Source organism: Crinia signifera, chromosome 1, assembly GCF_055691185.1.
Source record: "Crinia signifera chromosome 1, ASM5569118v1, whole genome shotgun sequence".
NCBI classification, from domain to species: Eukaryota; Metazoa; Chordata; class Amphibia; order Anura; family Myobatrachidae; genus Crinia; species Crinia signifera.
In genome coordinates, this window is record NC_139217.1 from 135,748,831 (window position 1) to 135,893,009 (window position 144,179).

Genomic DNA, 144,179 nt, shown 5'->3' on the forward strand with positions numbered 1-144,179 from the left:
TCTATCTCTCTATGTCCCTATTTTTTTCCTCCGTGGTTCTAGCTTTGTCTTAGCCCCCTCTCTCTAAGCCAAATTTTTCCTACAGTGTCTCTACCTTTCCCCCAGCCATCTCCTTCTCTCTCAGAATTGCAGTTTTCCCCTCAGTATCTCCACCTCTCCCTGAGCTCTATGTCTGAGTCCATATTTTTCTTTAGTGTCTCCACCTCTCTTTTATCAGTTTGTTTCAGTCCCTATTTTTCCCTGTTTCCACCTTTCCTTCAGCCTCCCCCCTCTCTCTTTCTCTCTCAATCCCTGTTTGTCCTTCAGTGTCCATCTCTCTTTCTGTCCCCATTTTTTTGTGTCTCCACCTTTGTCCATAGCCCGCTCTCTCTAAAGCTAGGATGATGAATCAGCCTTTTGGTCAATCTGCAGACCTTACCAATCGCCCACTTAATGTGTCGTGCCTGCATATGTCCTGCCAGCACAAATGCTCTCCCTGCATATTTATTAATTAAATTTCTTATATAGCGCACACATATTCATCAGTCCCTTCCCCAGTGGAGTTTACAATCTATGTTTAATGCATACATTGCTCTCCAACGCTATTCCTCATCCCTAACTGCAAATAATACTCATTTACTATACCTCTTATGCTGCACCCCTTTCTTGCAGATTACTTTCCTACACTATTCCTCACCTTGTTACCCCTCCCAGCACACACTGCTTTCTTACTCTCAGCCTCACTCTGCAACCCATCCCATCCCACACTGCTCTCCTTTACTACTACTCACCCTACACCACCTCCCTGCACATACTGCTCTCCTGCTTTACCCCTCACTTTGCAACCCTTCCAGGCACCCACTGCTGTCCAAGATCACCCTTTACCCCCACCCAGCACACATTTGAGCTACACTATCCCTTCCCCTGCACACCCTGCTCGCACACACTGCTCTAGTGCATTATCCTTCACCCTGTACACTCTCCTCCCCTTTACCCTAAACCCCCTGCTTGCACGCACTGCCCTTCTAAACTACCCCTCAACCTGCATCCTCTCCCCTCACACACTGCTCCCCATACACTACACCTCACCCAGCACCCGACCCACACACACGCACTGCTCTACAACAATAATCTGCACCTCCTCCTCCCAACAATTACTCCCCCTACCACCCGCTCTCATTTACTACTCCTCACCCTACACACCTCCCTGTACATACTGCTCTCCTAATCTACCCTTCACTCTGCAACCCCCTAGCTGCACCCACTGCTCTCCTGGGAGTCCTAGACTACCCTTAACCATCAACCAGTGCAAATTGCTCTTCTACACTACCACCCACTCTGCATTTCCCTCCCCTCACACCTTGCTTTTCTACACCACTCCTCACCCTGTAACCAATATCCACACAGATACTGCTTTCCTACACTACTTTGCTACACCTCCTCAAAGGCCATCTTGAATTTCACTGGGGGATTTTAAACATGGCACCATAAGCAAGTCGATCACAGCTCATGTTGCCATTTTTAAAATGAGCTATGCATTCTATCCTACACTACCCCATACCCTACACCCCTTCACTGCTCTCTTATACTACCCCTCACCTTGTACCCCCTCCCCTTATACACTGCTCTGCTACACTACCCTTCAACTTGCATACAGTGCTCTCCTACACTACCCCTCAACATGCATCCTCCTTCCGTAAATTGCTTTCCTATACTTCCCCTCACCTTGCACCTCCACACCCACACTGCTATCCTATGCTACCCCTTACCCTGCACACACTGGTCTCCAACACTACCTCCCACCATCCCCACCACCTTTTCCCGCAACATGAGGTTTTCTGTTTCATGAGGGGACAGCCCACTCATTGGCTGAGAGCATAGCTAATTTTAAAAATGGCAACATAAGCTGTGATTGACTTGCTTATGGTGTCATGTTTAAAATCACCCAGTGAAATTCAAGATGGCCATGGGAAGCTAACAGCAGCTCATCATGTCATCATCTTTCCTCCTTGGGCTGGATTAAATTAGCCTGTGCAAGGCAGGGATAGGCTGTCCGACAGTGGAGGAGGAGGTGAGAAGACAACCTGAAGAAAGTAGACAGCGAGGAAGTCCTGGACGGCTGGTTGCTATGCACAACAGCTTAAAGCCCCCCCCCCCAAGGTGAAGATGCGGAGGAACTCATGGATGGGCAGTGGCCATGCTTAATAACTGCTACCCTCAAGGTGAAGATAGAGGAAGAGGGTGCCACAAGCCTTGGGGAGGGGGCAGCCCCTTAGGTGAAGATCACATCAGATGCCACCAGCTGTCTATAAGCATATAAGAGCTTATAGACAGCTGCTTCCCAAGTGAAGGTGTAGTATAATACATTTTTTACAATATTATGAGTCGTGTCTTTATTTTAATATTGTTTTTACAGGCAAAACTCGTGCCAGCAGGACCTTTATGTCTGGACATGCTTGCACTTGTGGATCTGCAAGTGCCATCATGCCGGGGCTGGCCTTCATTAACCTGTATGCTACCTGTAAATGTACCATGAACTCTGCACCCACTGGCACCAGTGGAGTAGGGTAAAGCTCTGGTGGGTAAACCTATTTCCTTTTTTTGGGCCCTACTCTCCAAGGAAATCTAGCCCTAGGCTTACCAGTTTTGGGGTTGGTTAATGTGATGGTGGAGACCCCACACAGAGTGTCCCCCTGCTATGGTATTACCCCTCTGGCTGGTTCAGCCGGGTGCTGTTTTTTGGAAAACAGGAGCAATCCAACACTGCCCCCTCCTAATTTCCTTAACCAAATCAGGTAGAGAAGTCTGGGGCTCATTTAGGAATGCATGCTGGGCTGGAAGGGCATGTTCATTGAATCTTGATGGGGCATGGTGTTTGAGGGGCTACACCTCAAAAGTGATTGAACCTACCGAGCAGAAATTTGGAATATAATTGTCACCCAGTACTGCATGCCAAATTTCAGGGCAAAATATTTAAAAAGGAGTAATTGGGAGTAATCTAAAATTTCAACTGTAACCAGCTGCTGCCACCTCTCCCCTTCCTGCATAAGCCACCACTGGAATTCTTTCTTCCTCTCAGCACCATGCACACTGGAGGTTCCTCCAGCTTCAGTCAAAGGCTGCTGCCGCATCGCACCCCATCTCCATCAGCCAGTGCTGGATTTCTCACCTCCACTCCCAGCACCATGCACACTGGTGGCCTCCCCCCTCCCTGCATCCGCTGCAGAGGCAGCAAAGTATTTTGACTAAAGTTATAAGTAGAAACAATTCTGCTTGGTAAATAAAAAATATTTAAGCATTTTGCACAGAACAGTGATACGAACATTTTCATTAAACATTTAGAAAATAAAATCTTTATTCTTACAGTGAATTATTTACATTTCTGAATTAAAAAAATAAATTAAAAAAAGCAATGAAATTCCATAGACAAAAAACCTTACGGTTTCACATGTCCCATTAAGGCTTCTTACACATGATCTGGCATTTCTGAAACCTGTTGTAACTCTTCCACTCAAACGCCAAAAAGCAATGAAATTACGATCATTAAGGCTGACGCCTTAATGGACGTGTTCCTTGCGCAATACAGATATGGTACGCCATCACAGCCTGTGGGTAAGTGCAGATTCAGCACTCTCACAGAGTGAGATTGCTGTCACTCACACAATGGTGGAGCTGCTAATTCACAGATTTGTGTGCTCATTGGAATACACACATGCAGTCTATGCAACTGAAGGTCTGAGCAGTTATGTGGCGCACTCATCCTAATAAGTACCTGCAATCATCTAAAACTGTCTAGCCCACTGAGTTACTATAGTGTTCATTCTAGCACCCGCCATCTTTGAAAACCCATGCAGTTCCGCTTCCCTGCCTGGGGTGTATCTGTCTGCTGTAGTGCTTCCAGCACAGTGTGATCTGTATATCAGCACTGAAAACCAGACCTGTGCTAGAAACACTACAGCAAACAGCAACACTCCAGACAGGGTAGAGGAACCGAGTGCTAGAATAAACACTATTACTAGAACTATCCCACTGAGGGTCCAACATCTTTCACACTCACTACATATATCCATTTCATTTAGTATTCACATACAGTTACCAGAAACATCTATTATAATTGCAAAAACTAGAATACTCCCAACTACTATGCATCTACACTTTCTTCTCCTATACGCCTTCAGGCTGCTCTGTCTTCCCTGATACCTACTGCTGTGTGTATTCCCTCATCTGCAACAATGTGTCTTTTCCCATCTGCCCTGCCCTGTCTTTCCACACAGATGCCACTGTTTTCTTCTATCTGTGCCACTGGCTTCTCCTCTATTAGTGATACTCTGTCTCCCCCTCCATCCAGGCTGCTCTGCCTGCCTCATCCATGACAGTGTCCTTCCATCTGTACTGCTGTCTCCCCTCTCCATCTGTACTGCACTGTTTTCCCTTTATCCCCTTTGCTCCAAACCCCCTCCCCCATCAGTGCTCTTTCCTCCAACTGCTCCTCTGTTTCCCACCCAATCGCATCACTCTGTCTTACCTTCCCCAATCTGTGCCACTCTTTTCCACCCATCTGCTTTGTTAGTCCCCCATCAGTGCTGCTTAGCCTTCCTACCATCTACGCATTTCTATTCCTCCCCATCCGCACCACACTGCCTCCTACCCAATCAACACCACTTTTACCCTATCCTCTGGACTATGTTTACTGCTCAGACCTTCAGTTGCATAGACTGCATGTGTGTATTCCAATGAGCACACAAATCTGTGAATTAGCAGCTCCACCATTGTGTGAGTGACAGCAATCTCACTCTGTGAGAGTGCTGAATCTGCACTTACCCACAGGCTGTGATGGCGTACCATATCTGTATTGCGCAAGGAACACGTCCATTAAGGCGTCAGCCTTAATGATCGTAATTTCATTGCTTTTTGGCGTTTGAGTGGAAGAGTTGCAACAGGTTTCAGAAATGCCAGATCATGTGTAAGAAGCCTTAATGGGACATGTGAAACCGTAAGGTTTTTTGTCTATGGAATATTATAAGGGCACGGTAGTGCCCTTATATTAAGGCTGAATCCAACGAACGGATTTTTCCCATAGGGAACTTTTCGGATGGGGCATGGTGTTTGAGGGACTGCACCTCAAAAGTGACTGGGCGTACTGAGCTGAAATTTGGCATGTACGCGTAGAATCGTCAACCGGTGCTGCATGCCAAATTTCAGGGAGAAATATTAAAAAATGACCAATTGGGAGCGATCTAAACTTCCAACTGCCAGTTTTTTTCTGACACTTCAGAAATGACACTTTGTCACCCATGTTAGTCTATGAGGGTTTTTTTGGGAAGGCATAACTCGGGGTAGAGGAACAATTGAGACTTGGGGTTTGTTTTATTAGGTAGATATTGTCCCAGTGGAGTGCCTTTTGGGGTTGAGGATTTTCAGATAGGTACAGTTTTTATTTAATTTAGTGAAACGTCCCCCATTATGAAGATAGGAGCTCCAACTTGTTGCGCATGCGCAGTGCGTCCAATAGGGGGAGTACAAACAGAGGCCTTACTTGGGTGTACCAAGATGGCCGACGGAGATGCGAGGGGCTAGGACCCGCTGCTGCAGCCCCGCAATCCCTCCAAGGGGACAGGAGCCAAAAGGGTATAAACGTCCACCCACCCACAAGAATAATTTCACTGCAGACTCGGGAGGGGAAGCTTTCTGGTTTGCCTGTTTAAAACACGCAGCTCCCGGCCGCCGCGCGCGTACACACACTGACATGAGCCTGTGCTGCTGCGGCGCTCATGTCAGTGTGTGTATGCGCGCGGCGGCCGGCAGCTGTGTGTTTACACAGACAAACCAGAAAGCTTCCCCTCCCGAGTCTGCAGCGCCGCGGCTGCAAGTATTCTTGTGGGTGGGTGGGTGGGTGGCTTGTTTTGCTTAATGTGTTAGTAAGGCTGGTCCTGGGGTTGGTGGTGGGGGGACCCGCTGTATGTGCCAGTGGTGTAGCAGAGCCGCAGCTGCTCAGTTCATGGCCCCCCCTCACTGTCCCCGTGTGTCCCCCGCCCCCCTCACTGCCCCCGTGTGTCCCCTGCCCCCCCTCACTGTATACGCTGTGCCCCCCCATGTGTATGCTGTGCCCCCCCATGTGTATGCTGTGCCCCCCCATGTGTATGCTGTGCCCCCCCATGTGTATGCTGTGCCCCCCCCCCATGTGTATGCTGTGCCTCCCATGTGTATGCTGTGCCCCCCCCCCATGTGTATGCTGTGCCCCGCCATGTGTATGCTGTGCCCCCCCATGTGTATGTTGTGCCCCCCCATGTGTATGCTGTGCCCCCCATGTGTATGCTGTGCCCCCCCAGTGTGTGCGCTGTGCCCCCCCAGTGTGTGCGCTGTGCCCCCCCCAGTGTGTGCACTGTGCCCCCCCAATGTCTGCGCTGTGCCCCCCAGTGTGTGCGCTGTGCCCCCCCAGTGTGTGCGCTGTGCCCCCCCAGTGTGTGCGCTGTTCCCCCCCAGTGTGTGCGCTGTGCCCCCCCAGTGTGTGCGCTGTGCCCCCCCGTGTGTACGCTGTGCCCCCCCGTGTGTACGCTGTGCCCCCCCGTGTGTACGCTGTGCCCCCCCCCGAGAGTACGCTGTGCCCCCCCCCCCCGTGTGTACGCTGTGCCCCCCGTGTGTACGCTGTGCCCCCCAGTGTGTACGCTGTGCCCCCCGTGTGTACGCTGTGCCCCCCCTCCGTGTGTACGCTGTGCCCCCCCCTCCGTGTGAACGCTGTGCCCTTTAATATTATTATTATGTTTCCTGCCCAGATGCTGACCACCCCATGGTACCGCCGGGACTGAGACGCTTCCACAGCCTGCAGACCAGATTGAAGCGCTTCCTTGAGATGCCTCCGCCACCGGGAAGGCAGAAAGAAGCCACCCTGGTCATCAGAGGAGCAGCTGCACCCAGGTAAATCCATCCCCCCCACTGTCCCTGTGTGTACGCTGTTCAACCCCCAGTGCCCCCATGTGTGCGCTGTTCGCCCCCCATTGCCCCGTGTGTGCTGTTCGCCCCCCAGTGCCCCCGTGTGTGCTGTTCGCCCCCAGTGCCCCCATGTGTGCGCTGTTCGCCCCCCAGTGCCCCTGTGTGCGCTGTCCGCCCCCCAGTCCCCCTGTGTGTGCGCTGTCCACCCCCCAGTGTGCCCCTGTGTGTACGCTGTCCGCCCCCCCAGTGCCCCCCTGTGTACGCTGTCCGCCCCCCAGTGCCCCCGTGTGTACGCTGTTCGCCCCCTTGTGTACGCTGTTTGCCCCCGTGTGTAAGCTGTTCGCCCCCCAGTGCCCCCCTGTGTACGCTGTCCGCCCCCCAGTGCCCCCGTGTGTAAGCTGTTCGCCCCCCAGTGCCCCCGTGTGTACGCTGTCCGCCCCCCCAGTGCCCCCGTGTGTACGCTGTCCGCCCCCCCAGTGCCCCCGTGTGTACGCTGTCCGCCCCCCCCAGTGCCCCCGTGTGTACGCTGTCCGCCCCCCCAGTGCCCCCGTGTGTACGCTGTCCGCCCCCCAGTGCCCCCGTGTGTACGCTGTCCGCCCCCCCGTGTGTACGCTGTCCGCCCCCCAGTGCCCCCGTGTGTACGCTTTCCGCCCCCCAGTGTCCCGTGTGTACGCTGTTCGCCCCCCAGTGCCCCATGTGTGCTGTTCGCCCCCCAGTGTCCCCGTGTGTGCGCTGTCCGCCCCCCAGTCCCCCCCGTGTGTGCGCTGTCCACCCCCCAGTGTGCCCCTGTGTGTACGCTGTCCGCCCCCCCAGTGCCCCCCTGTGTACGCTGTCCGCCCCCCCAGTGCCCCCGTGTGTACGCTGTCCGCCCCCCCAGTGCCCCCGTGTGTACGCTGTCCGCCCCCCCCAGTGCCCCCGTGTGTACGCTGTCCGCCCCCCCAGTGCCCCCGTGTGTACGCTGTCCGCCCCCCAGTGCCCCCGTGTGTACGCTGTCCGCCCCCCCCGTGTGTACGCTGTCCGCCCCCCAGTGCCCCCGTGTGTACGCTTTCCGCCCCCCAGTGTCCCGTGTGTACGCTGTTCGCCCCCCAGTGCCCCATGTGTGCTGTTCGCCCCCCAGTGTCCCCGTGTGTGCGCTGTCCGCCCCCCAGTCCCCCCCGTGTGTGCGCTGTCCACCCCCCAGTGTGCCCCTGTGTGTACGCTGTCCACCCCCCCAGTGCCCCCCTGTGTACGCTGTCCGCCCCCCAGTGCCCCCGTGTGTACGCTGTTCGCCCCCCAGTGCCCCCGTGTGTGCTGTTCGCCCCCCAGTGCCCCCGTGTGTGCTGTTCGCCCCCAGTGCCCCCATGTGTGCGCTGTTCGCCCCCCAGTGCCCCTGTGTGCGCTGTCCGCCCCCCAGTCCCCCTGTGTGTGCGCTGTCCACCCCCCAGTGTGCCCCTGTGTGTACGCTGTCCGCCCTCCAGTGCCCCCCTGTGTACGCTGTCCGCCCTCCAGTGCCCCCGTGTGGACGCTGTTCGCCCCCTTGTGTACGCTGTTTGCCCCCGTGTGTACGCTGTTCGCCCCCCAGTGCCCCCGTGTGTACGCTGTCCGCCCCCCCAGTGCCCCCCGTGTGTACGCTGTCCGCCCCCCCAGTGCCCCCGTGTGTACGCTGTCCGCCCCCCCAGTGCCCCCGTGTGTGCGCTGTCCGCCCCCCCAGTGCCCCCGTGTGTACGCTGTCCGCCCCCCCAGTGCCCCCGTGTGTACGCTGTCCGCCCCCCCAGTGCCCCCGTGTGTACGCTGTCCACCCCCCAGTGCCCCCGTGTGTACGCTGTCCGCCCCCCCGTGCCCCCGTGTGTACGCTGTCCGCCCCCCCAGTGCCCCCGTGTGTACGCTGTCCGCCCCCCAGTGTCCCGTGTGTACGCTGTTCGCCCCCCAGTGCCCCCATGTGTGCTGTTCGCCCCCCAGTGTCCCCGTGTGTGCGCTGTCCGCCCCCCAGTCCCCCCCGTGTGTTTGCTGTCCACCCCCCAGTGTGCCCCTGTGTGTACGCTGTCCGCCCCCCCAGTGCCCCCCTGTGTACGCTGTCCGCCCCCCAGTGCCCCCGTGTGTACGCTGTTCGCCCCCGTGTGTACGCTGTTCGCCCCCTTGTGTACGCTGTTCGCCCCCTTGTGTACGCTGTTCGCCCCCTTGTGTACCCTGTTCGCCCCCGTGTGTACGCTGTCCGCCCAACCAGTGTCCTCGTGTGTACGCTGTCCGCCCAACCAGTGTCCCCGTGTGTACGCTGTCCGCCCAACCAGTGTCCCCATGTGTACGCTGTCTGCCCCCCCAGTGCCCCCGTGTGTACGCTGTCCGCCCCCCCAGTGCCCCCATGTGTACGCTGTCCGCCCCCCCAGTGTCCCCGTGTGTACACTGTCCGCACCCCCAGTGCCCCCGTGTGTACGCTGTCCGCCCCCCAGTGCCCCCGTGTGTACGCTGTTCGCCCCCTTGTGTACGCTGTTCGCCCCCTTGTGTGCGCTGTTCGCCCCCGTGTGTACGCTGTCCGCCCCCCCAGTGTCCCCGTGTGTACGCTGTCGGCCCCCACAGTGTCCCCGTGTGTACGCTGTCCGCCCCCCCAGTGTCCCCGTGTGTACGCTGTCCGCCCCCCCAGTGCCCTCGTGTGTACGCTGTCCGCCCCCCAGTGCCCCCGTGTGTACGCTGTCCGCCCCCCAGTGCCCCCCCCGTGTGTACGCTGTGTCCCCCCCAGTGCCCCCGTGTGTACTGTGCCCCCCCCAGTGCCCCCCCTCGTGTGTACGCTGTTCCCCCCCAGTGCCCCCCGTGTGTACTCTGTCCCCCCCTGTACTGCAGCTGCACTCAGGTAAATCCGTCCCCCCACTGTCCCTATATGTACCCTGTCCCCCCAGTGCCCCTGTGTGTACGCTTCCCCTCTCAGTGCACCCATGTGTACGCTTTTCCCACCAGTGCCCCCAATATGAACAGTGCCCCCCGTGTGTACGCTTCCCCCGTGTGTACGCTGACCCCCCAGTGCCCCCCTGTGTTTACGCTGTACTCCTCAGTCCCCTCCCCCCCGTGTGTATGCGGTCTCCCCCAGTGCGCCCCCCGTGTGTATGCTGTCCCCCCCAGTGCCCCCCCCTCCGTGTGTACGCTGTCCCCCCAGTGCCTCCCCCCTGTGTGTACGCTGCCCCCCCAGTGCACCTCCTGTGTGTGTACGCTGTCCTTCCCCCCCAGTGCCCCCCGTGTGTATGCTGTCCTTCCCCCCCAGTGCCCCCCGTGTACGCTGTCCCCTTCCCCAGTGCCACCCCCGTGTGTACGCTGTCCCCCAGTGCCCCCCGTGTGTACGCTGCCCCCCCAGTGCCCCTGTGTGTGCTGCCCCCCCAAGTGCCCCTGTGTATGCTGCCCCCCCAGTGCCCCCGTGTGTACGCTGTACCCTGTGCCCCCCATGTATGCTGCCCCTCAATGTGTACGCTGTACCCCCCATGTGTATGCTGCCCCCACATTGCCCCCCCCCGTGTACGCTATCCCCCTAGTGCCCGCTTCCCCGTGTGTACGCTGTCCCCCCAGTGCCCCCCCCCCTGTGTGTACGATGTCCCCCCAGTGCCCCCCCTATGTGTGTACGCTCCCCCCCGTGCCCCCCGTGTGTGTACGCTGTCTCCCCCCATGTACACTGTTCCCGCCCCCCATGTGTACGCTGTGCCCCTGTGTGTACGCTGTGCCCCTGTGTGTACGCTGTGCCCCCGTGTGTACGCTGTGCCCCCGTGTGTACGCTGTCCGCCCCCCTGTGTACGCTGTCCGCCCCCCTGTGTACGCTGTCCACCCCCCAGTGTGCGCTGTTCGCCCCCAGTGCCTTCTGTGTACGCTGTTCGCCCCCCAGTGCCCCCGTGTGTACGCTGTTAGCCCCCGTGTGTACGCTGTTAGCCCCCGTGTGTACGCTGTTAGCCCCCGTGTGTACGCTGTTAGCCCCCGTGTGTACGCTGTTAGCCCCCGTGTGTACGCTGTGTGTACGCTGTTCGCCCCCCCCCAGTGCCCCCGTGTGTACGCTGTTCGCCCCCCAGTGCCCCCGTGTGTACGCTGTTTGCCCCCCCTAGTGCCCCCGTGGGTACGCTGTTCGCCCCCCAGCGCTGTGTGCCCCCCCCCCCTCCGTGTGTACGCTGTGCCCCCCTTCGTGTGAACGCTGTGCCCTTTAATATTATTATTATGTTTTCTGCCCAGACGCTGACCACCCCATGGTACCGCCGGGACTGAGACGCTTCCACAGCCTGCGGACCAGATTGAAGCGCTTCCTTGAGATGCCTCCGCCCCCGGGAAGGCAGAAAGAAGCCACCCTGGTCATCAGAGGAGCAGCTGCACCCAGGTAAATACGTCTCCCCACTGTCCCTGTGTGTACCCTGTCCCCCAGTGCCCCCGTGTGTACGCTGTCCCCCCAGTGCCCCCCCGTGTGTATGCTGTGCCCCCCTTGTGCGCTGTGCCCCCCCATGTGTACGCTGTCCCCCCAGTGCCCCCGTGTGTACTCTGTGTCCCCCCCAGTGCACTTCCATGTGTACGCTATCCCCCACCGTGTGTACGCTGTCCCCTCAGTGCCCCCCGTGTATATGCTGTCCCACCAGTGCCCCCCATGTGTACGCTGTCCCCCCATTGCCGCCCCCCGTGTGTACGCTATCTCTCCAGTGCCCCCCTGTGTGTATGCTGTCCCCCCAGTGCCCCCCCGTGTGTACGCTGTGCCCCCCGTGTACGCTGTCCCCCCAGTGCCCGCCGTGTGTACGCTGTCCCCCCAGTGCCCCCTGTGTGTACGCTGTCCCCCCAGTGCCCCCTGTGTGTACGCTGTCCCCCCAGTGCCCCCTGTGTGTACGATGTCCCCCCAGTGCCCCCTGTGTGTACACTGTCCCCCCAGTGCCCCCTGTGTGTACGCTGTCCCCCCAGTGCCCCCTGTGTGTACGCTGTCCCCCCAGTGCCCCCTGTGTGTACGCTGTCCCCCCAGTGCCCCCTGTGTGTACGCTGTTCTCCCAGTGCCCCCCCGTGTGTACGCTGTCCCCCCAGTGCGCCCCCCGTGTGTACGCTGTCCCCCCAGTGCCCCCCCCCCGTGTGTACGCTGTCCCCCCAGTGCCCCCCCGTGTGTACGCTTTCCCCCCAGTGCCCCCCCGTGTGTACGCTTTCCCCCCAGTGCCCCCTGTGTGTACGCTGTCCTCCCAGTGCCCCCCCCGTGTGTACGCTGTCCCCCCAGTGCGCCCCCCCCCCCCCCGTGTGTACGCTGTCCCCCCAGTGCCCCCCGTGTGTACGCTGTCCCCCCAGTGCCCCCCCGTGTGTACGCTTTCCCCCCAGTGCCCCCCCGTGTGTACGCTTTCCCCCCAGTGCCCCCTGTGTGTATGCTGTGCCCCCCCATGTGTACGCTGCCCCCCCCCCCAGTGCCCCCTGTGTGTATGCTGTCCCCCCAATTCCCCCTCCTGTGTATACACTGTCCCCCCAGTGCCCCCCCTGTGTATACGCTGTCCCCCCAGTGCCCCCCCCCGTGTGTACGCTGTGCCCCCCATGTGTATACGCTGTCCCCCCTGTTTGTATACGCTGTCCCCCCAGTGCCCCCCCGTGTGTACGCTGTCCCCCCAGTGCCCCCCTGTGTGTATGCTGTCCCCCCAGTGCCCCCCCCCCGTGTGTACGCTGTCCCCCCAGTGCCCCCCCGTGTGTCCACTGTCCCCCCAAGGCCCCCCGTGTGTACGCTGTGCCCCCGTGTGTACGCTTTCCCCCTCCAGTGCCCCCCGTGTGTACGCTGCCCCCCAGTGCCCCCCGTGTGTATGCTGTCCCCCCCCATGCCCCCCGTGTGTACGCTGTCCCCCCAACCCCCCCCCCCAGTGCTCCCCCATGTGTACACTGTACCCCCAGTGCCCCCGTGTACGCTGTCCCGCCCCCAGTGCGTACGCAGTCCCGCCCCCCCCATTGGCCCCCGTGTGTACGCTGCCCCCCCCCCAGTTGTTGATGCTGTTGTTGTTGATTGTTGATGTTGTTGTTGTTGTTATATTTCCTGCCCAGACTCTGTCCTCCCCATGCTGCCGCCGGGACTCGTCGGGACTAGGTTCAGGCGCTTCCACAGCCTGCGGCCTAACAGTCTGGTGAAGCCCCGGCCTTGAGTTGCCTCCGCCATCCAGAAGACAGAAAGCAGCCACCCGGGCCATCAGAGGAGCAGTTGCACCCAGGTAAATCCATCCCCCCACTGTCCCTGTGTGTACCCTGTCCCCTATCCCCACTATCCCTGTGCACACCCTGTCCCCCCCACTGTCCCTGTATGTACCCTGTCCCCCCCCACTGCCTGCCGTGTGTACGCTGTCCCCCCCAGTGCCCGCCGTTTGTATGCTGTCTCCCCAGTGCCCTCCGTGTGTACTCTGTCCCCCCCTGTACTGCAGCTGCACTCAGGTAAATCCATCCCCCCACTGTCCCTGTATGTACCCTGTCCCCCCAGTGCCCCTGAGTGTACGCTCCCCCCCAGTGCACCCGTGTGTACGCTGTCCCCACCAGTGCCCCCCATATGAACAGTCCCCCCCGTGTGTACGCTGTCCCCCCTATTGCCCCCCTGTGTTTACGCTGTCCTCCTCAGTCCCCTCCCCCCGTGTGTATGCTGTCTCCCCCAGTGCACCCCCGTGTGTATGCTGTCCCCCCCAGTGCACCCCCGTGTGTATGCTGTCCCCCCCAGTGCCCCCCCATGTGTACGCAGTCCCTCCCCCAGTGGCCCCCCCATGTGTACGCAGTCCCTCCCCCAGTGCCCCCCATGTGTACGCAGTTCCTCCCCCAGTGCCCCCCCATGTGTATGCAGTCCCTCTCCCAGTGCCCCCCCATGTGTATGCAGTCCCTCCCCCAGTGCCCCCCATGTGTACGCAGTCCCTTCCCCAGTGCCCCCCCATGTGTACGCAGTCCCTCCCCCAGTGCCCCTCCATGTGTACGCAGTCCCTCCCCCAGTGCCCCCCCATGTGTACGCAGTCCCTCCCCCAGTGCCCCCCCCCATGTGTACGCAGTCCCTCCCCCAGTCCACCCCCCATATGTACGCAGTCCCTCCCCCAGTGCCCCCCATGTGTACACAGTCCCCCATGTGTACGCAGTGCCCCCCGTGTGTACGCAGTCCCCCCAGGTCCCCCCGTGTGTACGCAGTGCCCCCGTGTGTACGCTGTGCCCCCCCAGTGCCCCTCGTGCGTAAGCTCTGCCCCCCCTATGTGTACCCCGTGTGTACATTGTCCTTCAATGCCCTACAGTAAAGCTTCTACTCTCTGGTGTCATGCTCATTGCCAGGGGTTTCTTGGGATGGATGTCTTGCCTGTTGACAGGGGTTTCATGCACTGGGACGGGTGTCATACTCAATGCCAGGGGTTTGTTATTCTTGTGGCCAGGGGTAATGCTCATTGCCAGGGGTGTGTTATCATTAAACATTTAAAAAATCTAATTGTATTCTTTCACTGAAATTAAAAATTTCAAATAAAAAAAAAAATAAATTGAAAAAAACCTATGAAATTCCGAAGACAAAAAACCTTACAGTTTCACATGTCCCATTAAGGCTTCTTACACATGATCTGGCATTTCTGAAACCTGTTGTAACTCTTCCACTCAAACGCCAAAAAGCAATGAAATTCCGATCATTAAGGCTGACGCCTTAATGGACGTGTTCCTTGCGCAATACAGATATGGTACGCCATCACAGCCTGTGGGTAAGTGCAGATTCAGCACTCTCACAGAGTGAGATTGCTGTCACTCACACAATGGTGGAGCTGCTAATTCACAGATTTGTGTGCTCATTGGAATACACACATGCAGTCTATGCAAGATGCACTATGAAAAAGTGGTGTTGATTGGGGTAAGAGGCTGTGTGGTGCAGATGGGGAGGAATAGAAATGCGTAGATGGTAGGAAGGCTAAGCAGCACTGATGGGGGACTAACGAAGCAGATGGGTGGAAAACTGTGGCACGAATTGGGGAAGGTAAGGCAGAGTGATGCGATTGGTTGGGAAACAGAGGAGCAGTTGGAGGAAAGACAGCACTGATGGGGGAGGGGGTTCGGAGCAAAGGGGATAAAGGGAAAACAGAACAGCGTAGATGGAGAGGGGAGACAGCAGTACAGATGGAAGGAAACTGTCATGGATGAGGCGGGCAGAGCAGCATGGATGGAGGGGGAGACAGAGTATCGCTAATAGAGGGGAAGCCAGTGGCACAGATAGAAGGAAACAGTGGAATCTGTGTGGAAAGACAGGGCAGGGCAGATGGGAATAGACACATTGTTGTGGATGAGGGAATCCACACAGCAGTAGGTATCGGGGAAGACAGAGCAGCATGAAGGCGTACGGGAGAAAAAAGAGTAGATGCATAGTAGTTGGGAGTATTATAGTTTTTGCAATTATGAAAGATGTTTCTGGTAACTGCATGTGAATACTAAATGAAATGGATATAGGTAGTGAGTGTGAAAGATGTTGGACCCTCAGTGGGATAGTTCTAGTAATAGTGTTTATTCTAGCACCCGCTATCTTTGAAAACCCATGCAGTTCCTCTACCCTGTCTGGGGTGTTGCTGTCTGCTGTAGTGTTTCTAGCACAGGTCTGGTTTGCAGTGCTGATATACAGATCACACTAGAAGCACTACAGCAGACAGCTACACCCCAGGCAGGGAAGAGGAACTGCATGAGTTTTCAAAGATGGCGGGTGCTAGAATGAACGCTATAGTAACTCAGTGGGCTAGACCGTTTTAGATGATTGCAGGTACTTATTAGGATGAGTGCGCCACATAACTGTTCAGACCTTCAGTTGCATAGACTGCATGTGTGTATTCCAATGAGCACACAAATCTGTGAATTAGAGCTCTCCTCTGTGAGAGTGCTGAATCTGCACTTACCCACAGGCTGTGATGGCGTACCATATCTGTATTGCGCAAGGAACACGTCCATTAAGGCGTCAGCCTTAATGATCGGAATTTCATTGCTTTTTGGCGTTTGAGTGGAAGAGTTACAACAGGTTTCAGAAATGCCAGATCATGTGTAAGAAGCCTTAATGGGGCATGTGAAACCGTAAGGTTTTTTGTCTTTGGATATATATATATATATATATATATATATATATATATATATATATATATATATATATATATATATATATATATACAATCCAACAATAAGAAGGCACTCAGGAGACTTGTAAGATAAGTTAAAAAAACGTAAAGAACTTCACACAAATGTATTCCCAGTCAACATTTCGTAGACCGCATCCACTTCCCCAGGACTATTGATAGTCCTGAGGAAGTGGATGCGCTCCACGAAACGTTGACTGGGAATACATTTGTGTGAACTTTTTCAAGTTTTTTCACCTTACCTAACAAGTCTCCTGAGTGCCTTCTTATTGTTGGATTGTGCATATGAGGGGTTAACACTCCTGTGAAGGGCACCAGGAGCAAGGTAAATTGGATCCAGCATTGAGTGCCGTGGAAACGTATATATATATATATATATATATATATATATATATTTATATATAGCATAACCATGGGACAGGGCTGCACACACTTACTCCATAAATGGAAGGGAGTGCTGAAACTCACAAAATGGTATAACACAAAACTATGTATTAGAGAGCCAGCAACATCAAAATAGAAAACATTTTATTATAGGCATATAGTGCAAAAAACGGACAAAAAAGCCATTAAAAAGCAGAGGAGACACTACTTATCAAGACCGCAGGAAGAAAGGTCACTGGTAACATGCATGGTCTCACTCCACCAGTCAGTCATAGCACCCGACAGGCTGTTTCGGTGCTCACTATATGAACCTATAGACAGTCATCCTTTGAATTTGAAACCGAACTTTTCAGGTTCCACAGACTGCTTAAATTGAGAGATTTCTTTTCTAAAAAACCTGAGTCTACACATGTCCCCAGTAAATTTAGACCAGTGAGTACTTTCGATCCCCCTGGGACCAATCCCTCTATCGAGACATTTGTCCGATTAGTGAGACGGGATGTATCCAGTTTCATCGATACTCAAAAGGTGTCGTACTCCAACCTCACTACAGAGGAGAATCTGGCAGTCAACTCCTTGAGAGAGAACCTGTCGGTGGTCATCCGTCCCTCCGATAAGGGGGGGCGGGATTGTTTTGCTCAATAGGAGTGATTATGTCTCCGAAATTGAGAGACAGCTATCAGATATTGAGTGTTACAAGCTACTGACTTATGACCCCACGTACTCCTATAAAAAGGAGATAGATGCGGTTATTAATTTAGGCCTCACGAACGGCTACATTGATGAACCTACGTCTGAGTTTCTTACCCAATCACATCCTAGGACCCCTTTGATTTATGTTCTGCCCAAAGTACACAAGACCCTTGTTAAGCCACCAGGCAGACCCATAATTTCATCAGTTGGTTCTTTATTTCAGCCCCTGTCCCAGTTTGTAGATTTTTGGTTGCAGCCGGTTGTACAACATATTGATTATTTTCTACAGGACTCTAATGATTTTATCAAGAAATTGGAAGCACTTGGCACTTTTCCCGAGTCTAGCCTGCTGGTGACTCTAGATATAGCAAGCCTGTACACTAATATAATGCATGGGGATGGGATGGACTCTGTCCGCGCTCTGCTGACCTCCAGTCCACACTATGTCGGTCCACCTGTTGAGTTTTTGTTGTTGCTTATGGATATTATTTTAAAGAAAAATTATTTTTTGTTCCAGAACTTTTTATTTGCAGCTAAGAGGGACCGCCATGGGGTCAAACATGGCGCCGTCTTATGCTAATTTATTTATGAGTTTATATGAAAAACAACACATCATGGCGAACCCTGTTTTTTCCAAATTTATTCATTTTTACGTTCGTTATATTGATGATTTATTTTTGGTGTGGACTGGGGGTGAGCAGGCGTTGACAGAGTTCATTGATGTCCTCAATGGCTTGGGCACCACGATCAACTTTACGGTTTCATATAGTGAAACTACCATTAGCTATCTGGACGTTTGTGTGACACGGACTGTCGACGGGATTCAAACATCTATTTTCAGAAAGTCTACGGACAAGAATTCCTTGTTGGCAGCTGATTCCTTTCATCCATTACCCCTCAAGAGGGGATTACCCATGTCACAGCTACTTAGGGTGGCACGTATAACATCTGATCGAGACTCCTTGCCACAAGCACTTTCTGATATGGGCTCCCGTTTTCTACAACGTAGATACAATGAAAAAGAAGTTGCGGAAGCAGTGACACACTGTTTGGAGATCCCTCGTGATCAAACGTTCATCAAACGAGATAAAAAGTTGGACAACAACAGACTGATTTTTTCCAGTACCTACTCGATTGCTTCAGCACACATCCGCAAAATGGTGCTGAAGCATTGGCATATAGTGCAATCGGACACCACAATGGGATGCTTTTGCCAACAAGCTACCCTTTTTTGCTTCAAGAGGAGCCGCAACCTTAGGGATGTACTTGCACCCTCAGATATTGGACCCATCAAAAATCCAACTTGGTTGAAAAAGCAGATGGGAGTGACTAAATGTCACGGTTGCGTAAATTGTCAGTTCCTGAAGTTGGGTTATAAGTTTATTGACCCTGTGTCTGGGCGTACCTATGACATACGATATCATCTCAATTGCGATAGTCGTTATGCCATTTATGTCATTGTGTGCCCATGCTCGATGATGTACGTGGGTAAAACCATGAGACTCCTAAAAGAACGTGTTGCGGCCCACCGCTCTTCTATAAAGAAAGCCTTCCTCAAAATGGATGCCAACACCCCTCCAGTGGCTCGGCATTTTGCTACCGTGAAACATTCCATGAAGGAATTTTGTGTAATGCCCATTGACCAAATCCCCCCACTGAGACGTGGGGGTGATCGCAATAAATTACTTCTCCAGCGGGAGTGTTTGTGGATCCACCGCCTTAAATGTACCACTCCTAATGGCTTGAACGAATACCAATCATTACACTGCTTCTTATAGAAGCAGTTATTACTTGCACGTGGTTGTCCTACAGGCCTATTATCTAAGCTGTAATGTTTATATTTATGTCATATTTTGATAACATTATGCTGCTTGTTTCTTCCTTTTGATAGTGATCTTGTACACTATGGTTCTTTATTCTGCCCTTTTTTCTGTGTGTCTCTATGTATGTGTGTGTGTGCGTGTCTGTCTGTTGTATTCTGTATCCCATGTATCAGCCATGCCATCTATATGCCTCCTGTACCATTTGCCATTTTTTGACCCCCATCAACAACACTTATACTCCATAGTGGCGTCATACGCTATTTATTAAATTTTTCATTATTTTTGTATTATTGCGCTATTATGTGCCTCTGGAGTTTATTCCTAGTTGCTATCTGGTAGACAGCGCTCAGGTCAGCTGACCTGCGCTTGTGCTGACGTTTTCTGGTCATGTGACCAGCGCAGCATACCTAGGATTCACTATGTTGTTGGGTCCCCAGCGTCTAGCGTTGCTATGACGCTATGACGCACTTCCGGTTTTTCGTGTCTGAGTTCCTGGTTGTTGCTAGTCGGCGTCCAGCGTTGCCTGGACGACTGTGACGCACTTCCGGGTCCAGCAGCTGCGCTGGCTACAGACTCCCGGCGTGGCAGGTGAGTACAATCAGGCTTATTAGCCTGTGGGGGTATATATATGAGTGTGGTTGCTTCAGTTTGTTGCCCATGATTAAGGTGCTGTGTGAGCACCGAAACAGCCTGTCGGGTGCTATGACTGACTGGTGGAGTGAGACCATGCATGTTACCAGTGACCTTTCTTCCTGCGGTCTTGATAAGTAGTGTCTCCTCTGCTTTTTAATGGCTTTTTTGTCCGTTTTTTGCACTATATGCCTATAATAAAATGTTTTCTATTTTGATGTTGCTGGCTCTCTAATACATAGTTTTATATTTATATATATATATCCTTCCTTTTTGAGGCTGGCACTCCACGCAACTGTTCAAGGGCTACTTTGCCCGGGTGCCTTCCTAGTTCACTCAGCCGAGGAACAGATATAGCAAGAGAGGGATGGCGGCACTCACAGGACGTCTGGTTGAAGAAATAAATTCCACACTGAGACCCGATCAAGTGGTTCAACGTTTCAGTCCTAATTGACTTTTTTCAAGAACAGGGGCATACGATGCCCCTGTTCTTGAAAAAAGTGAATTAAGACTGAAACGTTGAACCACTTGATCGGGTCTCAGTGTGGAATTTATTTCTTCAACCAGACGTCCTGTGAGTGCCGCGGTCCCTCTCTTGCTATATATATATATATATATATATATATATATATATATATATATATATATATATATTATTTTCATGGTGTGTGTGACTCTTATTGGTTGCTGTACAGTAAATCGGGACGGTCTGATGAAAATCAAGACTTTTGTGGGATATGAATGGCAGCAACAAAAACCTCACAGTTACTAACATAAATAATGGGATTCCAACTCTCCTAACCTCCTTAGCCCTGCTAACTTGAATAATACATATGCATTATTCATATTTTGTATGAATAATGCATCTAGCAAATTGTTCATAAATAATAGTTCCTGAGCATGGAGGTATAATTTTAGTTTACTGTTAGGAAAAAAAATTGAATGTTTTATAGGAGTAATCCAGTTAATAAGAATGACAATGATCATTAACTAATCTTCATAATACTGCTCAGTTTAAGCTCATTCACAGTGAAAGCCTAAAACAAATCAATGAATATTAATGCATATTCCGGTATTCCATGGGTTGTACTCAGTCTTTCTGCATTGATCATTACCTTTCATTTTAGGAATTTTTTTTTTTTTCATTTGAGCTAGCAAGAGGTGAAGGCATTTGGTAAAAAATAGTAGCTGTTTTTAATCTTGTCAAAGTCAAGTTCTGTTCTATAACATGACCTTTTCACATTCCTTGTCAGTCTTAAATATATGTGATTAAGACATATGTGTTTGAAAATGTGATCTTTTTATCCTCTCTCTCGTCCAGGCCTTTGAAGTATTCCAACATATGATTGAATAGAAGTGGATTTTTTCTGCTTTCCACTGTGTAAGCATTAGAAACTTGTTCTACTTTCAGTACTTTTTTGTAATATTCATACTGCATTGATAGCTAAATATTCTTCAGAAATCTGCCTGAAAGGAGTGCATCCCAAACCATTTATTTGTTTCCAAGTGAAAAAATATGCAAACGATTCTAATTGAAACAATTTCTTTATAATAAAATATTTTCTTTAAAATAAAAGTCTAGAGTAATCTAAGCAATTCTACGTAAATTTTTACATTTTCTCCATTTTGTCAGAAACATTAAATAATAACAGAGATAGGGTAATCTTCCAATAATTGATGGTCAATATACCACCTATGTATGATTTCAGTGTAATTTATTTATATCTGAAGGTTTCTGAGGTTTTGACAGTGATGTGAAGTCAGGGTAGGCAGGGGACGCAGAGCCGTGTACAAAACTCACAACAAATCATGTGTGTGTGTGTGTGTGTAAATCTGCCAATGATGCTAGCCAGTGACGGAATATGGTCGTTAGGTGGATCCTATTAAGTTGGACATGCATTGGGTCAACCACTGAAGTTCAACAGGTTTTAGGTCGACACCTGAAATAGGTCGACATGGGTAAGTTTGACAGGGTTGGAAGGTCGATACAAGCATTAGATCGATAATGGTTATGCTTATAAAGCTATTAACCATACTGCACCAGCATATATCTCTGCACTTATCACAAAATATCTCCCATCTCGACCACTACGCTCTACACAAGATCTGCGTCTCTCTTCTGCACGGATCACTAGCTCCCATTCATTATTACAGGACTTTCATCGGGCTGCTCCCATCCTATGGAATGCCCTTCCACGCACATTAAGACTCTCCACCAGTCTCCAAACTTTCAAGCGTTCCCTGAAAACTCACCTCTTCAGGCAAGCCTATCATATTTAAGTTCTACATGCATAACCCTCCGAGGCACTTATGTATTATATAGCTTCCCTTCTGGACTTGTAACTGCTATGCTATTACTGGTGCCTGTCCTTATGTTTCCCCCCTATATCCCTATAGATTGTAAGCTTGCAGCAGGGCCCTCCTACCTCCAAGTCTGTCTGTTGTTACCCAGTTTGTCTTATCACTGTCTACTATTGTAAAGCGCAACGGAATCTGCTGCGCTATATAAGAAACTGTAAATAAATAAATAAATAAATAATGGGAAGGTCAACATTCAAAATAGCATCATTAGTTTTTCACTTTTCGAGCCAACATGTGCCAACAGGTGTAAATTCATGCCCTACCATCCACTATAGTGTTGTGAGGAAAGGAAATAGTGTCCCAAGCACGGTGAGCGCAGCGAGCCATGCAAGGGGATGCGGTACACTTAGACCATGTCCTTGGGGGGGGCGTGAAAAAACTCATGTTGACATTTCTCACGTGACCTCCTGCTTCTGTCAACCTTTCGACCCTATCGACCTGACCCATGTCGACCTATTTCAGGCGTCAACCTAAGGCTTGTTCACCTTCAGTGGTTGACCCAATGCATGTAGTCCTGAATTGGGTCGACCCAATGACCCAGATCCACAGTGACTACCAAGCTATAGACATCACAGAATGTCACTGATGATTGGGTATTCTACAAGATTCCAGGATAAAGCCGTGAATAGAGCCAATGGCAATTTATTATTTTATTGTTACACATCCTGGATTCAGGTTGCAGAAAGATAACCCATACAAAATGATTTCACTCATCTCTATTCAATGTGTACTGTACATGTATAGCAAATCGCTAAAAATATGTGGTTCTCTTATCCCATTTTGTTACTTTCTCACACAGTAGTGCTCACATTCTGTTTAAATCGATATTTATTCAGAATATACTTTTCATATATATAAAATAAAAGCTGAAACAGGAAGAGTTATAAAAAAGCTATTCCTGTATACTGATTTTTCTTAGAAATGCCGGTTAAACTGTCAAAAGTGACCACTTACAGTATACCAGTGACATTATATTGTAAGAAGTGGTATATGAAGAAATACAGTAAGTAAGCAGATTACAATGTTTTAACCTTTCTGATCTGGAGGCAGCATCTGATATCTTTCTCATATGTTACATGAGATTGGCATATGCTCTTTTATCTGGGTATTATAAATTGTGCAATGCACATTCTCAGTGTATTAACTGGGTATTAAGGCACCATGTAATGGCCTTGCTGTCTGAGCGCATTACATCATGCTGAGGGGGCTGGTTGCTAGATGCTGGTTGCTAACAGCATTGCCCAGAGTACCATAATGGTGCATTACGCACAGTACAATATGAACTACCGATTTTGACTATATAGTCAAAATCAGTAAAAAATAGCACATATTGCTCAGTGTGTATACAGCTTGCAATGCTGATGTGTGCCCCCGAGGAATCGACATCGATCAAATTCTTATCATAGCCTGATTCTTACATAGTCAAAATCACACACAGGCAGGTATTCAATGACATATCTCGCTATGTGCAGCAAATTCTGTTTAGGATTCACTGCACAGTCGCAGGGTTCTGGAGGGCTGGAGCATTCGCTGCCAGCACTCCCTCTCACAGTATTTAACACCTCAGGGGCTCGCTGCCCCTGACTGTGATTTTTAACCCCTGTGGTGAATGCCACAGGGAGCCAGGGGACAGCTGCAGGCAGGGAGATGGAAGCCTCCCTGTCTGCCCCAGAATGTGTGGGGGAGAAGGAGGGCTCCCGGGGACACAGGCAGCACAGTGCTGCCCCCCCCCCCGGAGAGCTGTCAGAAAACGCGGTGGAGGCATCCGCTGTGCTGGTCCCGCTCATGCATATGTAATGAGCAGGACCAGTGTGCAGTGAATATCTAATGTGTGGCTCCCCGCCCCCTGCTGGTGAATTTGTAAAAAAAAAAAAAAAAATTAAAATGTAATATATATATTCATGTGCTGAAAGCACCTAAATAAAAATAGCATGCCCCTTCACAAAATAAAATTACTGATTTTTTTTTAATCGGGAGCATTGAATACTGCCCACAGTGTGTGTATAGTCAGTATTGGTGGTTTCTTGGCTCTGGGGAGTTCAATGGTAAAAAACCTTACATAGCTAAAAGCTCAATGTGTGTATCACCTTAAAGTTCTTTTAGTGAGATATAAAGGTTGCAGTGTGAATGTCTTGAAACTCCCAAAGATGCTTCATTTAGCCCTGCAGTAGCAATATTGGCTTTAAAGTGCCATTCCAGGCAACCTTCTTCTAGGGATATGGGGCAGCAATGGTGTTGCCCAGAGAGCCCTGTGAACCACTGATACACCCCTATTTCCCTACCTAGTGATGGCACTGCTCACATACCCCTATGGTTCTGCCAGGCGATGGCACCACTCACAAACCCCTATGGCAATGCCCAACAATTGTACTGCTTCATATACCTATAGCTCTTCACATAATGTACTGTAAATAGCAATTTGAAGCTGGCAATTGAGCATTTTATTATTTCTAATAACATCTTATACTGATAACCACAGTCAGGATTTATTTAAAACAAATTGAAAAACAGGGCAGGGATTGAGAAATGGCCACAAAGCATACATGAAGCCACAGCCATAGCAACCAGAACCATTACTACTCACTAATCCCCCTTATTGGTTTGTAACACAATCCTAAAGCTCCCACATAAAAAAAAACTCTTTATTTTCTAGAATTATAAGAAAAAAATGTGGGTAAAAAGTCCCTCAACTCCCTGCTCATTTACATAACGTGGCAAGCATTAGTTTGTCATACAATAACAATTCCGTTCCTAATGCATTACAGTAGCCATTGTGCACAAAGCAGCTGCAAACATACAGTTTGCCTTCAATGAGAAAAATGCACACTGAAAAAAAGCAAAACAATAGCAAAGGAAACCCAATTCAACTGAGAAAAACCCACGATCCAGAGCCAGGTGACAAAAAAATGACCATCTACCCACAGCAAGCTGTAAAACCAGGACAAGCCTCCATGGAGCAAAAAAAACAGGCTGCTAAACTAAAACCACATGAACCATGTAAAAACTAATAGTCATGTACAGTATGCAAAGCAAGGAACACTGCTCATCAACCACTGAGTAATAAAATATGAACAAGGGAGTAACAATAGAGAACGTGGCTGGGCAAGCTCCCGAAGATCCAATTCAGGAAAAGAAAGGGTACTTGTGTAGTTTCACGGCGGCAGCTTACGCTACGTTTGAAGCTACGTTATTAGCGTAGGCCAATGGTTGCCTTAATTGTGTAGTTTCACGTCGGCAGCCTAAGCTACGTTGTCTGCATAGCCCAATGGCTGCCTGGCATAGTCCGCATAGTGTCTCCGCGGCAGCCCTACATGGTTAGCGTAGCCACAGTACTGTCTCCGGGAGCTGCAGCTCTGTCCCTAGCATCCCTGGCAAGCCAAAAACAAGGTATTTGGCCAATTACACTGGTAAATTTATGAAATGACCCCTTAGTTCTAATTGATCAAATAGTTACAGTGGGGTGTGCTGCCACTTGAACAGTAAATAGACAGTATTTATTTTGGGAAGGGAAAAGACTGTTATGGGTATGGCACACCTCTAGATCAAAAACAAATCATAAAATATAACCTTTAATTTTTATTCATCATTAAAACTGCGACTTATAAAAACAATTACCATAGAAGGTAAAGAAAAAGACAGAAATGTTTTAAAAGAGGGGATAAATATCCTCTCACAATGAACCCCAATGTCCAACTTCCCTATAGTCAGTAGATTAGGTGCAGTGCGGTGAGGTAAATGGCTGAGGTGTCCCTGGCAAGTACCAGAGCCAGATTTGCACACAATTTATGAGCCATGGGGTACATGCCGGCATTATACACATGTGCAGCAGTATACACTACTGGAGATTCACTGAGTTTTGATAAGAGATGTGCAGAAAAGATAGCCAGGTGAGGCACTGCCTCCAGGTTGGGTGCAATCGCACAAGACTGTGGATTGTGGTAAAGAGTACGTGTTTAAAGAGGCCCCCTTATATAGTGGTATACGGACTTATACCAGAAAATTGTATTTTAGGGGTGTGCTACCACTGACAAATGTATTTTATTCAGGGAAACAGGGAGAGCAAAGATTTGTCCTAGTGTGGTGCACCACACTAGGACAAATCTTTGCTCTCCCTGTTTCCCTGAGGCACTGCCTCACCTGCCATAGATTTTTTACTCCAGAGTTTTGACTATAAAAATTATTAGAATAATAAAAATAAGCATTTTTTTTTTTAGAAATGATTTGTATTTTTGACATACTTTATTCATTCAAAACGCCAGCATATACGCTAGTATGACAGGAAAGGCTGTGCCTCACCTGCCTCACCCCACTGCATGCCACTGGTGTGTATCACAGTGTGTATCCACTTACTACAAGAGAACAAGTCTGATACAATTATCACTCAATAGCTACTGTTGTTGCTATGTTTTGCAACAACAGTTATTAGTATATCTGGTTGTTCATTTAATGGGCAGATTTAATAGGGCAATCTATTTTGTATCAAAGTGGATCCATGCCTTGTATCCGTGATATGCTGCCTATTATCTGCTCCAATTTTACGCAGTGTGTGGCACAGATTTATATAGTGTATTAAGTAGCAGGATTGGGGATCACGGTCAGAGTGTAACACCGCGTCCCTCACTCCACAGATCCTGTTTCACTCTTCCTGTCTAACAGGAGGGAACACCGACTTTCTGCAGATACTGCCGTGTTAATCCACTCCGATCTCAGGGGCCGTGGCTTACTCGTTTGCCACGGTTCCTGGCTGTGCTGACGGGCGCCGGTGTCTGTGGGGAGATTGCAGTCAAATGTGATGTTGCGACTCTCACCCTAGAAGAGCCATGTCGCGATCCGTTCTACAGACTGCACCGCAGAGAGGGACGCACTGGCTCTGTGCTTTCTCTGCACCGCCATGCTGTACTTGCACCCGAATCTTGGGAGATTGTGGTCAGGGTCTGACCCCACGACTCCTATCTGGTGCACTCTCTGTGTGTGGATACTGTATCACCCTATACATCAATCAAAATAAAATTTCAAAGGGGAAGGGACATTGGGATTTTTCACACACTAAGTGTGTCTGGTCAATGGCGTGTCGCCACCAGCTTCATCAGGACCAGGAAATGTTATTTTGATTGATGTATAGGGCGGTACAGTATCCATATAATATTTCAGCTATTGAAAGCTTAAGAGAATCTGACTTGTCAAGGCCAAGTAAGCTTTTGTAGCTCCAGGCTAAATGGCAATGATGCAGACGAGTGTAGCAAAGCAACTAATGGTTTTAAAGACAGTGTGTGACCCATGAAAGGGAGTGGTGTAAAGAGAACAGCCATAGCAGCCCCAGAGTCAGTAACAAAGACCAGGACTGACAAAAAAATGCCATGAAGGCTAACTACAGTATACCTGCTTCAAAATAAAAGACAACATGCAGGCAAGATCCAAACCAGTAGACTAGCAAGCCACTCAACTGAAAATCTGCAATGGGACGAACCACATCACGGATTCGTTTTGGAAAAACACCAAGCAGAACCAACTTTTGGCAAATGTTGCAGGTGTCCACTGTAGGAAAAACATGCCTTCTGCCACCATCTACGAGTGCTGCATTTGAAGATGCAGCAATGGATTCCATCATGATAATCAGCTGCTCAAATGGGGTCAGGAAATCAGCTTCCGAGGATGCAGACCCTGGTCCCATTTTTGGATCATTATACTGTAATCTGGGAAATGGAAATCAAAATAGAGAATTGGTTGATGGGATGGTCTGTAAAATGAAAGAATGGGGTAAGATAAGCCAGTTTCCATATGTTGACCCCTAGGCAAGGAAATATAAGACATGATTAAAACAAAAACATTTACCGTTTATCAGGATGTCTCCTGACAATTGAAATTAAGAATGCATCTATGGTAAATGGCTATGAAAATATAACTTCTCCCCCTAAAAAAGAGGTATAAACTTGCCCCAAATTACAATTAGATTGATCTGGATCAATGTGTCAATTGAGCCCTGTGGGAGAGAATTTACAAATTGCCTTTTACAATCTTAAACATGAGCATAACTGAAAATAATATTTGCTAATGCCTTCATTTTCCTAATAACCCAATTATTTATTTTCATAAATGTAACTTGTGACAACATAAGAACAACTGAATAAAGTTTTAATTCAACAATGAAACAAACAAGTACATCATTTGTTCCACATTTCAATGACTATTCAACATTCTACCCATCAATGTTGCAGGGAAATATGAAGTCTGTCTCCCTGCTTGCCGTATTCCTTTTAGGAAGCTTCAGCAATTTTTTTGGGAATAATTACAACTAAGAGCTGATTAATTTGTACTATCTCTCTACACTTTATCTCTCTTTCCACACTTTGCAAAATCTCCCACAAATCCCAAATGAACAGTCATGGGAACAAGGCAGGGCCGGATTAAGGTCTGTGGGGGCATTGGACAACAAAATTGTGGGGCCCCCACAGACCCCCATGACAGTGCTGTTATTTGTTTTCTCATCAGAGGGCCCTTATACACAACTGCTACATACGGGTCCTCCTGTAGGCAGACAGGCCCGCCGTGCACTGATCCCCTGGGGCAAATGATAACATGGCTCTAGGCCCATTCCCTACTAGACCTCGGTTGGGGCCGGGGACTTTCCTGTTCACTGCAACCAGGCTGCGTTGCATCACCTGTGAGCGGAGCTCGGGGACCCCTAGTGAAACTCACCACTGAAGCACAACGACGAGGGGGAGCTGCTGGGGAAGGTGGCAAAATCCGGAACAATGCAGGCACTCGCGGTAAGGTGTGGGCACTCCATAGCGGCACGGAGGAATACAGCAAGGTAAGATGACACACAGGTCCTTGCAGTAGATGGGAACTGAGCGGTGGGGTCCTTGCGGCAGATTGGAACTAGTAGCGGTATTGGCAATACCGCTACTAGTTCCCATCCACCGCAGGCACCCCGCCGCTGACTTCATCAGCTGCAGGGACCCCGCTGCCTCCTGTCTTTTCTGAACCCTGGACAGTAATTCCACGGTGCCCGACCCTGCTGCCTGGCTGCCACCCACAGGTGTGGGGCCCTTGATGTGTGGGGGCCCCGGGGCGACCGCCCCCTGTTGCCCATGGGCAAGCCGCCACTGGAACAAGGCAAATCTATTTGGACTGAGTGGTGACAATTTGTTGTGCTTTTGTAGCTATTGGGGTTATTCAGAGATGATGTGCCAATTTGAAAGGTGATTCATTCTAAAATGAATGCACATGTGCATGGCTCGTAGCATTCATACGCAAGGATAAAAAGCGACAAAAATCAGTAATTAATTTTTCAGCAATCCCCTCGCAACTTGACTGACATGAAGCTGCCTTTTGTACGTGGTAACCGGACGTTTTCTGGGAGTGTCTGGAAAAATGCAGGTCTGCCCAAGTATTTTCAGGTAGGGTGTGTTACATCAGCTGGAGTCTCGAACAAAGAGTTGCAGAAGGGGTTATGTAACAAAGACACATCCCCTCAAATGTCTCCACTGCATGAGAAATCATTTGATGATCGCCGAATATTGAATGATTTCTCCTAGCTTCGCAAATAAAAATCAGTGGGAAATGACTTTTATTTGTGAGCACTGGGATGAAGATGGAGTGGGCGGCTGATGTCCTGTGACATGCACATAATATACCATGCGCAGAGCCCCAAACATTGGTGTGGAGCCGAACTTACTCAGAGTGTTTTTGCATGACACTATTATTTATTTATTTATTAACAGTTTCTTATATAGCGCATACATATTCCAAAGCGCTTTTACAGAGAATAGTTGAACATTCACATCAGTCCCTGCCCCAGTGGAGCTTACAATCTATATTCCCTTCCACATGTACAGGCACACAGACATTCTAGGGATCATTTTTGAGGAAGCCAACTGACCTACCAGTATATTTTTGGATTGTGGGAGGAAACCGGAGTACCTGGAGTAAAACCCATGCAAACACGGGAAGAATATCCAAACTCCGCACAGTTAGGGCCATTGTGGGTATCGACCCCATGACCTCAGTACTGTGAGGCAGTAATGCTAACCATTACACCGTCCGTGCAGCCCTTTATGGAGACACTATGACACTATGTAGAAACGTCAAACCCGTGGCTCGTCTGCTGGTTATACCGCTTCATCACCGAGCCATACACACTGGGAGGCTTTTGAGTAGTCTAGTAGTAAGTTTCTTGCAATGATTGGGTAAAATTGTGGTTTGTGGCCGATTTGTGACAGATAAATGTATATAGAGTACACTGCTGCAAGACAGAATCTGTATATAAACTGATATGAGGCATACAGATACTGTAGATACACTGATACGAGATGATGGATGGCAAAGTTGTGGTCCTGTAGACAATACCCAGAGATGGAATAACAGAATGAGTGGAACATGTGAATGGGCGAACAGACAAGTCTGCCTCACATGGAATCTTTCTGACAAGCACTATGGCCAATCCACTCCACCTGCACACCAAAGTTAAACAAGTGTGTGTTTAACTGTATAAATAAAATGTAATATAATAATTGGGCAGTACCGATGGTGTAATGGTTAGCATTACTGCCTCACAGCACTGATTGCATGGGTTCGATTATCATTATGGCCCTGACTGTGTGGAGTTTGTATATTCTCCCCGTACTTGCGTGGATATCCTCCAGGTACTCTGGGTTCCTCCCACAATTCAAAAATATACTGGTAGGTTATTTGCTTACAAAATAAAGTTAATCCTAGTGTGAATGTGTGTGCATGTGGTTGGGAATGTACAATGCAAGTTCTAATGGCCAAATTTTCCTTTTTAATGTGCCAAGAAATATGTGTGCACTACAGTATATAAATAACTGGTTATAAATAATAATGTCATATTGTGTCTTTAAACCTACAAAATATCAATCATGCTTTGCAGAGAAACCTTAGTGCACAAAAGTCCATCTTCACAAATGGTATTTTGATATGTAGATACAATTTGCTCTTAACGAGAACTAGTACTTTACAAAGAGCATATGATACTCAAGCATGTATATCTGTTATACATCTACAGTACCACTTATTTCAGCAATTTTCTTCTTAATAATGCCTTCAGTGCTAGGAATAAATGATGAATTTACAAAGTATTTGAAAATGTATCTGTAATAATCCATAGTTAAATGATTTCATCAGTTATGTTTTCAGCCCCCTTCTCTTTTCAAAACCTTGGCCCAACTAAGTTGTCACTTTCATTATTCAGATATGAAGCTCTTACGTTGGTGCACTGTTAACCTCCCCTTTTAACTTTGATTTTATCAACCAAATCCAAATGAAATATTAAACTGGTCTCTTCTACCTCGGTTTCACTTATTATACCAATTATACTTTTAAAACATTGTGATTTAATTCTGCTGGGAAATGTCTTTGTTCCTTTTTTTTAAATTCATGTTTCAGAATTGGGACTTTTCATGCATTACTTGTCGTTATTCTAGCTTTGTCCTGGTTTGTCTTACTTTATTACTTGACCTTTAATAGTGTGTACACACGGTGCGATTTTGCTTGCGACTCGATCCCGATTCGATTGGGATTGAATCAGGATCAAATTGAATGGTATGCAAAATGCATTAAATTTGACTATATACAATAGTATAGATCTGTTATAAATAATCTTGCCTGACAAGACTATTTTTCTATTTGTTTTACACTACACGGGAGCGCACATTGGGATCAAATCTATAGAAAAACATTCGATAACCATTCGAGTTTCTATGAGATTTTCTATTCGATTTTGCCTCTATAAGCAAACTTGAATAGAAAAATAGTGCATATCCCACCGTGTGTACCCTTTATTACAGTACAGTGCAGTACATCTTTAAAACAATTAGAACAATTTTTGAAAGAACACTTAAGAGCAGTGATATTTATATTTAAACATGTGTTAATTTGCTTTATTCATGTTTTATTAATTAAGCATTATTAATGATGATTCTTATATGACTGAATAGTGGGCCTTATTGTAGTTCACTCTTTCTGACAAAATCCTGCTTAGATAGACAAAACCAGGGGCTGGCTGGCAACTTTTAGCCTGGGGGGCAAGTCCAGAGCACTGGCCCATAAGTAACAGCGCATCGTTAAATTTAGGTTTTGCGGTTTAAAAATATGTATAAAAAAAAAATGTAAAAAAAAAAAAAACAATAATAGGACACCACAGGCTGCTCCCCTGTATAATATCAGGACACCACAGGCTACTCCCTGTCTTATAATAATAACAGGACAACACAGGCTGCTCCCCTGTATAATATCAGGACATCACAGGCTACTCCCCATCTTATAATAATAATAGGACCACACAGGCTGCTCCCCTGTATAATAATGGGACTACCACAGGCTGCTCCTCCTGTATAATAATGGGACCCCCACAGGCTGCTACTCCTGTATAATAAAAGTACACCACAGGCTGCTCCCCCTGTATAATAGGACACAACTGACTGCTCCCCCTGTCTTATAATAATAACAGGACCCCACAGGCTTCTCCTCCTGTATAATAAAAATACATCACAGGCTGCTCCCCCTTTATAATAACATGACCCCACAGGCTGCTCCCCCTGTATTATAATAATAATAATAACAACAACAATAACGGGACCCCCACAGGCTGCTCCCCCTGTATATAACGGGACCCCACAGGCTGCTCCCCCTGTATAAAAATAATGGGACCCCGACAGGCTTCTCCCCCTGTATATAACGGGACCCCCACAGGCTGCTCCCCCCTGTGTAATAATAACAGGATCCCCACAGGCTGCTCCCCCTGTATAATAAAAATACATCACAGGATGCTCCCCCTTTATAATAAAAGGACACAACAGGCTGCTCCCCCTGTATATAACCGGACGCCCCCCCCCCCTGTATATAACGGGACGCCCACAGGCTGCTCCCCCTGTATAAAAATAACGGGACCCCCACAGGCTGCTCCCCCTGTATAATAACAGGACCCCCACAGGCTTCTCCCCCTGTATATAACGGGATCCCCACTGGCTGCTCCCCCCTGTGTAATAATAACAGGACCCCCACAGGCTGCTCCCCCTGTATATAACGGGACCCCCCACTGGCTGCTCCCCCCCTGTGTAATAATAACAGGACCCCCACAGGCTGCTCCCCCTTTATAATAAAAATACATCACAGGCTGCTCCCCCTTTATAATAACAGGACACAACAGGCTGCTCCCCCTGTATAACATGACCCCACAGGCTGCTCCCCCTGTATACTATTAATAATAATAACGGGAGCCCCACAGGCTGCTCCCCTTGTATAATAATAATGGGACCCCCAAAGGCTGCTCCCCCTTAGAATAATAACTGGACCCCCACAGGCTGCTCCCCCTTATAATATTAACTGGACCCCCACAGGCTGCTCCCCCTTAGAATAATAACTGGACCCCCACAGGCCGCTCCCCCCTGTATAATAACTGGACCCCCACAGGCTGCTCCCCCTGTATAATAACTGAACCTTACAGGCTACTCAGCCTGTACAGTCCCACTCCCTCTTACCTTGATGCCAGACAGTGAGGCAGGCTGCAGCATAGGGAAGAAAGTGTAACGCACAGGCAGGAAGTAGGTGGAACATACAGAGTCTCTGTAATGGCCTCCTGCACTAGACATGTCCTCAGTGCAGGAGGTCGGCTGACATGTTTTTGGAGACCAGTCGGAAACTGGTCAGCCTGGCTGCAGCAGCAGCCTCAGAACAATGGCGGCCCGCACATAAAACGATTCAGCGGCCCGGGGGGCACATGGCACCCTGCCCCCCGGCCCAGCCCACCCCTGGACAAAACCATGTGCACTGCAGGGGGGCAGATGTAAAATGTGCAGAGAGAATTAGCTTTGGGTGAGTTATTTTGTCTCTGTGCAGGGTAAATACTGGCTGCTTTATTTTTACACTGTAATATAGATCTCACTTTGAATTAAAACCCCACCCAAATCTAATTCTCTCTGCACAAGTAACATCTGCCCCTTCTGCAGTGCACATAGTTTTGTCCATTTAAGAAGGATTTTGTCAGAAAGAGTGAACTAGAATAAGGCCCAGTGTCACAGAAGTAACAAGCACATTGTATTTACCATAAAGGTCTGTTTATAAAAAGCTGATTTGTAATTTCCACAGCACCCAAAATTCTGCTGTCTTTCATCTTCACTCTAAAAGCTAGAGGATGAAGCCTGTAGCATTTTACAGGGAAAAAAAATTACTTTAGATGCTCTAGTTTCTAACATCAAACCAGGGGTTTCAGAATTATGGATTGAGGCTGCTTTCCACTGTGCTTATGAAATATCATTAATTTTTCAGCTTTAAATCTCAGGAACGTGTTTGCTACTTCTGGTTGTTATGATGCTCCAAACCTTTCAGCTGGAGATGTACATTAGATGCAGACTCTGAAGCATTTACTATTATTTTATTATGCTTAAGGCCTATTGAAGTGAAGCTCAGAGACACAACACAAAGGCAGGTGCATCTCATTTCCCAGCATTTTCTACCAATAAGCCATCACACTTTTCCTAGCAAGTAAGAACAGAAAAAGCTTGCTGCTTTGACCTTTGAATTTTTAAAATGCATAATCCGTCCATGGTTTTATCATTTAACACTGTCACCTTTATTTCACAAAAAAATATATATATTTTTTAACTTACTGACAGTATAAAATGATCCAAGTCACAGTTGCAAACTTGATAGACAAATAGCATTTTATATTGGCAACGTACAGTATGTGAAATGGTTTGCTATTTGTGAAAATGAAATGGTAACTCACCTACATTTGGGTTATGGTGCCCTACAGTTACCTAAAAGTTCATTTTGGAACTTGGCTGTGATAGCAGGCAAATTAAATCTGGATGGCAAATTGATTATGCTAAATGTTTTAGGTTGTACCAAATCCTTGTAATTATTAGTTTTGAAATTATAAATGGAGACAATTAAAAAACAGTAGAATGTTTCAGAAACTGTACCAATTTAAAAGCCTGAGGAAACTTATAATGGCCCAACTGAAACTTGCACTTTTTTGAATGGTGGTTTTGATTTAGAATAGTGGTGCTCACATTCTATTCACCATGTGCATTCAAGTTTCACTATTGATTGATCTCTGTCTGGCTGTCAATTGATGTCACTTCTGCCTGGTGGCAGCTGCCCCCCACCCATTACCGTGAGCATTTATTACCCATTGACAACAAGCATGTAATCCCACATGGCAATGAGCATAGAACCTTGGCAATGAGCATGTAATCCCACATGGCAATGAGCATAGAACCCCTGACAATGAGCATGTAATCCCACATGGCAACGAGCATGCAATCCCACATGGCAATGAGCATAGAACCCCTGGCAATGAGCATGTAATCCCGCATGGCAACAAGCATGTAATCCCACATGGCAATGAGCAAGGAACCCCTGGCAATGAGCATGGAACCCCTGGCAACAAGCATGTAAGTAAGCAGCGTTTATGTAGTGTAATTTGTAATAGGTATTACAGTGTTTGGCATAATACGTAATGGACATTACGGTGTGCGATTTAACGTGTAATGGGTATTACGGTGTAAATTTTGGCTTGATCCATGTAGCATTATTTGAATTTTGGCTCAGTCTGTGTGGTATTGTGCAATTTTTGGCTCAACCTGTTCATCATTATGTGAATTTTGTCTCAATCTGTGTGGCATTATGTGAATTTTGGCTCATTCCATTTGGCATCATGTGTAAGAGGCACATACAATGGGGTCTTCTATTTTATTGCCTATTGTGTAGAAGTGGTATATGGTGTGGTACACTCAAGGACATGCCCTTTTTGAGGGGCCACACCCCCTTTGGCATGCACACAACTACATCCTTAACTTTTGATGCCAAGGTGGGCCTACAGTATGTACTTTAAATGCCAAGGCCTATTTTTAATTCCAATCCCGCCCTCTCTGCTCTCCTCCTCTCTCTCACACCCCACTCCCTCCCCCTCCCATCCCATTCCCTTCCCTAGCATGGTGCCTCTCTTGTCATTTTCTCCTGGATCTGCTCCTACCTGTAATGGTTACCTTATATAGGAAATATAATCTTTTTTACACAATATTTGTTTATTTGAATGTATATAACAAATGTAAGCAACCGTGACACTTTTAGTGGATTATTTTCACATCTTTCATAGAGATTTCACATATAGAGATATTGACACTCAAAGGGTTAATTAAAAGCAATTTTAGTGACAGGAAAAAATAGCAATACAGTCATTAATTTAAAACTGTACATTTTTTGGTACAGTTTTGTCCCTTGGTTGGGCAATTAAAACATAAAGGCACTCATGTTTTTTGGGGGGGAGTCTTGAGAGTAAAGGCTCACATACACATGGCAATAGGAGACCTTTGCTGAGCAATGTGCTCTAACACAGATCACACAACACAGATCACACAACACACATCATTGACACACAAGAGATGCACCAGCAATGTGTACTGAACATTCTGTGCAGACCAGTGTTCTCTGATGAGGACAACGGCGATCTGACTAGAGTTTGACTGCATGCAGAATGGACGATTATGCAAATCATCCATTCACACAGCCACGGGGGGGTGGGGTGGCGACACTGCAGCTGGGGTTTGGTCCAGATGGAGTGCTGCGTAATTCGCAGCATTGCGTTTGGACCAGAATAAGGTCCCATGTGTATGGGGCTTTACTTTCAGATTTTTTAAGGCTGTTGACAGTAATTGGTAAAGAACTATTAAAGAAAGTAGTTTTAAGAGCAATAGTTAATATTCTGAAACTGGATAGCAAACTGAAGCATTACATACAGTAAGAAACATATCTTTAAAGAAATGGGATGTGATCATTATCTTGACAGTGTCTAGGTTGACAGTCGAAAAGATGACCAATATTGGTCAATGGTCAAAAGAGGTAAACACATGTATTAGGTCAAAATTGTCAAGAGGTTGACACAAGCAACAATTTGACATGCAAAAAGGTCAATGGGGTTTTCATGACTTTTTTTTTAAACAGACTGGTCAGCAACAATAATATAGATGCTGTATCAAAATTGTATTAAGAGCATTAGGAACCAGTGACATCACGGCAGTGAAACCAAAGTGGTCCCAATTCCTCTATGAAACTGTTTTCTACTGAGCATACCACATTGCCCCTTAGGAACTCAGTTGGAGCAATGGAGAGCAATGAAATTCTATACACATCAGTCTCTGGTAATTATTCTTTTCTATGCATACACTCTAATAAAGTTTGGTATATTTGTATTTATGTCATATTGTCAATAATTTATATAATTAAATTAACCAATAAAAAGTTACTTAAGTAAAATATTTTTCTTTTCTAGACCAGCAACTGTACATTTCCTAGAGGTAATAGAAGGTGCAAAAAAAAAATTCTGTTGAGTTTCGTGCATGAAACCCTTCAAGATATGAAGGTGCAGTTCAATCCATACTGAGCCCATAATCATGTCTTAATATTTTTTTTTAGCAAAACTGTATACAGTTTTTAGCACAAAATTTTACAGAAATGGGAGTAGGTATACAATGAAGGGGAAACAAGAGACAGATGTAATATATGTAGGTCATTTACAAAGTGTAATGGTTACTTACTGTACATTAAAATAATAGTAATTATATGCTTTATTCACATAATTCAAATATGCTCCAGATGAATTCCTGTTTGAGAACAAGGATATATCTGGATTCCTGGTATATGCCACTGTCTGGCTACTTCCACCGGAGGTTGTACGTGCATTAACCTATGGTCATACATGTGCAGTAGCAGTGACTTCAGTTCATCCCAGTCTCCCAGAGGGAAGATAAATGTTGGTGCCCTGCCCCATTGAGAGATAGATGGATGGATAGATAGATCACTGGGGAAGCACTTCTGGCATTGTAAACCATTCCACTGGCTGGCTCTGGTGGCGAGGCTCCCCAGATTTCAGTGCTGCATGCCTAGTGTGTCCATCCACTCACAGCCAGGCAGATGAACACCTCCCAGCATGTCATGCTTGACCAGCAGCTGAATTTAAATGTGATAGGTTAAGGTAAAGGTTGAAGTATGGGGAAATATTAGAGAAGAGGCTAGGGTAAGGATGTAGGAGGGGAAGTTAGGGGGGAGGTTATGGTAAGACTGAAGAAGGGGAGGCTAGGGTTAGGTGAGAGGTTAGGGAAAAGCTGTGGGGGGAAGCTAGGGTTTTCAGAGCCCCTAAACCTTATTTCTTTTCCTTATCTCCCCACCAAAGGGTGCAACGTCAGGGAGCAATATGTGTGAGCAGGGTGTAGTGCCAGTCAACATGATCTGGATGTAGTGCCAAGGAGCAGTGTGTAAGTCTGTGTGTGTGCAGAATTAACTGCAACTGAACCATGGAATGGCTGCATTCTCTGCTTAACACTGAAAGACATGACTATTGGGGGTGTAGGACATTGGGGAGAGGAAGCATGAGGTTACAGTACATGGTAGGTGATTAAATGCTGTTGGTGTCAGAAGCATCTATATATGTGATATATCAGCAGCAATTCCACATCCACCCACCGAACCACAATGACACTTTACCTGGGAATAAATGGGATTGGCTGCTGCTTTTCTCACCCTGAATGTGCAGGGTAGTGGAAGAATTGGTGTCAGCAGAGCACATGGGGGACTATGCAGCCAATCAGGGGTGGATGCTAATGGTGCATTCACAGAGCAAATGCACTATGTGCTAAGCACCATCTGCACCACCGTTGTTAGGGCCCTGGCTGCCTCAAACCCAGGGTTTTGTCATGGTAGAGGTCTATACAGGGAGCTAGTCTGGAGCTCTGAAAAATTCTGTCTTTCAGTCAAGCCCATATTAGCCTGTGTATGCACCATATTAGACCCATTAAAAGACTCCAGTCATGCCTGAGGGACCAAGAAAATAGATTTCACGGAACTACTGAATATGAGCACAGTATTACCAAATGCGAATTAGAACCATAATAGAAGGGGATCTATATTATTATTTTCTAAAATAACTAATTTAGAAATTTCCATTAACCGTTAACATATATTATGCCACAACTGTAAATGTATTTTGAAATTAAAGTAAAAAACCACACAAAAGAAAGAAATTGTTTAAAATAATGATATTAGTAAAAGAAAATCTACACAAAAAAAACATCAGTAATATGTAAATACTTGCTGTCTTTTATTGTTGCCTGCAGTGAGGCTTCATATTACATACCTGTCATACTGCCGGTGCTAGCAGAGATGAAGGCAGGGATGTGCAGCTGACAGACTATAGCAATACTGGAGCACCGTGTGGAGCCCAGGGGTCAAGGCCACGTTGAGGTTACATACCGAAGTACACAAGAGTGATGCCATCTACATAGGTCTGGCTGTCTGTTTCCTGGGACATGATAAGCACCTGTTTAGACTCCTAATTGTAAATGACTTCAATGTTGTCCAAATCCAGCCCACAGTGAGAGTTGCAGACCACTACCCTCACCATGAGAAACACCCAATCTCTGTCCAGGTAGGTGAGCGCAAATCCTCAATGACAATGATCACACACCAAGCTGTTATTTTTGCTGAAACTCCCCTTTGAGTGAGAAGAGACTGCTCCGACTCCCCTGGAAGTCAAGGGTGCTGGATGCTGCAGAGTGCACAGGGAGAAGGAGTGGCCATCAGCAGAGCTCAAGATGGAATAACTGACCAACTAAGGCAGCTGTAGATGGTGTACCTACAGGGCAGGGCCGGATTATAATGGGGTCACAAGGGGTCAGTGCCCCTGGGCCCCCCTCTAGCTAGGGGCCCCTTGTGGTTGGCATGTATTTAAAAAAAAAAACATTATTTTTTTTTTTAATTTTAGCTAAAGGTTTTGTGCATGGAAGTGGGGTATTGCTGCAGCAATAACCTATCTGTCAATGTGACAATGTTTAATGGTGCTGAGCATCAGGACCCAAAGCACACATGCTGCAACAAGTGTGCAGTGCATTACTGGGAGTTGACTAAGTCCCATGACACTTTGCATCAGAGGGCAGAGGCTGAGATGTTTGTGCTGAGCTCTGATTGGTGGAGCTCATTACATGCTTCTCAGGCACATGAAGAACAGCAGCAGCAGCCTAGTCATGGGAGGGTTTTTAATCAGATTCAGCACTGGGACAAACACTCCAAGATACACATGACAACTGCCTGGGTGCTGCACTCAAAGAAATGGTTCTATGCTTGAAAACTGAGTAAAATCTGAAATGTTGGAGCTGATTGCGTCTGCATAGTCATTTTTGTGAAGTCCAAATGAGTGCCACTTACCACACATCTCTCTCTTTTACAGCCCTGCCCATTGCTGTGGATGTTTACAGTGGACTACAGAAGTCATTGTACATAAACCATAAAGTTTATGTACAAATATTATTTAGGCCCAAAGCTCCATTATCTTTATAACCTAACACCTGGTGTTATTTACTTTTGTAAATGGTCATTTTGCATAAAAAATGGCAATATTAGAAAACAAAAAAAGAGAAGTGACACTTCCAGATTATTTTTTCTGTAAAGATTTCCAGGGAGTCTGCTTCTTGTGACATACAATATAATTCAAAACACAGTTAGAGTCAGCAAATTGCATTTCTAGTTTTTTAGTTGTCATATAAAAAATGTGTACGAATTGTAAAAAAAAATTAACAATGTTTGTCAGATCCCAGCTGTGGGTTTTGTTAGCAAGAATGCATTAATCTAAACTGAACAAAGCAGTTAGAGAACTTTTAGAAATCTTATAGACTAGCATAGTGTTTTGGTTAAATGTTTAAAGGAAAAATAAAAATCAAAGATAAAAAATAATGGAAAATATTTTTTATTTAACTTGCATCACATTAAAAAAAAACAAAAACAAAAAAAATTTGATGTTACGGCACAAACACAATAAAGGTTTCCATGCTGTTTTTTTTATTATAAGGACATTGAATGATATTTGTTCTATAATTTCAAATATCACAGCAGTTTTCTACTTCTTAATGGGAAATATTCATTAGTTCTTTAAAATAGTTTTTCTCCATACAATTGCTTCTTAAAAGAAATGTGTGTAAGTCCAAGAGCAAAAAGCTTTGTGGGTGGTTATTTAAAATCAATTTTCTTATATAGTCCAGACCAGACTGGTGAAAATTGCCTCAAATCTAATATACTGAAAGCTGAACAGCTTCTACAAGTATCTAAACTTTCTCGTTGTGCATTTCCTTATCTATTTTACAATCCATTTTTCTATCTCATTGTTTAGTTATCATAATTGTGTTCTTCATAGCTTTGTAAGGATGTCACACCTCTGCCATATTGTCACATTTTATTATAATATTACTAGCACTGGTACAATTCAGAATTATTCATACACTTTTCCGCATTTTGACTATATCCTTCTGCTAACAGGTTTTTGCCATCCAGACTGGTGAAAGCACTCAAATTAAAATGCAGCTGTGCTTTTTGTCTGTCTGATCCACTCATCTATTTCCTGCTATAGAAAATTATTTCTACACCAAGGAAATGTTTAAATAAATGCATATTTTTGTTATTGGGATATCCTTGTTAGTGTGCTTGAGTTTGTGCTGAAATGTAAACATGATACTGTATTTTAGTTTTTATTATATGGTTTATTGCAGTGGTTCCCAACCTGGGGTACTCTGCAGACTGGTTGGGTGTACTTGAAAATAATATTGCTATTGGTGGAAGAAGTCTCTCATTGCCATGGAAATGAACCACGTCAATTCACTTCTGGTTCCGTCTACAGCATCATCAACATCTCTTTATGCTTTTGCCCAACCAGGTATCCACTGGGGGGTGACTCACTCTGCCCTCAGACATCATCGTTCATCTGCCCTGCGCTAACATGGTGGCGCAAGGATGGGCCATTAGCGAAGACAGTGTTATTCATTAACAGTTTGTTATATAGCGCACCAAATTCTATTATGCTTTACATGTAAAAGAAAGTGATACCATAAACTGGGTATTTACAGACAGTTAAAAAAAGGTAGGAGGGCCCTGCTCTCAAGCTTTAAATCTTTAAGCAGCATCCAGAAACAGAGGGACCTAATTCCTGAACACACACACATTTCGTCCGCTACTCCTTAATATAAGGAAAAGCATATGGGTACACATACTGCTTACTTCCACCTTGAGAGGAGGGATACTCATAAATGAAAAGCCTAATCAAGGGGTACAGGATAAAAAAAGGTTGGGAACCACTGTTCTATTGTAATGAGCAGCCTGGTGAAGTGATAAAGTGCCCAGAAATAAGCACCAGGAAATCAGCTCCTAAATGTCAAGTTAAAGGGTGGGTTTGAAAAATTATGCTGTGGCTGATGCATTATCATCTTCCATTGTATCTCTTCTCCAGGCTTCATACATCTGACCCAATGTATTATGCCAACCATCTACTAACTGTAATTTTTTTAAAGACAGCCTGTAACATGACAATTAAGAACTGATTGGCTGGTACTTTGGGCCTTATTCTGGTTCACTCTTTCTGACAAAATCCTTCTTAGATGGACAAAACCATGTGCACTGCAGGTGGGGCAGATGTAACTTGTGCAGAGATAATTAGATTTGGGTGGGGTTTTACTTCAAAGTGAGATCTATATTGCAGTGTAAAAATAAAGCTGCCAGTATTTATCCTGCACAGAAACAAAATAATTCACCCAAATCTAATTCTCTCTGCACATGTTACATCTGCCCCCCTGCAATGCACATGGTTTTGTCCATATAAGAAGGATTTTATCAGAAAGAGTGAACTAGAATAAGGCCCCCAATCTCTGTATGCTTTTTCTCTTATCAAGGCTTTACAGAGATAGACCCCCTCCTCCCATAACAATTAATTTATATATATTGTTTTTCACATATTTAGCACAAAAAATACCTTCTAGCTATATAATCAATCATATCAATAAATCATAAAAAAATGGTGGAATGTTATAAGAGTTTTATTTAAATATTATTGCCTTGATTCAGAATGACCATGCCCCCTCACCTCAAAAAGTTAATTAAATGATAGAAAAGGCCCAGCTCCAAGGAGGAAGGTGCAATTAGTGTTATCTCCCCACACCGCATTCCTGGACCCTCACTAGCCCAGCACACAGCATCAGTGGGTGTAGTTACAGTATGTCTAAGGTAGGGACACATAGTACAAATGCTAGTGTTTTATAGCTGTACGTATATTGGCATGTATTCAATTGATCAATTGTACTTTCATTTTTGTTGTTGTTGTGTTTATATATTTGCCCATGTTCTTTTGAGATACAAATTTTAATATCAAATTGAAAGGAAACATATCCCCTTTTGTTAGGATTATGAGGGGATTCCAGACAAGAGGTTACTGGGCCAAGATCCAATTCTAACTCTGTTAATACCTCCAGAGGCTATAGGCACCTGCAGAGCTAAGACTTCACCAATAATAGCCACGTTGAAAGGAGTAAATTAGGTTCACTCCAACCCCGGTGCCACCTGGACTTGGCAAAGAAACAAGGTGCCCACCACCTCCAGATCAGACAAGAGGATTGCTAACTAAAAATCCATAAACATGGAACAAAACAATAATGTGGCACCACTGTCCTCCACAGGGGGAAATCCTCCATTAGCCCAACATAAACTAGTTTGACTACTGATCCCTAGCTGGATCAATTTGGAAGATAGTATAGTAGGGAGCAATGATACAGTTTCCCACCACACTACCCCGGATGCAACAATGCATGAAGGAGTTAATAATTACACAGTAGTCTAAAAGCCAGACCTACTGTGTCACACCAGGGGGCTTAGTCGACAAGACTGAGACCTCTGGTGGGGACCTGGACCGGTACCTGAACCGGGGAGGTTGGAGAGGACCCTTGCGCATGGACTGCGCGACAGTGCACCCAGAGCCAATAAGCAGTCAGAGGTAAAATACAACCAGAGTTTATTTGCAGATGGTTGTAATAACGACAGACAGTAAAGTATGCAGGAATAATGACAGTTCATGCAGATTGCAATACTTTACAGATGAGATGAAATATGGTATCGATGGTGGAACATCGGATCCGGGTATCGGATGTGGAGACTGTGGGTCCGGAATGACGGACGGAAGACTTGGAGCTTGACTGTGGGTCCGGAATGACGGACGGAAGCTTGACTAGAGGTCCGGAGTATCGGACTACAGACGATGGTAGAACATCGATGGTGGATGGTGATGCTGGAGCATCGGAGGACCAGAGTCCCGGAGCTAGGCTTGGTCGCTGGGCTGTAGAGGCAGGATCACAGGCGGTGGAATAACCTGGACTTCACAGGAGATGGAACAACCTGGAACACACTGCAGCATGGAAGACAACACCAGCAGAGAAATACACTTGCACGGAGACAAGGACAGCTGACCATACACTGGAGACAACTGAAGCACTAGCAATGGTTCTGAGAGCTCCCAGCATACTTATCCCCACTGGGTGGCCAGGATTGGCCGAGGAAGTATGACAGGGAGATCAGAACCAACAGGATTGGACAGCACAGACATGTGACTGGGAAGAACATGGCAGCCCCCATGTCTGCTATGGCGGGAAAGTGTGTTTGTGCACACCATGCTGGATACTGGGAGCAATGGCGGCGGACAGGTGGATTGCCGTGCACTGGGGACTGTCACTGGGAGACAGGAGGCCGGCAGAGATGACGTCTGGACCGCAAGCTGAACCTGCGGAGGCACTTAGCCGGTAAGAAAGTCTGTCTGACAGCTCGGATCGTGACAGCACCCCCCCCTTTAAGGGTGGCCCCAGGACACCTTTTAGGCTTGCGGGGAAACTTGGAGTGGAACGCCCGGATGAGTCTGGGAGCATGGACATCGATGGCATTGGTCCATGATCGCTCTTCGGGGCCGTAGCCCTTCCAATCGATCAAGTATTGCAGACGACCATATCGGATGCGAGAGTCCAAGATCTTACTGACCTCATATTCTGTTCCACGCTGGGTGCAAACCTTAGGAGCCTTGGGGAGCTTGGAATGAAAGCGATTCAGAACCAGCGGCTTGAGCAGCGAAATGTGGAATGTAGCTGGCACTTTCAAATAGGGCGGCAACTTGAGCTTGTAAGCTACTGGATTGACGACTCGCTCAACTGGGAAAGGACCAATATATCGGGGAGCGAACTTCATCGATGGCACTCTCAATCGAAGATTCTTGGTTGACAACCAGACACGATCTCCTGGACGGAGGGCTGGCACAGCTCTGCGTTTCCTGTCGGCAAATTTTTTGTACCTGCTTGAAGCCTTCAGAAGTGAAGAACGAATGAGCTTCCAGGATTTGACGAATTGCCGGATGGTCGTGTCGACCGCTGGAACAGAGGACACAGGTTGCAGAGTGAAGTCAGGAACTCGAGGATGAAACCCATAATTGGCAAGGAATGGAGTGACATTTGATGAAGAATGATATTGGTTATTATGGCAGAACTCTGCCCATGGAAGGAGTTGAGCCCAGTCATCTTGGGAAGAAGAGACATATGTGCGGAGAAATGCTTCAAGGTCCTGATTCACCCTCTCCGTTTGGCCATTGGTTTGAGGGTGGTAGGCTGTGGAAAACTTTAACTTGATTTGAAGCAGGGAGCACAGGCTTCGCCAGAACTTGGCTACGAATTGGACGCCTCTATCGGAGATGATTTCAAGAGGCAGCCCATGAAGCTTGAATATCTCTTTGATGAAGAGCTGGGACAGCTTGGAAGCTGACGGAAGACCGGTGAGGGGAACGAAGTGAGCCATCTTGGTGAACCAGTCAACAATCACCCAGATGGTGGTGAATTTGTCAGACTCTGGAAGATCAGTTACAAAGTCCATAGAAATATGCGTCCAAGGACGATGTGGCACTGACAGTGGCATCAATTGCCCAGGAGGAGACTGACGACTGATCTTGTGCTGAGCACATTTAGCACAAGAGGACACAAAGTCCTGTACATCCTGTTTGAGGGATGGCCACCAGTAGGACCTGGTGATAAACTCGTAAGTTTTCTGAATGCCTGCATGGCCAGCGAATTTTGAAGAATGCGCCCAACAAAGCAACTTCTTTTTTAGAGCTGGCTTTACATATCTTTTCCCTGTAGGGGGCGTGAGATTTGAAACTCCCGTTGCGGAGAAGGCCACTGGATCAATAATAAAATGTTGATGTGTGGACTTAGACTCACTTTCTTGCTCCCATGAGCGGGAAAGGGCATCAGCTTTTCGGTTTTGTGTCCCTGGACAGAACGACAGCTTGAAACGGAACCTGGAAAAGAAAAGTGTCCATCTGGCTTGACGGGGATTTAAACATTGAGCAGACTTGAGATACAGAAGATTCTTGTGGTCTGTGATAATTGTGATCTCATGAACAGCGCCCTCTAGAAGATATCTCCATTCTTCTAATGCCAACTTGATGGCGAGGAGCTCTTGGTCACCGATGGCATAATTACGCTCTGCAGGCAGGAACTTACGGGAGTAGAACCCACAGGGATGAAGATGACCATCGGGCGCTTTCTGCGAGAGGACTGCCCCAACACCCACGGAGGAGGCATCGACCTCGAGAATAAAGGGCAAGGTGGTATCAGGTTGTCTTAAAACAGGAGCGGAAGTGAACCTCTGTTTCAACAGATGGAAGGCTTCAATGGCTTCTGCCGGCCACTTCGCTGGATTAGACCCCTTTTTAGTCAAGGCAGTGATGGGAGCCACAATAGAAGAGAAGTTACGAATGAATTTTCTGTAATAATTGGCAAAACCCAGGAAACGTTGAATACCTTTCAGCGAAGAGGGAATTGGCCAATCTTGGATGGCCTGCAGTTTTCCTGGATCCATTTGAAGACCAGAACCGGAGACAATGTACCCTAGGAAGGGTATAGACTTCACCTCGAAGACACACTTCTCCAGTTTACAGTAGAGATGATTAGCTCGCAGCCGGGACAGAACCTCTTTGACCCAATAACGATGTTCTGTGATGTTATTGGCGTAGATTAAAATGTCATCGAGATATACAACTACATGACGATACAGAATGTCCCGAAAAATCTCATTGACATAGTGCTGGAACACGGCTGGGGCATTGCTGAGCCCAAAGGGCATGATGAGGTACTCATAGTGGCCGTCTCTGGTATTAAACGCCGTCTTCCACTCGTCGCCCTCTCGTATGCGGATGAGATTGTATGCACCCCTCAGATCGAGTTTCGTAAAGATGGTTGCACCGCTGACACGGTCAAACAGCTCGGTGATGAGGGGCAACGGATATCGGTTCTTTACTGTAATGTCATTGAGGCCGCGATAATCAATGCAGGGACGTAGGCCTCCATCCTTCTTCTTGACGAAGAAGAATCCTGCGCAAGCAGGAGAAGTCGAAGGACGGATGAATCCCTTTGCCAGATTTTCCTTGATGTAATTGGTCATGGCTTGAGTCTCTGGAAGAGAGAGAGGATAGGTTCTACCTCTGGGTGGTTCTTTGCCTGGCATAAGTTCGATAGGGCAATCCCACGGTCTGTGAGGAGGTAGGACATCAGCGCCAGACTTGCTGAATACATCTGAGTACTCTTGGTAGGGAAGAGGCGGAAGGTCTGCTGCATCGGCTGAAGAATGACGAGCTGGGAGTACCTTTTGGAGACAGGTACTGGAGCAGGAAGGATCCCAGGAAAGGATTTCCGATGTCTTCCAATCAAGACGAGGATTGTGAAGACGGAGCCAGGGTAAACCCAGAACCAGAGCATGAGTGGCTCGGGGTAAAACCAGGAAGGACAAAAGTTCAGTGTGCAGGACTCCCACTTTTACTGTAAGTGGCAAAGTTCTGCGGGAGACTGTCGCATCAGGAATCCTACTGCCATCCACAGCAGTAAGAAAGACAGTCTTGGAAAGACTTTCAGTGGGTAACCCCCACTTGCGGACCAGTTCTGCAGTAACGAAGTTGCCAGCGGCACCGGAATCAAGAAGTGCGGAGACAGTCTTGAAATGCTGACCAACTTGTAGGGAAACTGGAAGGACACAATCAGTTGCTGATGGAGAGGACTTAATTACTCCTAGCCTACCCTCTCCTTGACGGGCTAGGAGGAGGAGTTCTCCTTGACGCTTCGGGCATGCAGAAATTTGATGTGCAGGATCGGCACAATACAGGCAGAGCTGTGCCAACCGTCGACGTCGACGTTCTCCTGGAGACAAACGGAAACGGTTTATCTCCATCGGTTCTTCTTTGGAATGGACCGCAGGAGCAGTGGGTAAAGAAGGCGGAGGAGTTGGCACTTTAACTGGAGCGCTCTTGTGACGTTCTACAGCCCTTTCTCGGAAGCGTAGGTCTACTTTGATACACAATGAAATAAGGTCACTTAGACCTGAGGGTAAGTCTCTGGTAGCGAGTTCATCCTTAATATGATCGGATAGGTCATGCCAGAAAGCTGCGTATAAGGCCCCATCACACCAGGAGAGTTCAGACGCCAGAATCTGGAACTGGACCAGATATTGCCCAACGGAGCGGGATCCCTGTCTGAGACTGAGGAGTTCAGTGGAGGCAGATGCTGATCGCCCAGGCTCATCGAAGATACGCCGGAATGTTGACACGAAGTCCTTGTAGTTGGACAGGATGGCATCAGATCTTTCCCATAAGGGAGACGCCCATTCTAAGGCTGCTCCACACAGGAGGGAGATGATGTAGGCGATCTTGACCCTTTCAGTAGGGAAGTTGCTGGGTTGCAGCTCAAAGTGAATCTCACACTGATTGAGAAAACCTCGACAGGTCTTGGGGTTCCCATCATACTTGGTGGGGACAGACAGATGAAGGCGCGGTGCAGCAGCCATTACAGGAGGATGAACTGGACTTGGAAGTTCTCTGACAGGCTCAGGGCCACTGAGAGTGGTCTGTAGCTTATCCAGCCGGGAAGACAGATCTTGCAGACAATGAATCACTTGGCTCTGCGCAGCCTCTTGCTGATCCAAGCGAACAGCCAGTTGCTGTACAGGGCTGGGTGGAGATGCTTGGTTTGCGGCTGGATCCATTTGGCTAGTGCTTACTGTCACACCAGGGGGCTTAGTCGACAAGACTGAGACCTCTGGTGGGGACCTGGACCGGTACCTGAACCGGGGAGGTTGGAGAGGACCCTTGCGCATGGACTGCGCGACAGTGCACCCAGAGCCAATAAGCAGTCAGAGGTAAAATACAACCGGAGTTTATTTGCAGATGGTTGTAATAACGACAGACAGTAAAGTATGCAGGAATAATGACAGTTCATGCAGATTGCAATACTTTACAGATGAGATGAAATATGGTATCGATGGTGGAACATCGGATCCGGGTATCGGATGTGGAGACTGTGGGTCCGGAATGACGGACGGAAGACTTGGAGCTTGACTGTGGGTCCGGAATGACGGACGGAAGCTTGACTGGAGGTCCGGAGTATCGGACTACAGACGATGGTAGAACATCGATGGTGGATGGTGATGCTGGAGCATCGGAGGACCAGAGTCCCGGAGCTAGGCATGGTCGCTGGGCTGTAGAGGCAGGATCACAGGCGGTGGAATAACCTGGACTTCACAGGAGATGGAACAACCTGGAACACACTGCAGCATGGAAGACAACACCAGCAGAGAAATACACTTGCACGGAGACAAGGACAGCTGACCATACACTGGAGACAACTGAAGCACTAGCAATGGTTCTGAGAGCTCCCAGCATACTTATCCCCACTGGGTGGCCAGGATTGGCCGAGGAAGTATGACAGGGAGATCAGAACCAACAGGATTGGACAGCACAGACATGTGACTGGGAAGAACATGGCAGCCCCCATGTCTGCTATGGCGGGAAAGTGTGTTTGTGCACACCATGCTGGATACTGGGAGCAATGGCGGCGGACAGGTGGATTGCCGTGCACTGGGGACTGTCACTGGGAGACAGGAGGCCGGCAGAGATGACGTCTGGACCGCAAGCTGAACCTGCGGAGGCACTTAGCCGGTAAGAAAGTCTGTCTGACAGCTCGGATCGTGACATACTGTATACATGCAGTTCTGCAGCAAGATGTTAAAACACGGAGCTGGCTCCCACCATAACACTGAGGATCGCTTGTGGGAATACCAGAGAGACACCATATAACTTTGCCCATAGAAAATACTGCACTGCAATAAGCAGAGAATACAAATGTCTAGATGATAAAGGACCCTTATATCTGTACAGGTCTGGGTCAGGACATCAGGAACCAGTACCAAGACACAGGTAGAAACTTGAAATCATCTGCAACAAAATCCCAGGATGCACAGCAAGGACACAGACTTCAGGTGTGCACGAGATGCTGATAGGCAAATCAGACAAGGACTGACTGAACAAAGAAAATCACCAGCCAGGTCTGCTTGCTGGGAGCCTATCTAAATAAACTAGCATGCAGCCACACCCAAGAAGCAAGAAAAGACAAACAACAAGAAAAAATGAGCGCTAATATAACCCTATAACAAGGGGGTTCCAGCTGCTAACTTCCCCGCCTTCGTCTGTCCAAGAAGCCTTTTTGTTACCCAAGAAGCAGGTTTTGCATGTAACCCAGGCAAGAGGGAGTACCCGGAGTAGCGATCCAGGGAAAATATACAAACCACAAACAGAATATATTACAGCAGATATACACCGATCTGCTGGAGTCAGATTGTAACAGTACCCCCCTCTTGAGGAGGGGTCAAGGAACCCCAATACTAGGTTACTCCACAACATGGATACATCCAAAACCCTGGTAACAAAAACATGAGTATCAGAAACAAGATGCAGCTGCAGCTTGTAACAACTTTTTTACTTTTTGTGGCAGTATGGATGGTATAATGGTTATCATTACTGCTTCACAGCACTGAGGTCATTGGTTTGATTCCCACCGTGACCCTAACTGTGCAGAGTTTGTATATTCTCCCCGTATTTGCATGGGTTTCCTCTTGATACTCTGGTTTCCTCCCACAATCCAAAAATATACTGGTAGGCTAACTGGCTCCCAACAAATTAACCCTAGAATATCTGTGTGGGTGTTTACAAGTGGATATAGATTGTAAGCTCCACTGGGCAGGGACTGATATGAATGTTCAAATATACTCTGTAAAGAGCTGCAGAATATGTCTACAGTATATACTGTAAGTAACTGTTAATAAATGATAATAATAATTATACTTATAATAATAAGAATAAATTATACTTTCATCTATTGACAGAACCTATGATGTTGGTAGGAAGCAGCAATGTGCCATTGAGGTCAGTCTATACAGCACACAGCCAGGGAATGATTCATTAAACAGTAGATGCAAGGACATGATAACAAAGGGTTTATATGGTAAGCAGCAGCTACAGGATGCAGGGATATCCAGTTGCAGCCATGAGCATTGAAATGGTTATTCTGGTACTTGTTCTGCAGGGATAACATGTGAAGTGGTTGCCAGTGGTCCAAATGCCGATGCTGACATTCCAAAGGAAGGAAACACGACAGGTGTCAGGTATGTATACTGACCCTACCCCTTAACTCCCTCTTCACAGTCTAACCCTTACCCCCTCCCCCATGACCTGATCCTAGCCAACCCGCCAGTGCCTAACTTTAATATCCATCTGCCTAAACCTACACCCTTGTCACAAAGCCTAACAAATAACCTTCCCTTCTGAGTGCCAAGCTGCCCCCCCTCCATGAACACAGCCTAGCCCTAAATTGCTCACTAACATGTAATCCTAAAGCCCCCTTCCCTGGCCTTCCATAATCCTTGATAGTATACTTTTGTTCGGCATCCAGACAGTAGGGATTCTGATCCTGGCATTCTAATCCATGTCAGGATTCCATTCGGTGGTATTTGGGATGCCATCATCGGTAAAGTGAATGCCAGCTGTAAAAAAGAAAGATGCACCAGAAACTGTGCATTTTCAATATGGCATCAGCTGGTCAGAGGTCGCACCTCAGGCTGCTCCAGGTCCTAGTGTAATATTCAATGTATTTTCAGAACCTTTAGGTTATTATGTGTACGTTAGATCTTGATGCTGGTGACCATTTAAGTTATTGAGTCATTTAAAAAAAACATCCATTTAAATTTCTCATGACATGACAATGATACTCACGTTTATAAAAGGTTCCATTTTGTTTGAACATTTGCGTTACTGATGCAATTTTTTTTTTACCCAGGCATGGTGATTTTTGAAGCCTGGAGGTGTTATAAGATCCATTTCTATGGCAGATGAAAGTGGATTGCAAAATGAAGCTTGAAGAAATGTGAAGATTCATGCCTATGTCACTGTCTCCTGTTCCCTTTTAGTGCTTATACCGTATTGTTACAACAAGATCTATCCTCAAGATCAACTATTTTGAGATTAAGCTGCTGAATATCCTTATCTCTGTGTTCAGCTGCATCAATTAAAGAATTATGATTTTTAATTAGTTCCTCATGCTTAATGTCAAGATGAGCTGCGTTGTCTTTCAACTCCAGAATCTCAGTTCTAATCTCTTTCAGGAAGGAAATGACTGCATTTATAATTCAATTTTAAAGTTGGAAAATAAAGATTTCATAAACCAAGCAGCTATCTGACCTTCTTGTAGAGAGCCTGTTTCTTCCGTATGTGTGGGTAGTTGAGATGATGGGTAGCTTATGTCTGAATAACTTAATAGCATGCTGTTGCCATCTTGGAATTTGCCTGTACCAGCAGTGCTTTGATCTATTTTTGTATTTACTTTTGTTTGGTGCTGTGGCGTTGGTACTGCTTTTGTCTGAAATGCAAATGTCTAGCCTTGACACATTTCTGATATGCCAGTCTTATGAATCCAGGAGCATTTTTTTAGATACATATTTTTTTTTATTTCTTTTGAGTAATTTTGTTGATTTATTAGGGATTAACACATTTTTCCTTATGGATTGTGCACTTTATTTAAGTTTAATTAATTAAAAATAGCATGTCCTTCCATATAAATTGTTCTCACTACCAGTAGCAGTAAAATCATGGGAAAGGACAGCATATAGCCCCTATCATGGCTAGGCCTACATCAACAAAAAGTTGAGGTGCAACAGGTCGACACTGACAAAATGCAGACACAAACAATAGGTTGACATCTTTCAACATGTACCCCCAACTGGTGTAATTTGTTCTCTCGCCTGGTGCCCTGCTCTGCTACCACTGCACTCCGCATATTTTACATTCCCAGTTGTAAACCATGTGGATCAATAAGCATGAAAAAAAGTCAACGGAAGAAAAAAAATGTGAAAATATGTCGACATATTGCTTGTGTTTACCTTTTACCAATATTGACCTAGTGCATGTCAATATTTTGTCAATGTCAATATTGTGCCTGGCAACCTTTTTGTGTTGACCGATTGAGTGTCAACCTATCATTCAGAAACCCCTGGTCCCACAGACCTAATCTTTTTCAACATGAGACTGAGGGTGACATTTAATAGGATGCGATTTCATCGCACTTTCCAAATCGCCCATTATCACACTTTTTTAATATCGCATTTTTGCTGCGAATTCGCATATTTAATGAGGTGCGTATTCCGGAATAAAAAGTGCGATTACAGTAAGTGCGATAATGTGTGAATTTTAGGCATGAAAATGGGCGAATTTTAGGCATGAAAATGTGCGAATTTAAGTAAATGTGCGATTTTGTGTTCATAAAAAATAAATGTTGTGGGGTCCCCCCTCCTGAGCATAACCAGCCCCGGGCTCATTGAGCCAGACCTGGTTCCAAAAATACGGGGGACAAAAAATCTGGGGGTCCCCCGTATTTTGAAACCAGCACCGGGTTCCAACAGCCCGCGGTGTCATGCCACAGCCGGGGGACACTTTTTATATAAGGTCCCTCGGCCGAAACATGAGCATCGTGGTCATGAGATCCAGCGCTGTCCACCCTCCTGCATAGCCGGTTCAGCCCGCACTGACAGCGGGGTGACCCGGCTTTCTCCGCCGCAGCTAACAGCCTCTGTCGCGCCGCCCCTGCTCTACAGAGGCTGAGAGCGTCTTGGGCTTATGCGTCTCCATGGAGACGCATAGCTCAGCCAATCAGGGCTGAGCTATGCGTCTCCACTGAGAGGCATCCGCCAATCACGCTCTCAGCCTCTGTTGCGCAGGGACAGCACGATAGAGGATGTTATCTGCTGTCAGTGCGGGCTGAACCGGCTATGCAGGAGGGTGGACAGCGCTGGATCCTGGATTGGTGACTATGTTGGTGTAAAAGTGAGGTGTGTGTTTGTGTATGTAATAAAGTTATACTTCTCTGTACTGTATGTGTGTTTTCTTTTAGCATTCTTTTTACAGGTGGACTACAAGTCCCAGTGGGCCCATTAATGCCCCGCATGCTGGGACTTGTGGTTCTCCAAGTCCCAGCCTGCGGGGGAGGTCTGCAGGCACTTGTAGTTCTCCTGTATAAAGCAATGTTAGGTATGTCAGATTTAACCCTATCAGGCCAGCGTCCACTGGCCACGGACGCTGGTGACAGCCTGGGGGGACCCCTTTATTGGGGGGTCCCCACTCCTCCAGGTACCCTGTCCAAGGCTGACCAGCCACGGAGCTCATGTTTCGGCCGGGGATCTTATATAAAAAGTGTGCCCCGGCTGTGGCATGACACCGCGGGCTGTTGGAGCCCGGTGGTGGTTTCAAAATACGGGGGACCCCCAGATTTTTTGTCCCCTGTATTTTTGGAACCAAGACTGGTCCAAAAGTTCGGGGCTGGTTTCAGAAATACGGGGGACCCCTATGCTTTTTGGCCCTCGTATTTTTGGAACCTGGTTATGTTCAGACGGGGGGACCCCGTGCCGTTTTTGTAAAAAAAAAATGTACACATTTTTTTACACTGGACCATGCTCAGATCTCAATGATCTGTGCAGGGTTCTGGCCAATTCGCATATCAGAACCTGGTCTGATTTTTTGGCAATTTTTAGACACATTTTCCCGAATTCGCATCTCATTAAATATGCAAATTGTATACTTTTCACTGGGAAAACATCTGGATGCGAGTTCCGGTGCGAATAAAAATCGCTCTTTCAGAAAGTGTGATTTCGTTGCAAAAAAACGTGTTTTTTTGCCGTTTTTCGCATCTAATTAAATATGCAAATTCGGGAAAAAGTGCGATTTCGGACGGGTTTTTTTTTGGCAAAAATATCGCAAAACTCACATTTTCGCATAAATGTCACCCTGAATTCCTAACAACAACAAAAAACTATACAAGAAAATAACCCTATGACGAAAGCACTAGGGCTCTTTCAAAATACCAGTGGTGTTTCTCTATGAACTATAGCACATTGTTTCAATGCAGATTAATGCAGTGTAATTTATTTCTGGGTTAATGGGATGTCACCATTACTAAATGATACCAATGATACCATGCAGCTTTCCAACCTATATTCTACAAATGAATTGTGTCAGAGCTTGCTGCGAATTGTGTACACCAGTAAAACAAATCCTCATCTATAGTATCTGTAAATTTTACATTTACTAGTCACCCTAGGCATGTTTGGTGCAAGGTCCACTACTTAGGCAGTTCAAAACATGTTAAACTGGTTCTAGCTAAAAGACATTAATAATGTTCGTACATTCTTTGGCTGAGTGCATTGGTTCAGGGAAAACGTATTTTGGCTAGGTAAGTCATTTTTGCAAACTACATTTAAAACGAAAATGAGGAATGGTATTTAAACAACATGATGATAAATTAAGTCATATAGCATTGTGCTTATATGCATGCACAATCATTTAAGCAGAAGACAGAATTCATACCTTTGGCATCGAATTATGCTGGGGTAACAACAAAAATAGATCTAATGCAGGGTCCAAACGCAAAACACAGAAAACATAGTGCACAGCAGGGTTATTTAGCAGATGCCAAAATAATAATTTTTTTTACTATTAACGTAAGTTTGTCAAGATGTCTGTGCATGATACACATGTCCCCTATAAATAGTCAAACCAATGCACGATACCACCAACCCCCCCCCCCCAATCTAATTAATAACAACATAATTAAAATTAAAATTCCCACCAGGCTCGGTGGCTCTCTGTGCTCGCCTCTTTATCTATAATCAACTCCCCGCCGAAGTGAATAGTGGGGGTATGAAAAGGTCGGAGGATACGTACCGCCGCCTCTCATGGGCTCGCTGCACGCCACGCTTTGGGTTGGTGTTGATAGTGGGGGTGGCATTGACAATGGTGTGCATTTAACATTGTAAGCACTCATCAGGGTGCTTTAACAATTAAAAATCGAATCGCATCTTATGCATCGCACTACGATCAAAATCGGGGGTGCCATGTTAGGAAACAAGTACCGTTTTTATTATCTGCTATACAAAGACAAACATGATGCTTTTAAGGTTTTTTTTTTTTTTTTAATATCAGAATATTTATTTTCTCATTGACTGAATAATACATATACACAATATTTCTTGTGGTGGTAATCAATAGTACTTAGTACCAGCACCTCACTTTTTCTGGAAATAGCTTATTCTTATTCTGTCATTGTTATAATCTTTTAAAACCACATTCTTGGAACTTGTATCACAACACTACTCCATTTACTCCAAAGTTTCAGTGTGTTTTCTCATAGAAACAAGCACTGCATATACTGTACAATACACGTTTCACAGAACTGTTGTAATCCAATGATACTGTAACTTTACTGTGTTGTCTTTTGATGGGGTGTGGATCTAAAGGTTTACAGCTTCTAGGTAGACAAACAACATGTTAATACCAAAAGGTCGACACTGACAAAATATTGACATGCAACCGGATACCCACTTTATGAAAAATGGAAGATACATTGAAAGTAATTCTCCTGTCTAGATATACTGTACTGTAGTAGAAAATGGTTGCTCTCCATGGTGCTGATCAGCAGAAATATGTGTTTGCTATGCTACAGTACTCCACCATAATATAGAGACCAACATGTAATAACCTCCAAATTCGGCAGCCATGCAAGAACTTGGAGGTTTTTTTTAAAAAGGCAATCACTGACAAGGCAAACCATGCCTTGTAAATGATTGCTCCATTAATAAAACCTCTATTTTGCGTTCAGCCGGCACCCTGTACGGCTGCCAAACTCGGGAACTATTACATCTGGCCAAGAGAGATCATCTGTACACAGGGTTTACTGGACTCCAAGAAGAAGATGATCGTAAAAACGACCTATTAGGCGCTTGTGATGGGATGTATTGTGGAGCAGCTACCAGGGAAGGGGGTGAGAATCCCTTCAGCAAGAAAAAAGATACAGAAAAAATAGTAGCGCTAAACAAGATAAAATTTAATCGGAATTTAAAATATCATATAAAATGGTAATAAAGCACAATAAAATAAAATAAACAATAAAGCACTGGCACCTGGTAGGCTACCTATTACATGGGTCCATTCCTAGTAATACCGTCAATGATTTTTGGAAATTTCCGGATACAATTCAAGGTCTGTTGGAGCTCAAGGTGAGCTGTATAGTTACCGCAGGGATCCCTTTGATAAAGCTGTACCTTGTTACAGTGAAACGCTTCAAGCGTAAGGCACTTTGGCGACCTTCTTGCTACCCCCACTACCATTTGGTTCCAGACCAGCTGTCACCGGAGCTCATTATCTGCAAAAAGTACCCGCAAACATCTTGGGAACTCCACCATTTTCCATCTGAAGACATCTGCAGTCATTGCTTTCCTTGAAAAGGATTAAAAATCTTCAACTGGACATTTCCCTGTGGTAACTATACAGCTCACCTTGAGCTCCAACAGACCTTGAATTGTATCCGGAAATTTCCAAAAATCATTGACGGTGTTACTAGGAATGGACCCATGTAATAGGTAGCCTACCAGGTGCCAGTGCTTTATTGTTTATTTTATTTTATTGTGCTTTATTACCATTTTATATGATATATTAAATTCCGATTAAATTTTATCTTGTTTAGCGCTACTATTTTTTCTGTATCTTTTTACTGGACTACAGTCAGTGGCGTAGCTTGTGTAAGGCAGCCCCCGCCACTGCTTGGAGGAGCGGGGGCTGCGTGGGCGCCAGAAGCCCCTCACTCTAACCTGCACAGCTGAGGTGAGGTCAGTCCTGTCTCTACCTCCCTTCCTACCAGCAGCAGCACACAGGCAGGAAGTTTGTCTGTGTACACAGTACACACACAACCTCCGTCCAGGCAGGCTGGGCAGCTGCAGCATTGTCCCTCTCCCTGCTTTCTGTTCTATCTTCACTGTCCTGCTCCAGCGGCTGCCTTCTCTTCCCCTGCACTCCGGTTACAGAGCCCTTTCCTTCTACAGGCTTCAGCACAGGAGCTGAACACAACAATAAGGTTAACCCTTTCAAACCCTGGTTTTCTACAGTGGGATGCAAAACAGTCAGTCTGTGTCATCACATGTCAGCATATTTGTGTCAGTGTCTGGGTTTCTGTGTTATGTCTTTAGATGTCAGCATCAGTGTCTCTGTGCAGTCTGTGTGTCAGCGTATCCCTGTGTATAGGCATCTGTCAATGTCGATGTGTCAACATATGTGTCTGTGTCAGCATCCATGTATCAACTTGTCAGCGCCCATGTTTTAGGATCTGTCCATTTGTCATCATCTGTCTGTTTGTCAGCGTCTACGTGTCCATGCGTTAGCGTCTGTCAGCATACAGTACTTCCTACCTGTACAGATTTTCGTGGGACAGGGATTTTTTTGTGACTGTCCCTCTGTCCCACCCAAGGGCAGCAATGTCCTGCGATGGGAAGAGGGGCAGTTGGGAGACGCCCTGTCACTCTGTGCTCTGCTTGGCAGAGCAGGGGTGAATAGACATTTTGCGCCTAGGAGCATAAGGGTGTGTGACATACAGTATAGGGTGGAATTTAATGCCGCCCGAGTTCAGTGTAGTGCGAGATGTCCGCTGAATTCTGACGTTTTTTTAAAGGGGAATTAACTTACAAGGCAAAACCATGCCTTGTAAGTTAATTCCCCTTTAAAAAACATCAGAATTCAGCGGACATCTCACACTGCACTGAATTTAGGCGGAATTATATTCCGGCCATAGTGTAAGGTGCATTTAGGTGTGTGGAGTGTAAGGTTAATGACGGCATGTGGCAAATAGTGCAAGGGGCATTATGATGTGTGATGTAATGTTTAAGGGGCATGGGGGGGGTGGCAGAAACTTTTTTGGGGGGGGGGAGTAACATTTATAGTTACGCCACTGACTACAGTAGTGTGTGTGTGTGGACAAGACCAATATATACCATAAAAACAATTATAAGTGACCCTAGCTAAGTATATGTACATATATAAAATGCTCTCTCCTATTGAAACATCCACCACAATATTTTTAAATATCCTATTTGTTCAGAGACCATTGAAATAGCTTTTTTTTTTAAAGTAACTTCCTTCTTGATACTGTAAATTACTTTTATAATCTGTTTAATAAAAAGGTTGTGCACCAGAGAAAAATTTTACAAAACACATCGTCTTATGCTAAAAAAAAAATGCAAAACTTTTTAATTCTTGTCTACAAATGCACTTTAGTCATTTCACCTCACTACAGTCATGGGAGGGAATGAGGCAAAAGAATTAGCAAAAATTCAGTATTTTACATTTCACATGTATTACAGTTAAATTAATCTACAAATACATGTGTTTAATATATAAAAGTTTATGTGGCCGTAAAGTATGTAAAAAGTTAGTTTTATATTACAAAAACAATGATTTTGTAAAGTTTCATTTTCAAACTACAGTTAATTAGAACTACACAACGGTGTTGACAAGTGGCTACTGGCAAATCCTTGTGTGATAATATTACTGGTTTGAATGTACAAGATTGCACCTACTGTAATTAAATAAGCATATACTAAAATTGACTTCTCTTGTCATTACATAGTACTTTATATTTGTAATCTTAAAACAAAAATGTAATTGCTGTGGTTTTAAAAATATGAAAGTGTCTTAAAATCCTTCTTACAATATTGTGTTTACTTATCTTCATGATTTCTTTTTTGCTTTTTAGGCACTGCTTTTATGAAATAATACTCTTCACAGAACAAATTCCATGGGTAGTCGCAAGCAATAATGAGATAGTTTTGATTCTGTGCCAGATTTAATAATGTTTGCATTTGCAACTGCGATTTTGGATGCAGCAGAATTACAAAAACATGTTAATGACTCAGCTACTGGTGTACAGAGATGTCCACCACTGGCATCTCAGATGTGCCACTTATACCCCTTTCACATTGCAGCTGTAACACGGTATATTGCCGTTTTTTTAGTGCTTTAAAACGGTTCCAGCTGCAATGTGAAAGCTACATTGTCAATTTACCGGTTACAGAAAACCGGTATTTTGACACGTGTTAAAAGCAGGATCCTACACGTTTCTGAGCCGTTTTCCCTGCAGTCTGAACAGCTCAGAAACGGTATTTGCTACAAATGATAACCACACGTGATCCCCACCCACAAGCAGGAAAAAAAAACATTTAAAATGACATTGTATGGCTTTCTATGGGTGAAACGGGTTGAATCTGAAAGGTATAAAACGGTATTTAAACTGCAATATACCTTTACATCATGTAATATGAAAGGGGTTTAACTGGCTTTTGACCAGTTTTAAGACACGTTTAGAAAATCGGGTTGAAAGCAGGTTTTTGCAATGTGAAAGCAGTATTATGTGTAAAAGAAATAACACTGGGAAATATGGTTGCTCATAGTGGGCCTTATTCTAATTCACTCCTAGAGGCAAATTCCTTCTTAGCTGGACAAAATCATGTGCACTGCAGGTGGGGCTGATGTAACAGGTGCAGAGAGAATTAGATTTGGGTGGGGTTTTTCTTCAAAGTGAGATCTATATTGCAGTGTAAACATAAAGCACAGAAACAAAATAACTCACCCAAAGCTAAATCTCTCTGCGTATGTTACATCTGCCCCACCTGCAAAGCACATGGTTTTGTCCAGCTAAGAAGGAATTAGCCTCTAAGAGTGAATTAGAATAAGGCACAATGTCCTTTGCAAGTAGAATGCTGGGACTAACCCTATTGGGAATTTATTTCCAATGGCTAACTAGCATATGCTCAGAAAATAATGATGACACACCTATATTTTTGTAGCAACCCCTGTTAAATCCCACAAATACTGTAGTCACTACCTGTCACTAAAGGTGCATACACACTGGGCATTTTTTTGCACAATATGTACACACAGCGATGATGGGGAAAATTGCTGAGCTAAAAATCACTCAGTGCATATACACTGAGCGATTTTCGACCGTCTAAGTCAGTGGTAAACAACCCTAGCCCTCGAGAGCTACCAACAGTTCACATTTTCCAGATAACCTAGCTGCTGCACAGCTGCACTCATTAATCACTGATACATTTTAAAAGATACACAGATGGAGCTAATTAGCTCACTTGTGATTCTGTGAGGAGACCTGCAAAACATGCACTGTTGGTAGCTCTCGAGGACTAGGGTTGGCTACCCCAGGTCTAAGTGATATTCCTGGGGGTGAACAGCTTCCTATAACAGGATATCATGCACAGCTATCTACCCAATCCCTCATCTGCTGGTAATACCAGCAGATGAGCGGCCTTGACAAGCTATGATGCGGGCACGCTCATCAACGCTCACCGCTGATCACTGGGATATACACACTGGGCAGCTTTTGAGCTGAAATCAACTCAAACTATAGAACTGAGCTGCTTTCAGCTCAAATTGCCCAGTTTGTATAGTCCTTTAATTTGTGAAGAAAATATTTACTGTGTCCACCATCTCTAACCAATGTGGAGCATGTTCATTGAGCAAACTGCATCCAACATTTACATTTATCAAAATCTGAATCAGGTTTTCAGGTCAATCCAAGGTTTACATATCCAAGTCCAGTAAAACTTAATTTTTAAATCATCCAAAACTAGTCCACAAAGGAAGTTGCTGCCAGTTCTTACAGGTGGCATTTGGGCTAAATGGCTATAATCCCTATTATAGACACAATAGAGTCACAGAATGTTTGCTAATTTTTTTCATTATATTATTCAATAAATTAATTTCATTTAAATTATGTAATTTACATTATTATTTTTTATTTGCTCAATTCTACCCTATGATTTTTAAGATCTAAATACAATCCAATATGGTCCAATTAATCAGTTCTCTAGTTGTTAAGAATGACAGAAAATGCACATATAAATACCCCAAAGTCCCATCCCAGTGATCTCATTACAGATAAATTATATATCTATTCATCTATCTATCTATCTTTCTATCTAAATATATATATATATATATATATATATATATATATATATATATATAGTAAAGTGAATGAAGCGGCACTCGCAGCTCTTAGAAGAAACGACACAGAGACAGCATCTTGTTCTTAGTGTCGTTTCTTCTAAGAGCTGCGAGCGCCGCTTCATTCACTTTACTGTCTATTCCTGCGGGAGCTGGCGGGCACCGGGCCATATTGCACCTTTAAGGAGTGCCGACTCATTCTGCAAATATATATATATATATATATATGTATATATATATATATAACTCCTGCAACAGGCCAAAGATAAAGTTCTGAGAATCTCAAGATCAGATACCCTGGCCAAAAGTGTAAAGTTGGAAAAACAGGGCGATAAGATTCCTTATGTCAACACACAACTGCAAGTGCTGGCATTATGCAAACTGTGAAGAAATTCTGGCCTATAGTAAGCAGTGACCCCAACTTGAAGTCCTTGTCCAAAATAAAGCCTATGCCATGCTTTAGACGTGGCAGAAACATCCGTGATCTGGTTGTAAAAACAGACCTTTTAAAATTAAAAGAGAATCAACCTAGTCATTTTTTGAGAAGGAAGCCCGGTAACTACCGTTGCACTGGATGTGTGGGTACATGGAAATTGGAAGCACCTTTTCCCATCCATATTCTGGCAAAACTTACAATATCCAACAAGTTTTGTCTTGCTCTAGCCGTTATGTTGTATATTTCATAAGATGTCCATGCGGCCTAATATATGTGGGCAAAACATCCCGTACCTTTAAAGAAAGGATGAATGCCCACAGATCCAGTATTAGGCTGGCATTAGAGGGCAAAGCCTGTGACCAACCAGTGGCCCGGCATTTTAAAGCCTTTAAACATCCCCTGGCCACGGTTAGGTATAAAATAATAGATCAGGTTGCCCCTTCACACAGAGACGGAGATCGAGATGGGGCATTGCTCCGACTTGTATCTAGATGGATTCACACTTTAAATTCAGTACAGCCATTTGGGTTAAACGAAAATATACCATTTAACTGCTATTTAAACATTTTTCTTGATCCACAAAATGTACCCCAGTACTATGAGAGACCCCCATACTTACCTTTTGGTGGATATTTAAGTATTTAATAAGTATTCTTTCAGAAACTATTATAAGACCTTTCTGTAGATATATGTGATCAGAATGCCATTACACTAATGTATTTTTTATCCATTACACTAATGTATTTTCATGCACGGTTAACGTAAGATATTGCTTGCATGTTTGTCATGTCAATAAAGTTTTTTTGTGTGTTCTCTGTTCCCTAGCAACGCGGGCGGGCGGCAGCGTCTGTCGCCGGCGTAACCGGAAGAACTTTCTGCGTGCTGACCCCGACTCGGCTTGCAGGTGAGAGGAGACGCAGATCTGATGGTATATAGGTAAGCACTTGTAACTGTTTTTTCACCTGTTCTGATGAAGGATTGAAATAAATCCGAAAGCTTAACATATCTTTGTCCCTTGGTGTGGGCTCCATTGCTTGATTGAAAATCCGTCTGAGTGCCGCTGTACATCTATCTCTCTCTCTCTCTCTCTCTCTATATATATATATATATACAAACGAAGGTGCGGCACTCACGATCAGTCAAACAATAAACGATATGCTGCCACAGAGGTTCGATCAACGTTTCAAAACTTTATTGTTTTGTCATCAGGATAAAGATAACATGTAACACTGACCTTAATATAGCAGAGTATACACACCATGTGGAAAATGCTGTTTCCTGTGGGCGGGGCTGGGTACCCGCCCCTCAGTCCAGCCTGAATGACATCACTCACTAGGGACGCACTCAGATGACATCACCATCACCATAACAACATGAATACAAAACAAACACGCGGGGAATAATCCAGCACTGTAAAGAACAAGAGATATATAATCAATAAGCAGCAGAAAATGAACAAAAAATGCACAGAACTGGGTACCCAGCCCCGCCCACAGGAAACAGCATTTTCCACATGGTGATCCTGATGACAAAACAATAAAGTTTTGAAACGTTGATCGAACCTCTGTGGCAGCATATCGTTTATTTTTTGACTGATCGTGAGTGCCGCACCTTCGTTTGTATATCACAGCAAGTCCCTGCAGTGAAGGCACCGATCGCTGAGAGGTACTGTTACTGGGAGTGCCGGACCATCTTCCCTATATATATATATATATAGAGAGAGAGAGAGAGAGAGAGAGAGAGAGAGTTTTACCTAAAAAGTCACAACTTTTTATTTTATATTAATAATAATTACAGGTGTTCTTGATACACAAGTTTAACCTCTTATATTTCCTAAATTCTAAATACAATGCTTTATTACATTTGATTATTTTTTTAAATTTGGTAAATTGTTATTCTTTTGCATTATTGTGCATATAGAGTAGTTTATTTGGCAGATTTACATTTGTTAAGCTATTGATCTAAGGTATTTTATTCAAGCTGTGTTATACATTTTAGCATGATAGTGAAACAGGATGATTTATAGTAGCAAGCTGGATTCCACCTTAATTGAATACTTGCTAGAAACAATTTAATCATGTTTGATTCTTCAAAGAATTACTAGAATATAAGATTTATTATCACTAATTTTTACTAAAATGATTTGGTTAAATATGAATTAAACACATTTTACTGAATTTATATACTATCAGAAGTTACACAATGTAAATGAAAAAAAAAAAAAAAAAACATTATGTTCCCATTTAGCTAAAATTAAAATTACCGTAGATAAAAAAATCAATATAACAGAAAACCAAATTGAAATGAAAGTTTTGCAAAGCAGTAGAAGTGGAGGGTTATATGTACAAATCATGGTATTATTAATGTATAACCAAAGCATAGGATTCTGTAGTATAGCTATTAAATGTGCCTATGTTATAACTACTGTACTGTACATAGTGAAATAATATCCTGTTTCCACAGATCTTCATATATCTTTCAATGGTTCATATATGTAAATTGCCAGATACTTACAGTATCTGGTTTCTTATATTTTTAATTCCTAACTTTTAGTTCACTGTACATGAACATCAAAGCAAGCATGCTCATCGAATGTACAAGTTGTTCTCATATTTCTTAATTGTCAATGTTAAATCTCCAAAGGGAATGTAACCAAATGTGTAAAATCATGAATAAGGAAAAATATATAGTGTATACTGTGGTTAAAAATAGCAGAGTAATATAATAAAGTTTTAAACTCACCCTCTTTAAAATAGAAATGGGTTGTGGACAATATTACTACAATTTCATACAGTGGTTGCACAAGCATCATTAAAGGTATGTGCCGGTATGTGCCGGTATGGAATTCCTATGTTCTAAGAAATCTGAAAGGATGTATTCTTCTCTCTGAAGTTATCATTTCATTCTTTAGGTTTCTCCATTAAATACTTGAGGACATAAAAGGTTCCGAACATAGTACAAATCCATTGTATAAAAACATTGTGTTTCTGTACATGGAGGATAAGATTTGCAAATGGGATTATACTGCATGAATAGTGCTAACGTTTATTATCCAATTGGGATATAATCTAATTGGGATAAAATAAAAACAATATAAATAAAAACTTAAATCAGACTATGCCAGTGGTTCCCAAACTTTTTTGAATCACGACAACGCAAAGTATCAGAATTTCTTTCGCGGCACTCCTAGGCCCAATATTAGGTTTAGTAAATTGTGTTTCTCATCCTAGGGTCATTTATGTGGTAATGGACAGGATTCACTTCTGTTTGTCCACAATTTATATACGTAAGTAGATTGTGTTTATGTGATTCGTAGGTTCAGTTATGTGTTAAAGGGCAGGATTTGCTTCTGATTATACACATATTTTATGATTGGCAGCCACCAGCACTGGTTTTGTCCATAAACAATTAATCATAAATAATTTGAATTGGTTCTTGACAACCAACCTGTGGCACCCCTGCAAGTGTCCCAACGCACCCCAGGGAGCCACTGCACACAGTTTGGGATCCACTGTATTACAGTATGTTTGCCATAAAGAATTTGAAGTGGTCCTGGACCACCAATAAAAGGCACCCCTGCAAGTCCCCCAAGCACCCCTGGGTGCCATGGCACACAGTTTGGGAACCACTGGACTATGCATTAACTATAATAAGTAGCATTTTTAAGATCTATTAGGTGCAGTATAAATTACCAAATTAAGTACAGGTTGACCTTCTATTTTCCAGCAACTTTTAATCTGGAACCTCTTTTTTTTAATATATATACATTTTTATTGAAGCAAAGCATCATAAAAACATTCAAAGTACATTGTTAAATGTTTGCTCAGGAAACAGAGTGAATGGTATAGAAAACTAAATTAATTACATTTGTGTTTCTATTACATATGTAAATAAATAAATAAATTCATGAACATACAAGACATATATTTGATATTTGTTAACAACAATACAATCATTTAGTTCATCTCCCCAAATATGCAATCGCTTTTAATCCAGACAAATTTAGTGTGCATGGGCAATGTGCACAGTACGCGCAAGTGTTAGTGGCCGCGGCTTCTAAGTACAGTGCATTTTTTGCTTTATAAATGTTTTGTAGGTGCATACTTAGTACTGTAGGTCTGGGATGTATTTTACATAACCACCGATAGTCCGGCACAGGGGCTGGCTTGCAAATTTTAGCCTGGGGGCAAGTCCAGAGCACTGGCCCATAAGTAACAGCGCATTGTTGAGGAAGGCAGAGCTGCTCACCTATGGCAGTGAGAGTGGCCGCAGCTGCCACACTGACAGCCTCCTGCAGCCAGCCTAATATATGATGCTGGGGGGCTAGTGACACTGCCCCCTGGCCTAACACGCCATTGTCATGTGGCTCCGGGTTAACTGAGCTTCTGCGCATGCAAGCAATATATTTGTTTCTGTTATTAGACAGTGCAATTCCTTGTGCTGCCTTTATACTGTACTGTACCTTTAAAGTTTAGCATTCACGTACAAGCGAGTTGGCAGAAACAAATTAGTAAAATCAGCACATTTGCTTTACTCCAATAAGCTCTGAAATCACATTAGCTTGAATCAAACATGTTCCATCTGTACATGTAATGTATACATTAATTAATATATTTACATTTTTAAAAATGTAGATTTACAATTTAGTGGCCAGGATTTGAAAAGAAAGGTAAATATTACACATTTGTGTAACTCATATTTATGTTAAGATAAAGTGACAGCAAAACAATTAGAATTTATTTTTTCTCATTCTGACAGCATCAAGCTCATTTATTAAGCTGTTTTAGCAAAGTGACAATGCTATATCAAAAATGATTGAAATCTTGGCCAAGCCTGACAGATGTTCTCATCTCATTGTCAAACTCAAGTGTATCTTAATGAGCTTCAAGAGGCTGGAGCACCTCTTAGCAGATGCTACTGTTGCAGAAAGTAATAGTTTCACAGGTTTATGACAATATAGTAAAAATAAACTGTTTAAAAATAAGTTATTCACTGATCTGGATCAAGCATATCTGGGATATGTGTATGTATAATTATATTCATAGATAGATAGATAGATAGATAGATAGATAGATAGATAGATACAGAGCCGGCCTTAGGCATAGGCAAACTAGGCAAATGTCTAGGGCATTTGGAATGCCTAGGGGCACCAGCAGCTTCTGCTGATTTAAATAATATGCAGCATGCCTATATTCTGGGAGTGAGTGAGGCTGTATATCTTTCTGCACCTTGATAAAGAGGCCGTACCGGAATTGAAACGTTGGGAACACATCCAGACTTCTGGTGTATTTATTTCTATTCGAGTACCGCCACCACCCAGCTTATATATTATAAGGGCACGGTAGTGCCCTTATATTAAGGCTGAATCCAACGAACGGATTTTTCCCATAGGGAACTTTTCGGATGGGGGCATGGTGTTTGAGGGACTGCACCTCAAAAGTGACTAGGCGTACTGAGCTGAAATTTGGCATGTACGCGTAGAATCGTCAACCGGTGCTGCATGCCAAATTTCAGGGTGAAATATTAAAAAATGACCAATTGGGAGCGATCTAAACTTCCAACTGCCAGTTTTTTTCTGACACTCGCGAAATGACAACTTGTCACCCATGTTAGTCTATGAGGTTTTTTTTGGGAAGGCATAACTCGGGGTAGAGGAACAATTGAGACTTGGGGTTTGTTTTATTAAGTAGATATTGTCCCAGTGGAGTGCCTTTTGGGGTTAAGATTTTTCAGATAGGTACAGTTTTTTTTTTATTTAGTGAAACGTCCCCCATTATAGAGATAGGGATTATCAACTTGTTGCGCATGCGCCGTGGCCACCAGCAGGGGGAGTACTGAGAGTGAGAGAGGCTTCACTGGGTGTACAAATATGGCCGACAGAGATGTGAGGGCTCTGCAGGGAGAAGTGTCCTGAAAAGCTGAGGAGGTGTCATATGGTGCGCCACAAAAGCAGAAAGGTAGTGTTCCCGTTAGGCTTCTTTTGCAGGGCGCTGCGCCCTGCCCCTTTAAAACTTGCTCAATTGCGCCCTGCCCTTATTGTCCCGCCCTGCGCCCTGCATAATAATATGTGCCGCATGTAAAATGTCTCTCCCCGGCCGCCCTGCGCCCTGCATAATGATACACGCAGCTTGAGCTGCGTGTACTGGCCGCTCCGCCCGCCCTCCCTGTGCCCTGCATAATGATACACGCAGCTTAAGCTGCGTGTACTGTCTCTCCCTGGCCGCTCCGCCCGCCCGCCCTGTGCCCTGCATAATGATACACGCAGCTTGAGCTGCGTGTACTGGCCGCTCCGCCCGCCCGCCCTGTGCCCTGCATAATGATACGCGCAGCTTAAGCTGCGTGTACTGTCTCCCCCCTGTCGCGCTGACACGCCGCTCACCTCTTGCTACGTGAGCGGCAGTCAGCTCTTACAATCAGCATGCCTCCTGCTGAGCTGACATGCCGCTCACGTAGCAAGAGGTGAGTGGCGTGTCAGGGCTATTACAAGCAGCATGCCGCCTCCCCCCTGCCTGTCCACCCCACCTCCTTGGCTTTACCCTTGCTAGGCAGTGTGTGCCCATGGCTATCCTCTATGGACCTGGGGCACTTCAAGTATTTAATCACCCTGTAAGTAATTTTTGGGGGCATATTACTGTTTTTTTTTTTTATGTGGGGGGGTCGGGTCCTGCGCTATCACAATGCCTTCTTATTGGTGTGTGTGTGTGTGTGTGGGGGGGGGGGTCCTGCGCATTGTGATAGCGCAGGACCCCCCCACCCCACCAATAACAGGCATTGTGATAGCGCAGGACCCCCCCACCCCACCAATATCACAATGCCTGTTATTGGTGGGGTGGGGGGGGGACCTGCGCTATCACAATGCCTGTTATTGGTGGGGTGGGGGGGGGGTCCTGCGCATTGTGATAGCGCTGGAACCCCCCCACCCCACCAATAACAGGTATTGTGATATTGGTGGGGTGGGGGGGGGGTCCTGCGCACTGTGATAGCGCTGGAACCCCCCCACCCCACCAATAACAGGTATTGTGATAGCGCAGGACCCACCCACCAATATCAAAATGCCTGTTATTGGGGGGGGGGGGTCCTGCACTATCACAATGCCTGTTTCATTGTTTTGGAGTGATTTATTGAGTGTTTAATTTAATTATTTGCTATGATTTAAAAAATGTCATTTTTATAAATGACATGCAGGCACTGGGTTGACATGCACTGGGTCGACATGGTGTTTTTCACAGTTTTTTGAGCCGACACGTGCTGACAAGTGGTATTTCATGCCCTACCATCCACTAGGGCGTGGACGCGGTACTACCCCCACCCTCCCCTCCTCCATGTCCATTTCGACACTGCTGACATTCGTATTAAAAAAAATGTGAAAAACCCCATGTTGACCTTTTACTGTCGATCTACTTTAATATGTTGTGCTAATGATTGTGTCGACCGTAATGTCATATTCACCTTGACCCATGTCGACCTTCCTTCATGTCAATCTAACAACTGTCAACCTACTTGGTGTCCACTGATCCATACATTACATAAATGACTTTGCAGAGTGATGGTTTGAAGTTCAGGTGTCGCAAGAGATGGTTTATATACTGTAGCCTAAAATGTGCTGATGTTTGACGCTCAGGTGTCACAAGATGGGTTATATAGCATAAATGTGCTGATGGTGTGACGTTCAGGTGTCACAAGATGGATTATATAGCATAAATGTGCTGATGGTGTGACGCTCCGGTGTCACAAGATGGATTATATAGCATAAATGTGCTGGAGGGTTTAAGCTCCAGAGTCACAAGATGGGTTATATAGCATAAATGTGCTGACAGTGTGACGCTCCGGTGTCACAGGATGGATTATATAGCATAAATGTGCCGATGGTGTGACGCTCAGGTGTCACAGGATGGATTATATAGCATAAATGTGCTGATGGTGTGACGCTCCGGTGTCACAAGATGGGTTATATAGCTTAAATGTGCAGATGGTGTGACGCTCCGGTGTCACAAGATGGGTTATATAGCATAAATGTGCTGATGGTGTGACGCTCCGGTGTCACAAGATGGATTATATAGCATAAATGTGCTGATGGTGTGACGCTCCGGTGTCACAAGATGGATTATATAGCATAAATGTGCTGATGGTGTGACGCTCTCAGGTGTCACAGGATGGGTTATATAGCATAAATGTGCTGATGGTGTGACGCTCTCAGGTGTCACAGGATGGTTATATAGCATAAATGTGCTGATGGTGTGACGCTCCGGTGTCACAAGATGGGTTATATAGCATAAATGTGCTGGAGGGTTTAAGCTCCAGAGTCACAAGATGGGTTATATAGCATAAATGTGCCGATGGTGTGACGCTCAGGTGTCACAGGATGGTTATATAGCATAAATGTGCTGATGGTGTGACGCTCAGGTGTCACAAGATGGTTATATAGCATAAATGTGCCGATGGTGTGACGCTCAGGTGTCACAGGATGGGTTATATAGCATAAATGTGCCGATGGTGTGACGCTCAGGTGTCACAGGATGGTTATATAGCATAAATGTGCTGATGGTGTGACGCTCTCAGGTGTCACAGGATGGGTTATATAGCATAAATGTGCCGATGGTGTGACGCTCAGGTGTCACAGGATGGTTATATAGCATAAATGTGCTGATGGTGTGACGCTCAGGTGTCACAAGATGGGTTATATAGCATAAATGTGCTGGAGGGTTTAAGCTCCAGAGTCACAAGATGGGTTATATAGCATAAATGTGCCGATGGTGTGACGCTCAGGTGTCACAGGATGGTTATATAGCATAAATGTGCTGATGGTGTGACGCTCAGGTGTCACAAGATGGTTATATAGCATAAATGTGCCGATGGTGTGACGCTCAGGTGTCACAGGATAGATTATATAGCATAAATGTGCTGATGGTGTGACGCTCCGGTGTCACAAGATGGTTATATAGCATAAATGTGCTGATGGTGTGACGCTCAGGTGTCACAAGATGGTTATATAGCTTAAATGTGCTGACGGTGGGACGCTCAGGTGTCACAAGATGGTTATATAGCATAAATGTGCTGATGGTGTGACGCTCAGGTGTCACAAGATGGATTATATAGCATAAATGTGCTGATGGTGTGACGCTCAGGTGTCACAAGATGGTTATATAGCATAAATGTGCTGATGGTGTGACGCTCAGGTGTCACAAGATGGTTATATAGCATAAATGTGCTGACGGTGTGACGCTCAGGTGTCACAAGATGGTTATATAGCATAAATGTGCTGATGGTGTGACGCTCAGGTGTCACAAGATGGTTATATAGCCTAAATGTGCTGATGGTGTGACGCTCTCAGGTGTCACAAGGTGGATTATATACTGTAGCATAAATGTGCTGATGGTGTGACGCTCAGGTGTCACAAGATGGTTATATAGCCTAAATGTGCTGATGGTGTGACGCTCTCAGGTGTCACAAGGTGGATTATATACTGTAGCATAAACGTGCTGATTGTTTGTAGCTCAGGTGTCACCATTTTGACCTTTTAAATTAAAATGTGCCCTCGCGAGTGAAAAATGTGCCCTCGCGATTGAAAAATGTGCCCTTCCTGTGGTCAGCACCCTGCCCTAAAAAATTTCTAGAGTGAACACTAGAAAGGTACCTATTAAACACACCGTCCCCCGTCGTGCTGCCCGAGAACTTCATAATGTGGCTTTGCCACGAAGAGCTGGCGGTGCCGCCCCCTCCCCCCGCCTACCCCAAGCACTTCCCCGCCCGGATCTGCCCCATTGCCTGCACGAAAGCACCCACCCCGTCTCCAGCATCCTGCAGCCTGGGCGCGCACTGCGGCTTCATTACACAGACCCGCCAGTGCTGCCCCAGCCGTCACTCACAGCCAGGCACGGATTTGGGGGGGGAGGGGACGATCGCCTCTCCTAGGTCTGCCGTCAGCCAGGACACCATGATGTGTAGTGATGTCACTGGCAGGAAGGACGGAGCACCGGAGCGAGGAGGATTGTTGCTGCTGCTAGCGGCTGCAGATGCAGGAGTAGTTGTCAGCATCTGAGCCTGCCAAGCAGTGCAGCCTCTGCTCAGCGGCGCAGAGCTCCTCCGGTGCCAGCCTTCCCTATGGCTACTTTGGGGTACTACCCGTGCAGGATGATGCAAGTCCCTGGCCAGAGGGAACCATACATGGCCAGAGGGAACCATCCATGGCCAGGACCTCCCACCCCCTCCCAGTGCCCCCCGTGTGTATGCTGTGCCCCCTCATTTGTGGATGCTGTCCCCCCCAGTGCCCCCATGTGTACGCTGTGCCCCCTGTGTGTACGCTGTGCCCCCCCTGTGTGTACGCTGTTCCCCCCGTGTGTACGCTGTGCCCCCCGTGTGTACGCTGTGCCCCCGTGTATACGCTGTGCCCCCGTGTATACGCTGTGCCCCCGTGTATACGCTGTGCCCCCCGTGTGTACGCTGTGCCCCCCGTGTGTACGCTGTGCCCCTCATGTGTATGCTGTCCCCCCAGTGCCCCCCTTGTGTATGCTGCCCCCCCAGTGCCCCCCGTGTGTACGCTGTCCCCCCCAGTGCCCCGTGTGTACGCTGTCCCCCCAGTGCCCCCCGTGGGTATGCTGTGCCCCCCATGTGTACGCTGTCTCCCCCCAGTGCTCCCCGTGTGTACGCTGTCCCTCCAGTGCCCCCCGTGTGTACGCTGTCCCCCCCCAGTGCCCCCTGTGTGTATGCTCCCCCCCCCCGTGTGTACACTGTGCCCCATCATTTGTGGATGCTGTCCCTCCTAGTGCCCCCATGTGTACGCTGTGCCCCCGTGTGTACGCTGTCCCCCCCAGTGACCCCCGTGTGTATGCTGTCCCCCCAGTGCCCCCCGTGTGTATGCTGTCCCCCCAGTGCCCCCCGTGTGTACGATGTGCCCCCGTGTGTACGCTGTCCCCCCCGTGTGTACGCTGCCCCCCCCAGTGCCCCCGTGTGTACGCTGTCCCCCCCAGTGCCCCCGTGTGTACGCTGTCCCCCCCAGTGCCCCCGTGTGTACGCTGTCCCCCCCCCCCCAGTGCCCCCCGTGTGTACGCTGTCCCCCCAGTGCCCCCCGTGGGTATGCTGTGCCCCCGTGTGTACGCTGTCTCCCCCCAGTGCCCCCTTGTGTACGCTGTCCTTCCAGTGCCCCCCATGTGTACGCTTTGCCCCCACGTGTATATGCTTTTGCCCCGTGTGTGTATGCTGCCCCCCCCAGTGCCCCCGTGTGTGTATGTTGCCCCCCCAGTGCCCCCGTGTGTGTATGCTGCCCCCCCAGTGCCTCCGTGTGTGTATGCTGCCCCCCCAGTGCCCCCGTGTGTGTATGCTGCCCCCCCCAGTGCCCCCGTGTGTGTATGCTGCCCCCCAGTGCCCCCGTGTGTGTACGCTATGCCCCCGTGTGTGTACGCTGTCCCCCCCAGTGCCCCTGTGTGTGTACGCTCCCCCCCCCAGTGCCACCATGTGTGTACGCTGTCCCCCATGGCATCCTACATTCCCTACCATCCAGCCAGGGGACATGTCCCCCGCCCACCAGCCAGCAACTCCTATCCCCGGCATTCTACATCCCCTACCATCCAGGCCGGGGACGTGCTTGCCTGGCCGCCCGGCTGTAGCTCCTAAAGCTGAGCCCTTTATTATTATTGTTGTTATTGTTATTATTATTATTATTATTATTATTATTATTATTATTATATTTCCTGCCTAGACTCTGCCCTCCCCATGCTGCCGCCGGGACTCATCGGGACCAGGTTCAGGTGCTTCCACAGCCTGCGGCCTAACAGTCTGCCCTCCTAGTGCCCCCGTGTGTACGCTGTGCCCCCGTGTGTACGCTGTCCCCCCCAGTGCCCCCCGTGTGTATGCTGTCCCCCCCAGTGCCCCCCGTGTGTACGCTGTGCCCCCGTGTGTACGCTGTCCCCCCGTGTGTACGCTGTCCCCCCAGTGCCCCCGTGTGTACGCTGTCCACCCCCCAGTGCCCCCGTGTGTACGCTGTCCCCCCCCCCCCCAGTGCCCCCCGTGTGTACGCTCTCCCCCCAGTGCCCCCCGTGGGTATGCTGTGCCCCCGTGTGTACGCTGTCTCCCCCCAGTGCCCCCTTGTGTACGCTGTCCTTCCAGTGCCCCCCATGTGTACGCTGTGCCCCCCGTGTGTATGCTTTTGCCCCGTGTGTGTATGCTGCCCCCCCCAGTGCCCCCGTGTGTGTATGTTGCCCCCCAAGTGCCCCCGTGTGTGTATGCTGCCCCCCCAGTGCCTCCGTGTGTGTATGCTGCCCCCCCCAGTGCCCCCGTGTGTGTATGCTGCCCCCCCAGTGCCCCTGTGTGTGTATGCTGCCCCCCCCAGTGCCCCCGTGTGTGTACGCTATGCCCCGTGTGTGTACGCTGTCCCCCCCAGTGCCCCTGTGTGTGTAAGCCCCCCCCCCCAGTGCCACCATGTGTGCATGCTGTCCCCCTGCCCCCCCCCCCCCCCCAGTGCCCCCGTGTGTGTACGCTGTCCCCCATGGCATCCTACATTCCCTACCATCCAGCCAGGGGACATGTCCCCCGCCCACCAGCCAGCAACTCCTATCCCCGGCATTCTACATCCCCTACCATCCAGGCCGGGGACGTGCTTGCCCGGCCGCCCGCCTGTAGCTCCTAAAGCTGAGCCCTTTATTATTATTGTTGTTATTATTATTATTATTATTATTATTATTATTATATTTCCTGCCTAGACTCTGCCCTCCCCATGCTGCCGCCGGGACTCATCGGGACCAGGTTCAGGTGCTTCCACAGCCTGCGGCCTAACAGTCTGGTGAAGCCCTGGCCTTGAGTTGCCTCCGCCACCCGGAAGACAGAAAGCAGCTACCCGGGCCATCAGAGGAGCAGCTGTACCCAGGTAAATCCATCCCCCCACTGTGTGTACCCTGTCCCCCATCCCCACTATCCCTGTGTGTACCCTGTCCCCCCAACGGTCCCCCACACCACAATCCCTGTGCATACCCTGTCCCCCCCCCACTGTCCCTGTATGTATCCTGCCCCACCCAGTGCCCCGCCGTGTGTACGCTGTCTCCCCCTCAGTGCCCCCGTGTGTCCGCAGTGCCCCCCGTGTGTACGCTGTCTCCCCCTCAGTGCCCCCCGTGTGTACGCTGTCTCCCCCTCAGTGCCCCCCGTGTGTACGCTGTCTGCCCCTCAGTGCCCCCCATGTGTACGCTGTCTCCCCCTCAGTGCCCCCCGTGTGTACGCTGTATCCCCCTCAGTGCCCCCTGTGTCCCCCGTGTGTACGCTGTCCCCTTCCCAGTGTCCCCATGTGTATGCTGTCCCCCTCCAAGTGCCCCCCGTGTGTAGGCTGGTCCCCTCCCAGTGCCCCCGTGTGTATGCTGCCCCCTCCCAGTGCCCCCGTGTGTGCGCTGGTCCCCTCCCAGTGCCCACCGTTTGTACGCTGTCCCCCTCCCAGTGCCCACCGTGTGTACGCTGTCCCCCTCCCAGTGCCCACCGTGTGTACGCTGTCCCCCCCTCCCAGTGCTCCCCGTGTGTACGTTCCCCCCCAGTGCCCCCCCCCCGTGTGTACGCATTATTATTGTCCTCCCCCTGTGGGTACGCTGTGCTCCCCCCCGTGTGTACGCTGTCCCCCCCCTCGTGTATGCTGTCCCCCCCCTCGTGTATGCTGTCCCCCCCCTCGTGTATGCTGTCCCCCCTCGTGTGTATGCTGTCCCCCCACCCCGTGTGTATGCTGTCCCCCCACCCCGTGTGTACGCTGTCCCCCCACTCCGTGTGTACGCTGTCCCCCCACCCCGTTTGTACGCTGTCCCCCCACCCCGTGTGTACGCTGTCCCCCCACCCCGTGTGTACGCTGTCCCCCCACCCCGTGTGTACGCTGTCCTCCCCCCCGTGTGTACGCTGTCCTCCCCCCCGTGTGTACGCTGTCCTCCCCCCGTGTGTACGCTGTCCTCCCCCCCGTGTGTACGCTGTCCTCCCCCCGTGTGTACGCTGTCCTCCCCCCCGTGTGTACGCTGTCCTCCGCCCGTGTGTACGCTGTCCTCCCCCCCGTGTGTACGCTGTGCTCTCCCCCCGTGTGTACGCTGTGCTCTCCCCCCGTGTGTACGCTGTGCTCTCCCCCGTGTGTACGCTGTGCTCTCCCCCCGTGTGTACGCTGTGCTCTCCCCCCGTGTGTACGCTGTGCTCTCCCCCCGTGTGTACGCTGTGCTCTCCCCCCGTGTGTACGCTGTGCTCTCCCCCCGTGTGTACGCTGTGCTCTCCCCCCGTGTGTACGCTGTGCTCTCCCCCCGTGTGTACGCTGTGCTCCCCCCGTGTGTACGCTGTCTTTCCCCCCGTGTGTACGCTGTGCTCCCCCAGTGCCCACCGTGTGTACACTGTCCCCCCCTCCCAGTGCTCCCCGTGTGTACGCTGCCCCCCCCCCCCAGTGCACCCCCCGTGTGTATGCATTATTATTGTTATTGTAAATATTATTATTATATTTCCTGCCTGGACTCTGTCCTCCCCATGCTGCCGCCGGGACTCGTCGGGACCAGGTTCAGGTGCTTCCACAGCCTGCGGCCTAACAGTCTGGTGAAGCCCCGGCCTTGAGTTGCCTTCGCCACCCGTAAGACAGAAAGCAGCAACCCGGGCCATCAGAGGAGCAGCTGCACCCAGGTAAACCCATCCCCCCACTGTCCCTGTGTGTACCCTGTCCCCCATCTCCACTATCACTGTGTGTACCCTGTCCCCCACACCACTATCCCTGTGCATACCCTTTCCCCCCCCCACTGTCCCTGTATGTACCCCCCCAGTGCCCGCCGTGTGTACGCTGTGCCCGCCGTTTGTACGCTGCCCCCCCCCCTGTACTGCAGCTGCACCCAGGTAAATCTGTCCCCCCACTGTCCCTGTGTGTACACTGTCCCCCACCCCACTATCCCTGTGTGAACCCTGTCCCCCCAGTGCCCCCGTGTGTACGCTGCCCCCCCAGTGCCCCCGTGTGTACGCTGCCCCCCCCCCCAGTGCCCCCGTGTGTACGCTGCCCCCCCATTGCCCCCCCATGTGAACGCTGCCCCCCAGTGCCCCCCGCGTGTACGTTGTCCCTCCCAGTGCCCCTGCGTGTATGCTGCCCCCCCCAGTGCCTCCGCGTGTACGCTGTGCCCCCCCGTGTGTACGCTGTCCGCCCCCCCCCCCCCCCCGTGCTCCCCGTGTGTATTCTGTCCCCCTCCCAGTGCCCCCCATGTGTATGCTGTCCCCCTCCCAGTGCCCCCCCGTGTGTAGGCTGTCCCCCTCCCAGTGCCCCCGCGTGTACGCTGTCCCCCCAGTGCCTCCCGCGTATACGCTGTCCCCCCAGTGCCTCCCGCGTGGATGCTGTCCCCCCAAGTGCCCCCCGCATGGACGCTGTTCCCCCCTCTGCCCCCCGTGTGTACGCTGTGCCCCCTGTGAGTACGCTATCCCCCCAGTGCCTCTCATGTGTACGTTGTCCCCCCCGTGTGTATGCTGTGCCCCCCATGTGTACACTGTGCCCCTTGTGCGTAAGCTGTGCCCCCTCTATGTGTACCCCGTGTGTACATTGTCCTCCTTCAATGCCCTTCAGTAAAGCTTCTACACTCTGGGTGTCATGCTTATTGCCAGGGGTTTCATGGGATGGATGTCTTGCCTGTTGACAGGGGTTTCATGCACTGGGATGGGTGTCATACTCAATGCCAGGGGTTTGTGTTATCATTAAACATTTAAAAAATCTAATTTTATTCTTACACTGAAATTTAAAATAAAATAAAAAATAAATTGAAAAAAGCTATGAAATTCCATTGACAAAAAACCTTACGGTTTCACATGTCCCATTAAGGCTTCTTACACATGATCTGGAATTTCTGAAACCTGTTGTAACTCTTGCACTCAAACGCCAAAAAGCAGTGAAATTCCGATCATTAAGGCTGACACCTTAATGGACGTGTTCCTTGCGCAGTACAGATATGGTACGCCATCACAGCCTGTGGGTAAGTGCAGATTCATCACTCTCACAGAGTGAGATTGCTGTCACTCACACAATGGTGGAGCTGCTAATTCACAGATTTGTGTGCTCATTGGAATACACACATGCAGTCTATGCAACTGAAGGACTGAGCTGTTATGTGGCGCACTCATCCTAATAAGTACCTGCAATCATCTAAAACTGTCTAGCCCACTGAATTACTATAGTGTTCATTCTAGTACCCGCCATCTTTGAAAACTCATGCAGTTCCTCTTCCCTGCCTGGGGTGTAGCTGTCTGCTGTAGTAATTCTAGCACTGTGTGGTCTGTATATCAGCACTGCAAACCCGACCTGTGCTAGAAACACTACAGCAGACAGCAACACCCCAGACAGGGTAGAGGAACTGCATGGGTTTTCAAAGATGGCAGGTACTAGAATAAACACTATTACTAGAACTATCCCACTGAGGGTCCAACATCTTTCACACTCACTACATACATCCATTTCATTTAGTATTCACATGCAGTTACCAGAAACATCTTTCATAATTGCAAAAACTATAATACTCCCAACTACTATGCATCTACACTTTCTTCTCCTATAAGCCTTCATGCTGCTCTGTCTTCCCCAATTCCCTACTGCTGTGTGTACTCCCTCATCCACACCAATGTGTCTTTCCCCATCTGCGCTGCCCTGCTTTTCCACACCGATGCCACTCTGTTTCTTTCTATCTGTGCCAATGCCTCCCCATCTATTAGTGATACTCTGTCCCCCCCTCCATCCATGCTGCTCTGCCCTTCTTATCCATGCCACAGTTTCCTTCCATCTGTACTGCTGTCTCTCTCCTATCTGGTCCACTCTGTCTTTTCTCCAACTGCTTCACTGTTTCCCACCCAATAACATCACCCTGTCTTACCTCCCCCAATCTGTGCCACGGTTTTCCACCCATCCGCATTTGTTAGTCTCCCATCAGTGCTGCTTAGCCTTTCCACAATCTACACATTTCTATTCCTCCTCATCTGCACCACACTGTCTCCTCCCCCAATCAACACCACTTTTACCCCATCCTCTCGGCTGTTTACTGCTCAGACCTTCAGTTGCATAGACTGCATGTGTGTATTCCAATGAGCACACAAATCTGTGAATTAGCAGCTCCACCATTGTGTGAGTGACAGCAATCTCACTCTGTGAGAGTGCTGAATCTGCACTTACCCACAAGCTGTGATGGCGTACCATATCTGTACTGCGCAAGGAACACGTCCATTAAGGCGTCAGCCTTAATGATCGGAATTTCATTGCTTTTTGGCGTTTGAGTGCAAGAGTTACAACAGGTTTCAGAAATTCCAGATCATGTGTAAGAAGCCTTAATGGGACATGTGAAACCGTAAGGTTTTTTGTCAATGGAATATATATATATATATATATATATATATATATATATATATATATATATATATAGTAGTATCTTGATGAACTGGCACTCCCGGGCTTAGGTTAAGCCAAAGTAGCTTGCCCCGGTGCCTGCAGTTGGGAACTTTGCAGCTCCAATTGTACAATTGTATATATATATAAAGGCAGGTGTTCCTATAAGAAAGAACCAGGCGGCACTCCACGGACTTGTGAAAAAAAAGAGCAGTGGTGTTTATTTGCTCATCATCGTTGAGATGATGAGCAAATAAACACCACTGCTCTTTTTTTCACAAGTCCGTGGAGTGCTGCCTGGTTCTTTCTTATAGGAACACCTGCCTTTGTATCTCACTGAGGGAAGGCACCCCTTTGTGAAGATAAGATAAACGACCAGATTCCCAGATACCAGGAACAACACATCACTGCAGTATTTATGAAAGAAGTGAAGATCAACGTTTATTGCATGGCCTCAATGCCTCGTTTTGGGGGTTCTCACCCCTTTCTCAAGAGGCACATGCTTTTGCCTCTTGAGAAAGGGGTGAGAACCCTGAAACGAGCCATTGAGGCCATGCAATAAACTTTGATATATATATATATATATATATATATATATCCTCCTTGTCGGCGGCGGCACTCAGGGACTCAAAACGCAATATCTTCAGTGAAACATTTATTGAATCTACGTTTCGGAGGTCTCGCCCCCTTCGTCAGGATACAGTTAGTGAAAAACACCGCACACAATAAATACACTTACCCCATCGATCTCCTCCCCCGTCCTCCGTGGCTGGCATCTCTTCCGGCGTGCTCCGGCCCCGACTTCCGACACGCAGCGTCACGTAGCGTCACCTCCGGCGGCTACGTCAGAGCCGGCACCCGGCTGTTACCATGGCTGCCGCGGGCTTCAGGGATATACGTAGGGATAACCTGTAGCCATACAAAATTATGCATATAAGTGAATCGTGTAAAACAACTTCTATAAACCATTCAAAACCTTGCTATAACAGGTTATCACACATTTGTGCATATCAGCTTACTGTGATTATATGACTGTGCTTAAACGCACAGAATCAAAATTTCTTAAAAATTTATATAAAATTTCTTAAAAATTTATATAAAATGCTTCCTTTGCAATTTGGTCGCTGACCAAGCAAAGGGAACTCAAAAAGACATAAAACAACATATACATCAGCATGTGAGACCATCTCCCATTGGGCATGGACCCACATAAACTGATAACAAGCAACCTGTATATTATCTCTGGAGACTTCCTTAGCTGAGCCCTAGATCTAACTCAAGACTCACTTAGGTACAAGATATACCGATTACTGTTTAAAACCGGGGATAAATGGTTGTGTTTCTGTTGTCCCCACTGTCCTGTGTACTTAGGAGAGCTGCTCTGCAACCGTGGTACTTGCGCTGATATATAATCAAAAGTCAGGTGGAACTATTTTGTTCATGCTTTTTTTTATATACCTTATAACCCCAATGCTATCTAATTAATAACCAAGTTGTGGATTAAACCCATATACTTAATCCACAACTTGGTTATTAATTAGATAGCATTGGGGTTATAAGGTATATAAAAAAAAGCATGAACAAAATAGTTCCACCTGACTTTTGATTATATATCAGCGCAAGTACCACGGTTGCAGAGCAGCTCTCCTAAGTACACAGGACAGTGGGGACAACAGAAACACAACCATTTATCCCCGGTTTTAAACAGTAATCGGTATATCTTGTACCTAAGTGAGTCTTGAGTTAGATCTAGGGCTCAGCTAAGGAAGTCTCCAGAGATAATATACAGGTTGCTTGTTATCAGTTTATGTGGGTCCATGCCCAATGGGAGATGGTCTCACATGCTGATGTATATGTTGTTTTATGTCTTTTTGAGTTCCCTTTGCTTGGTCAGCGACCAAATTGCAAAGGAAGCATTTTATATAAATTTTTCACGTTTTTTTTGATGCACTGTCACTTTAAGAAATTTTGATTCTGTGCGTTTAAGCACAGTCATATAATCACAGTAAGCTGATATGCACAAATGTGTGATAACCTGTTATAGCAAGGTTTTGAATGGTTTATAGAAGTTGTTTTACACGATTCACTTATATGCATAATTTTGTATGGCTACAGGTTATCCCTACGTATATCCCTGAAGCCCGCGGTAGCCATGGTAACAGCCGGGTGCCGGCTCTGACGTAGCCGCCGGAGGTGACGCTACGTGACGCTGCGTGTCGGAAGTCGGGGCCGGAGCACGCCGGAAGAGATGCCAGCCACGGAGGACGGGGGAGGAGATCGATGGGGTAAGTGTATTTATTGTGTGCGGTGTTTTTCACTAACTGTATCCTGACGAAGGGGGCGAGACCTCCGAAACGTAGATTCAATAAATGTTTCACTGAAGATATTGCGTTTTGAGTCCCTGAGTGCCGCCGCCGACAAGGAGGATATAGGAGTGGTGCATCCACTACGGAAGGCACCAGGGCAAGACACCCCTATCCAGGGGCAACAGAGTGCCGGGAGAACGAGAGAATATATATATATATATATATATATATATATATATATATAACACAAATGTCAAACACTCCTTGTATACAGGTGCGGTAATACCCAGGTGCCTTCCTAGGTGGGGACTCCACCAAATATAATTGGAAATAATGAGGCGTCACTCCGGAGCTTTGGTGATGCCTCAATATTTCCAATTATATATATATATTCATGCAGATTTGTTTGGCACTCGGGGTGAGCCAGTTATGCCGCGGTGCCTTCCCAGTGGGGTAATATACAATATATCCACAATACCTTGCAGGGTACTTTGTAGAAATGAGAGTTGGCCGAATGCCGCCGATTTCTATATATATATATATATATATATATATATATATATGTCTAGTGTCCATGTGCAACCAAAACACTGCCATCTGCTGGCAGCGAGTGAAACTGCATCTCTTTCTCTTTTACACATACAGAAACACAGGGGAAATCACAAGGTAGCAAACTAGTTATCAAAGTTTTCGCTTCGAGCGGACTTAGCTAGTATATACCTCACATGTACCCCAGCACTCCATCCACATGCTGCGTTGTCTGGCTCTGGTGCCTTCCCAGTAAGAGTCCAACTGGCCAATCCCAGACGAAGACAGGATGAACTCAGAGGCTTTTTGGTGATGTAGCAAACGTGCATCTTTAACTCGACATTTCCGGGGGAACAAGTCCCCTTCATCAGGATAACTTACAGTGTGGAAACATGGGGAATAAGTATAGACAATTACCAAACAGCCGGCATCCCCTCTGCATGCGTATGGCCCATGTCCCGGCTCCCAAATATCTACTTCTGGTCATGGACCTCACATCTGGCAGAAGTGATGTCATGGGACTCCGGGAGTGTTTCCCTAGCAACGCTCTCTGTGCCAGGGTTGGCTGTCTTGGAAACCAATAAACAACCCAATTATAGTGAATATGTGAAACTGACAGCTAAAAAAGTGTCACTAGCGATCGTGCATAAGAGAAGCAATCACTGCTTCATAAATATTAACATGTACTCTATCGTGTAACTTTACTCGTTACTTGTGTATTTTCTGGGTGCCCGATTTTTTCATCGCATGCCACTACTTAAGGCATGCGATGCGATGCGATTTTTCATTGTAAAGACCCGATTTTTAATTGTATAGTCACCCATGGGTGATTTCATACCCCCACTATCCAACTACGCATGGAGTTGATTTTATATAGTGTGGCGAGCGCAGCCCGAAGCGTGGCGAGCGGCCGCGGATTACTTTACATGTATTCTGCGTCCCCTCGTGGGGCTCGCTGTGCTCGCCGCGCTTTGGGCACTACATAGAATCAACTCCATGCGTAGTTATATAGTGGGGGTATGAAATGACCCATGGGTGACTATACAATAAAAAATCGGGTCTTTACAATGAAAAATTGCATTGCATGAATTGTATGCCACTATATTGCATGAGATGCAATGCGATGCAATGCGATGCAATACAATGAAAAAAACGGGCGCCCAGATATTACACAAGTACCCTTTACTCATGTGTAGCATAAATTGAAATTATGTACAGTACATGAAAAAGAAAACAGCAATCAGAAGAAGGTAACACATTTGGCCAACTTCTTACACTTTACCTGTTATATACGCTTTATAACTAATGCATGTAAACTACATCTCTACACCTGTAGCAATCATTCTATACGGTACCTACAGGTATTAAACTGTATAATCAGATAATATTGATGAGCCCAAGAGACTCATAGAAAAGATCTAAAATCCCTTACTGTTACAATGTGCCAGCACCAGGTGGGTAAGATGAAGGCATCCATGGCTTCAGCTTTACTGGTAAAGTTTTCTTCTCCAAACTGTTGGGATATCCTAAACCTAATAAATACTTTAGATCATTTAAGGCCTTACAAGGTTATGCAAAGGAAACCCAGGTTACTGTAGGTTCATTCTTGTCCCATTATTGACTTAGACTTGCTGTGATCCATTTCATCCTGCATTATATCTCTAAAATCTAATAGGTATACAGCAAGTTATTTATTTTCTATTGCATTCTTTGGTGATGTTTGAAGTTGATTATGTCCAGTAAGACCTCTCCACCATCCTAAATACTGTATGTTTTTGCAAACCAATCTTTACTTGTGTAAAATACAACAGTCCAAAATCAATAAACTTGGTAGGGGTAAGTGTATTTCACTTGGTCACTTTCCTGATAACTGTCATGTTCAATTGGCCTTAGCACATTTGTAGATCCAGCCTTAATGGGACATGCATTTTTTTGTTCATGTTGATGAGCACCTTGACTTTCTGTTCTGTTCTGTTCTGGAATGCTGCTTGATGGTTTAAGGTATTTTGCCTGCAGATTTTGGCACAGCATCCTGTGTAAACTGCTGCAGTGTGCTCAGTCAATTCCAACAGAGAATTAGGACATTGGAAATCCTTTGCCTATAAGCTGTATATTTGGAGCTTTGAAGTTCTGATTATTAGTTTTACTCAACCCAGAAATGAGAAAACCTCAACTGTTCTCACTGTACTATTGAATTTTGGATTTTTAAACTGAGGGTTTTCTGATTGCCTGTGGACTTTTTGTATTTGTTTTTCACCTTCACAAGCTTTTTTTGTTAGACTTTTACAGTACATATTTTTGGTTTTCTTACTTTTTCTTTGTGCAGTCTTGTATCTGAGTTTTTGTGCTATACATTAAACTTCTTTTTGGGTTTGGATCATTCCTTTGCATTCTTGGAGGAGTGGCATGCCTTGGTTAACCCTTTATGACCCGGTATCCATTTAAATGGACATTATTAAAAATATATATATATATATTGTAGACTGTATTGTGATGATGGTCGCCATTCAAAACCCAATGTCCTTTTTATTGTATGAAATTTCCGTGAAATGTATCTGGCAGAAAATTGAAATATATATACAATGTTTTGGTGTACAAGTAATAATGCTTTTTGTACTAGGAAAAAAAACTGAAGGTACTTGTTTAGATTCACGGCGGCTGATATATCGGTCGATCCGATGCAATGCGATTTTTTACCTGTTCATAACCTCATTATCCACTACGCATGGAGTTGATTTTATATAGTGTGGCGAGTGTAGTAATCCGCATGCGCTCGCCACACTATATAAAATCAACTCCGTGCATAGTGGATAGTGGGGTTATGAACAGGTAAGAAATTGCATCGGATCAGCCAATATATAGACTGATATTACATCCGATTTATCTGCCGCCGTGAAAATAATGTGTCATAAAGATTTAAGAACAATTCCCCCTTGTAAGTTGGGTATGCTTAGGTGGCTAAGAGTATGTGGTTGAAGTGGGATGGTATCTGGAACGTCTTGATTGTATTGGTGGTGGAGCTTTGAAATGCCCCTTTTTGTGGTTTATTTTTGCCACAATTAAATGTATTCAGGAATTCAAATAGTTACTGAAGTAAAAGCTGTGATCTTATTGATTCCGGCTTGTTGGTTTCAGGATCTAATCATACATTATTTCTAGCATTTCAAAGCCATCCACTATAGGCAGCTTTATATTCCCCTCAGATGTCACTGTCTTCATGTACATGTTCTGTTGAATGTTCATTAATGAGTCTTATAATAAATAACAATATTAATTAGAAGCAGTCTTTAGAATTTTTATTTGTCCAGAGACTTTTGAATATCTGCTTTAAAGTTTCCTTTTGGAATACATTTCTAGAACTTCAACAAGGTTTATTAACATACACATAAATTATCCTATATAAAATAATCCTTCCCACTCAATGCAGCGCAGCAATTTTGACTTGACTTTGAAGGAGAAAATGCAAATGTATACTGAAGAAAACAGCTTTCAGATACACATGGATTTAATATTTTGCCATAAAAAATCTTTGATACCTACATTAATAACTAAGAAGGATATAGATAATCTGTAGTGCCAAAAGATTGTCCATATTCTAGAAAGCATTTCCTGATTGCATGTAGTACTTGGTAGGATATGGACTGTTTGTTCACATTAAATTACTAAGTATTCAACTTACAAAAACAAAATAAAACTTAAGTGACAATGTAAAAAAAATAGTATTACAATATAGTAAGGATTACAACTTTAAGTAATACTAAAGAAACATTACATCTTGCAAATGAGACAGAAGCAACTGTTACAGGTTGAGTATCCCGTATCCGAGTATCCGTTATCCGAATTATTCCGAAAACCGTACATTCCAGAAAGTAAACATTTTTTTTATTTTTTGCTAAAAACTCACTGGGGACATTTGTAACAGCATTACTGAGGACATGATATGTAACTGGCACTATATATGTACAAGAAAATCATTGCTTGACATTCAAATTCAATATCTGAGATAGTACACAAATTTTGTTTCATGTTTTGAAACCTTGTTTTTTGAACAAATAAAATATATTTGTGTGTATTTTATGTGGTAATAAAATATATTTGTGTGTATTTTATGTGTTTATACAGCATACATGCAAGATACTTCAAAATACATAATTGAAATATTAAAATATTCCGAAATACGGAATAATCCGTTATCCAAAATTCTCCTGGTCCCGAGCATTTTGGATACGGGATACTCAACCTGTATTTGTAAATAATGCCTTTTATGTGATTAGTGAACTCTTATAATTGAGAGGATGCAAGATAAGGTAGGAGGGGGGAAATTATCCTGCAAAAGAAGAGCAACATGCAGGAAATATAGCAAATGATCCTAATACTTGTGACTGTGTAATGCTGGTGGGATACAAACAGCTGCCCGGTGCTCTGGATGCCTGCAGTCAGAATACTGATGAGGATGGGATCTCAACAGGCGTCAGGAAAGTATACTTACCCTCCCACTGATTCCCCTAACTCTCCCTTTTAACATCCTAACCCTCCTCCCCTGCAGCCTGACCCTAACCCTCTCCGCTAGTACCAAACCCTAATTCCCCTAATTTGCCACCTAAACCACCTGCCCTATATCCTAACCCTAAGTCCCCCCACTATCCAATAGTGGCTAACTTTAACCCGCATCCCTCGTATAATGCTATCCCACCCCTGTACTCACCATTTTGCATCACTGCAGTTGGGTATCTGGTACCAGCATTCTAATCATTCTCACAGCAGTAATCAGGATGCCAGCATCTGTATAGTGAGTGCCAGTATCCCAACCACCAGGATGCTGAATGCATCCCATGGTGGCAAAGAACAATCATTAGTGCTTGCACTGCTTTTTCCTAGAAATAAGCAAATCAGTTTTGAAAATAATAATGTGATCTTATTGGCTATTTACCTGCTGGATAAGCAAGTAGGTGACTTTATCAGATCTGAACATAATTGAGTAAAAACTGAGCCACTCATCTCTACTTCTTTCCTTTTTTTCCCCCAATTAAATGGTAAAGTATAGTAGCTTTGTCGCTCCAAATAAATTATAAGGCCTATATGCTGTGCAAAAGGATAAAGAAATTCTCATTAAAAAAATAAACATTTTTAAAGAGGACTGGGGAAGAAGTTGCCCATAACAAAAAAAAAAATTCAAGCTATCATTTTATAGAATGTGCTAGGTAATTACAGTAAAAAGCTGTAATATTGTCAACCTCTCTACTTGGGCCAGATGCACTAAGCTTCAAAAGTAAAATTGAAAGTGGTAAACAACCAACCAATCAGCTCCTGCCTGACATTTTTCAAACACAGCCTGTGACATGGCAGGTAGGAGCTGATTGGCTGGCTGTTTATCAGTCTCCATTTTATCACTTTTGAAGCTAAAGGTGACACACTAGAAAGATCTGCGATCGTAAGATGTGCACATAAATTAGCCTTGATATCTTTTGCCTGTCCTGGACAAAAGATTTCAGGCAAACGCACATCTTTACCAAAGATTTTTTCTTAAGATCCCGTGTGCGTTCCTATGGATCTTTATTTAAATCTTCTGATCTTTCGTGCAGCACGTAAGATCAGAAGATTCAGCTAAAGATCCACGGGAGCGCGCATCGGACCGGTATCGGCCGATTTTCAACAGATTATCGGTAAACATCGGACGATATATCAGTCGATTAATCGGAAATCGGTCAATCGACCCAAAAATCGTTCTAGTGTGTGGGCACCTTTAGTGCATCTGCACCCTTATCATTTGTTGTTTGTTTTACACATCTCCCCAGGAATAACAAAATATGGGGCTAATGATACAAGTCTAGCTCATTTATAGATCATGTATTCAGCATCCTGAATATTAGAATCCCCATACATTCAACCAATAGAGTTAAGGTTAGGCTCAGGAGGGTGAGTTTATGATTAGGCTGCAGGTGAGTGGAGGTCATTGTATAACTACTGAGGGAGCATGAGATGCAGCTGCTATGGGGCCCTGGCTATCTCAAGGGAGTGCAGCTCTATCTGCACTTAGTCACACCAGAGCAGCGGGCAGTGCAGCCTGTGGCATGCAGAAGTCTGAGCGTGGGAGGGGGGGTGCCTTGGACAAGGAGGCACAGGCCTGGTCTCCTTATTCAGCACAGAGAACAATCCAGTAGGCATGTAAAGACTGTAGTAGGGACAGATTGCTGAGAGGCTGATACAGCATGTAAGGAAGAGTAGGGCTGCCAAGAGGAACTGTTAGAAGAAGACAAGGTACTTGTTTCGTAGCACGGCGCCCACGATATTAAGTTGTATGACATCGCATCTCATGCCATATGCCCGCATGCGATATGATGCAATGCGATTTTAAATTGTATAAGCCCCTATACGATTTTTAATTGTATAAGCACCCTATGGGTGCTTTCAATGTTAAATGCACCCCCACGGCACCCCGACTATCAACGCCAACTTGCGGGCTAGCTGCGCTCGCCACGCTTCGGGTTGTTGTTGATAGTGGGGGTCGCGTGGGGGTGCTTTTAACATTGTAAGCACCCATTACGGTGCTTATACAATTAATTATCTTATAGGGGGCACATTTAACATTGAAAACACCCATTAGGGTGCTTATACAATTTTAAATCGTATACCATTGTATATGGCATACAATGCGATGGTATACAATTTTAAATTGTACAACATCGGCTGCCATTGCGTAACATCGTATCGCATACCATCGTATGCCTTATGGTATGCAATGCGATGGGTGCCGTGCTAGGAAAAAAGTACCGAAGACAAATGGGTGAGAGGAATGGGGCAAGGGAGGAGAGGATGCAGGAGAGGAGCAGATGAGCAGTGGGTTATATGGGTGATTGATTGGAAATATCAGCACAGCAGCAGGACAGGTGGGACTCCAATGCCCAGCATTATACGCCCCATCCACTAACTGCAGGTGGCAACCCTTTTTTCATCCCTATTCTATACCAATCACCGTCTATTCTTCTCTCTCTAACTGTCACTGTCTCTCTTTCACTCTCTCCCTGTCACTGTCTCGCCTTCTCTCTCCCCATCAATTTTTTTCCTTCTCTCCCCCAATGCTGTCTCTCCCTGTTGCTGCCTTTCTCTCCCCTTTGCTGTCTCTCCTTCTCTCTCTCCCTGACACTCTGCAGTATTCAATGAGGTTGATTCGCCATGTTCTACGCCGAATGTGTGCTATTTTCATGCTCTAAGGTGAATCTTTTTTCTGAAAAAGTGAATCATCCTATTCAACGTGCACTATTCGCCGACTGCGAACAGTGAATGATGGACAATTTGCCTTCTGATAGTCGCCGCAATTCGTTGCAGTTTGTCAATGGGTTTCTCAATGTGATTCGCCGTGAGTGTATTGAATGATCAGCTGGCCAATTGCTTTCTAAGTGATTTTCAATGTGTGTCACCGTGTAGCAATCACCATCTTTTTATGGTGAACTGAACTGTGATCTTTTAAAATAAAGGTTTTTTTTCTTATTATTATCATTTGGTTTAAAAAAATCAGTATTTTTTTTCTGTGAAGGGGCATGGTATTTATTTTACTGTGCTTACTGCACATTAATATATATATATATATATATATATATATATATATATATATATATATTTTACACATAACAGCCAGCTTGGGGCCGGGAGCCGCTCCCTACCCCAGTCCCCTGCCAGCTCTTCGGGGGGACAGCTGCTGCTGCCTGTGTCCCCGGGAGCCCTCCTTCTCCCCCACAAGTGTCCGGCTCAGGCAGGGAGGCTTCCATCTCCCTGCCTGCTGCCGTCCCCCGGCTCCCTGCTGCGTTAGCCACAGGGGTTAAGAATCGCTGTCAGGGGCAGCGAGCCCCTGCGGCATTGAATAGGGCAACATTGAGGGCTGGCAGTGAATGCTCGCGATTATTCTCATTGAATACTGCCCACTGTCTTTTGCTCTCTCCTTGACACTGTCATTTGCTCTTCTTCTTCTCTCTCCATCACTGTCTCTCATTTTATATCTCCCTGACACTGTCCCAGGGGGGTCATTTCAATATTTTGCTATGAAGCCTGTGAAGTTCTAGGAAAAAGGGGAGGTTAAGGGTTACAGTACGTACCAAAATGGGTTACAATTATGAAAGTCGGGATGCTGCTGTTGGTATTTGGGAGTATTACTAAGTTTTCCGTTATCAACGAGAAAATTAAGCTTTCAAAAACCATATGATAAAATTTGATATCTGCACGATAATTTAGTCAAAATAACATATAAACCAGTATCCATGCATGTGATAATTGATTATGTTTGGTTCTTCCTTTGACTTCCTTAGTGCAATAACCTTTGGTGAAGACAGCAGGTTGCAAGCAAGAACAGAAGCTCATAGATGCAGGTGCTGCCGAATCTGTCACACAACATAACCCGACACTCACCTCTAGGCAAGGATGTGATATGTCTCAGAAACATGCTACATTGATTAGTGCTGTTAACGGAATACAACATATGCTGCCCAACTATGCCAAGAGATATCGTGTATAATCATTAGCAACTACATTGCATTATGCAGATATGTCCTATAAAGGAGAACATGTTATCATTAAAAATTTCAGGGGTAGATTTATTAAGCCCGGTGAAGTGATAAAGTGTCTGTTTTTTTATCACCAGCCAATCAGCTCCTAACTGTGAAGTTACAGGCTTGGTTTAAAAAATGACAGGTAGGAGCTGATTGGCCGGTGATAGAAACCGGACACTTTATCACTTCACCGAGCTTAATAAATCTACCCCTCAGATTCAAATTCAAATTGGGACCAATCGTGTTATAACACAGCCCACAAAAACATATGGTCATTTACAATTTTTTTTTTCATCTTCTAAAGCTATCTAGAAAATGTTATATGGTGATGGATTTACTTGTCAGTTTGATAAACTAACATTGAAATTGAATATTATTTTTTGAAACTGCAGAAAAAAAAGTGTTTAAAAGAAAGACAGGTGAGCTATCACCTCTTTAGGATTAGAGTACATAAAAATAGATACACCTGAACACTGTCTATCAAGTAATACTAATAAAATGTCCCTCTGGCACATCACCATTCCGCACCTTAGACACTGACTTCTAAATCAAGCTTTAATTTTCAAAGGTGTTAAACCACATCTATAAGGGTGTTTCAGTTTTATTAAGTAAGAATAGGATGCTGTTATACTTGTCGAACAAGCAAAAGGTAACCAAAGAAGACATCTCAAAATAATCATGTTTGCAAGATCCAAAGTAATGTTGGTTTAATAAAGGATGAGCAGGAGACATAATATACATTTTTAAAAGTAAATCAGGACACATGACAATTCTCAGATACATGAGAGCTATACTTTAATACTACTAGTAAACTGTGCAACAACATTTTGGTGTACATACAAACTGGGTAAGAATTGTGCTCTTTCCTTTTATGCACAGTACTAGTCTTAAGGCCTGTCCGATAGACGGGCAAAAGTTTATGCTTATGCAATTCTTGTTCCACCTACCATTCCCAACCACAGCAGGGCAAAAGCTGCTGCAGCAGCCAGAGCAGGTCTCAAACTATTCATCTTCCCTTCCCAATCACAGTAGGGTAAAAGCTGCTAAAGCAGCCAGAGCAGCTCTCCAACTGTCCACCTTCCCTTCCCAATCACAGTAGGGTAGAAGCTGCTGCAGCAGCCAGAGCAGCTCTCCAACTGTCCACCTTCCCTTCCCAATCACAGTAGGGTAGAAGCTGCTGCAGCAGCCAGAGCAATCCACCTACCCTTGCATGGATTTCACAACGATATCTACAGGTAGATTCACAGACCACTCTGCCGATGAGACGCTTATTAATTTCAATTTATCAACAGTTTTGTAAAGTGAAAATGTTTTTTATTTAATGGACCCTTATAGGCCTTCAAGGGTTCACTTAAGGGAATATGTTTATTTTGTTGTATTCATGAGATTTCCAACGACATATCACAATGCATGAAAGCAACAGAAATAGCATGGACCCTTATGACAGCACCCTTAAGGGGTCATCCAATTAAACCCATCTTCAAACTTACATAGTCGCTTAAGATGATAAGGTAGTGTGCAAAGTTTGAAGATGATTAGTTAAAGCATTCGGGAGTTATACATTCGGGAGTCTGTTTTCACACACAGACACACTGCTATTTAAGGTAAGAAGAGCACTTAGCTCGGTTTCCACCTTACAGCACAGCACTTTATGCACTATTTGCACACGTCCTGATGAAAAGGCCAATGGGCCTTGAAACTTCGACCTGACAAATTCTGCACCCAATTGTATTGTGTCCTAAAATGGATTAAAAGCATCTTTTTACAACAAGTCCGCCGAGTGCCATTTCTTCCTCACCCTTCAGGGGACCAAGGAAAACGTCTACACACACACACACACATATATATATATATATATATATATACAGGGCCGGAGCTTCCATTAGGCAGCCTTAGGCAGCCGCCTAGGGCGCTGGCCACTAGAGGGCGCCTCTTCTTCAGCCTAACATTTAAATTAAGTATATTAGTGGCAGGGGCAGGTTCCGTAAATAGCTACCTGTTTTCTTCAGGCGCGCACGCGGGGTGGGGGGGTCCGAGTACATAGAAACCCTCCCCTGTCCGCCGATATATCGGTCGTGGTCCCGATGTTTGCGCATTGCACTTCTGAGTGTCAGTCTGGCTCCCTCCCTGCTGCTGCTGCCATCTCTATCACACGAAGATGCAGCCACTGGCAGGCAGGGGGAGCTGCTCCTCTCAGGCTGTTGTCACGTGCTACAGCTAGAGAGACAAGGGGACTGAGGACTGGAGCTCCGCGGCACTGCTGCTGATAACTGTGAGTCGGGGCAGGGACAGGCAGGCAGGCTGCTTGTGAATGCAACTGTCTGCATTATGGCAGTCTGACTTTGTGTGTGTGTATGTGTTTGTGGAAGGGGAATACCTTTCACTGACTGTGGAGGCTGTGCTGAAGTGGAGGGGCTGGCTGTTTGTGCCTGTGATTGTCTGCAGGCATACTGACAACTGTGTGGGGAAAACATGTGACTGACATGTCTGCCTATTGGGGGGAGGCTGTGCATTAGGGGATCTAAATATGACATGTCTGTCTATGGGGGAGGGGATGCTGTGCTGGATGGGGTCTCAGATCTCCCTCCAGCATAGCCCCCCATAGGCAGACATATGGGGAGGGCCGGAGGAGAAATATATTTATGAGGTGCACGGTTGTGTGTGTGTGTGTCTGATTTATTAGTAAAATGGGTAATTGGTGATGTGGTGGGATGGGGGGGGGGGGGGGCGCAGAAGGCAGAAGTTTTGCCTAGGGTGCCATAAAACCTTGCACCGGCCCTGTATATATATATATATATAATTTACAAAAAGTGCAGTGATATACAGTAATCCAATTAAATGTTATCCCATTTCCAGTATAATGCCACATTGGCTATTGATTAGAACTGCGTTTTAGGCTGCGGTTTATATAAAAAGCATTGTATTATGATTCTACAAACAACCAAACTAATTGTAGTAGGTTTTTCTATAATGTGTGCAGCATGTATGGTGCAGGGAGGCCCACACCACATACACTGCACTCATATCTTAAGGGGCATACATACGTAGAGATGTGTGCTAAGCTATTTAGGGTATGTGATTTCCCTATGTCCAAATTGCCCATGGAGAGCACATACACATGCAGTGATTTGTGCTAAGCGATTTTGCTAAGAAATTGTGCATAAGCGAAAAAAAAAAAAAAAGGCCGGGTAGTGGTTCAGAATGAGAGATCTCAATCACTTTCTCTCATTCAGTACACACAGAAAGATTTGCAGTCACTTGCTAAGCAACTTGACTAGATTTTGACTGCATGCTCTGACTTAGTTAGAAGGCATTAGCGATGTGCGGGACCGTGCATCATAATCGCTTAGGGTATACACACAGAGAGATCTGTGCTTACTTTATAAGGAATCTAGCCAGATTGCTTAGAAAATGTGTATGCCCCTTTATACTTATCCCTCCATAGTCCCATGCTGGCCTCTTTGCACTGCAGCCATAAATAACGTGGAAAATGGGCACCACAGCCATTTATGATTTTTGCACATGCGCACTAAAGTTGTCACCAGGAACAGGGAGTGGGTGCCATGTTCCTGGAGACCTGCGAATGCTTTGTAGGCTGTGGCATAATACTGCACATGGGTCTTCTCTCCTTGGACCAGATGCACTAAGCTTCATATGTGATAAAATGGAGAGTGATACAACCAGCCAATCAGCTCCTGTCTGACATTTTTCAAACACAGTCTGTGACATGGCAGGTAAGAGGTGGTTGGCTGGTTGTTTATCACTCTCCATTTTATCACTGTTTCAAGCTTAGTGCATCTGGCCCCTGTGAGATATGCATTAGGCATCGGTATACTGGTACCAAGATAGTTTCTTAAGATAGACAATAAGCCCAATAGAGTATAATAATACCCACCACCCCCTTCTATATGTGTACAGATGGAGCTGGCCTCATTCAGCGGGGGTTTGTTGGTCGGATCACCAACCGCCAGCCCCTGCCAGCTGCTGGAAGGGGACACGTGCGCAAGAGATGCACCACTTGTCCCCTTCCAATGGAACTCTCCGTTGGTCCCCGCCACCTCCCCGTTGCTGTCTGCTGGTCCCCACCGCCTCCCCGCAACCCCTAACCCTGCCCATCTCACACTCACTAAAGTGGTTCCCATCCCCCGCCGCCATAAAACTGGGTCGCGCATGCGTGTGAGACGCTTGCGTGTCCCAGTCAGGTGTAGTGCCTCTCCGCCGGCGATCGCCAGCTGGGACATTCTAGCAATCCCCGGAGCTGGCTGAGAGGTGCTCCATCTGTACCTCTACTGAAGTAGCAGTTTCTGAATGGAATCCTATCCAGTGTCACTTCCTTTATCAATAAATACAGTATAACTGTATATACATGTGCAGCAGGGAACTTCGAACAGATGGGAATGAGAACCCATTTTTTAATTCACATACTAAAGGAGCACACACTTTGTATATAGGTTACATTTAAAATTCAATCAGAGTTTTGAATCAGAAACTGTAAAAATGACAACCTACAGTGTAAAGTGAAGCATACATTTGTAAATGGGATGATTGACATGTTATTTAAGATATGACTCTGTATCTCGTTAATATCATTTTAGCAGTTGACAAACCAGAAGATTATAGCAAATCAGCTTATAGAGTGAATTCTAATTATTATTTGCTGCATTATGTACAGTAAAATGCAGGATGTTTGAGTTGAAGTCTACTAAGCGTGAAATGCTGTTAGTATTCATTCTTAGATGAAGACAGAAAAACATTTTATGTTACGTATTATCTGCATCCCAGTAGTGTGGATACTGCCAGAACATCAGTTACAGTAAACTGTTCCAATAGCAAATTATGGCCCATTTAAAAAAGACGGCACAACATTCTCAACACCTGTTTTATAAAACAAAAAATAATGAAATAAAAGATATGATTAAAATAAAACTCTTTTTTTGAAACACAAATTTGTAATTGCCAGAGTAAAATACAGTATACATTTTTCAAAAATCCTGATGTAGCCTTAGGCAGTTGTAAAGGTTCACAGACTATTTCATTAGTTTGATCACATTGCATATCATCTATATACACTACTTGACTCAGAATGACATTTAGTGGTCTTTTGAGACTGCAATGGTCTAATTAATTCTTATTCATTTTCATATTTTTTGTTCTTACTACATTTAAAATTATGTATGAAAGCTATTGACTTCTGTGGTAAATGCCGCCATGGGCTTTCTAGGCCCTGGCTGGAGTCTAAAACACAGTGCCAATTTCATTAAAAAATGAATTATTTTATTGATTTACAGCTCATATTTATATTTTAAAACTGTTGTCTGATTCTAAGACCACCAGACTGTAATAAACACAATTTGAATATTTATTCAACTCTCACTTTTGTTGTAGGAACAGGCCAAGCTATTACTGAGAACACAACTGATATGAAATGTTTTGCTGTTGTAGTGAGTGCACAGCAGAGTGATTGTTTAAACTGATACTTGCTGTATGTAGTGAGTAAGGTTCAAAAAAGTATTGAGTTTATAAAGTTTACCCTTCCAGAAATTCGAATTGTAGTGATCCAGAGCAAGGTCAAACACAATTCCATAGCCTCATTTCTCATGTTTTATGCCAATTATAAATTATATTCACGGCAGCGATTACCTGCATGGGATACAGTCTGAAATGTGCTGACAGGCGGTATTTCATGCCCTACCATCCAACTAGTGCGTGGTTGGAGAATAAAGTAGTGTGACAAGCGTAGAGGCACTGTGCCCGAAGCATGGCGAGTGAAGAGAGCCATGCGAGGGGACGCGGTGCTATGTTTCAATGTCCATGCCGACCGAGTCGACATTCGGGTATTTTTTTTTAAAAACTCCCATGTCGACCTTTTGACTTGTCGACATTGCCCATGAGTGTGTCTTTCTAATGACCTGTCGATATATACCTAGGCCCATGTTGACTTTTCTGCATGTCGACATAATGGTGTCACCTATGCTTGTCATCCAACTTCTTGTAGACCTAATGATCCACACCCACCTGCACCTCACCACAACTAGCAAAGGTGTGTGTACATACCATGCATAGCTATTAAAGCAGACCCATAGGCACATGCCCACAGACATTTGCAGGGTTTATGATAACCCAGTCAATGTTCCCATGTATATTATTTAGAGATGTGCGGCGGCCACTTTTTCGGGTTTTGGTTTTGGATCTGGATCTCCCTTCGTGTTTTGGATCTGGATTGGTTTTGGCAAAACCACCCTTGTGGGTTTTGGTTTTGGATCTGGATTTTTATGAAAAAATGCTAAAAATGGCTAAAATAACAGAATTTGGGCCTGTTTTTGCCCCTAAAGTATTATTTACCTCAATAACATTAGTTTCCACTCATTTCTAGTCAATTTTGATCACTTCACAGCTTACAAAATTGTTTTCATTTAATGTAGTTGGGCCAAAAGGGTATACCGAGTTAGCTGGATAAATGAGCTAAGCGACAGCAGTGGGCATCACATACTGTACATGTGGACCTTACACTTCCAACCTGGCACATCTTGGAAGCAGAGCGGCACTGCAGGGGCAGACAGGGTGGCAGTTTAATAAACTATCCCAAAAAAAGAGAAATGCTCCAAAGAGCAAAAAATACAAAGAGGTATCGGCCTTGTCATGACTGGTGGTAGCAGCTTCAGCACTTCTACCAGGTTGCTGATCTCCCACTATTTCCTCCTCCATCATCCTCCAAAAATGTGTTTTTATTTTATTTATTACTTTTATTTATTTTCCTTACTTTACACTGGACACAGCCTGTCACACTGGACACAGCCCCTTGGACACTGGACACTGCCCCTGGACACAGCCCCTGGATATATGTCGTCACACTGGACACTGGATATATGTCGTCACACTGGACACTGGATATATGTCGTCACACTGGACAATGGATATATGTCACGCTGGACACAGGATATATGCCGGCACACATTACATATCACACTGGACACAGGATATATGTTGTGACTTGTGACACTGGACACAGGATATATTGTCGTCACACTGGACACTGGATATATGTCGTCACACTGGACACAGGATATATGTCGTCACACTGGACACAGGATATGTCGTCACACAGGACACAGGATATATGTCGTGAGTGACAATGGATAAGATATAGGCCGTCACACTGGACACAGCCTCTTGTATTACTGCAGCCCCTGTACACAGTGTACTACTCAGCAGCACTGCAGCCCCTGCGTGTGAGCACTGCAGCACTGAGTTAGTTAGTAAAATCACAAAAAACACAGGGTTCAGGGCTAAATAAATCACAACACAGGGCTTAGGGCTAAATAAATCACAACAGGGCACAGGCCACAGGATAGCCCCTGGACAGTGGACACTGCAGCCCCTGCGTGTGAGAACTGCAGCACCTAGTTAGTGAAATCACACTACAGGGCTCAGGCCTATAAACAGTCACTGACTCTCAATACAAGTCTACAACACAGGGCAGTGAGGGCACAGGGCAGGTCACGGAGCACAGCACAGGGCAGTGAGGGCACAGGGCAGGTCACGGAGCACAGCACAGCACGGAGCACATGGCACGGAGCACAGCACAGGGCAGTGAGGGCACAGGGAAGGTCACTGAGCACAGGGCAGGTCACGGAGCACAGCACAGCATGGAGAACATGGCACAGAGCAGAGCACAGGGCACACGGAGCTTCCCAACCACCCTCTTCCCTCTCCAAGATTGGAGTGAAGATGGCGGGCGCGCGTGCGTCTTTTATAAGATCCCGCTCCCGCGAGAATCCGACAGCGCGATGATGACGTTCGGCCTCATTATTGGTCCGGAATTCAGGCGGGAACTCACGAGCTGACTCGGATCTGACCTGGATCCCCGATATTCGGAACTGTCGGATCTCGGGGATCCGAACCCGCTCATCTCTAATATTATTTAAGCTAAGCGTGCCAAAAACAATATATTAAAACTATTAAAACTACTAAAAGCTGTAAAAATGCCTCTTGAGATATCAGCAATTGTAAAGATATATAATTATACACCCTGCAAATAAAGGGTGAGTCATTGTTGTATAAAATGTAAATCATTACAAAGCAGGAATGGAAAGAGAACACTGCACTGCATGCTGCATGTCAACTTTTACTTGATACAGTCCAGTCAGCACTCCAGCGTCATCATTCTGTAGACAGGGCCTGATTCAGAGTTGATTGCTGATCAGCTGATTATTGAATGACTTTGCAACAAATAGCAACAAAACACCACTGTGTTCTTGCAGTTTGATCGCAGTAGTCACAGTTGACTGACAAGAAGCCGACGTTTCCTAGATGAAAAATGCACTTTTCTGGTTGTGTCAGAAAAAAATGCAGACATACCCATGCATTTTTTGGGAGGGTCTGTGACATCCAGGGCCGCCGACAGGGGGTGCCATGGGGGCAGCTGCCCACAGTGGCACGGCACCACCACCCCCACACTCGCACAATGCATCCCCCACCTGGTGCAACCCAGCCAAGCACGCACAATACACAGTGCAGCCTGCAGAGCGCCAAGCCTAGGATACAGAGGGGCTCGGAGCTCTGCAGGCTGCACTGTGCAGTGAGTGCTCCGAGTCCCGACCTTGAAGGAGGGAGAAGATGCAGTGCCGCCACTGCTGGAGGGAGAAGTTGCGCCGCCGCTGCTGGTAAGTAATAGTAATTGGGGGGGTAGGGGGAAGCCAGTGCGCAGGGGGTGCTGGCACGCAAGGGTGTTGCTGGGGGCCCGGGCTGAAGGTCAGTCCCATCCCATTATTGATATTCAAACCTGCAGGGCAACAACTGAAATGTTAAAGAGGGCCAATGCAATATAGTGTATGCTATTAAAATTTAAATGAAGGCATCGACTACAAATATTATCTGTTTGTTAAACAAGAATCGGGCATAACATAATTTAGACCACATGGATGGATGGTATCCAATTTATTTATCCAGAAGGCCTCTCACCGTAATAGGCTCACATTTTTTTTACCGCCTCTTTACAGAGGGGGGATGTGATCGATCATGCGATATATCATGACATGCTTAATTATGACCAGCCTCCACAAAATGTCTCACATGTGAGATGATGCCTAATATTAAACCTCTTACCAAAATGAGGCAGCAAGGACGGTGTAATGGTTAGCATTACTGCCTCACAATGCTGAGGTCATGGGTTTGTTTCCCACCGTGGCCCTAACTGTGCGGAGTTTGTATATTCCCCCCGTGCTTGTTTGGGTTTCCTCCGAGTACTTCGGTTTCCTCCCACAATCCAAAAATATACTGATAGGTAAATTGGCTCCCAACAAACTTAACCCAAGAGCTCCACTGGGGCAAGGACTGATATGAATGTTCAAATATTCTCTGTACAGCTCTGCAGAATATGTGTGTGCTATATAAGAAACTAGTAATAAATAAATAAAATTAATGTGGGTGGAAAAATATATTGCCAGTGACCAAATATTTACATGTAGTAAAATAAGGTACTTGTGTATTTTGGCGGCGCCCATCGCATCGCATACCATAAGGCATACGATGGTATCCGATGCGACGTGATATTGCGCGATATTGTACAATGCCATACAAATTTAAAATTGTATGACATTGTATATGGCATACAATGCCATAAAATGCGATGCGATGCGATTTAACATTGTATATGCATCCTAATGGGTGCTTACAATGTTAAATGCACCCCCCCGCCACCCCCCCACTATAAACGTGAACCCGAAGCGTGGCGAGCGCAGCGAGCCCGCGAGGGGCGGCGGTATGTGTCCTCCGACCTTTTCATACCCCCACTATCCACGTCGGTGTGGAGTTGAGAATAGAAAGTGTGGCGAGCGCAGCGAGCCACCGAGCCCGAAGCGTGGCGAGCGCAGCCGGATACCTGTGAAGGCCGCGAGGGGACTCCGATACCTGTGCAGGTATCCGCGTCCCCTCGCGGGGCTCGCTGCGCTCGCCACGCTTCGGGCTCGGTGGCTCGCTGCGCTCACCACTCTTTCTATTCTCAACTCCACGCTGATGTGGATAGTGGGGGTATGAAAAGGTCGTAGGACGCGTACCGCCGCCCCTCGCGGGCTCGCTGCGCTCGCCACGCTTCGGGTTCACGTTTATAGTGAGGGGGTGGCGTGGGGGTGCATTTAACATTGTAAACACCCATTACGGTGCTTAAAAGCAACCTTTAGGGTGCTTATACAATCTTTCATCGTATAGGGGCCAAAAATCGCGTCGCATCGCATTGCATGCCATCGGGTGCATGGCATGCGATGCGATTCGATTAAAACATCGCGCGATGAAAATCGGGGGCGCCGCTATAATACACAAGTACCTAAAATAACATTTAAAGCACCCAGGTTTCTTTTTCGATAAGAATTTTTTCATAGTTCTACACCCATATTAGTAATGTCAGTCTTAACTAGCATACTACGTAAATTTCTTGAATTTTAATTGCTGTGGCATTAGTGTAGTATTGCCTAAATTCAATTCCTCATCCGATTGTACTACATTGCACAGCAATTTGGAAATTTGGTTAATCTGTGGAGAGCTATTTGACTATTCAAATTCAATAGTAGTATAATAGTTAAGACTGACATCGCGGCTAAACTAAATCAACAAAATATTAGAAATCATACTGTATATAGGACTTTGCTATAGGAGACTGAAATACCAGCTGCTTTTTAAATCAAAAATGTGTTTTATTTCCAGGAAAAGGGTTATGATGTCACAGTTTGTAATATAAATGTCAAATATATCTAAGACGTATTTGATTTTTCCACTTTCTTTCCTCGAAACTTAAGTCTTTGGGGATTGAAGTCCAATAGAATTCTGTATTTAAATTGGACGATAAGACAACTATTTAAGTCTCTAGCTAGAAAATGTATGCAGAGTATAGTATTCCTGAAGAGAAAAAAAAATCCCCATATCTAAGGTTAAAGCATATGCTGTCACCTTTTCTTATGTTGTCTGAGTTTCTTTGGGAATGTTTACACCTTCAAACCAGATCTAGCTAGAAAATAATACACACATATTGCCAGGGACATGCAGTCAGGGGAGGCAGGGGAGGCAGAGCCTCCCCTGTCATAATGATGAAAATAATAAAAGAAGATATATTTATATATCTTCTTTTATTATTTTCATAATTTCTACCGGTACTTGTGTATTTTGGCGGCGCCCATCGCATACCATAAAGCATGCGATGGTATGCGATGCGACGCGATTTCGTTCGATAGTGTGCGATGGCATACAATTTTCAAATTGTATGGCATTGTACATGGCATACAATGCCATACGATGCGATGCGATTAAACATTGTATAAGCACCCTAATGGGTGCTTATACAATGTTAAGCACCCTAATGGGTGCTTACAATGTTAAATGCACCCCCACGCCACCCCCCCACTATAAACGTGAACCCGAAGCGTGGCGAGCGCAGCGAGCCCGCGAGGGGCGGCGGTACGCGTCCTACGACCTTTTCATACCCCCACTATCCACGTCGGCGTGGAGTTGAGAATAGAATAGTGTGGCGAGCGCAGCGAGCCACCGAGCCCGAAGGGTGGCGAGAGCAGCGAGCCCCGCGAGGGGACGCGGATACCTGTGAAGCCCGCGAAGGGACGCGTTTAACTGTGAAGGTATGGGGAGGAATGGGCGGCTGGGGGTGCATACAATGTAGTTACGCCACTGCTCCTGTCATGTCTGCTCTCTTGTTCTATGAATTCCAGCCTGCTGCAGCTAGACTGCAATCATGTTTCCTGGGAGACTGTGCATTGCTAATAATTACCACCTGTGGAATTCCTAGCTGTGTGAGGTCTTCTGCTGCCGTTAACTCTTCACTTACGTGATAGGTGGAATCATGCAAGTTTCCTAAATCACACTGATTGCTCCATTCTGAATCCTTTCCAGTTCTTGCAGTGTCTTTTGTCATGCACTCCAATCAGTGCAACGCAAGGGGTTTAAATTCCCAGCTCAGACCAGCAGTCATTGCTTGTGCATTGGCTCTTATTAGCTCTGATGACGTTTGAGCTTGTTTCTGACAGATTCCAGGTTACGAGAACCACCAGCCTGTAAGTCTCACCTGTTCCTGCTCTCAGCTGTGTGCAGACTGAATTACCTGCTTCATTCTACAGTCTGCTGTATTACTCCATTGTCCCCGGTCCAGTCCCATGGTAAATCTCCAGTTCAAGTCACCCAGACTCTATTACCTGCTTCATTCTACAGTCAGCTGTATTACTCCATTGTCTCCAGTCTAGTCCTTTGGTCATTTTCTGGTACAAGTCACACATACTCCTTTACCTGCTTCATCTCAGTCTCCAGTGTTGTTCTCACAGTCCATCTCCATTGTTTTTTTTCCCAATCCAGTCCAGTATCCTGATCAAGTCTTCGGCTCCTTTAAAGTATTCCCTTTGCCTTAAATATAACTCTGACCTTAAAGTACTGTATATATCCATTCTCGGGTATTTATCTGTACTGTCATTTACCACTGTGTGAATAAACTTCCTTCATTGTACCCACTTTCTTCGGTGAACTATTTCCATTGGTATTCAGATAACCACCTAGGTCACGCATGGGTCCACCGATCCCCCGTCATGACAACAGTGGAGAAACCTTTGGAGGCAATGGAGGATCCTGCTGCTGGGCACCAAGTCAATGCTCCTGTGTCCCAGCAGCAGAAGCCTCCAACTCAGGTCGGCCCGGGTACTTGAAGCATTGGCCACTTTACTATTTACAGCAGCCACAGATGGGCTCGAGAGGTAAAGTACCATGCTAGCATCCACAGCACTGCTCCCCCAGTGGCAGCCGGAACAGCCACTGGTGCTGCAGAGTCATGCTAGGCTGTGACAGGTGATCTTTATATGCGAAGTTACACCCTGCAATGGGAGCGCCTGGCATGCAGGGTGCAATAAATGAGATGGGGCCACAGTTGCTAGCGTAGCACTTTACAGTTTCTGCCCACCCCACTGCCCATCTGCTGTCTGCAGCATGCCTGCTATCTGCTGCCTGCCCCATCCTTTTTTTATCATATATATATATATATATATATATATATATATATATATATATATATATATATATATGTTTTCTATATAGATATTACCATGAAGGGGGACCGGGAGACAGTGAGGTGAGGACAAGACAAGGAGATGGAGAGGTGAAGGAGGGACAGGAGGATGGAGGGGTGCAAGGGGAATGGACAAGTGCAGGTGGAATTGGGGGAGAGAGGTGCACAGGGGGGGGGGAAGGTGCAATTGGGGAAATAGGTGCAAAAGGGATGGAGAAGGCTAGTGTTGGACATAGTGACGGAGGTGCAGGTAGGTCAGGGTTTGGAGAGGTGCAAAGGGGATGGAGAGGTACAGAGAAGGGGGAAGTGAGAAATGTAGGGGGGCGGAGAGGTTACTATAAGAAGAGAGTGAGAGGTGATATGATGGAGAAGTACAGGAGGACAGGGAGGTGCAGAGGTGCAGCGAAGGAGGGAATGAGAGATGACAGGAGGACAGAAAGATGCAGGGAAGGAGGAAGTGAGAGGTGCAAGGGTGGCAAAGAGGTGCAGAAAAGGGGCAAGTGAGAGGTGCATGGGTGATGGGGGGATGTAGAGGTGCAGGGAAGAGGGGACTGAGAGGTGCATACACATATGTATATGCGAGGGTGGATCAATAAGTATCTGTGTTAAGAATAAAGATGAAAATGTTATACGAAAAATTGTATTTATTTTTCTACATAATCTCGTTTCACGGCAATACACTTTTCCCAACGTCTCTGCCATTTGTTTAAACCCTCTACAAAATCGTATTTGTCAAACTCACGTAGGCTTCTGTCTCGACGATGACCACCTAAGTGGAGCTGAATTTTTTTCCATGTTTTTAGGTTAGGGAACAGAAAGAAGTCGCAGGGATCCAAGTCTGGCAAGTATGGTGGATGCAGCAACAATGTGGCCGCAGCAATTCCAGATGAGGGAGCTGGTGCATTGTCGTGGTGGAAGAAAAAACTAATGTATGAATCAATCTGCAATTTGGTATGTACCAACCTTCCTCACCAATGCCACCTATCTTCAAACACAGGTACTTATTGATCCACCCTCATATGTGTGTGTGTGGGGGGGGGGGGGGAGGGCACCAGCATCTGTCTTGCCTCCGGGCAACTTTGATGAAGATACGCCACTGACAGGAACTGCACTGCTCTGAATGTCTATATTAGTGGTGGCTGGTACCGCGATTCAGGCACCCCCTGTCGCCGCCACTGCAGCTGCTGCCTCTTCTCCCGGGTACCAGGCACATGTGCTTTGATGACAGACAACAGGACTGGCGCATGCGCAGTGAAAACATCTGTAATGCGCATGCAGCCTGCTTCTATAGGCTACTTCTGCAACAGAACATAGAAGGAATCTTGGTCCCGGCGCCTGTACAATACAAATGACAGGCACCGGGGCCAGCGCGTGCGCAGTACCGATAAAGGTATTGTGCATGTGCAATTGCCATTTTTGCACGGCAGCCCGCAGAAAGGCATCCCGAATGGAGGGAACACCTCCCAATGGGACTGCCTTTGTGACTGGCAGGTCCAATAGGAAGTCACTGCCAGTCACAGAGAAGCCAGTGCAGTCTCACAGACTGCATCTGGCTTCACCACAGTGGCGGATTTTCCCTGGGGGGGGGGGGGGGCTGCAGCCCATAGGTAACAACCACCCCTTGTCTATATGAGCCTGCTTGACTTGAGAGTACACCAGTTGAACTGAGAACCTTCTTTGTTGGCAAGACTCCTTACTTTTTCCACTTTATCCGCTATGGTATTTCTTTTTTGGCTAGCATGTACATTGCTCTGTCAATTTCTCTGAACTTTTGTGCTCAACCATGACTGAGAGATGTGCCTATGCTATAATAGGTCAAGTCAAAGATTACATATTTCAAAATAGGCCAATGACATGTGTTAGTCTGCAATAATTAGACACATTTTTTGCTTTGATTTGCTAAAACAAACTATTTTCTCCAAAAAAAACCATGCTGGTACAGTAGACTGGATCGGTTTTACCATAAGAAAGGTTTATTGACTAGAGATGGTTCAATTGAATAAAGGGAAAGGTAGGATTTACTTTTGGCGCGTCACTTTGGGACATCTGCCCCACAAGAGCGAAGAAGAGAGGTAGGTATAGTGGAGTGGCGCTTTGCCCTATACAATACTGTGAGAAAAAAGAGCAGGGATATAGAGATACTTAGCTCTATTGGTCTTTAATCCTAGTTTATTTAAGGTTTACTTGTAACGTTTTTTTCTCTCACTTGCCCACGTTGGTGTATGCATGGAAAGGAAGTAATTGAATTTGGGTTAGGTTTGACAAATTTATCTAATATATTTTAAAGCATATAATTGTAGTGTCGATTTGCATACCTCACTTAAAAGCAAGTGAGTTAACATATATCAAGGTATCTTTGGTGTAGATAAACGGTGGAGTACCGGTATCTCCACCAAAGATACCCTGATGTACACCTAACCAGATGTGAGTTTAGGTGCGTCTGGATTAAGACCATCTAAAAAAAGAAACCTAGATATACATTAACTCACTTGCTTTTTAGTAAGTGAGGTATGCAAATCGACACTACAATTATATGCTTTCAAATATATTAGATAAAATTGTCAAACCTAACCCAAATTTCATCCACCAACGGGGGAAAGTGAGAAAAAAAACCCTTAGAAGTAAACCTTCAATAAACTAGGATTAAAGACCAACAGATCTAGGGATGGTTCAATGCTTAGGCTGATATTTTTTTTTAAAGCATAACGCACAAGTGGCATAACCACAAACCATTACATCCTAAATGTCATTGGATATAATGCTGATAATGTTCTGTTTGCTTATAACAAAATGCACCTTGAAATACAAAGGTAAAAGGTTCCAGAAACACCTCTGAGATTACTGTTTACCGTGTAATGTAAAAAAAAAAATGTAAAAAACAAAGTTCTAAGTACAGCATGTCGCTTACCAACATTATACAGAAAAATGCCTCTGATTGCTACATGTTTCATTTCAAAGCATAATTAGTAGCTCAGTGTGATATAGCTTAGGTGTATCAGAGCTGCCAGTAAAACAGAGCAAATGTTTCCATTATGTATAATGCCGATAAACTGCATTTCAGGTTTACTACAGGAACTTACAGTACGTTTTGGTGCTAATTTTTATTAAAATAAAATAGATAGTAATTTTGCGTCAAACAGCATGGCTGTAGAGCTGCAGCAACATGACTGCCATAACATATGTCAAAATGCCATAACAAAGTAGAGGCAGTTATTTTCATGCTGAAACATTAATATATAACAATGAAACATTGCAATTGCTTAGGTATAAGTCATGTATCTTAAATAAAAATATTTGATAATGTATGCAAATTAGTTGCCTTTACATTTATTAACTGGTGACCATAGCAACCAATCAGATTATATCTTTTTCTTGCATGCATTTGAAAAATTATAAGCACAATCTGATCGGTTGCTATGGGCAACATCACCACTTAAAATTTTTAGAAGCTTTAATACATTTTCCCTTAATGTACTTTGCATTGGGTTCTTAATGCACAAAGGAGCTAATTTAGAAATGGATGCAATGCGAATATGCAGATCTAGGGCCAGATTTATTAAGCCTTGGGAAGTAATAAAATGGGGAGTGATAAACCAACAACCGGTCAGCTCCTAATTGTAATTTTCCAGACAGCCTGTAGCACGGAAGTTAAGAGCAGATTGGCTGGTATTTTATAACTCTTGAGGCCAAGTACATCTCACCCATAGTGTTGCAATTTCCCTCACAGTGGGGTAGATGTATGAAGCATTGACAAGGGAGATGTGAGCTAGAGGATAAATGGCCCATGGCAGCCAATCAGCTGCTCTGTATACAGGGCCACTGGAGGACGGCAGTTCACCCCTCGCCCCCCGTGCAAAGGGGGTACCTGCTGTGCGTCTGGGGAGCGGGCAGAGGGGTCCATGCCGGCTTCTGACATGAGCCTGCAGTGGTGTCCTTGCCGCGCGGGTACCTGCGGCGCTGTGTATAAAGCTGGTGGTGGCGGGGGGTCCCTGCAGTGAATAAGAAATAACTGGCAGAGGGTCAAAGCAGGAAGAGGATCCTGTGACCAGTATCCATCTAATAACCATTTTTTGCATCTGTGGGGTAAGAGGTTTGTGGTGGGTGGGGGTGGTTGTTGCAGAGGGCATGCGGTGGTGGTGGTAGTGATGATGGTCCATGTGCAGCCATTTCACTAAAAATCATGCTCCTTGATACATCTATGCAATGTATTAATTTATTATCCAAATGGTAAAACAATATTGTTTACAAATACACACAAGGTAAATATATATCAGAGTGTAACGTATTTTATATACTTGTCTTGCTATCAAATGGCTTAAGCTCCATTCATGCATTATGTAAGAGCTACAGTATATAAACATAACTCAATTAAATTATTCAGTCCACAAGTAAATAAAATATTCTTCACAGAATGAAAAGAAAGGTCAGATCAAGAATACCGTTGTTTCTTTCTCACCTACTTTAAGTATTTTCCCTATCTCTGTAAGCTAAATGGTGCTGATTGAATAGCTAAATAAGCAAACCTAAGACACCTTGGTATACAGATGTTAGCACAAGTCACAATGGCAGGAAACGTAGTATCTTGCAAATTAGAAGAGCAAAAAAATAATTAATGCAAGAATGTTCAGGAGAGCTAAATTAATTGTAAGTGATAAACATTTTTCCCGGTAGAATTAAGTTTCCAGTAATTAAAAAGTATGAAAGGGTGAAGGGAAAAGAACTGAAACATTCAATTGCAGTCTTTAGCATCTCCAAACAATTTTCTCTGTATGCATAACAGATCATCTTCCTTGTCATTTCTCTCTATTGTTTTCTCGATTCTAGAACCTGATAATGAGTAAACGATAGAATACAGACTGTGCAATGACAATTGCTGTATTGCAGTCAAAACTCAAATGTAAAATTCACCCGAGGCTTCTGTCCTCCTTTCGTCCTCACTTATTCATCAGATAAGCGCTCAATTACAATTATTCACCTGCTATGACTCCAACACCCTTACATAGTATTTTGTTTTGTTTTCTTGCCTTTTTTCTGTCATTGTTTGTTAAAGGTAAAACAACAATGGATTTACTGCCGTTTTATTTTCTAAAAATCAACATAAAATACAGTATATGCTAACTTTACCCTAACCGCTAAGAAACTATTTGAGAAATATAGATATATACTGTACAGTGTTTCTTTATTAGAGTTCAGGTGAATCAGCTGTAAAGAAAAAGGAAAATATACTTTAACCTTGTATAATAAATTTGCCAAAAATAAACCGTGCCTTAGCCTATGTTGCAGCAGAGAATACAGTGGGGTATATACAATGCCCCATGGAGAGCTGTGACGGAGGGCAGTGCCTATTGCTCGTCATCACAGTTTACTGGTCAGTATACAACTGCATTTTAAATTGGAATCACTGTAATCAACATCTTTGTACTGCCATAACGTTTAGAATTAAGATTCAGGAGAGAAAGAGAAAGAAAGAAAGAAAGAAAGAAAGAAAGAAAGAAAGAAAGAAAGAAAGAAAGAAAGAAAGAAAGAAAGAAAGAAAGAAAGAAATGTAATCTGTATGTAATCAACATGTTTGTACTGCAATAACGTTTTGAAAGAAAGAAAGAAAGAAAGAAAGAAAGAAAGAAAGAAAAAAAGAAAGAAAGGGAGTACCACAGTAGGCAAGAAGGGCAATCAGGCTTCATCAAGTCCGGGAGACCAAATGAAAAGCATTGGACCCCGGGAGCATGTCCTATGAAAATCAACTTTAACCCCTTCCCGACATATGACGTACATTTACGTCATATGTCGGTTGCGGGGGAATCAAGCCAGCTCACGGAGTGAGCTGGCTTGAAAGAGAGCAGGTAATGGCTGTATATTACAGCCAGGTACCTGCTCTCACGGCCACGAGCGGCGAGTTCGCCGATCGTGGCCGTTTAACCCTTTAAGCACCGCGGGCAAAGCGCCCGCAGTGCTTAAATAGCTGATCGGAGGGGGGGCGGCGAGATCGGAGGGTGCCGATCGGTTGCCATGGTAGCCAGGGGTCTAATGTAGACCCCTGTGCTGGCCGTGTCAGTATTCCTATTACATCCTGCCTGAGGCAGGATGTAATAGAAAGTGCTGAAAATCACTATGTTCAGCCATAGAGCTCTATGGCTGAACCTAGTACAGGCGATCGCGCCCCCTAGTGGTCAAGTACACTAGGGGGCCTTGTAGTAAAAGTAAAAAAAAAAAAAAAATAAGTTTAAAAATAAAAAAAAAATAAAAAAATATTAAAAGTTCAAATCACCCCCCTTTCCCCATTTCACAAATAAAAATAAATAAAAAATAAAAAAAATAAACATATTTGGTATCGCCGCGTTCCTAAAAGTCCGATCTATTAAAATATAACATTAGTTATCCCGCACGGTTAAAGGCGTAAACAGAAAATAATACCCAACGCCAAAACTACGTTTTTTGGTCGCATCGCCTACCCAAAAAAAATAACTAAAAGAGATCAGAAAGTCGCCCATATCCCATAATGGTATTAATTAAAAAGTACACTTCAGCCCGCAAAAAATGAGCCCTCACCCAGGTCCGTAGGTGGAAAAATAAAAAAGTTATAAGCCGCAGAACATGGCGACGCGACGCAAATTAGAAAAACCGTAAAAGTTGCTATTTTTTTTTTTAGTGGTAAAACATAACGAAAACTATATAAGTTTGGTATCACCAGAATCGTAACGACCCATAGAATAAAGATAACCCATCATTTTAAACGAACTATGAACTTCAAAAAAAACCGTAACCAGCGCAAAATTGTGGAATGGCGTTTTTTTTTTTTTTTACCCCACATTGAATTATTTCCTGATTGCCCAGAATATTATACGGTATAGTAAATGGTACCATTAAAAAGTACAACTTGTCCCGCAAAAAAAAAGCCCTCATGTGTCTATATAGCCGGAAAATTAAAAAAGTTACGCTTATTTGAACGCAAGGAGGAAAAAAAAAAAAATTAACAAAAAAGGCCTGGTCGGGAAGGGGTTAAAAACATCAGAAGGCGACGGAGAATCGACCCTAAGGAGGATAAAAGAAACCGCTATACAGTAGGTTTGAAAACAAACATCACCAGATTGAGTTGGGGTACGCCCACTGTTATATGAAGCTCTAGAAAACCCCCCTTTTCACAATTATGCATATAACTTTCTAATTATATATCCATTTCACTTTTCTATTGCACATGCACTGATCACATCACCTTGAAAAAGCACCACAATACGGAGCATCTTCATCAAAAAGAAAGGACACAGTCGACAACCAAAAAAATCAGACAAGAACTTTTTCTTTTTTCACTTTACTTCACTTTTATTGTGCATACGTAACTTTTTATTACCACATTTAGAGTATCACTATTAGGTTATTTCTTTATGCGCCTCCTGAAGAGTCTCCTCCAAAACCCCTTTTTCTCTACATGTTGACCTAATGCTTGTGTCGACCTAATGACCTGTCGACCTAGAACCATGTCGACATTGACCCATTTCAACCTAGAACCATGTGGACCTATCCCCATGTCGACCTAATGGTGTCGACCTAATGACTGTCAACCAACTTGCTGTAGACCAAATGATCCCATTCTGTATAGGGTTTGGTGTAGGCTTAGGGTTAGGTGTAGAGTTAGGGTTTTATGTAAGCTTAGGGTAGATATGTATGCCCTCATTGTGTAAATGTGTCACAGTAAATGCTACATATTTGCCGCAGGTAGCATGCCTGCAAGTTTACGCAGACACATGCATATTTATCCATGACTATTTAAAGTAAATGGAGTGGTTCTGTGCTGTGATTTGTATGGGCAAGCTACACATAATCACTATCATATCATACTATCACTGTAATCACTATTGCGATACATACACAATAGTCAGGCAATTATATGCAGGATGAGTAATAACACATCTGTGTCTTGACAGCTATCAACATACACAATTTTAGGGATGGGCAATGATATCTGATATGTTGATATGACGTGATTTTTTAGTTAAATCAGCTCACATGATATATCATAAGTTTTCTCCCAGTGTGATACATTGGGGGTTATTTTGGTTCACTCTTTCTGACAATTTCCTTTTTAGATGGACAAAACCATGTGCACTGCAGGGGGGCAGATGTAACATGTGTAGAGAAATTTAGATTTGGGTGAGTTATTTTGTTTATGTGCAAGGAAATACTGGCTGCTTTATTTTTACACTGCAAAATAGATCTCACTTTGAAGTAAAACCCCACCAAAATCTAACTCTCTCTGCACAAATAACATCTACCCCTCCTGCAGTGCACATGATTTTGTCCATCTTAGAAGGAATTTGTTAGAAAGAGTGAACCAAAATAACCCCCATTGTTTCCTTATAGCCATAGCAGCAGTCTCTTGCTCCAGACCTGCTGCAGTCTGGGACTATGCTTCTGCAGCAGCAAGTATCGGCATTTATAAATATGGTGGGGTTTTTTTTTTTTTATTTCCCATATCTATCCAGAATATTGATACAGGTCCAATTATTGACCATTCCTATTCTGGTTCCTTCTGATTGACTGACTGTTGACTGTTGCAATATTGTACCAGAGGTGCTACAATATCTCAGACCTCTGTCTTTCTAGTAATGCAGACGTTAATCAACCTGCTGCATTTACACGCTGTACTTGTTGCTTGACCTTTTTTTTCTATGAAATCCTCTGTAAATCATTTGTAAGCTTATGTTATCAAACAGTTATGGTTCCTGTTTGGTCCTGATCTTTTTTCAGTATATATCTTATCCTCAGGTAACGGGAGTAGTTGTGATCTACCTTCTTATCCTAAGGAGTCCCATTTAGCCATTGTTGGTTTAGTCTGCATTGCATTTTTTTAGTCCTCCCACCATGCAATGCTGGTAATCTCAGTAACGCATAGTTGGGGACATGGCAGTGTTGACATGAACACACCACTATGCCTACCCATACTGCCGCACAACGGCAAGTAAGTCCCGGCTTAGGTCATTCTTTCAAGTTTGGATCTAAAAACCAAATCTTGCATGATTGAAGGTGGCTTTGTCAAAAACAAAACACAATGATGATTTATAACCAAAACAAAAAGACAAAGGTCTGCGCACATCTCTATTACTATAACCTTCAGAGGTCATATCTATAAATACATCAAGGGCCAAACAATGAACTGTCAGGTGCTTTATTTAACATGAGGTTTAAACACAGGATACGTGGGCATCCACTAAGGCTGGAGGAAAGGAGATTTCACATGCAGCAAAGGAAAGGGTTCTTCACAGTATGGGCAGCTAAAATCTGGAATTATCTGCCAGAAAAGATTGTGATAGCTGATTCACTTAATATATTTAAGAAAGAGTTGGCCCGTTTTTTAGCAGAGAAAGACATCCGGGGATACAACCATAAATTATAGGTATCAGCCAAGGGCTCAGGGAATGCTGGAGATAGGATACTGTAGTATAATCGTATAAATAGGTTGAATTAGATGTATTTTTACAACCTCACAAAGTATGTTACTATATACTTAACCCTTTGAGTTCAAGGGAATTTGTCAAAATCGGTGTGATAATTGCCCAATCAAACATTTTTATTCATCATAATGTCCTGTCATGTTTACATTACATAGGAAATATAATATTTTTTTTACAAAACATTTTTTATTTGAATTTACATAACAAATGTTCAAAATATCCACAAAAAAATGTCAGCATAGCTCACATCTGTCACAGAGATGCTGACACTCAAAAGGTTAATGTTGGCTCCTCCAAGTGATGGCATCATCTCCTCATTGCCGACTCCTTTAGACAATGGGGCAGATTCTCTAAGCTTCAAAAGTGATAAAAGGGAGAGTGATAAGAAGCCAGCCAATCAGCTCCTACCTGCCATGTCACAGACTGTGTTTGAAAAATGTCAGACAGGAGCTGATTGGCTGGCTATTTATCACTCTCTCCATTTTATCACTTTTGAAGCTTAGAGAATCTGGCCCTCTAAGAGAAGCATGACTGAAGATTCATTGTATGAAGTTACATCTGTAGTTAAAATGTATCTATCATGTGTACAGGATGTTTTTCTTGCCATGCAGCTAAATAATTACAGTTCACAGCTACTGGGTAAATGTGTCTTTAAAATAACATACATGCTAATTATTTTTTTACGCTTCATTGAAAGCTTCATTTCTCACCATACATGCTGTGAATATTTTTTCACAGTTAAGTACCCCTGCTATACATTGTGTACTGACAAAAATCTTTATGCAGTCTTACTGCATTATATATATACTAGCACTTTAATACAAGCATCCTTCTGCATGCAACAAACTTTCGTTCTGTACTAATTTAACCCATTTTATCTATGCAAGTTAGATTTTTGATAAGAATTACAGTGTTAGCAATATTCACAGTACAAGCTACAGTAGCTAGGCTCACAACTAATGGCCTTTGCCAAATCACATTCAGATTCGATTCAATGCAAGGCCTGGAAGGGCTGTTTGTTTTCCAGAAGATCATTCTCGAGTGTACAAACTTTGATTGTTAGAATCTTCATTTCACTTGAAGTTACAAGTTTACATGTTTATTACGGTATTTCTTCTGAGTATTTGAATCATTTCTCTTTGGACAGCAGATGTCATTACTTGCATAAAGAGCCTCTTGGCGAATGTAAATATAGAACTACCTTCAGTAGGATTGACTCTTTCAGCAGAGTTTTCCTCATCTGCCAAAAGGTTCATGAGTTACACAAATAGAATTTACAGTAGAAGTTCGATACAAATTCATGTAACCAAATGAATTTATGAAAATGTAAAAAAAGACAGACTACTATATATTCTGAATATTGCACTGTGTAAATGTAATATGTATGTGTGTAGCAGGCAGAATTTTAAGCATGTTTTCAATGATTTAATTTGTCCAATAAAAGTATAAAAAGTAATGTGCTGCTGTTAAAATGTCGCAGAAATCTATTGGTGGTGTAGTTACGGCATGAGCATCTCTCCCTGAATAAGTACACACCAGACAGAAATAGTAAGAGATGAAATGAAAGCAGAGTCTGGGGATGAAGTGTTTGAACTAGTAACTGAACAAGTGAACTGACTCAGAACTATCAATATTAAGGTATGCACTTGCAAAGAAGCAATATAAGGTTCAGTCACATCAAAGCTGCTTTTACATGGAGCCATTGTCCTGCACATCGTTAACCTTTAATTGCTATAAATGTTAAAAGTCGTATATTCTTTACATATACTGTAGCAATGACAGCTTAAAAAGATAAAGGCTAATAAAAGATGTTTTACTAAAACAAGTAATTTTTCGCCCTATTGTTCTTTCAATAATCACTCTGTACTAGCTGGCATGATGTAGTTCCCTAGTTTGTGTCTTTTAACAACTTTATATATTTTTTCAAACACAATATACAGTAATATTGGCTGTACCATAGTAACCAAGCACTACACACCCAGTGCCCATTGAGTGCAGAGTGTATTGTGCAGGGGGAACAAAAGGACATTGTTGACATTATTCACAAGAATCATTAAAGTACTGATAGATGTTAAATGCTTGCCGTGTAAAGGAAAACACACATTAAGATGATATATTTGGCCCTGATTAAGCTCCAACTAGGCAATATAAAAATACATATTGATTCCAATAAGTTTACACCCAGGTTACATGTAATTCAATACTAATAGTGATAGATAATAATGCACCGACATTCAGTGAGAACTTAATCTTAAACACTTCTCATTTATAAAGTGTATTCTTAGGGATCCCATACACTGAGCCGATTTGGTCCGATTTCGGCCGATTGCGACCAATCTGGCTGTTAAATCTGACCAAATCGTCTGTCCCTGACATGTTGTTGTGTCTGATGCGCGGCCCCGTGCGCATCGGAACCAAGCAGGTGGTTGGACCGGCTGGCCGTCTGACCACCCGTCCTGGGTCCTCCCTCCTAGCAGTGAGATGGATGGGAAGCAGGGACGCATGCAATCCATCACAACAAATTGTGACAGATCGCATGCGTCCCTGCAGTTAGGAAGGTCCTGGGTGGCTCCCAGGGTATCATGTGTCCGTACACTGCTGCGAGACATCACAGCAGTGTATGGGCACCCTTAGAGTTGGTTAAACCAAAATCCACAGTCCGTCTTAAACCTTTATATAAATGGAAATAGACTCAACAAATGTCCACATCTTTCTCCTCTCTTTATAGCTCAAACACCAATTCGTACTGGATAAAAATGATTTATTTAGAAATTTGCACTCACAATAAGATCAAAACAAAAATAGATTAGCTGTGATCTGGTCCTGCTCTGATGCAGAAGCTTTCTTATTTCTTGAATTATCTGGGTCCTGGATCTACTGCAGCCCTTCCTGAGCCGGTCCAAATGCGATGGCCGGCGATGTGCAGCGAGTTCCCCCTTCCTGCCTGCACCCTTACACGGCTGTAAGGGCTCTGTTTCCTCCTCCCTGCACTCGGAAGAGGTGCAGGGAGGAGGAGGTCACTGGTCCGGGCAGCACAGCAGGAGGCTGCCCGGACACAGGTGAGGGAGGGCATCGCAGATCGGCGGGGGGCACGCGGGGCGGCGGGGGACGCAAAGGGAAGCCCATAGGCTTCCATGGGGTTATGCCATCTTGAACTGGCGTAACCCCCCCCCCCGCAGTGAAGACCCGACGGTGGGGCTTTGCTGTATATGAAATTGAGGTAAAAACATCGAACACTGGGTTTTTACGGCATTTTCAGTTTGGTGAATCTCGCCCTATATGTTGTTCCCTGCAGTGCAGCTATCCTGGTTCATGTAAGCAAGGCTCTCATCTCTCTGGGCACCAGTTGGGGTGCTAATAGTTAGACTCTGCACCTCTGCATGCTTCCCCAGACCTTGTATAATAGGTGGATAACATGTACCCACAATACTGGGCTACTCTACTCCCAATGTACCCTTGATTTTAGATGTTTGTACAACCTCCATTAGTACCACCTCATGCAGTGCTGTAACAGCACACCTCGTTTTAGCATTGTGACAACATTATCACCTCCTCTGGTAGTTCCAGGGGGCTGTTGCCATGATAAAGAATGATCAAATAATGTTAAGCAATATTAAAAGGTATAGCCATCTGCACATACTTTATGTTGAGCAGTACAAGTAAAGGTGGTAATGAGGACATATTAGAAATTGAGGATGCTTCTGTGGAGGTAGAAGAAGATGAGTAGGATAATTTTGTTCTATTACTGTCTGACACTAATGAAGAGGGTGATGATTTTTATGAAGTTGTTAGTGTACTGTAAGTCAGACAGCAGTTGTAGCAGTTCTTGCCAGTGATAAAAGGACAAGGCATCTGTTCCATTTGTGAGGCCAACATTAGTAGGGGTAGGGATGTGAACCATCAAGGCATCTTCTCCATGTCTCATCATTTAAACATGAAATGTATTTTTTTAAATGTATTTGTAATTAATACCATCATCAACCTCCACATTAGTGATCAGAGGTAGAATTAAAAATAAAAAGGTTTAATGGGGGTGGGGGGGGGGGAATAAACCAAGCACTTCAGCCACACAAAGAAAAAAATCCTAAAGCATCTATACTAGAGGTTCCCAACCTGGTGCACCCGTGCCCTCAGGGTCAACTGCAGACCAGTTGGGAGTACTTGAAAATAATATTGGTAAAGGTAGAAGAGGAAGAAGGCGTTTCTTAAAGGCAGAAGAAGTTTCCTATTGCTGTGGTTTCCATCTGCAGCATCATTAGTGTCTCCTTGTGCTTTTGCCTGACCAGCAATTCACTGGGAGCTAACCACGCTGCCATCAGACCTCAGTGATCATCTTCTCTAATCTGACACAGGTGGAGGAATCAGTGGCCTTAATCCTACAGGCATTAGTGGGAACCCCTGAGACAGTACAAAGCTAGTGGCCAGACATAGAGGGACCCCATTACTGACCACACACTACTTCTCTACTATTTCTTAATATAAGGACATGCATACTGCTCAAGTCCACCCCACTCACAAGTATTGTGGATATTTGAAATTGAGAGGAGGGGGTACTCACAACTGAAAAACCTAATCAAGGGGTATGGCAGAGAAAAAAGGTTGGGAACCCCTGACCTATACAGTTCCTATGTCACAGTAATCCTATTATTTGATCCACAGTAATTGCGTTTTACTTAGGTAAATAGTTAGAAATGCTTAGCTATCATGGTTGTGTATGATCTCTTATAGCTTCCTGGTCATATCACTAGAGAATTATTTGTGTATGCTTGACAGAATACTATTTGCACCACCGCAGAATTTGTACAATGATGTTTATTAAACAAAGGGTTTAAGTGCAGGAATTAAATTGCAGCTAAATTGGGCTAGAATACAAATAAACCAGGAATTGAAATAGCTTGGGATCTAACACCAAGGGTGACATTCTATGCATTGAGATAAATGCGCATGTTTTTATAGCGCACCACATCGCCGCAAATCGCACTTTTTCAAATCGCACTTTTCTGTCAAAATTCGCATATTTAATGTGATGCGTTTTGGAGGCTGAAAAGTGCGAAGTGGTGCGATTTGCGGCGAATTGGTGCGCTGTCTTTAGTCCTGAAAATGTGCGATTTTCATGTCTGAAAATCGCACGTTTGCAGGAAAGCGCAAAGTAAAAAAAAAAAAAAACGAGCGCGGGGTCCGCCGCCCGAGCATAACCAGCCCCGGGCTCATTGAGCCGGTGCTGGTGACATAAAATCAGGGTCCCCGACAAATCGGGGTCCCCTTGATTTCATGAAACCAGCACCAGGCTCAAGGTCCGGCGCTGGTTCCCAAAATACGGGGGACAAAATGACTAGGGGTCCCCCGTATTTTAAGAACCAGCACCGGACCCAACCAGCCAGCAGGGTAATGCCACAGCCGGGGGACACTTATTATATAAGGTCCCGCGGCCAAAGCATTAACCCCCTGGCTGGTCAGCATGGGCAGGGGTCCTGGGGAAGTGGGGGGACCCCCAATGAAGGGGTCCCCCCCTCCAGGACTTACCAGCCCATGCTGATAGTCCGAGGCTGTCCCCGATGCCCCTGGGCGGTGGGCATCGGGCTGATGAATTGTGTAAAAAAAAGAAGTAAAACTATTGTTTTCTACTGGCGAACTATGAGTCCCAGCAAGCCTACCCCGCATGCTGGGACTTGGAGAACCACAAGTCCTAGCATGCGGGGCATTAAAGGGCCCGCTGGCACTTGTAGTTCTGCAGTACAAAAAATAGTTAAAGAAAACACACTGACACCCTGAAAAATAAAAGTTTAATACACACAGAACACACACACACTGATACTTACCTACCTTGAGCCCGTAGGTCGGTCCCTGGATCCTGGGTCCGGGCTCAGGGGCTCCAGGGCAGAAGAGTCCGGTTCCGGGGCCTTGGTCCTGGTTCCGGGGCTGGTCCTGGGGTTCCGGGGCTCCTGTCCTGAAGAATCCGGGGTCCGGGATCCGAGGTAGTCCCCAGGGGTACCTAAGGAAGGAAATCCTACTCACCTGGTCCCCGGCGACGACCTCGGCATCCTCTCCGGCTGAAGCGCTGCTCCCATCTGGTACCCGGCTTACAGGACTTCACAGGCACAGAGATGTTTCTTCCTCGGCGTCTCTGGACAGAATGATTTCTGGCCAATCAGGAGCCGACTTTCTCGGCTCCTGATTGGCCAGAAATCATTCTGTCCAGAGACGCCGAGGAAGAAACATCTCTGCAATAAAACAATAGTTTTACTTCTTTTTTTTACACAATTCATCAGCCCGATGCCCACCGCCCAGGGGCATCGGGGACAGCCCCGGACTATCAGCATGGGCTGGTAAGTCCTGGAGGGGGGGGGACCCCTTCATTGGGGGGGTCCCCACTTCCCCAGGACCCCTGCCCATGCTGACCAGCCAGGGGGTTAATGCTTTGGCCGCGGGACCTTATATAATAAGTGTCCCCGGCTGTGGCATTACCCTGCTGGCTGGTTGGGTCCGGTTCTGGTTCTTAAAATACGGGGGACCCCTAGTCATTTTGTCCCCCGTATTTTGGGAACCAGCGCCGGACCTTGAGCCTGGTGCTGGTTTCATGAAATCAAGGGGACCCCGATTTGTCGGGGACCCTGATTTTATGTCACCAGCACCGGCTCAATGAGCCCGGGGCTGGTTATGCTCGGGCGGGGGACCCCGCGATCGTTTTTTTTTTATTTTAACCGTTTTTTTTAATTTTAACACCAGAACCCTGCACAGAACATTGCGATCTGTGCAGGGTTCTGGCTCATTCCCCAAACAGACCCTGGTCTGAAATAAGTGCGATAATTAGACACCTAAAAATTGCGATGTGCAAATGCGCATAGCATTAAATAAACGAGTTGTATAGTTTTCTGTACGAAAACATCTGGATGCGATAAAAATGTGAATTAATGTCGCACTTTTGGTCCGCATGCCTTAACGCACATAATATGCGATTTCAGTCCCTTAGCGCATCCCATTAAATTGCCGATTTGAAGGAAAAATGCGATATCGCCATTTTGCTGTCTAATTAACGCAAAAAAACGCAAATCGCAGTCCATAGAATGTCACCCCAATAATCTGACAACATGATCTGGTCAGATGGATCTGATAATTTTTTAAATAGGATATTCATACTATAGGTGCTGGGTCAGGTTATTAACACAGGCTTTCTGAAATACAAAACAGCATATGAGTATAGCGGAGTAGAACTATTGAAGAGAGCAACACTGCTGGTGGAAAAGTGGCACTGCGGTGGACCGTGGAAGTAAAACTTTTTGCCCTTTAACTGCAAACCTACAACATGATTATTCCACCAGGAACAAACTCCTCTGTTCTTGGACTTCCTCACCAGTAGCAGTTGCAGAGGTAGGGCTGCAGCACAGTCCAAAATTCAATATAGGGGAACCACAGTAACTGTCAGTGACTCCCATCCGGAGATGTTTAACAGTGGTAGTGGGTGTGGAGCCCCTGTTTGAATTGTGGACTGCAGTGCAGCTCCACCTCAGCAACTAGCACTGGCAAGGAAGACCAGGAACAAATTGTGTACCGGGTGGAATGGATCATGGTGGAGGTTATGTACACAGATCAGAGGAAAACATTGGAGACAACTACCCCAAATGTTACTAAAACTAGTCTTGCTGAGGATAGTGAACTTTAAGTTTCACTGTTTGTGGTGACAGGCAGCAGAAAATACACTGTAGACTCATGCACTCTTCCACTAAGTTGTACCAGCTAGTGACTTTTTTCTAAACTTTATTAAAAATAGACAAAGTGACAGCTAATTTCCTGAAGGGTATTGCTTCTCTCACTGGCAGCTTGAGGTGATGAACTGTACTGGTTTTTGTTAGTAGCACCTGCGTCACCTTGCTCATCTCCTATTTTACAGGTTCATGAATTCCATTTTGAACATCTGATGCTTTTCATTTAAAGAACAGTCTGCATTGTGAATTGTTTTGTTACTTGGAGCCTGCAACTTCACCCCTCCACTAATTAGCCTGTTGAGCAATTTGTGCAAACACCATCCCCTCCCCCTGTACCAGCTGACCCAAACTTTTCCTTAAAATTGGAAATATTTGGAAGCCTGTTTAAAGGCTTGCCAGCCATCTTAGCCTGCACCGTAAGCATGGCAACTGAAGCATGAGTTTAACTTGAGTTTGGACTGGATTTGGACTTACACCTGCACATGGAATCATTTTATTTTTCACCAATTACCATCTCTCTCAGCCTCTAAGCTGATGAAAGCTTTGTATTACTTTCTTTATTTACTGTTTCTTTACAATGATTTGTACCACGTACCTCCGTAACCACTGTTTGAAAAGCCTGTATGCTGTACCATCACTAGTTGCATACCCTGCCAGCAACAAGCTATCAGGGTGTGCCGGCTTTGGAAGAAAAGTGCTACATCCGGTCGAACTCATGCTTCAGTTGCCATGCTAAATAAAAATATTATCACTGCTGCCTTTGAGCAGCATGATCAAGATGGCACCGCTGATGGCTGCCTAGGAGCTGTGCAGCTCAGCCAAATATGTTCCCTGTGTGATAACTGTACTGCAGGGACGTGTGGTGAGGTAAATGGCTGAAGAGTCCCTGACAAGTACCAGAGTCAGATTTGCACACAATATATGAGCCATGGGGTATATGCCAGCATTATACAAATGTGCAGCAGTATGCATTGCTGGATATTTGCTGAGTTTTGATAAGAGAGGTGCAGAAAAGGTAGCCAGGTGAGGCACTGCCTCACTTGCCATTGACTTTTTACTCCAGAGTTTTGACTATAAAAATGATTAGAATAATAAAAATAAGATTTTTTTATATATATTATTTGTATTTTTGACATAATTTATCAATTCAAAACTCTGGCATATATGCTAGTATGACAGAAAAGGCTGTACCTCACCTGCCTCACCCCTCCGCACGCCACTGCTGTACTGCCTCTGCATATATTGTTACCTACCTGGCTGTTTCGGTGACCAGTGGCGCCGCTGATGGCTGCCTTGGTGCTGTGCAGCTTGGCGGGCACGTGTTCCCCACATATAATGTCTTAATGTAATGTATGTAATGCCTTCTCCCCCCCCCCCCATTCATCCCTGCTTGATGCTGCACTGTAAATCCACAAAAAATTCCTAGTGTGCGCAAGCATACATGGCCAATAAAGTTGATTCTATTCTATGTATGAAGCAGTGATAAGGGAGGAGAAGTGATAAAGTGCCTGGTACTTTATCACCGGCCAATCAGCTCCTCCTAACTGTGCCTTTTTAAACCCAGCTTGTAACTTCAGGAGCTGATTGGCCGGTGATAGTACCAGGCACTTTGGGGGTTATTCTAGTTCATTCTTTCTGACAAAATCCTTCTTAGATGGACAAAACCATGTGCACTGCGGTTGGGGCAGATGTAACGTGTGCAGAGAGAATTAGATTTGGGTGGGGTTTTACTTCAAAGTGAGATCTATATTGCAGTGTAAAATAAAGCAGTCAGTATTTTCCCTGCACAGAAACAAAATAACTCACCCAAATCTAATTCTATCTGCGCATGTTACATCTGCCCCCCTGCAGTGCACATGGGGGTTTATTCTAGTTCATTCTTTCTGACAAAATCCTTCTTAGATGGACAAAACCATGTGCACTGCAGGGGGCAGATGTAACATGTGCAGAGAGAATTAGATTTGGGTGAGTTTTTTTGTTTCTGTGCAGGGAAAATACTGACTGCATGATTTTACACTGCAATATAGATCTCACTTTGAAGAAAAACCCCACCCAAATCTAATTCTCTCTGCACAAGTTACATCTGCCCCACCCGCAGTGCACATGGTTTTGTCCATCTAAAGGTGCGTACACACGTACAGATTTTCTGTCTGATCTATCTGGTGGGAACAAAAACCTGGAAATGTATGGGAGCATATGACAATCAAAAAATTCCACCAAAGGCAGGAAAACAGAAAAAAAAAAAAAGATATGCTTTGATAAATGTGTTGTATCAGAACGATTAAACAATTTGTCTGACTGATCACGGTCTGTTTTCAAGTGTTCGGGAACAATTTTTTGATTGTCAGTTGCTCCCATACATTTCCAGGTTTTTGTTCCCACCAGATAGATCAGACAGAAAATCTGTACGTGTGTATGCACCTTAAGAAGGATTTTGTCAGAAAAAATGAACTAGAATAACCCCCTATATATTTTCTCTGCATTTTTCATTTGACACTTTTATCTGCAATTTGTATATGGACCCCGTAGTTATAAACACAGATTCAATATTATGGGGAGATTCATTTGTACCAGATACTTTTTGCATTGCAAGACTTTACAGCCATTTTTTTCTGGGTAATTTACTTACAACAAATTCCAATTTTTGGGCAAAAACACAAATAATGCAGGATAAGTTTCCTGGATCCATGAGGTTTTTTGATCACTAAAACAGCGGCTCCTGATTTGCTGCTGGTCCATGAGCTCTGATTGGCTAGCAGCCAGCACTCACTCAATACAAAACACCACTGTGCCAGCTCTGTCTCTCCATCTGCAGTGCTCCTGGTCAACGCTGCTGTCACCCAGACCCCCTCTTGGTCCTGTCTGCCCCCGTTGATGGCAGCCCTCAACTTTTATAATATGTCTTATTTAATCTGCAGATTCAAATTATGCTGTGAGCAGAGTCAATGATCTAATGCCACAAGGTACAATCTTCAGCACTGAATAAGCAAGCAGTAAATTGATATGTACTATCAACACAAATGGTGGTTCAAAAATGATGCAACCTTGTTTAAATTTCTGCATTCTTTTAGTCATTCTGACAGGCAATGAACTAATTATTGTACAGCAACTTTCACTAAAGATCTGCAATTCCTAGCTGGATTCTGTGCAAATCGTAAAGGTTTCGAAGCAGGCCCAAAGTAATTGACCTGTACCTCTGCACATCTCATTTGCCCTAAGTGTTAATTGACTTTGAAAAAAAACAGTATATTAGTCTTTTTTTTTTAAAGTGGAGCATGCCAACGTTACACAGCTTTGAAAATAAAATTGTAGCTGTGAAAATGCTTTCTGCAAATTAAAAGAAAGCATGCATTAAGTAAAGCGCTTCATTGCCATCTACAGTCAAGAAAAATACAATGAGCAGCAGTGATGCATAGATTTGTGGACTGAAATAGTTGTATATTATAAGGGGAATGTATACTGGTTTTATGTATACAAATAAATGCTGTTATTAGATAACTCAATGCTGTGCAATAATAATTTGAATAATATTTTTAATGCTTCAATCATAATGTGAGACAAATGTTTCTTATTGCTTATACAGATGATACACTATGTATTTAAATATTCAAATCAGTAACTAATTAGCCAGAAGGGGAGAAATGATTCTGATCTAAAAATCTGTCTTATACGGAAAAGACTGTCAGGCTTGCTGAAGCTGTGCTGGTGCTTCAAAGCACTGTATAAAAATGGCACAACTTACTTCAATGGATACAGAGTTACAGTACCTGACTAATGTTGGACATGCCTACATTGAATCACATCATCTCATTTCTGCCTCACAGCACTGAGTGTGAAGATGTTTCAATACAGTAAAACTTACAGATACTGTATTTTTTAGTATAGACTAAAAAAAAACTGCAGATATTGTAATATCCTACAGTTGTAAAAGAGGATTTCTGCAATTTATGTTCGATAAACAAAAAAAATATTGATTGTTTTCAGAAATGTGTGCAGATAATACTGTTAAACAGCACGCCGTGATATAACTACGAAACCAATTTTAGTTTCTAGATAGGTGTCCACTTACTAAACTGATACAGTGCTTTTCCACAATTTGAACAGAATGAGTTGGATGTCTTCAATTAATTTTAATTTTTGGTGTGTGTCACCGGGCTCCAGAGGAGTGGCTGCAGCACAGTTCAAAATTCAAATAGGGGACCAACTGCCATTGCAAATTGCCTCATTGACAGTTTGTTGTGGCTCCCCTATTTGAATTTTGATTTGGGCTGCAAGCCCTCCTCTGGAGCCGCCACGGTTCACCTCAATGCTCATAAATCAGAATCATTGGTATTAGGGATGCCAGGATCCCCAGATTGGCATCCCTAAAAGAAAAATGCCCCTGTCTCCCACATTTACTAACTTGGGGGGAGAGGGGAAGTGGTGCAGGTGGCAGCAGTGCTGCAGTTGGAGGCAGTCGGTAGGTGTGACGCCGGGAAGCGGAGGTGATTGAGTGCCACCTGGAGCGCGCAGCGAGATGGTTCCAGCTGCGGAGATGCAGGGGTTCGGTATGCATAGTGTGACCTACGACCAAGTCATGCTGCGCAAGCCACATGCTGAGTCGGGAACAGCTGGGCCACATCTGAGGGGGTGTTCAGATGCTCCCTGGCATTAGACTGCACATGTGCAGTCTAATCCCAAAATCCCAGGATTTCAATCCATTGGCCACCCCAATTGGTACTCTATGTGCAGTTCTCTCAATTTCTATTCACCAGTCTATACATAATATCCTCTCACATTGATCTCAATGGTATCCGTAAGTATCCGTAAGTGCGCAGGCCACTTACTTCTGAATTATCAGAAATATTTCTCCAGAAATACCCTGTGTTCCTCCACTGCAGGTTCAGAATTACCATTAGTGCAGCAGGTGCATTGCACTGGGGCCTCTGAGGACTAAATTGCCCTCTGCTGCACAGACCTGTTATCCACTGGCCCCAATTTGAGCAATATCAGTGTATGGCTTATTGCAGAGTGTAGGGAAGGCCCCACTATAGAGAACATTGTGGGCCCCACTGCATACGGGACCTGCCACCTATAATCTCTGATGATCACATCCGCATAATGTACAAGTGCCAAAATGCTATAAGCACAAGGGGTGGGGTTGACTCTAACAGAGCAGAGGCTACTGTGTTATTGCTTCCCCCACATACCCTGTTTTTCGCACCATGCAGGATATAGTGCTTGAACCCCAATTGCCCACTGCCTCTTTTTGTCACCCTCTCCATGTGACTCACTGCCTGCCACTGTCGCTCAATGCCTCAATGCCTCCCTCTTTAACCCTCTGCCTCCCCTCGCCTGCCTTTGTCACCCACTTCCTCTCTACTGCATGTGAAACTCTGCCTTTCCCTGATTTATGCTGTCACTACCTGTCTCACCCTGTCACCTGTTGCCATGTGGCAAATTGGGTTGGGGTTTTTGCACCTGGAATCACCTACAAATATTGCCCAGTTCAAGAAAACTAAATAACTGGATGGCTAGATTAAAATCAAAGGGGTACATTGCTAATATTCAAGCATTAGTTGGCCTTTAAACCATTCACAGCAGCATAAATTATATCATGAAAAAAGTATACTTGCTGAAGGAAAGAAAGTGTTCACAAGTACATAACTACATGTGAACAGGGCAGGGTCCACATGCATGGAGTGAAATCAGTGTCCCCCAAAGAGGGGACGGGCCAAAATTGTCCACAAAAATGCCTCAAAACCCAGGTGCAATATTCATTCCCTAAAAGGTATACATTTGTGTGTATGCAAAGATGATACTTGTAGGCCAGCACCAACACCATGTATGTGGGTTATGTTAGGCATACATTACATAACACACCCACTAACACTCATATTTATAGCAGTATATTTAGTTTGCACTCGCCATCGGTCACTAATTCGACTTTTAATACTTCTTTAAAACTGTACATCAAAAACAACTCCCAATATTGCATACAAGGAAACTTGATCAAATGTAATAGCATAGTATTCTAAGGATCCAATGGTGCAACTAATTAATAATGGGTGTGGGGTGTATGGGTGGCCCACACTGCACATTCTGCACCAACATATAGTTGTGTGGCATTGCATAGTGACAGAAATCATTGATAAAATGGATTTTAACATGCACAGCAAAGAAGTTTGCTGGACCAAGGGGCCTGTACCATGTTCCCAGATACCTGAACAAGGCCAGAGTCTACTGTGCTATCAGAGAGACTGGGTACTCCTGTCTGGTGCAGACAGTAGTGCCCATGTCCTTCCCTTACCTTCCTGTCCCTCTCAGACTGTTATACAGGGGCAGATATATTAAGCTCTGGGAAGTGATAATGTCTGGTTTTTATCACTGGCCAGTCAGTTTCTAACTGTAAAGTTACAGGCTGGTTTGAAAAATGACAGGTAGGAGGTGATTGGCCTGTGATAAAAAACAGACACTTTATTACTTCACAAGCTTAATAAATCCATACCCTCCAACATGACCCATTCCATTAGGTACAAAATGCTCTGTTCCTGGACTTCCCTGCCAGTGGCAGTTACAGATGTGAGCCTGCAGCACAGTCCAATATTCAAAAAGGGGAGCCACACCAGCTGCCATCCCAAACATCACTGAGAGTTGATGTGACCCCCCCCCCCCCCTCTTTGAATATTGGACTGTGCTGTAGGCTCACATCTGTAACTGTCACTGGCAGGGAAGTCCAGGAACAGAGCATTTTGTACCTAATGGGATGGGTCATGTTGGAGGGTATGTAAATCTACCCTTGAAAGAGCAAACTCCACCCGTGAGATGAGAAGCGCCTAGAAAAGGGAGATAAGTGTTACCTAAACCTGAACAAACATTAAGGGGGAGATGGCTGCAGGGACCTATTCAATACTGTCTTCCCCAACAGCATTGAACAGGGGATCTCGGCAGAACGAGCCTGACTTCACAAGCAATCGGGCTCATTCTGCCGTGAACGGCCAGGAAGTGATGAGCTCCCGGCTGCAGCTTGCCTCTTCCCGGCCGCAACTCACGGACACATCCCCTTCTCGTCCTGCTGAGGCAGGACATTGAAGCTGAGCCAACGAGAACAGGACAGGGACAAGGCTGTCGGGCCAGCTCGACAGCCATGACCCAAGATTGAATACCCCCCTTAGTTTATGTTGCAGAGTCCCCAATACTGTATATTAGCTCATGTCTAGAATAAGCCTGAACTACTACACTATACTGAATACACAAACCTGTGGACAGCCAAGCAGACTTGAGTAGACAGAGGTAGAGGGGTTACTATAGGCTTACAACATTATTACCCTTGGTTAATAGGTTTATTTAATGCCATTGGGTTGAAGTTAAAAGTGCAATTTTTTATTTTTTTATTTTAGTGAGTGATTTTATTTCTTAATATTGCTAAAATGAAAAGAAGGAAACTGTATTTTTCTTGCATAGATATGGATTTTTCTCACAGTGCGCCATGAAAGGCCACTAAACTTACAATGGAAGTTAATCCTATATGAAAAGGCATCTTCTAATATCCAAACGTTTAAATGAAAGCGTTCTCATACAATATTAGAAGTTAATATGTTTGACATTGTACATTACCAAGTAATATAACTGAGTACATGCTATTATTCCCCGCTGATCCCTATATTTTAGGTTTTGAATAGCTCCCTGTAGTATCTTTCAATAGATTTGTGTAGAAAATTTTTCCCACCCACAGTCAGAACTTTGCTATTTATTATTCGCTTTGAGAAATTGTAATATTAACATATGTATGTTTTAAGTGATATTGGCTATGTACAAGTTTGATTATGCAATTTCCCTTGAATTGCACAGAGCCCACAAACCACTGAATTTGACTATACACAGGGTCCGATTTTAGCTATGGCCGATTTTGGCTGAAATAGCTCATACTAGATTGGACACTTTCCTGTCATAATTGAGCTTCCTTCGTAGTCTATATTTTCTTGCAATACCAACATGGTGGGAGGCATCAGCATTGCAAAGCTGTATACACAAGTTGCGGTATGTACTACTGTATAGCCCATATATATTTCCTATTGCACCGTGTGTATGCCCCTTAACACATTTTCCTGTAAATATATGTACATTTAGAATTAAACCTTCTTTAATTGTGTACATGGGAATCCCCAGGGGGCCTCAATCACTAAATACTGTAGGTGCTGCAGAATCATGGATAAACATTTGACATCTATGGAAAATGCACCAAGATGATTCTCCCATCTGGTAATGAAATGAAGTCCTGACATATTGTACCCTTGTACCCTCCTTTATAAGACTGCCCTGTTCTTTGCATGTCAACTTTAATGGTTGGCCAAATCCCTCTTTGGTGTCTGGCCACATTCGCTATGGTGGTAGGCCACACCACTTCAAGATAGAACACCCACCACTAAATTTGCTAACAAGGCCCTTCAGACTGAATTTCAGCACTCCTGCAACTTAAAGGCCTGCAAATCTATTCCCAGGCATGCTGGCAGCTTCTTGGCAATCTTTGTTTCCAGACAATATTTTTACTACTTGATTTTGATTGAGGAATTGATTGTATTACTCAGTTTTATGTTATTTAAAGTTAATGATTGGAACTATTGTTCTCCACCATAATTGTAAAGTTTTAAAGGAATTCTGTGTTTAAAACCAATCTATGTTGCATATTTAAAAAAAGAAAAGTGGCGATAAAATTAATTCACAAAATAAAAACATACGTGCATTCAAGCAACTTTTTTTTTCCAGGCACATATTGGTGTTGTCACTCGCGCATCATTATGGGAATTTTATGTCGCATGTGTCAGAAGCATCTTGTCATTTCTCTAATGAAAAGATCACATCTTTCTTTAGCTGAATGGCTGTATGGCAAATGTGGTATTGGGGAACTGACAGGCTAACAAAACAATTATAGGAGCTCCAACCAGACACATTGCCAACTGTTTCTTAAATCTCTGTGTGACCTCTTGCCTCTCCCTTGCTGATTTGGTTTTGGTATTGAGATCATTGACTACAGTGTGACAAGCAGTCAAGTAATAAAAATAATTGTGGATTTCTCAAAGCTGTTTCATGTGCTGATGATCTTCCTTTCACAAAGAATTCACAAATATATTTCTGAAATGTCAGTTTAGAAATAAACATTGTCAAATCACCGCCATTGTTTTTCTTCTAATGTTTTTTTCTTAATAGATAGTTAAAACTATTGTTATTTTTTTTAAAGCATTTAGAACAAACAAATCGTATTTCTTTTGTCAAATGTTATTCTTTCAACATAATTATATGGATGTGCTCAATCTGATGTTCTTAATATTCTTTTCAAATTTGTAATATATTTTTTGCGTACTGATTTGTACGCTAGAATTACTGTATATTATTAATGAGGATTAAAAATATATTTTTGTTTTTAAATAATTCACACAAAGATGTTATTAACTCAGTGAGTACAATATCAGAATATGGGCCTTATTCCAGTTCACTCTTTCTGACAAAATCCTTCTTAGATGGACAAAACCATGTGCACTGCAGGTGAGGCAGGTGTTACTTGTGCAGAGAGAATTAGATTTGGGTGGGGTTTTACTTCAAAGTGAGATCTATATTGCAGTGTAAAAATAAAGCAGCCAGTATTTACCCTGCACAGAAACAAAATGACTCACCCAAATCTAATTCTCTCTGCACATTTTAAATCTGCCCCCCTGCAGTGCACATGGTTTTGTCCATCTAAGAAGGATTTTGTCAGAAAGAGTGAACTAGAATAAGGCCCTATAATTCTGAGGAAGAAGTAACAATGCAAAAAGCAAGCTACTGTACACATGTTGCACCGCAGGTGTAGTAGTCTAATATGTGCAAACAAATATAGGGATTTATCTAGAAAGCATCAAATTGTAAAACCGGCATTTCTAATTGTTTTTATGCCCAATATTTAAAATAATTTTACTAGCTACAGTTTGCCCTTTTAATATTGGCCATAACTGTGATTTAAAGCACCACCTTTTACAACATAACACTTTTTTAAATAGGTCCCTTACGGGTAAACTTACTAAAATGGGTGTCTTTTTGAAGATCAGATGTTGCCCATAGCAACAAATCAGATTGTATCTATTATATTTTAGAAGGTGCTAAATAAATAAGAAGTTGAATCTGATTGGTTGCAATGCGCAACATCCCATATTCAGTAGAACTGTCATCTTAGTAAATGTACCCCTTCGAAGATAAACTGCAGTTTTAAAATAAAGCCGTCCAGTGTTTACCGTGCATGCAAAAATAACAAATGTGTTTGTAACCCTTACATTGCAGCACAGTTTGTTTTAGATAAAAAGCTAAAAATCTAATTTATTACATTGCATTATAATTATTAGGGGATTCCGACATGCCCCATTTTTAGGCCACATCCCCATTCAATAGTGCTATCTGCACCCCTGTCCATGATCACATGATATATACATGTATTATTGAAGATATCAATACAAACAATTAAAATTCTTCAAAATAAGACCCTTGTGCATCGACACACTTCTGCCAACAAGTTGTCCATGCTTGGAAGGCACCCTGGAAGTCCTTTGCCGCAACGACTTTCAAGTAGCACGTCAAAGCTGCTTTGACCTCTGCTACTGTCCCATGGTGGTGTCCTTTGAGGGCTGTCTTCGGTACTTGTTTCCTAGCATGGCGCCACCGATTTTGATTGTATCCATCGGGTCAGAAAAATCGCGTCAATCGCATCGCATGCCAACCAAATCGCATGCGATGTGATTGACGCGATCGACCCGATTTTTACATTGGAATCAATGTAAAATGGTCCCTGAGACCCGATTTTACATTGATTTCAATGTAAAAAGCCCCAAAAAAAACCATTTTAATACCAAACCCCCCTCATGTTTGAAATGCCCCCCCCCCCCATTGTTAATGCCACCCCACTATTGACGCCAACCCGAAGCGTGGCGAGCGCAACGAGCCCGCGAGGGTCGGCGGTACGCGTCCTCCGACCTTTTCATACCCCTACTATCCACGTCGGCGTAGAACTGATTTTATCAAGTGTGGCAAGTGCAGGGAGCCACCGAGCCCGAAGCGTGGCAAGCCCTGCGAGGGGACACGGATGCCTTCACAGGTATCCGCGTCCCCTTGCGGGCTTCACAGGAATCCGCGTCCGCTCGCCACGCTTCGGGCTCAGTGGCTCGCTGCGCTCGCCACACTTTATAAATTCAACTCCACGCCGACGTGGATAGTAGGGGTATGAAAAGGTCGGAGGACGCGTACCGCCGACCCTCGTGGGCTCGCTGTGCTCGCCACGCTTCGGGTTGGCGTCAATAGTGGGGTGGCGTTGACAATGGGGGGGGGGGCATTAAACATACTTTTTAACCATATTCAATGTGAAATTGGTCATATTGGCCCATTTCACATTGTCACCTATGTAAAATCGGGTTGATCGCGTTGATCGCATCGCAGGCCATTATAATGGCCCGCGACCGACGCGATCAACCCGATTTTCACTTTTAAAATAATTTAACATTGTTCCCTATAGGAAAATCGCGTTGATCGCATCGGTCGCATCGCGGCCCCTTATTAGGGACGCGATCAACGCGATTTTCTCTTTCACCGGCAAATTAGCTGGTGATTGACAGAAAATCGGGTCCATCGCGTTGATTGTATGCCTTAAGTGCCTTAAACTTAAGGCATACAATCAACGAGATGGGCGCCGTGCTAGGAAACAAGTACCCTGTCTTCAACTGGGGGGGACAGGTGAAAGTCTGCCGGGGTCTGATCGGGACTGTAGGGGGGGCTGGGGAAGCATTGCAATGCCATTCCAGGCCAGGTAGTCATTGACTATGAAGCAGGTGTGGCTTGGTGCATTGTTATGATGCAGCTTCCAATTTGCGGCAATGCACTTTGTGGATCAATGGCAACGTCTTTTCATAGCAGAATTTAGTGGCATAGCACTGTTTGGTTGAACATTGCATTTTTAAGATTTGACTGAGCCTAGGGACAGGGGTCCACTAAAACCATGATACAAACCACAAAGAAGCTCGTAGGCGACAGATGCTCGGTGAGTGCTGAAGCTGACTTCCACTCCATAGAACCCACCTGGAGCATGCACGCGGCTACGTACAGTTGCATCAGGTTCCCAAGGTTTGACTTGCATTTACATCTGAATCAGCCCCTTTATACTAAAATTGAGATGTTTGTTGCCATGTGGGATTACATGCTCATTGCCAAGGAGGAATACATGCTCGCAGAAACTGGGGAACAGCCGCCGTCAGGTAGAAGTGACAGCCATTGACAGTTGGGCAGAGAGTGGGGGGTTGCCCAGCTGTATTCAGAGCACTGCAGGTCCCGATTTTTTAAAATAATACCCCTTTCACACCAGAAAATGCAGGGACTTACCCAGGAATATGGTCCCAGGATCATGCAGGGACATTCCCGGGTTATCCCCTTTTACACCAGCCTAGTCCCTGCATTTTCTGGTGTGAGGAGGAGAGATAACCCCCCTTCCCCTTTAACCAGCTATATCATTTAACCGGCTATATCTTCGGAACCAACTGACCCATTTACATTAGACCAGTATCATATTGATGAACTTTTGAGTGGGCTTCGGATAATTTTGGTCCCATGAAACTGGACTGTTTGGTTCCAGAGAAATCAGCCTTCAGAGAAGAGAACATTGAACAGCCATGAAATTACATTTACTCACAATATCTCCAGAACCAATTAACCCATATGGACCAGCCTGATATCAGATTGAAGGCCCAGCGATTTGGGTTTCAATGGGATTAACCACAAGCTTCTCTGATGCCGGGTTGGGGGAAATGGCAGCTGTTGGAACCAGAATTGGTGGCTCCCATGTTATCCTATGGGGAAAACCTACCAGCTTTGCTCAGTCGTAACTCTGGTTCCCGGGGGGCTAGCAATGCGGGGCCGGGCTCGTTGGAAAACCCAGCTACAAAATGAAATCAGAAATGACAGGGGGGCATGTTCCTGGGTGCCTTAACCCCCCTGAATCTGCCCCTAACTGTATGCTTCCATTGTGATTTATGCTTGCTCTGCTGAAATTGTCCCTCTCTGTTGTGGCAGTTAGAGCCATTAACGAGGAAGGGAGGGCAGGAGTATAGAAAGAAAATGTCATTCTGCATTATTAGATAGGTTGTTGTAGCCTTATTCTTTAAACAAATACTTTCCACATTAGTTTTGGGAAATTGTATCCTTTTCACTTGTAGAAAAATATATGTTGTTGAGTATAAATGGTATCCTTTTACATCTTCTTAAATGGTAGAACTGTGAACTGCTCTGTTTAATCAGAAAATCGCTCACTGCACGCTGCTGAGTACTGGCATACTTCTGCTAAAAGTCCGTCACACTGAATTTAATGAATGACTAAACAGCCCTGTTAGATGGAATTAAAGAAAGATTAAAGGAATTAATGAAAGATTAAATTTATTATAAAAACACTGATTTATAATTTTCACATGTATTGATATAATCCTCATACATGGAGTTTTTAAACAAACTGGATATGAACTTTATGCCAAATAATTGTTTATGACACAACAAACCTGCATCAGTTTGACAAGATCATCACTTGTCTATTCTGCTGTTAGGGGACCCTGCTTATTTCAGCCTGTAACTTTCTGCTTGGATGCATTCCCTAAATCATACAGTAACTGTATACACACAGGTGGTGCACTCACATCCAGCTCTGTTCCCATTTATTAACTATATGGTGACATTGCACAGACTCATTATTTTTATTATAGTTATTATATTAATTTATGTATAGGGCACCACAAGAAATACACAGTACTGCATTGGTTAATTCACCTTGGCCTGCAACTGTACTATATGGCAATTTTCGCAAAACTGTGCATGCGCGCCTGCTGTAGCACAAACTGTGGTTACATTTTGGAAAAATGTGATCGCAGCCAGAGTGACAGTGGGGGGCTGTGACATGTCATTCGGTCGATGGGGACACTGAATTGGGTGGGTCCGGTCCATATTCGGTGAGGCTTGCTGTGGCTGCGTGACATCACACACAGCTACTGCAAGCCAACACTTAATGGCCCTTGCGCCTGTCTTCACCGCCAGGCTGCACAGGTAGGGTGTTATGGCAGCATTGCCATTTTGGTCTGTGTGTGGTGCCTCTGGTTACTCAGAGGTGCTGCTGCTGGTTTTTGCATCCTGCAGTACCTCTGTGTGGCCAGAGGTGCTGCTGTTTGTCCCTGCATGCAGGGTTGTGCTTTCTGAGGACAGTCCCAGCTGGTGTAATCAGCTGGGCTGTTCTCGGAGTGCTATACCCAGCTGCAGCACATGTGAGTAATTGTGGGCCTGTCTCCATGTGCTGCAGCTATTGGTCTGAGCTGCTTTAAAAGAGGCATTGGCCCTGAGCTCAGGGCCTTTGATAGCTTTTGGTTTGTGAGCTTCATGTTTGTTTGCTAAGAGCTTCTTTTGCCATTATCCTGAATCCTTGTATCCTGAATCCTTGTATCCTGAATCCTTGTATCCTGAATCCTTGTATCCTGAATCCTTGTATCCTGAATCCTTGTATCCTGAGTCCATGTATCCTGAGTTCCTGAGTCAGTTATCTTGCTTTTGATTTAGTTTCTGTATGCATCCTGTACCTGTTCCTGAGTAAAGCAGTGAGTTCCATCCAGCCTGCCTCTGTCCGTCTGTGCCTCCAGCAATTATATTTCTGTCGTGCTGTCCTAGCAACTCCTAACATTATCAAAGGCCATACCGAATTGCTGGAGGGGGAACAGTATAAATCTTGCTATGGAGCATAACCAACTTCAAAGCCTGGAAGATCAGTTCAGAGACCTGGCCCGTATTCTGGCAGGCTTGTATCGGAAGGTGCAGGCCCCCGGAGCGGTGTCCAATGTGCACCTCCCCAAAGCTGCATCCGATGCCTCAGCCGATGGTGTGCCCCCAGGAGAGGTGGCCGATCCCATAGCTGATGGGGTGTTCCCAGGAGAGGTGGCCGATGTCATAGCCGATGTCCAGGTCTCCGCCAGTGAGTCCGATGTCCAGGTCTCCAACAGTGAGTCCGATGTCCAGGTCTCCAACAGTGAGTCCGATGTCCAGGTCTCCACCAGTGAGTCCGATGTTCCGGTCTCCGCCAGTAGGTCCGATGTTCCGGTCTCCGCCAGTAGGTCCGATGTTCCGGTCTCCGCCAGTAGGTCCGATGTTCCGGTCTCCGCCAGAGGGTCCGATGATCCGGTCTCCGCCAGAGGGTCCGATGATCTGGTCCTCGCCAAGGAGCCCGATGATCCGGTCCCCGCCAAGGAGCCCGATGATCCGGTCCCCGCCAAGGAGCCCGATGATCCGGTCCCCGCCAAGGAGCCCGATGTTCTAGCCCCAGGAGGGGGTTCCGTCTGTCTAGCCCCAGAAGGGGGTTCCGTCTGTCTAGCCCCAGGAGGGGGTTCCGTCTGTCTAGCCCCAGGAGGTGGTTCCGTCTGTCTAGCACCAGGAGGGGGTTCCGTCTGTCCAGCCCCAGGAGGGTGTTCTGTCCAGCCGCAGGAGAAATCAATAATTTAATATGCCAGACAAACACTGGAGATTTGGATGATTTTCCCACTTTTTCACTCCTGCCAGGTTGCTTTTTGCCCACTATACCAGTCAAACACAATTTCTAGAATCTTGCACTGCCATAATGTAATAAGTTATCCTTTCTTTACCCCAAATGTACTGCCATAATGTATGCAAGTTTATGCTGCACATTCACTTTAAAAAAAAAAACCCGAAATGCTTGTAGGTAAACCGAGTGTACCATGCAGTTCAGAAGTTGACTCTCTTGATGAGGGAATTCATAACTTTAACCCTCCCCCAAAGCCTAACAATGACCCTCCCGCTATTGTCTAACCCTAACCTACCCACAATGCAGCTTAACCTAACATGCCCCATAGTCTTACCCTAACCCCCCTTCTATGTGCCTAACGGTAACCCTCCCTCCATGAATCCTAACCCATACCTCCCCCCACTTCCTCTGCACCTAAAGCTAACCGCTGGTGTCCAAACCTAACCCTCACTGCCCGGCCTAAAGTTTTCTCGTTACACATTGTACTTCAAGTTAGTGGTAAATTTTGGTCGATACAGTCTGTGGTTTTTTGTGAAAAATACCAAAATGTCGTAAAAAAATTGAAAATTTTGCAATTTGCAAAATGTTAAATTTTCTGCTTGTGAGACAAATAAACATACCACTCAAAATAGTTAATAACTAACATAGACCATATGTATACTTTATGTTTCCATCATTATTTCAACCTCCTTTTAATTTTTTTGGACACTAGGAGGTTTAAAATATGAATAGCAAATTCTCAAATTTTCAAAAAAATTTCAAACACTGATTTTTTTTAGGGACCAGTTCAGTTCTGATGTGACTTTGAGGGACTTGTATGTGAGACACCCCCATAAATGATGCCATTTCAAAAACTGCACCCCTCACAGTATTCAAAACAGCATTTTGGAAGTTTGTTAACCCTTTAGGTGTTTCACAGGAATTAAAACAAAGTGTAGGTGAAATTTCAAAATTTCATTTTTTTTGCAGATTTTCAATTTTAATACATTTTTCTAAGGAACACAGTAGATTTTACTAGAGAAATGTGACTAAAAATTGATTCCCCCAATTCTTTTGTTTTCATAAATATCCTATATGTGGCCCTAGTGTGCACGTTGACCAAACCACAGGCTTCATAATAGAAGGAGCACCTACTTGATTTTGGAGCCTCCTTTTTATGAGATTATTTTTTAGGCACCATGTAGGTTTCTAGGCACCATAAGATGCTAAAAGTTAGGAACCCCCCCACAAGTGACCCCATTTTGCAAACTACACCCCTCAGGGAATTCATCTAGGGGTATAGTGTACATTTCAAACCCCCAGGGGTTTCACCAATTTTGGTACAACTGGGCTGTGAAAATGAAAAATTACATTTTTTTACACAAAAATGCAGTTCTGGCTCAAAATTTTTCATTTTCACAAGGAATGAAGGAGACAAAGCACCCCAAAATCTGTGCCGCAATTTCTCCCGAGTAAGGCAATGCCTCATATGTGACCAAAAAATACCATTTGGGTGCATGGCAGGACTCAGAAGGGAAGGAGTGATATTTGGATTTTGCAGCACAGATTCTGGTGGAATGAATGGTGGGTGCTATGTCGCATTAGCAAGACCCCCGAAGCACCAATACAGTGGAACCCCCCCACAAGTGACCCCATTTTGCAAACTACACCCCTCAGGGAATTCATCTAGGGGTATAGTGTACATTTCAAACCCCCAGGGGTTTCACCAATTGTGGTACAACTGGGCTGTGAAAATGAAAAATTACATTTTTTTACACAAAAATGCAGTTCTGGCTCAAAATTTTTCATTGTCACAAGGAAAGAAGGAGACAAAGTACCCCAAAATCTGTGCCCCAATTTCTCACGAGTACGGCAATGCCTCATATGTGACCAAAAAATACCATTTGGGTGCATGGCAGGACTCAGAAGGGAAGGAGTGATTTTTGGATTTTGCAGCTCAGATTCTGGTGGAATGAATGGTGGGTGCTATGTGGCATTAGCAAGACCCCCGAAGCACGGTGAAATGATGAACCTAATTATCCATAGATGTTTGGTATATTTTAAAGCACTCCTTCATACATAGGCCGGGTTTGTCGGGGCAAGTTTCACAGTGGAAAATATTTTGCTTTCGTATTCCCTTTTTATAGCAAACTTTGCACCTTTTTTGTGTCCTGCCCTTTTTTCCAGTGGAGGGGATTTCGTTAGGAAAATGCTGCCCTGATACAATACGGGGGCCAGTACTAGAAGTACTGGGGCCAGTACTAGAAGTACTGGGGCCCTCTGCCTGCTGGTTCCCAAATATTAGGCCCTTTATGACTTCCTCTTGAAATTGCATAAATGTCCCCGTCTGGCTGGTAGAACGGAATAGTACGTAAGCGTCATACAGTGCCATCTGGATGATATACACGGCCAGCTTCTTATACCAGATTTTTGTTTTCCGCAGGGCACTGTACGGCTTCAGTACCTGATCTGAAAGATCCACTCCGCCCATGTACTTATTGTAATTAAGGATACAAATAGGTTTTGAGGTGTGGGTACTGGTACCTCGTACAGGGACGGAGGTGGTACTGTCTCCGTGAATTGTTGTCAGTATAAGGACATCCCTCTTGTCCTTATATTTGACCAACAACATATTTTCGGTGCATATTCCCCTGCTTTCACCCTTTCTCAGTAATTGGGCAACGTGCGTTTTTGGGAGGCCTCTTTGGTTCTTGCGCACAGTACCGCAAGCTGCTGTTCCTCTTGAACCAAGGGCCTTAAACAGGGGGATGCTGGTGTAAAAGTTATCCACATAGAGGTGATAACCCTTATCCAGGAAGGGGTGCACTAAATCCCAGACAATCTTTCCACTAACACCTACGAGGGAGGGGGGGCATTCTGGCGGTTCAATTCTTGTGTCCTTCCCTTCATATACCCTAAACCTGTGGGTGTACCCTGAGGTACTTTCGCACAGCTTATACATTTTTATGCCATACCTTGCCCTCTTATTGGGAAGGTACTGGCGGAATTTAACCCTTCCTTTAAAATGTATAAGTGACTCGTCTACACAAATTAATTTTTGGGGGATGTACATCTCAGCAAATTTGGCGCTGAAATGATCAATGACCGGCCTGACTTTGAATAGCCGGTCAAAGGTGGGATTATCTCTGGGTGGGCACTGTGCATTATCGTTGTAATGCAAAAATTTAAGGATCGTCTCAAAACGAGTCCGGGTCATGGCCATACGATGAAGTGGGGTGCTGTACAGAACATCTGTACTCCAATATTGCCTAATTTCTGGCTTTTTAACTATGCCCATATGTAACACCAGACCCCAAAACGTCATCATCTCTACTGCATCTACAGGGGTCCACCTAGCAAATGATGACGTGGGGTTTTGGGCAATAAACTGCTGGGCATATAAATTACTTTGGTCCACCATTAAATTTATAAAATCATCAGAGAAAAAGACTTTGAAAAAGTCAATTTCTTTGAGGCCTGTACTATCAAATTTGATTCCTGGGTTGGCCAAAAACTCAGGAACCTGGGGCTCAAAATTGTCTGGTGGTGGGGTCCATACGAGATCAATCATTGGGGGGGGGGGGTCTCAGCTGCTCTACGGGGGCGTTTTTGAGGGGGTCCCTCATCACTAGAGGAGGAAGAGGAGCTTAAGACAAATGCCAATTCATCGCTTACTTCACTGGCTGTGTCAGTGTCAGAGGCAAGAAGGGCATATGCCTCCTCCGCTGAAAACAGTCTTTGCGATGATTGGGACATTTTTATTATTTTGAAGTGTAGTGTTTCAACACGTGTATAGTGTAGGGGGGGTACAAACTTTATTTCAACACGGGGGGTTTGTAGTGTGTATGTAGTGCTTTAACACGTGTAAGTTTAAAAGAAAAAAAAAAAAGCTCCTGCGCCAAAAATTGAGCACAGATGTTGGTCAGTAACGTCCGTCACTGATCAGCGCTCAGCGGGCACAGGACACCCACAAAAGCACCGTGGGTGTAAAAACAATTTAAAAAAAAAAGCCCACAGCACTCTCCAAAAAATAAAAATAAAAAAAAACTGCTGAAAAAAAATTATATCAACCCTGTGCAAAAAATGCTGTTCAGTGATGTACGTCACTGATCAGCGCTCAGCGGCCACAGGACACCCACAAAAGCACCGTGGGTGTAAAAACTATTTAAAAAAAAAAGCCCACAGCACTCTCCAAAAAAAAAAAAAAACTGCTGAAAAAAAATTATATCAACCCTGTGCCAAAAATGCTGTTCAGTGATGTACGTCACTGATAAGCGCTCAGCGGCCCAGGACACCCACAAAAGCACCGTGGGTGTAAAAACAATTTTCAAAAAAAAGCCCACAGCACTCTCCAAAAAAAAAAAATTAAAAAAAACTGCTGAAAAAAAATTATATCAACCCTGTGCCAAAAATGCTGTTCAGTGATGTACGTCACTGATCAGCGCTCAGCGGCCACAGGACACCCACAAAAGCACCGTGGGTGTAAAAACAATAAAAAAAAAAGCCCACAGCACTCTCCCAAAAAAAAAAAAAAAAAAACTGCTGAAAAAAAATTATATCAACCCTGTGCCAAAAATGCTGTTCAGTGATGTACGTCACTGATCAGCGCTCAGCGGCCACAGGACACCCACAAAATCACCGTGGGTGTAAAAAAAATAAAAAAAAAAACCCCACAACACCCTCAAAAAAAAAAAAAACCTGCTGATCAGTGATGCACCACTGATTAGTAGTGATGCAACATTGATTAGCAGTGAGGGGCAGCAGGCACACAACTGTGGGTGCAACCTGACAGGGTATATATATAAAAAAAAAAACTGCACCCCAAAAAAGGTGCTGATCACTTAGTTTATAGTGATCAGCACAAAAGGGGGCAGCAGGGGGCAGCAGATACAAAATTAAAGCACACAATTTAAATCTCTGACACAATGACGCTGCTGCAGCAGCAGCAGCAGCAGCAGCACAAGGAAGTCACACAAGGAAGTCACACCAGGAGCTGGCACCAACGCTGATCAGGTCAGTATAGGGCACAGATGGGCACGGAGACCACTCTGCACGCTGTTCCTGACCGGAATGGCGGCTGCAGGGCTGTCTCCGTTATTTCATCTGAGGTGAAATGGCTGTGATTGGTCCGTCGGTCCGACGGACCAATCACAGCCTTTGGGGGCAGGTGGGGTGAGGTGGGGTGACCACCAGTGTCACCCTTACACCCGGTGGTGATTGGTGCTGTACTTTACAGCACCAATCACCACCGATCCCTGTGTCACCGGCGAACGTTATTCGCCGGTACACAGAAAAACGCTGTAATTGGCTGTTCACATTGAACAGCCAATCACAGCGATCGCCGATGGGCGAGGGCATCGCTGCCCCCCATGGGCAATGAGGGAAGATGTCTGCTGTCAGGGACAGCAGACATCGTCCCTCTGTCACCGCGTCTCTAGACGCGGTGACAGTTAAATGGCATGACGTACATTTATGCCATGTGTCGGGAAGTACATCCCGACCATGACGTAAATGTACGTCAAATGTCGGGAAGGGGTTAATAAGCTCAGTGAAGTGATAAAGTGTCTGGTCTTTATCACTGGCCAATCAGCTTCTACCTGTTATTTTTCCAACCAAGCCTGTAACATCACATTACGGAGCTGATTGGCCAGTGATAAAGTACCAGCCACATTATCACTTCACCGGGCTTAATAAATCTGCCCCTTAGTGGGATAACCATTCCTTACAGAGACTTATAACAAGTGGGACAAGGCAAATAAGGCCTGATAACAGTTCTGGAGCTTCAATAGTATGGGGGATATTCAATCTCTGATGATATTTAAAACAGTAGAAATATGAGCAGTTCAGTATTCAATCCTGGCCGGGACTCAACATCAGACCCAACTCCCTATAGAGACGAGTTTCTATTGTCGGAAATGGCCATGGATTTTCGAACACACAGCTGTTTTTCGACAATATTGTCAGGTTTTCACCATTTATGTCGAATAATATGCTATTATTACTTTCACACTTATGAATCTTTGTTTAAGACAAGGTAAAATATAATGAGGCTTTTAAATGTTTTACTATGTGCTACTGACGTTCTGCATGTTGCTTTCAGTTCATTCAAAACACACTGAATTATTATACATGCGATTGGAAAGAAAGACAGCACGCATTTTATATACTGTAAATATCCTTATTATGAATGCTTTACTGTTGTATAGGCTGGCAGCCAAGCCAACCCAACCTGGCACACAAGGTTATGTCTATATACTATGAAAAAGAGTCATTTTATCTTTATTTCATTTTTTAGCTCTTATACATTGCAATTGTAATGTGGTAGCATTATTTGTTCATTGTATAAGAAGATTCATTTCCTATTATTATGTTGAAAGACAATTGTAAATAAAAGCTAGCACAGTAGAGAGATTGTGAAAAGGTCATTAATTAAAGTCTGCTCGGTGAATTTCATTTGCAATGTTTATAACTTTAGTAAGTACAGGGCAACTGTGGTCACTTATAAAAATCTGGACAAAGGAAGATAAATTGCAGCCATCAAGAAGGAATAAAGATTTTTACATGCCATGAAAGTGAAATATTCTCCCTGTTGACTCAATTCTGGTTGGTTTATTCTTCCAGCATGGTTATATTGATAAGAGTATAATTTCAGCCTGTCTTCAGTAAGGTCTACATGATGTATATAAATAAATAGTGATGACATATGAGAGTGAAAGTAGAAATGTTTAATATTCCTTCAATTAACACCCAAATGTGCCCGAAAGCTTGATTATTCAGTAAATTTAGTGTTAAAAATTTAAAATATAAACAGCAGGTCACAGATTTGATATATACCTATAAATATATATACTAATAAGCCCGTTCGAAGCAAACGCTTTGAAAGCTAGTCTGCTACCTTCTGTGTTTGTGCATGTGTGAGAAAGAGATGTAGTTTCACCTTCTGCCAGCAAATTATAGTGTTCCGGAGACTCATGGGCACTAGACATACTGTATATATAGATGATAGAGGGCCCTAACCAATCTGATGCAATAGACAAGATATTGGCTGATGCCCCTAGTACCACTGCTAGTACTGCCTCTGACCCAGAATCCCTCTCCCAGCACAGCACCCATCACCTATCAGCCGCCAGCAACTCTCATCGCCCCTCACCCTGTTCAGTATACCATCTCCGGCATCCCAACTTGCCTCACCTCACCAGTGCCAGAACGCTATATACATCAGGATCCCACAGTCGAGATTACCATTGGTAAGTATGCAGGGATAGCTAGCGGGCACAAGGGTTAGGGGTAGCAGGGGTTAAGCACTAGTACCTAGATACATTGCGGGCCAATCAAAATTCAGGGGGTGGGGTGTCACAAGTGTTGGGGGTGGAGCTATGCTCCGTGTCC